Genomic DNA, 144179 nt, shown 5'->3' with positions numbered 1-144179 from the left:
AAATATGTTCTAAATGTTCATCATCTCTGTAGGAGAGTGTTGTTTCAACATGCACATTGTGGTTTGAGAGAGAACAGTTTGGCTTTGTAACGAAGATACGAGCTTTAGTGGTAAGAAAAGGCTGCATTACTTTAAAAATCAGTCAAGGCTCCAGAAATAAAACTTTATTTAATGGAAAAATATCACATAATTATTCCCAAACTATTATTACAGCTAGGACTTGTCATGTGGAGAAATCCACAGTCAGTTATCCACGCTACTGAATTATTTGATAGTCTCCTTGAAAGACACCATCTCATTCACATTATAACATTATAGTAGCACAGTTACAGTTAGATAGTCAGCAAAACTATCTTCTCTTTCACAATAAATGAGGATCATAACACTGCAGTGAGGAAAAAATGTCCACATCCTAAAACTTTCAGCTGCATTTCTGAGCTATAAGCCCCTTACCTACAGCTTTCTTTCCCTTCCTTCCTGGAGCATTAATTTATTCAACACAGAAATCTCCTTCCAACTGAGCCTCTGATTCAAGTTTCCAAAGCCAAAAACTTGTTTCACAGATGGAAAGGGAAGCCCAAGTTGGTTGCCACATCCAAGCCCAGTCCTCACGATGAATTGCATCGACGGGGATGGTTGGGCCCATTTTTATTCACAACAAGACGTTGGTACGCAGCCCTTGGGGATGGTACGTGAGCTCCTGGGCATATATCGGTTTGCTAACGTGAGATAGCCCCCAACACTTTGTGCCGCAGTCACCTGCTTCAGCAGGTAGCTGGGATACAAGTGGGATCCAGCTTGTCCAAAACTCAGAACAGAGCCTGTGAGAGTACTGAATGTACTGAATTCAAGTAAATGTATTGTATCTTTTTTTGATAATCTCAGAGGAAACCTGTTCAAGAATGACATTTATGACTTTGAGTGTTTATTTGTTTAAAACATTGCGAATGAAGTGATCTGCCATGTCAGAAATATAGCTATTGCCTGTGCACCATAATTGGGCCTCTCTGAATGCCCATTCCTAGGTGTGCTACTGTCTGGAAACAAAGAAATTTTCAGCATTTGCAAGTTAAGCTAATTATAAGTACTTAGAGAAGTGGATAGGTGCACCTGAAACAAATTAATTGAGCCAAAACAAGATAAAAAATAGAGAACAATTCTGTTACACTGAAAAACAGCCATTACCACATCCATCATTCCTTCGTTTCAGGTCTGCCAGAGCCGAGAACAAGAGAAAATAACTTGTTTAATTCATTAGGAAACAAAGCAAAGACAAGGAAGCATCATTTCTGCTCTTTGATCCTAACATCCTGAGAGGCAATGTTTGTATCTAGTGCAAAGATGAAAGTTTCCATATGCCTCTCATCCAATCTGAAAAATGTAGTACGTTTCAGTCCCCCGCACTAGGAAATCTTCAAGTAGGAGAATGCATCTATTTATAGGCACTGTAAGACAGTAGCTATATTATTTCAATGTTACATTCCTGTTAGAGAGTATAAAGAACGCACACTTGCAGTTTGCCATGGCTTTTGCTCCATCCGTAGCTTTGTTCAATCATCATTGGCCACGCCACAGAAACACACAGGCAGCCAAGAAGGCAAGTCATTTAATTTGTCTTTTTTTTTTTTTAAAGGTCATATTCAGGAAAATCATATGAAGCTAAAGAACTCTAGCAAAACACTAGGAATCACATTAAAAGGAGAAAAAGGAACCTTTAAGTAATATTTATATTAGTAACTTGTACCAGTTTCAGCAATCCTGATATGGACTAAAGTAAAATCTCAGCAGCCAACTCTAATAAATGCTGTGTATGATTTGGAAAGATCAATATTTTGACACCTTTCGTTTGGTTAAACCTCAAATTAAGACCCAAATCCCAGCCTTTACTGAATGTTCCCATGAATTACTGCAAGCTCTCCAGGGAACACTGGTTGCCCTCTGCTCCCGTTAATTCAAAGCTCCCTTTATGACAGGAGTTTGTATAGATCTATTTAAGATTATGGAAACGCAGGTTGCAGTTTCCTCTTGGGTATCTCTCTAGGCCCGAGGAAATTCAAATCAGACAGAAAACTCTACACCCACAGGAAAAATCCCAGTTCTGTAAAAGTGGAGGCTTCTTACAACTCTCCAGCTGCGGGAATGGCTGCACCGACTTCGTCATGTAACTGGAATGCACCAACTGGGCACTGTCCATAATGATGAAGTTCAAGGAAATGGCCTTAATTGGGATGAAGTTCAAGGAAATGGCCTTAATTGGACTTGTTTCTTTGAAAATGACCCAAAATTAAGTAAAACTGATGAACCTGCAATGAACATGGAAATAAGCCACTCCAGCCACTGAGCCAATAAACAAGCAAATAAATGAGCTGGTCAAACCACTGAATCAAAAAGGAGCTGAACCTTTTAACCTCCCGTGTATTCACAATGCTCTTCTCAGCCAAATCCAGTAGCAGCCATGGGGCACGGGAACTGTCTTCCTGCCCAACTCCTCACCCCTTTTTGCCCTTCAAATTGCTTTTAAAAGCACATTCTTTTTTAAAACATTATAGCTCCTTTCTCTGACCCATGGGGCATTAAATACTGATGCTCTCATTCTGTACATACCTCGCTTGACACAGACAAGATGATGGCAGCAGCCCCTTCGAGTAAATATAAGGCAAGGACTTCAGAATTTGGCCAGGAATATCCACTTCAGCTCCCTCAGCGTGGGGTCAGAAGGAGGCCCAGGTGCTGGTGCCCTTGCCCTAGGCAACAGCTGGATTAAAACTGACCTTGCTGAAGTGTAATTTCATCCACAGCAGAAATTCAGAGCTTGCTCTCGTCCCCCTAAAACTCACTGAAACGTTCACTATCAGAACACGTGCAGTACGTGGACATGGTGACAGCCACTTGCTACTCTGCTCTGGGCTGCAGTGGCATCCTCCTGCTACTGGAGTGACATTTGCAAACGAATGCTGTCAAACTGTCATAAATATCTTCAGCATCAGGTCCCTGTGTTCAGGCTCTAATGCAAGCATGAATGGTCCTCAGTGAGGCTCCTCTGAGACTTAAAGTAAAGTTGTGGGTTTGTGTTCGCTCTGTTGTGCTCTTTGCAGCATAACTCAGCACTCAAGACGAACAGGAAAACTTGTCCTGGAAAACTGGGTTCCTGGAGATGTTTTCATTGATTGCTGCTTTAAAAAATGCTTTGAGAAAATACAACAGCGATTCAGTTCAAAAGGCTGAGGACTGCAAGATATTTATGACCCTAAAAGCATGTAAATGCTCTATGTCTATTACCTCTGCTAGACTGTCTAGAAACTGTGCACTAAGAGAAATATATAGAAAGGGAGCACAGTGTAATTTCTGTGCTATAGATCCAAAATGGTGCCACGTCTTCCCTGGAGAAGCAAAGCCTGAAATCCTCTCTCTGCTCCAGGACCCAAACTACCACGTCACTGTACGAGCCTGCTTGTCACGGTGACACCAATGCCCGAGCAGAGAGAGCAAAACCAGGTCCTGAGCCCACCGCCTCGTTCTGCAAAGCTACGTGGTACCTTCATTACGTAGGGAGCCTATTTAAGTTGATGAGACTTGAGGCATTTGCTTAAGTGTGCATTTTGCCAGGGACCTTGCTTCAGCCGTAACTGAGCAAGAATATTCTTGGGAATGCTCTTGGGAAAGAGTGCTGGGGATGAGGAACAGTGCACAGGATAAAATCCCCTGTGGGGCAGAGTCATCCCACAGCAACACCAGATCTGCTCTGTTTCACTGCCGTGGCTGGGCAGCCCCCTTGGCAGCGGGCAGCTCCCGGCCCGGTGAGGAGGGCAGGCCTCCGGGGACGCCGGCTGGTGTCCTCCCTGCATGAAAAGTGACCCGAATCTGAGTCTCCCACACCCCTGCCAGCTGCTCGAGTTGCAAGGCTGTAGCACACAACAGCACTGGGAGCTGCCCGCCGGGAAGCGTCAGCGAAGGCATTTCTCTGCGAACAGGCCTGCCTGTGTGCTCAGCGGGGAAATGCATGCAGGGCAGCAGTGCTTCGCGAGGGACCCCCCTTGGCCTCGGGCACCATCCAGGCCCCCAGCTGGCCCACGCCAGGGCTGGGGAATGGGCAGCTCCAGTAAGGGGGGACGTTAAACCCACGAACTGAGGAAGCTTTGCAGGCAGGTACAATCTCAGGACTGAGCTTCTCCTCTAACCAGCCAAGTTCTTTAGTTCTTTATTGGATTTGGCTCCAGGTTTTATACTTACAGACTCCACAATGGGTAAAGCCTACACGCTGGGGGGGGCGGGGGGGGAGATCAAATCACTCTAAGTGCTATGACATTGCATGAAAATCATATTTGATATCTGGTGAACATCAGCAACAGTGACAGCCGCTGGTCTTGGAAGAAATCATGAATGCTGACGCTGCAACGTGCAAGTACAATATTGCACATTATCTGCAAGTGCCTCCCTCCCACCCACCCAAAATTAAGCCTTCTGGGAAGGCATCCAAGAAAGAGTACACCTAATACCCAGGCCTCTGGTCTCCTGTGGCAAATCCCTATAGTATGTAGCAGATTTAAGAGCAACAGAAAACCTAAAGCAAAACAAAGAAAACCATTTTTAAGAGCTACACTGAGTGCCAGAAAGCTAAATGAAGACTTTATCTACTCCCAAAATAACAAATTGGTCCAGTGCCATGAGTAGTCTAGCAGTTCTGGAAAGCTATCAGTTAATGCCAATAATAATAGACACCTTCAATGTCTTCTTTACAGAAATTTATCATATATGACTAATTCAGACAAAGAGAAGTAAATCAAATGTCTGTGGCTCATCTATACATGAAATTATTTATAACTCACTGAAATTCTTATAGTAGAGTAATATACTACATAATTTTCTTTCATATTTATTTACTTTTCTGATATTTCTTCCCTGCAGTATAACTGAACTATAGAGAAAAGAATTGAACTATAAAACACTATATAAATTCAATTGTAAAGGTGCTGCTAAGGCAAACGAAAATAATACAGAAACTTCGTATGAGTTATTTGAAAAGGTCAGGGCAATGGATGTGTGCTCTCAAAAGAAGTATTCAGAGCTGTGGAAATAATGAAAAGACGTGCTGCCAGATGAATTGAGTGAGTGCCTACTGCAAAAGTAAAAGGACATGAACTAAAGTAGAGAATAACTCAAGCATAGAATTTTGTTATATACAAAATATATCGGCGCATTGCTAAAAGAATGATACAAGAATGATAAAAGCAGATACAATAATTTAAAAAATGCAAATGGGCACGTGGAGGAAAAAAGTGACCTCAATAGGAGGTTTGAGTTTAGCACTCACATGACCAGGCTTTTCCCGACTGCCTGTGATCTGCGTCTTGGCTTCTAACACCGGGCTTCAAACTCTACAGGCACCTCTCTAACATAGTTGGTAGTTCACACGCCACCACAGAATAAAACTGTGCTGTTCTCTAGCCCCTGAGAAAATAGGACATTCCTCTATACATATGTATACGCATATATGCATCTGCATGAGTGTGCATGTGTGCACTTTGTACTGACTCGTGACCTGCTCTCAAACAAGGAGTAGTAAAGCAAGCCCAGCTAAGGCTTTAGAGTGGGGACAGTAAAAGGACTTCCAGGCAAAGGGGAAAATAAAAGGCAGCATGACATGTCCTGCATTTTTCCATAAGGCAAGAGCACCAGGACCTAAAAGACAATGAGAGCAAAATGAGTAACAGGAAGTGTTTTTATAAGCAAGCAAGTGACCCCTAGAAACTACTTCCATACACATTACTGAGATAATTAGTTTAAAAAACATCAGGAAGGGATTACATTTATACAGATATGAACACCATATGAAGTTACAGTAGCTAAAATAAACAACTCCAAGGAGCATTGACTGGCCTCCTGCAAGAAGGGTTTTGTTTTGTTGTACAGTCATGAGTAACAAGAGTGGGGGTGAAACTGTAACCATCCCTACCCGCTGGACTAAACAACCCACAGCTTCCCTGATAAGAAAAGCTCTGTTCAAACAGCAGGGCCCCCAGAATGTCCTCAAACTTCCCCCCCCCCCCCCCCCCGCCCGCCCCAAACCTCCACACGCTCTTGTGGGGTCTCCAAGCTCATAGGAAGGTTGTGGTGACAGCCCCGCCGAGGCGGCTCAGAGGCTGCTTGAGTGTGTACAATCCTGCTACTGAGCTGGGAGCATGACGTGGGCGACCGCGCTGGAAAATGTCTGGCTGAGTGCCCCGAGCAACGGAGGAAACTGGTAGACATCTCTGAGACCTAGACACCTCAGTGTCTTGGTGCCCCATTGTTAATGGGACAGAGATGTCTAACCTGTGCTACCGAAAACTAGTGAGATGTTTAGCCCTTCCATCTGTTAGCTCTTAAAATGAGACCTTTGCTCCCGAATCATTTAAGTGGTTTGTAAAATATTTTCCTGAAATACTAAATGGGTAAGAGCGACCTGAATGTCCTGAGAGAAGAAGAAATCAGTGCATGAGACATCTTTTACTGTGTGCAGGGAATTTGTCAAGCCTTCTCTGAATACAAAACAGCCACAGGCCAATGGTAACCACCAGTACTCATTATCCTGAATGTGTAATTAGCAGTAAATATGTTGCCCAGTGGTTAAATCCTCCTTTCTGAGTTGACTTTTCCTCTGTTTTTGGTACCAGCTTCCAAACACACTGCAGACCATGGACTCTTCCCATTGCCTTCTCTCAATTGTACAGTAGACCATAGACAACACCATCAAACAGTAAATATTGTTGTACTAACCTGCAGAGTTGCTTCATTTCACCTTCTGTCTTTTTCAATAAAATAATAGTTTGTATTATGTTTTGCATAATGTAGTTTTAATGACCACATTTTAGAAGAGCTACCCCCTTTTGATTTCTGTTAACATTTTTGCCAGGAACATAATACTGAATTGAAAACAATATTTAGCTGCATGACAACAATTACATGCAAATAATTAAAAAAAAGTTTTAATTGTGAATTTCAGGACCATGCAATTATTTGTAAGATGTTAAAAGAAGAATGTGCGCAATGCCAAAGTGTCTTTAAAAGGTCTAATTCCTACCAAATAACCACAAATTGGGAACAAAGCTCCTTTATTTCTGACCTTCAGCTAAACAAAGAGGTTAGATTTCAAGAAGCGAAATTATTACGTAGGATTTTTAATACTGCGGCACCTCACATGCTGAATTTAATCTGAGTTCATTGCATTTTTGTTCCATTGCTGTTTCTGTGAGGGTTGGCCTGAGCTGTGCTGAGACTTCTGTTTGAAATACTGATGTTGGGACCAACTGAAGAAGCAAGGCTGAAAGAGTGCATCATACAGAGGCAGAATCATACAGAGGCAGGACCAGCACCATAATAATAGCCCCTAGCATTTCCTTTCCTAGCATTTTCTAGACTAATATATTGACTTTTAATTAGTGCCAGGACTGTAGTCAGCTGTAATCATGGTGTGGTACTAACTAATTAAATCTCATCACCCCAGCTCAGCCACCCCAGTGCTGGTTATTATTATTCTCACTGTACAGAAGGGGCAAGGACTACCAAAGGAGTGAAAGACTATCCACATCTTGCTAAAATCAGCGAGTCTCTTTTAGGTGTTTTTAGTGGGTTCCTGATCTGGCTTTTTAGCCTTGCTTTGATTAGAGACTTGCCTATTCGCACCAGGGCTTTGCAGCCCAGCAGCGCTGCTGGAGTCCTACAAGCAAAACTGCCAGAGGACACTGCTCCTCTAGCATAACTTCAGCTAGCTCCTGAGAAAAAGAAACCACAGTGATAAACAGCCCTTTTCTTGCTATTCCTCCCACTCCCGGCCAACACAGCCATGTCACCACAACTGTTGTATGTGCACAAAGCGTGGGGTTAAACTGCACTGGAGAATGGGCTAATTGATGTTTTTTCAATTGGAAGTGGAACATTTTAGGTGATTTATACCGCCCTGAAGGCATGTACATGCCCTGCGCTCAAATGTGTAGAATAAATAATAAAGAATAAATAATAATGAGTGTAACTAGAGATCAAAAAAGACCCAGACTTCGCTATGGAAATATATACATAATTGACTATACATATTTCTGACTTGAAATTCAGTCTCTGAAAAAAATTATATACAAACTATTTTGGGTTAGGGGAAATAACCTTTGCAGTAGTGAGGAAACAATACCATTAACTAATAAAATTTCAATTCATGAATGGTTTATTAAAGCATCTGAACACTAAAAATAGAATCTTTTTGAACTGCTACAGGAAAATACATCTTTGGACAGAATAGCATGAACAGTGACAGTACTTGCAGGGAATATTGAGAATAAATGTCTTCATCTAGTAGCCAGTTTGGAGTTAATAAGCATCCTATTTTTAAAAGAATTTTTTTCAACATCACACTAAAACCTGTCTCATGGCCATCTCCCTTGTTCAATTTTCATATCTCAAACTATTAAATGTTGGTTCTTTGTCTCCATCCAGAAGACCTTATCCATTGGGACCCTGCATATTATCTTCCTAATTATCTCCCAGTTTCCATTATTTCCACTCATCTTTTTCCCATTCAGACGTTCACCCTTTTTGCTCTCTTTTCTCACTCCTGGCTTCACCCTTGCTGTTCTGCCTGTCATGCTCTCCCAATGCACCCAGTTTGGGGTGCCTGCAAAGCAGGTTGCGAAACAACCTCCAGAAACTTCCTTTTAAACTCGTGTTTAATTCCTACCTTCCAGAAAGTAAATCTCAGTCACCTCCTCTACAACTCCTGTTCATATGGCTTCTCTTATTTTAAGTTTTGGATTAATTGGAATGTCTTTCTGTGCTGCTCAAATGCTGTCTCTTTACAATGCAATGTTTCTTTTAATTTATTGTGTAGAAGAACCTTGGGGCCCAAGCAAGGCCAGAAAAGATCTTGTGGTAGACACTGATATCAGTTTGTTCAGTTTTAAAGTTTGTCAAGTTATCTCATCTGTGCTAGAAAAGAAATCAGAATAGCATTTACCACTGCCCAACATTCAGAAAGATGAACTGACTTTCAACACAAAGTAGAACACACAACAGCCTTGTTTCATTGTCTTGCTCAAAGAAGTGTAAAAAGCAAACTGACAGCACAACAAGGAGAAAAGAATAATTGATTTTAAACATATTCCAAAGATGATTATTTGTAATCCAGTCAAGGAAAACATTGCAGATTGTTTGGGCTTTTTTCTAACCATGAGATTTCATTTTAATTAAAGCTGGATCTTCCTGTCCAAGTGACAAAGCATCTGTAAGAATCCTTCTAATTCTTTCATCTCTTTTCTACACCAATATTTTTCAGTAAAAGAGATTTGTATTATACAGGCTCTGCTCTGTCTTAGAAAAACTGTTTGTGCACTGTTACAGAATGTGTATTATGTAACCATGGCCATTATAATTTGAACTCAGCATTAAAGATAATTAATAAGCCAAGTGTTGAAAGCTGACCATCAGCACTATAGAGAGAGCCTCTGACACCCTGCAACTTCCCTGTGCTTTTTTATTTGTGCCAAGAAAAAAAGGCTACTGCCAAGACTGTGTGATGTGCAGCAGCCAGTCAACATAATCTTTCTAAGCACAACTTGTTTTCGCTCACTATTTGGAGAAGAATGTCATAAATTCATATCGAAAGAAATCACAGAAAAGAGGAGTGCCTTTGCATGATTTGTCACTTACGCTGTAGTTACACGATCAGCCAATGCCAGCACCGCCACCATAAGTTATTCTTGCACAGCCAGTTTTGATCGTGGTCCGTTCTGCACCCTTGCTGAGCAAGATGGATAGCGCATGGACAGGGAAAAGAGCAGGAAGATGCAGCAGGTCTGCAAGGCGAGGAGAGCCAGGCAGGCAAGGGAGGCCCAGGGGGGGTGGCTCAAAGCTCGTGGTGGAAGGGCAGCAGTTTCTGCTGGGCCACCCATACCAGGTGCTCACTTTGACATGCTTTCCCTGCTGAAACCTCTGTCTATAATCAGTGTTTCGATGGTACAGCTATCATCTATTTTTACTGATTCAAAATTATCTAGTGATAGTGGTAACAAAAATACTCCAAGCAGTGCTGATAGCTGCCTTTATTAATAATCAGCATTAGCTGTTATAATTCATGAGGTATTCTTTCCTCTTCATGAAGCACTGAGGTACCTAAAGCACATGGTAAAATCTAGATGTGAGATGTCACTGTTTTATGCCAAAGCTCCTGCTGTCAATCCTGCACATGGTGACGCCCATGGATGTGTTCCCCTCCAGAGCGAGCGGACGCTACCGGCCTTGGCAGCAGGGACTAACACTGCCTTAGCCGTAGCCGGTGCCCACTGAAGAGTCACCATAGGAGGTAGTGCTGGCACTGGCAGGAAAGATGGGCTGTTCAGAGGAGGTCAGAAATACAACTGCTGCACACAAGATGGTGGCTCTGTAGATGGAGCTTTTAGCCACACATCTCCTGTTTTCCAGCAGGCAGGGCCCTCTTCACTCCTGGGGGAAAGTCTGCTAGGGAGGTTTAAAGGTTTCCACAGTTTTATGACAGAGGAAACAAAGGTGGGCTGTAGATTACGGCTGGCTCTTCCAGCTGCTGCCACGCTCAACATTGGTTAGCAGCAACACTAACACCCAGTCCCAGTGCCACCTCTCCTATTTTGCTAGGTTGTTAAAGAAGCATAATCCCACATAGAGTAGTTCTCAGGCTTTTTTTCCACCAGCATATTGCACAAAGGCTGCTCCTGCTAGAGAAGAGAGATTTGTGTAGCATGCTTTTGTGCTCCACAGTGACATATGTTTGTCATTCGGACATTACAGTCAGTTGCAAACTAGGCGTCTGATGATCATTTTTTGTCCAGATGAGAACAGGAACAATATGCAATCCCACAGAGCCCCTCTGCAGACAGTCGGTGTAATTAGAACACTCCTGGTTCCGAGGAGACATGCTAGAAGTTACAGACCAACCACATTCAATAGTTTATTCCCCTGAGGGCTAGGCAGGTTTCCTGCCAAAATTTCTGCTCCTCCCTTTCCCCAGCTCTGAGTTTCCAAGCCTGGGAAAGGTGAGGCATCGGTGCATCTTAGCATGCTGTGCTGCCAGGAGGAGGGATACCAAAGATCTATTTTGTAGCAACCCGGCATCCACAGAGACAGCCTGCTTTCCAGCCGGCATCGGCACATTGCTGACTTCACACACTGACCACCCTCTAGCTGTTTTTGTGGAGTCCAAAACGCTTCTCCTTTGATGTAAAGACACAGCAGACTCCACAAAGAGGACTTGAAGATGAGCCACCCCCTTCTTTCTCACTGAAGCTAGCAATGAGTCTGGCCTCAGACTGCTAGTGGATATGGCAAAGGCTGGGCGCAGGTGATGTAATCCAGCCCAAGGCAGTGCTCCTTGGCAAGCAGACGGGGAACTGGGTGAGCATCATCCCCCCCCCCCAGCACTATTCTCCTTTATGCTTCCCCTCCTTATCAAGACAAGAAGCTACATGCAGTGATGCCAGAGTGCTGGAGAAGGAGAGCTTAGGGTCCAAACTAATACTAATCACATGGCTTCTTTTCTCTGCCTAACCACTTGCTTCACGTTATGGATTTAGCACTGCTACCCTCTGCTACCTTCCCAGTAAATCGCTTAGCAGTCCAATGGAGCTGGGGAACGTTCCGAAAACAGCAAAGTCAGATCGTTTCACCTTGCTCTCCCCTCTGTGCCTGCTATCTAATATTAAACACATTTCCCTGCCGTCCTCCAAATCAGTACCTGTATTATTGGAACAAGCTGTGCGGGTCCTCAGATTTTGTCCCACACTAATGAAATTCTGTCAGTCAGCGACAGAGCTTGTACATCTTTGAGATTACTTAAGCTCTTGCCTGCAGGTTTTTCCACGGCACAATGCAAGGGATAAACTGGCCTTGTGAGCGTACTGTGAATAAATCAAGCTTTATTAAAGAAATCAATACTTCCAACCTAAATTATGTCTCCTGACAGGAAGGTGACATCATTACTAGTACAGGTATTAGTATTCTGCTGAGTTAGCACCTGAAATGGAGTTCGTGTTTTGCTAGGCTTTTCAGAAATCTCCATTCAAAACCTCACAACTTCAGTATAATAGCTTCAATATTTTGCTGGGCTTTTACAGCAATGTCACCTGATAGCATCATGCACCAACAGTCTACGTTATGTGTTACTTCGCTAAATGTATTTAGGATCATATACAAAGCATGTGTTTCTTTCATCTTTGTTGGCTTTAATGAACCTACAAAAATCTCACATCAGGCTTCAACATTGTGTGTAAGACCGAGAATGAATGTGAGCTCTCTGCCACTCTGAGCAATGTTTTGTGAAGGCTTCCCTAGAGAAAGTGTTTCACCCCACTCATGTTTTCCTATTGAGGAGCTCTACAACTCACCAGGATTTACTGTCTCCTGCATCCTGGAGAACTTTAATTGAAGTTCTTTTTTTTTTTTTTTTTTTTTTTTTTTAAAAAAAAAAAGTCCATTTCTAAGTGGACTTAGAAGTAGAGAGTAGAGAAGCTATTCTATTTGCAGGCATATTTCAAGGTTAAAAAAATGCTGTTGTCGGTTGGTACACATGTGTGGATCCTTGTGTGAGTAAAGATCCCTATAATCTCCCTGGGGGACCACAGGTACCCCAGATCCACCAGGCCAAATGCTTTGCTGAGCTGGACAGGGGTTAAGAGCCTGTGGTGAAGCACACAAGATTATGCGGAGATTTCTCACGGGCCCTAAGGCCTCTCTGGTCAGCCTCCTTAAACTCCCACTAGCTCCCATCTTTTCTACAGTGGGCAGCTCCACAGTTGACTCACTTTCTGCTCTGCAGCGCAGAGCCCTTAAAACCAAATCTCTGGAGAGGGACTGACAAAGACTCTGCCCCCTGGGCCCTACCCCAGATCTCAGCAGCACCCAGCTGGGAAGGCACTTATATGTGTCTGTCTCACGAATAGCTTGTTGTTTGGACCATTTGCCTTGGCCACACGATCTGATTTCAGATCCTTGGGCTGCATCAGGGATTTGCACTGCAGCCTCCCACGTTGTAGCAGACAGCCCTGACCACAAGGCTGTTGGAGACAGCAGACGGCTCTCTCAGCTGCTCCTCATAGTGCTATTTTACAGCAATAAATCATCTAACTTCAAAGCAAGTGCAGGAGGGGAAAAGACAGTGACCAGAACATTTGTAGGCCCTGTGGCAGAGCTGTGCTCAGTGCCCTTCACTGAGTGACCGAACAGTCGAGAAGGGGAAATGTGCTCCCATCAGGCAGGATCTTAGCAGCCCCTGCCTCTGCAGGACAGGTGCTACAGCACTGACGACTCATTTTATTTAGACAAGGAAGTTAGTGAGATATGTATGTCCTTCTAGCATAGGGCATATAAGGGTAATACCAAGTATGAATTAATTTTTTCACTAGCTGAGGTTGCATAGAGCTAACTTTAAAATCCATTTGCTTAAAGGCAAGTTTTGGGATTAGTCAGTGAGAAATTAATCAAGATAGCATTAAAAATCAAAACATTGAGAGGAATCTGACCGCTAGGGCTAGCTCTGATGCTAGCTTTGAAACAACCTTTCCCAATTGGAAAACTACCTAAATGATGCTCCATCAAAAGTGTAATGAAGGAAACTCTATCATAGCATCACTATTTTGTACAAAAACTATGTCAAAGTCTGACTAAATTTGCACAGTAAAACTTGGACTACAAAATCAACTTACATAATAGCAAGGATTATCAGGAGAGCAAGCAGATTAACTGTCCACTGTAAGCAGACAGGTGGCACCATACTTAGAAGATCAAAACAGGATAAGATAATCTCAGGTGAGTGGAAAGTATTTTGTGGATGTCAAAGGCCTGAGGACACTGACATGTGGCAAGTCTTTTGAGAAACAGGCAGGTCAGGCAAGCTGATTATTTACTCAGTTCCCCAAAACACAGAAAAAGCACTTTTATATAAAATTATAGCAAAGCTAAAACCAGAGATTTTTGTTTTGAGGTACAAGTGATGAATGAACTTTGGGTCAATTTTGCAAGTGAAGGAAGAACTGTTTCTGTGTGCAGACTGTGTGGCTTTTTGCATGGCCAAGAGAAGGGAAGTGTACTTTCCTGCTCACGGTCTAGAGCCAGATCTGGCAGATTAATGGAGTAAGGGCACCAACCAGAGATTTTGGGCAAGTGAGTTCAAGGAGTTTATGTCAGAAGTCCAGTGTTAGGCAGGAAGAGGCTGGCAAGGCAGCGGATGGGGCTGCTCAGGGAATTCAGCAATGCAAAGCAAATGGGAGGGATGATCTAAAGTAACAGGAGAAATGAGCACAGGGCAGCAAGGAGGAATGCTGTAGGGTCAGTGCAGGCTTTATCTTCAAAAAAATCTAAATTATGCCTTCAGGGAAGTGAGAAAGAGAGAAAAAGAGATCTGACAAGGAGATAGAACATGTGTGTGTGTGTGTGCGCGTGTGTGTGTGTGCACACATATTTATAAGACGTACTGATAGGGAATAGTAACCAGCATTAGAAATAAAGTATGTGGCAAAAATTTTCATTCTTAATTTTGCTCTCCTTTGTTACAAGGTATTATTTCTGAGTGTGGTAATAACATATTCCCTAAATGTTCATCCTATAGTAATGGACTTATCGACATATCTACGGGTGTCCCTCACAGTTATTCCACTTCTGACAGACTGCCTAAATATTAGACATAAGAAAATTAACTCTTGGATGTGAGAGCCACTAACCCATTTAGCAGTGCCTCACCACTGACCAGGACCAGACGAGAATTGTATTTCCCATCAGCAGGACCCCTTGCTCACAGTAAGTACATCCTTGCTTTGAGAAGCATCAGTTCAAATCTTAATAGAGCTCTAATGCTACTTTCTTCTCTTTGAGATCCTTGCTGTTTATTTTTGATAGTCTTTAGGAAATGCTTTCAAAAGGGAAAATCTAATAGCATCTAGGGGCTACCTGCCGAGGCACGGTACATAACGTAACATCATTGCACGTCATTCCAGTGGGGCTAGGAGCAGGACTGGTTGGACAAGAGGGAACAGGCATAATTGGAGTCAGTCTACTCTGACTCACACATCTCTCATTTTTCTGAATTGGAGAGATCCTATCCCTAAATGTGATCTCCAAGTCATGAAGCAAAAGTCACTAACACTTCTGCTCCTGTTTATGTTCCTTTCTCTCAGAACTTAGAACTTTTTTACTTTTGAGGCCAGGCTCTTGGTCTTACTCCACAGGAACTGACACCGAGTTTGCCTACAGAACAGAGCACTAAGATGTGCACAAATCAGGCACAATTTGGTCATTCACAATTCATTGCAAATGAAGAAGAAAAAAAATCGTAAATGGGAAGGAAAAAATCCAAGTGAGTCATGATTGCCAGAATACAGGCTGCAACACACTGGAAGCACATTTTAACAGGAGCGGACAGCTAACCTTTGTCATGCACATGCCTTACGTGGAGGTAAATTTTAATCTCATAATACAAGCAGTTTGGCCCCAGAGCATATCCCGGATGTTGGACAAAGTGGGTCATACAACACCCAGCCACCTGTGTTAATACAGCCCCAGTGGGAGCTATCGCATGCCTGTCTCACAGGCTGCCATTTCACTTTACAGTACTTGCATTGAATGTTTTGCACGAAACCGCCTGCCCCGAACTTGCTAGGCTTTGTTTCTGGTGCAGGCAAGGTTGTTCCTGTGCTGATACAGGGCGCCTTGGCATTTGTACGGGCAATGACTAGCTGATCTGGTATTTGATTAATAGAGCAGGAGATAAACCCGTGCTTCCCTCTAAACATCCTGGTGCATAAACCTGAAGCAAACCAGACAATGCACGATGGCCTTGCAGACGCTGGGGAAGAGGCCGCTCTTCAAAGGAGCTTCAAGTACTGAGGTGTTTTCCACAGTGTGAACTGGCTGGTGTGGACAAGTCTAATTACCGTGAAAATTGTCAAAATTCTTCCCCACCAGCCCGTGCTGATGCAGCAGTGCCAATCACTCCTGTTTTGGGACAAGCAGACCCCTGCATGCTCCAGTGACCCTCACGCCATATCGGTCAAGGTAGTGAAACATACCGGGCAGCCCCACCAACCTTCCCAGCGAGGCTCCACCGTGAGGCCTGCAGGCACCTCACCAGGACAGCAGGGGCACCCAGCAGTACAAAAGTGCTAAAAATGAGTACAGTGAATAAAAACTCAAGTTCTGGTCCTATCTAAAACTGCAATTTCCATGTTGACTACCCGCTTTTTGAGGTGGCCGGCACAGTCGCACGTTGCCCTTCCTCACCCCTCGCTTGGGCGCCGTGTGCTGGAGCCCCCCAACCTCCCTGGGGAAAGTGCTTCACCGGGCCATCTGGGCACACGGGCCCCCTGGTGCCACAGCAGCAATGGGGCACGGCCCCATACCAGGGTGTGAGTCCACCCCCGCGATGGGGACGCAGCCCCAGCCCCACAGCGGGGATGAGGGTCTGGCCCCACAGCGAGGACCGGGGAGCAGCCCACAGCAGCGCTGGAGGTCCAGCCCTGCAGGGGGGCGCGGCAGGTCAGGCCCCACAGCGGTAAGCGGGTTAGGCCTCACAGTGCAAACAGGGGACGGGCCCCCTGCGGAGGATGGGGCCTGGCCCCACGGCAGGGGCAGCTCAGGCCCCACGGCAGGGATGGGGAGCTGACCCCCACGGTCGCGTGCAGCACTGGCCCCACAGCGGGGCGCAGCTCGGGCGCCACAGGAGAACGGCGCCCGAGTCCCACAGCGGGGACCCACGGCCAGCGGCGGTTCGGGGCGGTTCGGGGCGGTTCGGGGCGGTTGGGGGCGGGGCCGCGTGGCTCCGCCCCCTCCCTTTAAGCGCCGCCGCGGGCGGGCGGCGCGCAGAGGCGTCGCTGCGGGTGCCGCGGTGAGAGCGGGGCGGGGCGCGCAGGTGGCGGCGGCGGCACCTCGGGGCGCCCGGGCGGGTCCCCCGCGGGCGCCTCGGCGGTTTGCGGCGGGCGGGCTGACGGGCGCCGTGGCGGGGACAGCGCGCGCGGCCGGGAGCGGCGCGGCCGCAGTGCGGCGAGGCGAGGCGCGGGGCTGCCGGTGCGGCGGCGGCGGCGGCGGCCCGCGGTGCCTCCGCGCCCCCCTCCGCGCCCGTGCCGCGGGCGTTGCGGGCTCCTCGAGGCGTCTAACGCCCCCGTCGCCGTTAGCGGATGGGCTGGGAAGGTCTCCCGCGGCGGAGCTGGCGGCGAGGCGCCCTGGGGGTTTAGTGCCGTCCCCGGCGGCTGCCCGGCCGAGCCAGAAAAGCCTTCGGGGAGCAAGGAAAGGTTAACGCGGTCCTTGGGGTCGGGGCTTGCTGGCGGGAAGCTCCTGGGCGAGGCCCGGGCCTGCTGCCCGCCGCTCCGTGCTCCCTCGCGTCGTCCGAGTGTGTCTGCTTCGGGGCACCTCCGCCTTGGGGTGGCCCTTGCTGTTGGATAACCGAAGAAGTATTGCTGCGCCTCCCACACGAGCTGTCATGGGGGGAATAAATAGCAGCATCTCTTGTGGAGGTCTCCTGAAGACCAAGAACTTGAAGCACTGACTTCAACTCTTCAGTGGTGATGTTTTTTTTTTTTTTTCCCCTCTACTTAATGAACTCTTCAAGTGCTTATCAGAGGACTTGAGTCAGCCCATGGTTGCCAGAGTCTAATACTTAATGCCACACTTGGGTGGGAAGGGTAGAGCTGTGTCTGTGTGGCCCAATATTGCACGGGCAGTCTGTGGTAAAGCTGCAGATCTAACCCAAGCTTTCAATTCTAGTGTGCATGGAACTAAACAATCACTTGATAATGAAGTAATTAAAAATACTTTAAAAATACTTTAAACTTGACTAAATGCACGCAAGAAGGTGAGGACGGTGAGAGCAGAAGAGCACAGAAGATGACTGCTTAGGCTTTGGAAAGCGCACAAACAGAAAGCAATCTCTTCCTCCACCCCATTAATGCATTCCTCTTCTGAAGCTTTTTTGCAGCCTATATTCCTCTTAACTAAGAACGCTGTTTGCCATGATTGATGTCAGCTGCTGTGTGGTACCACAGCCAAATGCTTGAATAAAAGAAATGGAATCTTAATTTTTAGACTCTACGGTTGTGCCAAGAATGACAAAGACAAAGTGGTAAATGTCATAAAACTAATTTTATGAGCTTGGTCGGAGCATTAGTTCTAAACCATGGAGCAGTAACGGTGCTAATCCTGTAGAAATATTGAACAAAGGAATATCTCAGTAATTAGTGTCAGTGCTGGAAACAGCACTACTCGGTTGCTGCACAGAAGCTTCCTAAGCCTTTGCTTAGGAATTTACCTAAGATGCCCCAATTCATGTTAACAAACTAATCTTATTTTCTCACATGCCATGAATGGCTGTTTGCTCCTTGTTGGACAAAGGTCTTTTAGGAGTTATTTGGCAGTATGTCTGTCTTGGGAACTGCGCTGCCCTGTTTGCATGCCTGAATCTCTGCTGAGCTACAAGTTAGGTTGTTTGGGCAGGCTGCTTACTTTAACAGTGCCATTTAATTCAGGCTTAGCAAAAACTGCTGCTCTGAGATGTGCCTTGCAAGTTGCATCTCGTAGGTGCAGCTGCTGTGCTGCCTGCGGGGCGCCTCACTCTGCACTGTGGTCACCCTCTTGGCTCTGCATGTCTGATGTTTTGGTGAGAGCTCTTGGAGGAAGAGGGTGGTGAAACAAACTGCTTCCCTCTGCTGAATGGCAGGCTGCATGGTGCAGGAGCATTTCCAGCTCTTCAGGTGCTCAGGCTGGCTCAGGTGCTTATGAGCAGTCATCCACTGGTGATGAACCAAAGGGGATGATGTTCCTGTGGCTGTAGTTAGATGTGACCAGTGCTGGTACCTGTCCTTCCTTATTAGCCTGCTGCTTGTGTGTTGCAAGTGATGCCTGAGAAGTATTTTCACTTTCTTCCAAAGCAGCAGCAGTCCCCCGGGTATCTGGGTTCAGTTTCCGTACCTGTCTGGTGAAGGCATAGCTCGTGTAATGGCTGTGTAGGCACATTCTCAAAGGAGTTCGAAATATCCCTACAGCCCTAATAAATGGCTCTCCGGTGAGGTGCGCTTTGGCTTGTGCTGCGCTCTGAATGATAGACGCGGCAGTAAAACAAAATGCCATTGTTGGCACAATTGGTGCGCTTCCATCAGCTGAGAGGCCCAGAGCTAATGAAGCATAGAAACTGAAATTATATCCATCTGGGGGGGGGGGGGGGGAGACAGGGGGGTTGCTCAAGGTACAGTAAAGCCCTTGTGCATGGAACTGTAATTTGTGCATATCCAATTAATGTAACTTTCAAAATCCTGAACGGGGACTGGAATATGTGTCTGGTGAAGACGGTATCTTTGTTTCTCTTGCTGTTAAGCAGCAGTGACCCCTCTTCCCCTTGGAAGTCTGTCTGCTTTTGCAAATAGCTGCAGAGGGTCTGCTGAAGCCCGTAAGCCTGGCTGGGGATCTAACGGGACGAGAGGTTGCTCTAATCAGACAAGCTTTTCGTGTTATGGAAGATCAAATATTTAAATAGTTGGAAACTTGTTGTCTGATAGCTGAACTCAGCAGATCTTGTTTAAAGGAACCTGTAACGCTAATTCTTTAACCTAAAACCACGAGCAGAGCTGCAGTTAACAAATTCCTACCTTTCCAGCCTGGCTCAGTCTGCAGGGACAGCATGCCAAACTGGGGAGGTGGAAACAAGTGTGGTGCCTGCGGCCGAACTGTCTACCATGCTGAAGAGGTGCAGTGTGATGGGAGAAGCTTCCACAGGTGCTGCTTCCTCTGCAGTAAGTCCTCTTATGCTTTTGCTGCATGGCCTTGAAACCTCATAGGTCCTAGTGCAGGAGTCGCCATGGCAAGGTGCTCTTATAGAATCATAAAATCAGTAAGGTTGGAAGGGACTTCTGGAGATCATCTAGTCTAACCTCCCCGCTCAGCAGGGTCACCTAGAGCATGTTAGGGTTGCATCCAGGTGGGCCTTGAGTATCTCCAGAGAAGGAGACTCCACAACCTTTCTGGGCAACCTGTGCCAGTGCTCCGTCACTCTCATAGTGAACAAATTCCCCCTCATGGTCAGGCGGAACTTCCTGTGCTTCAGTTTCTGCCCATTGCCTCTTGTCCTGTCACATGGGACAACTGAAAAGAGTTTGTCCCCATCCCCTTGACACCCTCCCTTCAGGTGCTTGTACACATTGATAAGATTCCCCCCCTCAGTCTTCTCTTCTCTAGGCTGAAGAGGCCCAGCTCTCTCAGCCGTTCTGCTCCAGCCCTCTGATCATCTTCAGAAGGTTTCCAGGGCTCCAAACCCAAGGCTCGGTGGGGATCTGTGATGCATAGGGACAGTATTGGCCAGTGACATGTTTGTCCATCACCTGTCAGGCTTGACTCACATCTCACTTCATGCTTTCTAGGCCTTCTGGTGCTGTGTACACCTGAACAAATGTTATCCTGCCTCTTCAGTGCCAGACATCTGACAAACACATTCTATTAAGGAGAATGTGGCTCCCCCCCACCACCACCCCAGCCCTGTTCCTCTTCCTCCCTTTCTCCTTCCTTCACCCCATCCTGGCCCTCTCCCCTATATAGGTGAGGCAGGTATTTTAGGATCAGAACTAAGCATAACTATTCCTCATGCAGAGGAGCAAATACAGTGACAGAGCCAAGTTTGCACTGATGCACCAAGTTCAGGTCAGATGAGCGTCTGCCTGAAGTCTCGGCACAGACTAAGACTGAGAGCAGAGTTATAAAACCCTTTCTCTGAAGGAATGTTTAATCTACTCCCATGCTGCCTGGGATGCTAGCATGCTTGTAGCACAGTTGAATTGTCAATGTTTTAGCACAGCCAAAAGCATAGACTTTCTTGGCACAGGGGCCTGTGGTTTATTTCAGATGAAAGGAGTCCAAAGCATTATTTTCCAGTCCAACCAACAAATCCAGTGAGGCATTGAAAATAGCTTTTTCTGCTGAAAAGGTTTTTGATTAGATGAAAGAAACAAAGGGTCACTTTATAAATTCTAGGCTAGTACTTTGCAAACAAACAGCCTGCCTGACAATATAAAAGAATTTTACCTTATTACAAACATGAAGTATTGTTTTCTTACTTGCTGGCATTTAATATCTACAGACAGGACTAGGATTCAGCCTTCTTTATATAAAGCCACAGTTGCGATTACTGGCAAACTGGTTTCTAATCTGTAGTATAACATCAGCAAACTGCAACAGCATGTGAGTCTAGCTGCACCTATGTTTCTTTTCCTTAGCTCTACAGCAGTCATTAAAGTGTCTCAGCTGCCTTATATTCAGTGTTTTGTGGGAATTCCTATTAAAAGAAACCTGGAACTGATAGTCAAACGATGGCTCTAGTGTTTTAAGTATTTGCTTTTGCTTAGTACATAGTTCTGTGGGGGTTCGAGTCCGTAGACTTAACAAACATGCATTAGTTCAATTGCTTATTGCCTATTTGTCTTATAGAAAGAGACCTCTGCTTTTTGCATTTATTAGCTCTAAATTTCTATTTTGAAGATTTTTATCTACTAAAAATCTTCAAGTGGTATAATCAGATATTCAGTACAGGTTCTTTGTTATGGACTGAAAAGGCACCTCAACTTTGAAAGAAGTTTCAAAAACAGGAAATAGTTCTGCTTGCTACTCTAACCTTGAGCGGGATGCCTGTGCTGCTCCGAAGGACAATTTATGAATGCTAAGCAAGCAAGGCCCCTGTGGTATAGCTGTGAAACAGTACCAACTTTGCCCAAAACCAGCACTGGGAAAGGACTTGGGGGGTTTTCCTTGTCCCTGCTCCACCCCAGCCAGAAGTACAGGGCAGGGACTCTTCTGTGCTAATAAACTTTTGCTTCAAACTATGGCAACAATCAAAGGAAACTGACTGCATTATCTGGATTTTCTGAGCAGTCACATTCATCAAGCTGCAGCAAGTTTCCAGGCTTTAAATGTCATGATCATGAAAAGGTGGGAGGGAATAGAGACCCTTTGTAGGGATAAGCATAATTCACTAATTCAAAAAATAACCTGCCCCCTCTACTCTTTAGCAGTTCTAGAGCCTGATAGGAAGATTAATGGAGAAGGAAACCTATAATGTAAATCAAAATACCAAGTGAGAAACTATAACATCTGCTGATGGAGATGGTTCCTCAAGGCAATTTAACCCCCCCCCCCCTTCTTTCTCCCTTCAGTGGTCTGCCGGAAAAACTTGGACAGCACAACTGTAGCAATTCATGATGCTGAAGTTTATTGCAAATCTTGTTACGGAAAAAAGTATGGCCCAAAAGGTTATGGATATGGCCAAGGGGCAGGCACACTGAACATGGACAGGGGAGAGAGACTAGGTATCAAGCATGAGAGGTAAGTTAACTGAGTTGGAATGTGTGTGGCCCTTGTCCTCTCCTACAACTTTCATAGTATTTCAGGCTGAATTTTGTTAAATTTATGTTGTCTGGAATACAAACACCCCAAAATACCTCAGTGTAACAAGATGCAGGGTCTTTAACATAAAATGCACAAAACTTCTGCTTGGAAGTATGTAAGTAGGCGCTATATGAGTAGGAGTTACTGCAGCTGAGGATGCCAGAACTGAGTCACAGCAGGCCTAGATTATTAAATTGCTGATGCTTCTGCAGAAGTCCATAGGATGCAAAAGTGAGTGTTGTTCTTAGGGCACTCTCCTAAATAAGAAGCAAATAGTAGCTCTTTGGCTCTGGCAAGGCTGGATTTAAAGAGTTGAGGACCTGAGGCTACAGGAAGATCAAATGTGTAACTGGTAAATGGAAGAGCCATTTGTGCTCAGTTATAGCCAAAAATGAATGGCCTATTAAATAGCAAACATTCCTAGTCTGATTAAGTTGTCTGTAAAGCAAAGCACCCCCCCCCCCCCCAAAAAAAAAAGAGGTATGCCTCAGACTTGCCCCATGCAAGTTCCCAGATTATTACTTGATTTACATATGACATACTCTCCAGCTGGAACATGTCTGGAAATGACAAATAGGTCAATCCATTAGGTTCAGTGATCAGTTCAGTAAATATGCTGCTAAGTATGAGCAGCTAAGAGAAGTTCAATAGAATTACCTTTAACTTACTGTCTGATAAATACAATCTCTTCATACATGTCTTGAAATTCTCTTCTCTAGAAGGTGAAAAGGAGAAGGCCCCTCAAAGTAGCTTTTTTCAGAAGTTATTACCCTTTGGAGCATGGCCTTTGCTTCCTCTATTCCTACCAAGTGTAATCAGATAGCCGTACTGGTGACAGTCTCTCTGATTTTGAAAGAACTTTTTGTCTGTGCTGTGTTGGATGCTGCCACCTTACTGTTAAGGAGAGCCAAAGATCTCTTATTAGAAGAGTAGAAAACATAAATATCTTGTTTCTTTCAGCACACCCTCTCCCCACCGACCCACGACAAATCCAAATACTTCAAAATTTGCTCAGAAATTTGGAGGTTCAGAGAAATGCTCTAGATGTGGTGATTCTGTTTATGCAGCTGAGAAAGTAATAGGTGCTGGGAAGGTAAGGAAGTGTGCCTTTTTAACTGCTAGATGGACTTTAAAGTGACTAACACACATTACTTGGCTTTGCTGGAGGTAAGCTATCCAGAACGCAGCGGAGAACGAACTGTGGTGTAGCTACCTTAAAACAGCATTTCTCAATGCTGGAAATGGTCAAATCAATCTAGCTTTCATCTTCTTCAAAGAAGGAACACCTGAAATGGAATTCTGGGTGAAGAGTGCTCACCTTGGATTTCAGATGAAGCTTCAGTATCTTCAATCAAAGTACGGGAGCACCCTCCCCAGGAGAGGGAACAATCTCATAGTGAGCAGCTTACAAAATCGGTTGAAGGTTTGGGCGAAAAGGAGGAGTTGACTGAAAATACCATGTAAACCTGACTGACTTCATACTGATAGCTGAGATTTGCTCTAAATTTATTAGAGAATCCAAACCTCTCAAAATACTTCCTGAATAGGATGCTACCTGGAATTTGGAGCTGTGTGCCATCTCAAAAAATACAGAAGCTCTAACCTGCTACTGATACGCTTAAATTTTCATTGCATCAGTCAGCTATATGATGCAGGCATCTCTTAACTGTTTTTAAAACAAACAAATTTAGGGATTCTGTGTGCTTAAATTCTTTTGTTTTTCCTTAGCCATGGCATAAAAACTGCTTCCGATGTGCTAAGTGTGGAAAGAGCCTAGAATCTACAACCCTGACTGAAAAAGAAGGAGAAATCTATTGTAAAGGTGAGGAAAGAAATGATCAATTGTTTATGGTTCAAGGTGGGGAGTATGTGTGTATGTGAGATAAGGTGAGATGCTGAATTTTCTCCTGGTAAAAGGAGACTTTTCAGCTCCTGTCAAAATAGAAATATATAAATCCTAGCAGCAGTGCTGAGGAAATGAAATAGTACTGAAGCTATTAATGTAGCTTACATCTGCAGCAGATAAAACTTGACGTACTGAATTATGTAACAGTATCCTGTGCCCTGAGTGGATCAAAGTGCAAATTGCAGAGCAGGAGACTAACCAGCAGTCATCTTGCCTTGCATGATGTCATGGATATAAACTTAGTCAACACTGATTTCATGACAGCATGTGTTTTCAGGGATATCTATCCTGGGAGTGATCTGTGAATTGCTTACAGCAAACACTAGGCAGAGTAGGCTAGGAAGTATGCTGAAAGAACAGACATGATGCATCAAGTTTAGGCATGGCTGCTGCACAACTTAAATGCTTGTTTTTGAGCATGGCTTTGGATTCTGATGCTATGGTGCCTAAAGTGAAGTAGTTGAGTGGCTTCATATAGAAAGTGCTTAAACGAGTCAGAAGCCTTGGTTACTACAAGTTCATATTTCTTGCAGGTTGTTATGCAAAGAACTTCGGCCCCAAAGGATTTGGATATGGTCAAGGAGCAGGTGCCCTTGTTCATGCTCAGTGAGGGAGCACAACTTAAGACCTGTTATGGCTCTTCAGAGACTCTTCTGCAAGAGAGGTTTCCTAAATGTTACTAACGACTGTGAAATGGATACTAGTTTGCTATAGTATTTGGGCCAAATTTTTAGCAGACATTAAAAAAAAAAAATCCATACCACTGCTCTTCCTCCCCTTTCTTTGTGTACCACACTAACACTTTTAATACTATGTATCAATTCAATAAAGCTTTGTTTGTTGATGTATCCTAAAAAGAAGTGTTACATGCTTTGTCAACTATAATAAGTAGAGGAGATGTGGGCTAGATTCAAAGATGGGCTGAGATGTAAGGAGGTTCCTGGGGTGCTATGGGTGGAAGAGATGCAATGATACAGAGCTGGTGTAGCACTTTGCTGAAAGCTGTGCAGACTGAACCCAGCATGACTAAAAGTGAACTTGTGTACACTGCTCACAGCACTTGGAAGTGAATGAATGACCGTTTTCTACCATCACCCTACTATGTGCATGTGCAAGGTTTGCTCGCTCACTGCATAGAAGGGATACTGCTCACTCTGTGAAAGGTGTCAGTCTTAATCCAGCTGTCCAGGCAGGGGCACAGTTCTGAAAGGGATTTTCGGGAGCTATGTGTTTAATGACCAGCTGTCTCTACCACAGATTTCTCCAGAGCAGAGAAAGCAAGCCACTCTGACTATAATTCTTTGTTGGATTGCATCCCTCTGGGTGTTGAGGTCTTGCTATACACAGGACTCACTTATCCTGAGATGGTATTGCTATATGCTAACTGCAGACTACATTGCTACTTGGCAATTAACTTAGAGATGCTTTTGACCTTTTTTGGTTGTACTATAACAGTTTTCTGAAGTCTTTAGAGGCTTTCAGCTGTTTCAGTTGGAGGACTTCATCTGCCTACACACTGACAAAATTACCTATAATTAACAATGGAGAGCAGAACAGAATTATGCTTTGAATGTTCCAGTAGCTAATATGACTTGAATTCAGGTAGAATGGGCAAGGAATGACACCAATTAAGCTTGCCGGTGTGGTGCACATTTACTCCTTGTGAAAATACCAGTTATGCCAAAAGCTATAGTAGTCGATGTCTTCCCATCTGCTAACACAACTGTTCATTAGTAGCAACTCTTAAATTCTAAAGGCCTACAAGTAAGAGGAAATACTTTTCCATGCAAGGGAGAACTCATAAGTGCTTGCCTAGTTTCAGGGGCAGGAGCACAGTCCTACAGGAAAATGCTAGGTGTGATCTGGTAATACCTGACACTTCACTTCTGAAGCAAATGCAAATCACCTCAACCAGAGTCCCAGGACTAGACCAACACAAAGGGTTTACGTGAAGATGAGGTGCTGAAGCCTGAAACATGACCTAAGCTACCCAATTTAAGCCAACTTTCCTTATTTTTCTATGAATACATGCTATTTAGCATGATCAGTATAACATTTTTCTATCTGAACTTAAGTTTCTTGAGTATCTGGAAGAGCTGGTCACCAGTGTGCTGCCAACAAGTCCTGGTCACTCACTCACTCACTTTCTTCTGTAAAGCTGATGGCTAGCTTTGCTCTGCCATAAAGAGGAACCAGTTGAGATCTAGGTTCAAGCCCTTATAAAGCCCTTACTTTGTGGGGGGAGGGTAGGTCCAGCATGTAACAGACTCCCACAGGAATGCCTCTCCAGCCCGTTCAGTGGCAGACATGCTGCCCTGCAAGAATCTGGGGGAAATCAACCCTTGAGAAAAGCAGCATAGATGAGGAGGGAAAGAGCTCAGGCCAGGGGTTAGGACCCAGGTGATTTGGCAGTGGAAGCTGGAGGTTTAGTTTCTGCATCAATCTTATCCAACAGAAGTTAGTTAAACAAAAAGATGAGATCTGAAACACTATCTAGCTTCAGAAGCAGTCTGATACCTGTGAGGGGAAAAAAAAAAGCAGAGTGTGAATTCATGGAGATACTTTCAAGACTGGGAATGCTACAATAAAAGTAGCAATCAACTATGTGAAAGCAGTTTCAGGCTGAGTTTCAAAGAACTTCTACAACTGCAGTCTGAGGTAGTGAAGCATTGCAAGCCAAAAGCCTGATTAGAAAAATATGTATGAGTCAAAATAATACACAAAGAGCATTTTGTATGGGTCATTAAAGAACAATGTGGATATCAGGAAGGACAGACAGACTGATCAAAATATGAGCCAAGAGCTTGTACAGTTCACACAGAGGGAGAAAAGCCAACAGCTTAAAACAGGAACAGTAACTGAGAACCAGCACACACTTGGGGTGGGAGACGGCAACAGCAAGCAAGCGCATGGCCCAGGCTACCTCAGCAGGAACCACCAGGCCAACTACTCGTACTGATGATCCTCACATAGGTATTCTTTTTTGCCAACCACACACTTGCCAGGACAACTTCCTTCACCTCCTACTCTTCCACTCTATCCAAAGGCTCATGCCTAGCTCTGTGACTGATTGCCAGCTAACAAATATGTCCTAGGATTAAAAAAATACAAATGAGCAGCTGCAACCCTGACGTTCTAAAAAGGAGGGCTACTACAAAATGGAAAAAAGTTGATACACCTCCTAGAGCAACTCAAAATCAATTGGCATAATTAAGCAGTGAGTCATCACAAGCTTTTATTCAAGCTAAGATCCTACTATCATTTTCAGCATTAAGTATGCACTACCTAAAACAGAAATTATATTCAGGACAGAAACTGAGGGTCCTTTGGGGTACAAATTCTCTGGTTGGTTATGTTCTTGCAAATCACTACCATGTAGTAGTATGTAAAAACTATTTTAAATAAAGTTATACTGCAGATTCTGTCATTCTGACCTTCATGACCAAATGTTGTCATCTCAGATAGTCAATGTGTCTCAAAACTGAGGAAACAACTACTTTTTAAATTCAAATTTAAAAGAATGATAAAACGAAAAAACAATAAATTCAGACTACCTGAACACATTCATACATGTATACACAAACATGCTGAAAGAACATAAATCAGCTTCAACATATTCTCCATACCTGAAATACAATACAAAATCAATTCATTTCAGAAACCTCTGCAAGCAATTCTGCAGTTTAGCTCAACAGATGGCATTTTCATTTATCTTTCCTTCTTACAGTCATGTAATATTGCTACAACATTCATGATTTTTATTTCTAAGTGTGGGTAGGTTTGCAGCAGCATAACCACGTGAGCTGAGTTCTCTCTTCAGACACCCTGTGCCTGTCAAATGATCCAGACAAGGTTTCTCCTCCTCCTCCCCGAGGGAATTCACCCCAACCTCATCTTTGACGCTTTACACCTCAACTTGCCTCTAAGCAACCAAACAGAGCATCAATTGGAGCATCTCAGGAAATGCAGTGTACAAAGTACAGCACTTAAAATTGGAGCACTAGTAATTTGAAAATATGAGCAGGTGTACTCTGGTTATTGGTTCTGAGGATAAGAAAGCTAGAAAAAGGAAAACACATATTGATGTATTCCACACCAGTGCTAGATACAAGGTCTGCTTGTCTGGCAGCACTTAGCAACAAACAGTCCAGCCACAAACACTTGAAGATGTCTGTTCACAGCTGCCTCGCAAATCATTGTAGGGAAGAGAAAAAGATCAGTTTGGAGTCCAGACTTGGGCTCCTGGTTGGGCTGCCCACAATCTGGGGGCAGCGGGGGGCAGAGGGCTGGCTCACATGGCCCCACAGCAGAGTGCTCCCCAACTTGGGCTGCTCCAGCCCAAGGGCAGTATCGGGGCCCCAGCAGCTGGACACACGAACGTGGTGGCGTTGTCAGCTCTCCACAGCCTTGTTTCGTGAGGGAAGCGCTTGCTGTTCTTCGGAAAGGCACCGTAAAATGCTGAGCAGCCCTAAGCTAGCAACAAAATCATGCTCTCGACACGCATGCAGAGTCTTAACAGCCTAAGCAGATCAAACTGCTTCCCATTATTTGCTGTAGTTACTGTAAGCGATTTAAAAATAGCCACATCAGCAGAGAGGGTGGGTGCAATTTGTGCTGACGAAAATTGGCAGGTAGCACACGGTTCATTTTGCTATAAACAAGAGCTTTCAATTCTAGAAAGAACAACGATCAGATGAAATGATCAGTAGTGATTTAAGTCAGTAAAAATCAAGGGCTTTCCTAGAGGGAGTCACAGCAGTAACTCACAGCTCTGAACTACACTGCATCTCAACTAGTTATTTAACCACAAAAAGGCAAAAAATAAAGGAAAATGAAAACTTGTAACTATAAAGACATCAAATTTGTAGAAAGAAACAAGTAACTTGTGCTGAAGTGCTTTCACTTGGTTACTGTCAGCTTTTCAGCAGCAACTGGTGAATAAACGCTCAGCCCAGACTGGAGTAATGCCTTGAATTAGTCTGCCTGGAGCTCTAATTTAAGGCTACACTGGTTCCAAAAAACAACTTCGGTTTCACTATCTAGAAGCATTTCAGTAGTATGTAGGAATGCAGGCAATGTGAATATGGGGCTAAGTTTGTAAGTTATTGCACATAAATTTAGCCTGAAATCAGTAGGTGCAATTTCACTGGTCCCCATTCAGCAGCATAAGATGTCTAAAATCCAAATGCAAGTTTTTGCCTGTGAACACTGCTTTCAGAGAAAAAACATCTGATTTCATGTGAAGATGGCTCACGGGAAGCATAAGGGAGGGGACTCTAATCACACTGTCATGAGGGTGCAGAGGGCAGGCTTCTTCCCAAGTAAAACAAACCAAGCAACCTGCTTTCCAGTCATCAGGAGCCCACCCACACCTCCCAAAAGCAGCGACTGCTGTGAGGAAGCATCTCAAACGGTAATCTCCACCATAAAAAGTCCCTTTAAAAGAGTAAGCAGCTTCCTTGGCCTTCACAGGGCAGGTTGAAGCATGGCCTGTGGAGGTACGTGTGGCTGCAGCCACCCCACCAGAAACACTGCCTGGGAAGGGGACAAGAGCAGTGCCAATTCTCAATCAGTATTAAATCCACTCCCTGCAAAAAACAGACTTCTGCTCTAAATCAGGTGTGCTTTGAAGTCCTGGCCTTACATATTAATATATATTGCTGCCTATAGGTATTCTGGTAAATTCTGACTTGGCTGGTTACCCTGTTTCTACTACATTCTACCCTTTCGCACAGCCCAAGGGTCAAGGTATTCCTCTTTCTCCAGGTGCCGCCCAGAAAGTGCATACCTTGGTCATCATACCTACTAGCCCCACATGGCTGCCTTGTTTAAACCTTAGAGTATCTCCAGCGTCATTATGCTTCTACATTTGGCCATCTACACCCTAAAAGCCATTCCCCCTTAAGAAATCAGTTATGCTGCCAGCACACTTTAACCAAAGGAAAGGTTTATCCAGCCAGTGAATAGTAACTTATAATCCACGGTACAAAGGTGAAACTTACTGAAATCCAATGAAGAAAGTTTTACAGGCTCTCATGTCATCACAGAATGGGGCACATGCTCTCTCTGAGACACTTGGCAACCTTTCTGGAAATAGAAATTGCTCTAATCAGACGCAGGATAGCAGCCATTTTCTCATGGTATAGCTTCTGAAGTTGGACTTAAAACACCACAGTCTGAAATCACATCCCAAGTCAAGACAAACACTGCATCTAAGAGTCAATATTTATTTGATTAATAACTTACAAAATTTAACAGATTTAATTTATGTAAGGAGAGCTAATTTATTAAACATTTTACAGATATTTTTTGTTCACAATGTAATACATCAAGATCTCGACGGTATTAAAATAATACTTGGCACAGTTATAAATAAAGAATATACAAAAAAAATCCATAGCTTAAATGTAGTGATGCTGTTTTATGCATATTAATCAAAAAATGGTGGACATCAAAGAATATAGAAACCTGCAAAGAAACAGCACATGTTTAGGGCCAAGACAAAATTTCCATTTATTCTACCAATATCAGATTAAGTTGGTCTGATGTGTTCTTGGTCTGAATCAGCTTAAGTTTCAGAAGCAATGCAGTTTTGGTACAGTAAGTAAATTGTATGTTTGATAACTTGACAGAAAAATGCTGCATAGTTGGCTTTCCCCCCACCTTGTTTTAATGATTTCATATCAAAAGCTTCAGTATTACTCAAGACAAGTTACATTTTGCACTGGAAACTGTTTATACACCCCAAATCCATATATGCAAGTTAAGATTAACAACTATCATTTTTACCATTGCTCAAATTCTGCAGGTCTTAGCAAAACTGTCACCAGAGAGCTATCATCAACTTAACAGTGCAGAATTCATCACTTATTACCAAGTATCACCTCTTCCTTGCAAACATTTTTAACATGGACTGCATGACACAATTCATGGTAGCATATGCAACTGGGTAATGAAACCCAAAACTCGTATTACACACCAAAGTGCTCATCTCGTGCTAGAATATACTTAATGAAGTGGACTGAAATTCCTTACATCAACCGACTCCCAACAGAAACATGAAAAAAATGAAGAAAATGCAAAACATTACTCCTAATTAAAATAAACAACATTGTAAAGTCTTCATGCTTTTTCAGATTATAAAAAATACGAATAACTGGTGTCAAACTTTTTTCACTGACCCAGAACGTGTCATCATTGGGATTACAAATTCTGTCTGACAAAAACAGCGAAAGCTTCTTGCCACCCCTACACCCAAACCTCTGCCATTAAAACTGTGTCCATGATGTTGTTGATTTTTCCAGTATTAAACATTCAAGTACTCTAATGTTGCATGTCTGTAAATCCTGGTATCTGGTACTTGCAAACTTGCAAACAAGCACATATCTTGAGATCAAGGAACAACTACAGAAAAAAAAATGTTTACTTGCAAATACTGAACATCAACTATTTACAGTTTCACTGCTCCTCTTACTAAGGCAAGGGGTGGGAATACCACTAGACTGTTTTATTACCTGTAATCTGCATATTACAGAAAATGCTAATTTTGCCAAGCATCAAACATGCAGTGAATTTGCAGGGTATAATGCCTATTAACAGCAATATTGAACATCACTAAAAGCTCATTAGATATCTTCCTACACTTTTTGGTTGAATAAAATGAAATGAGCAGCTTTAAATATACTAAACACACACTCACAAAGAGAAAACTATTTGATAAATTACTTATATACAGATACACATTCTTTACACTGGTCTCAGTCATCTGCTTTCAGGTCCCCTCCCCAAACTCCCCTCACAGGTTTCTCGAACCACTAGGTTGCTACAGCACTTAGAAGAGAACTAACCTGATTCTTAGTCTCTCTGTAAACAATATTTAAGGAAGCAGTGAAAAATTCACTATGAGTATACGAAAATACCGTAACAAAAATCAGTGCATCACATTCAAGAAAGCCCCTTTGGAATGCAATTTCACATCATTCCTTACCTTCCAAACATATCTGTAGCATGAGAACTTTAAAACAAACAAACAAACAAAAAAATTAAGGGTGATTTCCACTTGCCTATACACCATCTTCCTCAGAATGTTGCATTAGATTTTTCTATTTGTATGTGCTATTATTGGGATCCCGTACTTTTTTTTTTTTTTTTTTTTAATTTTTTCCATTAATGTACATGCAAGCAAAATATTTTAGACAGCTTTAGGTTCCTCTTTTGTAGTCACATAGAATTTAAAACCATTAAATCTTGTCTTTTTACAACTGAGACTTTTGTAGTCACATTCTTGGTTCTCCCTATGACACTTCCCTTTGAAAATGTTTCTAATTACACTACACAGTACTGCATGGGGATGAAATCTAATATTGAAACATCACTATTTCAAAAGTTGTTTATACAATCACTTCAAAGATAAACTCTTTCCACTTTTTTTTTTTTGCTGAATAATATATACTGTAATCTAGTTTTAAAGGTGTATCATGCATTTAAGCAGGGCTTTAACTTTGACAGAAGAGCTTTCCTTATTTGCACAATTGTTTATTTTCAGACTATATAATCTCAGAACAGGGTTATTACAAGTATTCAATTGTACCAGGAACTGGTGGCAATAACAATCACCAAATATGTAGGCAACGTATTTTTCTGTTAACATTATCTGACCTGTGCTACTGCAATAACTTAACACATTACAAGGGATTTCCACCACATGATTTTTATCACAGTATTGGAATGCACATTTTTCAATGTACATAATACTATAGAAAACCTGTATTAAAAAGTCACATTACAGGAACTACAATGTAGCAATCTTAGTGAACTTTGCATCACAAAATTTAGGGTTCTTTTTTAATTCTGGGATTCTTGTTCCACTGGAATTATCTGTACTGGGAAATTAATATTTCTGCTCAGCACAACATAACTACTTATGTCAATACTTTAATAATCTCATGCTTATTGTGAAAGATCTTAAATAAAAAACCCAACAACAAATACTGTGAATATGCTGTTGTGAATAATTCTCATGTTAAGAACCATTAAAATCCCTTTTTGATCTTCCTCCTCTTCCTTATCAGGTTTGGCAGTTTATTCTGTCCATTTTTACTTTTGTTAATAAAATTCTGATGAAGAGAAGGTACCTTAAGATTCATCATCAGCCCTACACATAGCATGCTACTCCTCAAGGGATGTGGATTCGAGAGAGAGAGAGAGAAAATTTTTCAGGCACCACTCAGATATGATATGCTCACAGGATGAATGTGGTGCTACACTAGCTGGTAGCCCGATCCTGAAGTTTGGTCATACTCTATTGTATACTGCCTTGTCCAGTCCACGATAACAGGACGAAAAAGACCACAGCATCTGAATTCAAAGAAGTCTATAATATTCCTTATACATCCGTGGCTGAAAATAAAACAAAAACAGATGTTAGTAAGCAATATCATAGCTCATCTAACTAAGTACTTTTTTCATCTACCTCCAAATCTACTTTTTCTCCCTTTAAGTTCCTGCCTGTAGAAAACCAATGCATACAATAATTATCTTAATGCTTGCTGATGAGTAACTTCTGAAACAAGAACAGGTCACTAGATTGATGAATGTTTAGTTTCAAATACATCCAAGACACTAACTTTCTTTCACTATCTGCCAAAACTCCATGAAAAAAAATGTAGTATATGATTGACAGTATACCATCATATAAAATAATATGATAATTCAGCTCCCTTCCCAAGACAAAAGTGGTATCATATGGATGCAAGACACTAAAGAGCATGAAGTGAATGTGTTCCTAGAATAACTTCCATTTTTTATCAACACTGATCTTCAAACTGATCTATCCTTGTCATATGTGCTGGTTCACCAGCTGCATCTCTAAGATCAGCTAAGCCAAAACTAAGCACAAAACTATGGAATTAAATGAATGAAAAGTTCAGGTGTTTCTGCTGCTGAATCAGTTACTGTTAAATATTTAAGATGTTTTATCAAAATTCCAGGAAAACAATCTCATTTTGTACTGAATTACACATAATTTGAATAGATCAGTGTTTTCTGGAAGGGAAGCTTGTGTCATGATATGCGCCAGACGAGGCTGAAGCAAATAGGAGAACATGAGTTTTGATGTCAGCGCTTCATCTGAAAGGCGATGCCAAGTTGCTTATTTTAAGCTTCTGGTGTTACTTGCAGGAGTAGTTTTTTAGAATAATAGTTATTTCAGTGAAAATGCTTTGTGAATGTGACAGATTGACAGATTCAGCATTCCAAATATTGAAAATACTTTAAAACACTTAGTTCCATTTCAAGTTCCATTTCAACCAGTCGTGCAACTGAATCATGTACATGCCTATCCAAATGAGGATTACATGTTTACATTTTAAAACTTACTTGAATGGGCTTTCAATAGACGTGGTTGTAACCTTAAAGTGCTTATATCGTCTTGCATTCATCCTTTCATTTGTAGTGATACCTAAACAAGATATCTGAAGACAGAAGAAAAGCAAGCAATTTAGCACATGTAAAACATGCAAACAAACCCTACTGAGACAGACTGAAAAAGGACTGAATTTCCTCTCTCATATTTTTTCCTTTGAAGGACAATTTTTGTTTGGTGGGGAGTGCAGAGGTGGGGGCAGACAGGGGGAAATTATAGGGTCCCAACTTAAAAAATCCCGAGCCGTAATGGAAGCAACACAACTTCATCCATGGAACTTGATCAGCTGTGCGATTTGCAACTTCCGAGTACAAACAGCTGTATCAGACTGCACAAAAGGTTTAATTTTGAAAGTGATCAGAAATAAATCACAGCCACTGAATAAGCCCAAACTTGACAGCTCATAAGAGATATCTTTAGCTATTTATATATAGCCATCTGAAATCTACTGTAAAGAGTTACTTTACAAAGCATTCAAATCACTGTTTTTCTCCCAGAATTCTGGTTATAGTATTAGTAGTAATTTCTTTTCCATTTATGAATTTATTGCAATAACATAACTTCAACTTTTCTATCTATAAGATAAAAAGACGACCAGAAAAAAAAGTTTAAATAGAAGTCATCTGGCCTAAAGGTTGTGATTTACTTTAACACCTTTCCAACTATTTTGGCCTAAAAGTGCATCTTAAATAAAACCAGCATTTACTGGCAATGTGACAATACTGGAAACAAATATGAGAATGACACTAGTAACCTTAAATAAGATAAAATTCTATAATTCCTAGTGAAATACAAATATTCAACACTACTGCACGTTATGGGAGCAAGAATACTGAGAGCTAAATTTTGGCTTGTTTGCCTCATCTGGATGTACTCGAGCACTGTCTCAAGCATCTTCTCTGCCCTCATGAAACCTAGTAGAGCTTCATGTTTGTGTATACAAATGAGGTCTTAACACCAACTTTTGAGGAAAGAAGCAGTCAAGGCTTTAAATTATTTTTCTGGGGCGGTAGCTAGGCCTTTGGCAGTAACCTTGGCAAGTTTGGTAAGGAGGACAAGTCAAACCTTGATTTTCATGCAGAAGGGGGCGGGGGGGAAGCAGGAATAGCAGGGGCTGTGGAACTGTAGAACAAAAGAGGTTATCAAGAAAACATCCTGAACAATTCCATCATTATGGCAATGTCCAAAGACACAGATGAAAGTGATTCTAAGTTTCCCATACACAACACTCTTAGGAAATTTAGTAATGATTGTGTGTTCAGTTTTTGTATTTCCTTTGGTTCACGTTTCTAGGTTTAGTAAAAAGAGTCAAATGGTAGAATTATTTTGCTTAATTACACTAATGATACAAAATACTATGAGAAGAATACTTTTTCAAGGGGCATATAGCTCAAAGACTCATCACAAATCATACTCACAGGAACCATGGAATGATTCCAATATTCAATACTCAATAAGGAATAATCAAAATATTCACAGGAATCATGCAAAGTTTAAAGGATCCTTATGTAAATATGTCAGAAAACTCTCTGGAAAGTTGCATGTTTATCCTGTCCCAGAAGTCTGGTGGTTTAGATCAATTTGAAAGTCATATGAAATACATGTAGTGACCTTACTCATTTGTCTTGAGTGACATGGTCCTGGCTCATACAGGTAAGATTTTGAAATTGGTGTGTCTTGTAAATTGTGTGTGTTATAGAAAAAGGAGGACGAAATTCAAATTGTCTACCTAGTTTTACCTGCACCTTACAGGATTTTTATTGCCATGATCTCTGGAAAGATTAAATTAATTGTTAAGTCTCATTGTTCATTAAAGTCTTTCAGTATGACTTGTCTTTAGCCTTAAAGCATTTAATGAAGAACTTGGCTTTGGTCAGATTATAGTACTGCCACGTGATCCTAGCAAAGCATATTCAAACAGATTAAGAAAATATTGTATTCCATTTGAAGTAACCGTCCTCCTTTCACTAATGCACTAATGACCTACTGCATTATTCCTACCTCTACCCATAGATTTTAACCTCTAGGCCTCTATTAATCTTTATTGCTTCTTTCTGTATTATTTTGGCCCCCTCCCCCTTTCTTTTGGTCATTCTGAGAACAAAAAGTAGGAGAAAGGTACTTTAGCCTTTTGTTTAAAAAGAAAACAAAAACAATGAGAAGTGTATGATGCCTTCTATCCAGAGAACAGATGCCCATCTCCTCCATCTATGGTTCAGAGAACGAACACTCAATCTTGCATACTGAACATTTAAATTAAAATGATGGAAGCATTTGATACATAGGAGTTAACAGTTTTATGTCCCTCCCAATATTCAGCATTACAAACGAAGTGCTGTTCCATACCTGATACATCTGACACATGAGTAACACAGCCACCCACATGAAGTGAAAAACACTGTTCAAAAACATCCAAAACATCCAAGGAGAACAGGTAGCAATCTGTGTAATATAGGTCCAAAATCCATCCTTTGCATAACTTGTCTCGCAGTGAAATCCCCAATCTAGAGAAAAAATAAAGTGTCAGAAACTACACAGAACACTAAAGATCACACAGATCATCACAGATCAATACAGCATCTTATATTACTTGAAATAAGGAAATGACAACACAATGGAACAGTTTTATTTGCTCCCTCTTCCTTTCCCTACCTTCTGAGCTTTTTTCTTAACTCATTTAATACATAACATTCATGCACATGGCTGTGATGAAACGAAACTGAGGACAAGCATCCTCTTCTGACTTACAATACTGATACAGGCAATGATTATACGGTTATATCAGAACTCTGATAAGGCAAAAATCTGAAGGGGAAACACCGACCTCCCTTTATTCCCCCCCCCCCCCCCCCCCCCAAAAAAAAAAAAATCAGAACACAAACCCATACCAGGAGATGAAGTATTTATAAGCAATAAAGAAAACATTTACTCACAAGAGATGCATCCATAAATCATCCAGCAGATCATAAAAAGCAGGAAGAACAGGTACCCCATAAAATAGCGATGGTTCCCTGCTCCTAAAGTTGCACAAGGACAAGAAGGGTCAAACTACCACACTTTCAGGAAAGAGACAACACTACACTGGGAAGTTTAATTCCCTGCTTAGAGGCACTGCTTATTACTCTCATGCCTATAAAGCCTCTACAACCCCTAATAAAGTGGAATGTAACTGTTTCACTTGTGACTTTTTATGTTTGAGTACAACAAAGCTTCTTGAATTCCTGCCATATTACAGCTGAAATTCACAGGAACGCATTGCATTGGTGACCTCTATCATGAATTAATACAACTATTGACAGACAATGTTTAGAGCAATGTTGGTAACAGCTCTTGCAGAGCCAAGAGCAGTCAAGAATTACTGTAATGTTTTTTTAAAATCTCACTAAAAATTTTGACTGCAGAGTTCTTTTACTTAAATAAATGTATGAAAAAATACACATTCTTCTGTGACAACGTAAGTTAAAATGTAATTTATGCTTAAACCTTCTTGATGTAGCTAAATACAAATAAAATCTCTAACAGAACTTGGAAGTAAACACATTTAACTGAGGAGGCCTAAATATCTGGTTAAAGGAATGAATGAGAAAAAAACCCAAATATTCTGTTTATAACTGAATTTAAATGTAAGTTAGAAAAATAAGAACTGTTCTTAAAAATCAATCTTCTTAAAACATTAGTACAGCTAAAAGTGCTTCTTATGTGAGTACCTCATAATTCTGAAGTGCTCAACTTTCCTTCTGTTTATAAAATGTGTCCACTATCATAACATCCCAATAGCTCTAGGCTATAAACTGAACCCAGAGAGAATAACTGGCTCCAAAAGATTTGACTGTCAGCAACTACCAGCATGGCATTTATTTGTTCATTATGTCAAATGTTTTGCCTAATAAAACAAGGGCATCCTCTGGAGGCCGAAAACAATCAAGTGCTTTTAGCAAGCGAACTGAAAGAATATATAAATAAGAGATGAGGAAAAATAAACATACAACACAAGCTAGACTAAGCACAAGACATTTCCTTGAAAAATCAAACAAGTTCCTTCAGATGTAAAATATGCTGTAATACTGCCTTTGGTCAGCTAAAAACATATAAGAAATGGTGTTGGGATGGTCTCGAAGGTATCGCTTCCAGTTGCATCCTAAATTTCAGAACTGCTATGATTTATAAAAGACATTTTTAAAAAAGAAAGTTAAACACTGACATAGAAGTCCACCCGATAAACGCTTGATGAAATGCTCCTTTCAGTAGCACCTTCAGGGACACCAAACCAAATATTCTACTTAACACGAAATCCCACTGTATTTGATAAAAACCTGTGCAGGAACTATATATAGCACAGACTGTTTAAACTGTGATACAAGCACAGCCATGGTCACAGTTAAAAAGACTTTAGAAAGCAAATGCAGTGAAACTGCCTTTCTTCTGCATCTTAAATAAGGCTGGGCAAAACAGAGCATTATTCCCTACAGGATCATGCTAACCGGCAGGAACACAGCCAGTAAGCCTCTACCGTTAAAAACAATACTGTAAGAAATACTTGCTGATTTCTCTTATGTGGTTGTGTTGATGTTACTTATACATAAATAACAACATATAACTAATTGTTTTAAATTAATGGAATTATATTGCATAATTTGGATGGCTCGCTCATTTCTTCATCTTTTCTGCTTGTAGCCCCTTGGAGAAGAATTTTTATGGGGGCGGGGGGAGTCCTTGTTCTAAACCATAAAATAATCGCCTATATACAAGAGGCCTCATTTTTTAGCCACTGCTTTTGGAACAACGATTCAATATAACTTCAGCATAACCAGTGTGATATATGACACGATAAAGTTCAGTAATATCTCCTTTCATGCTATCATTTGAAAACTAAACTTCTGTTGCAAGTTCACAGTTTGTTTGAAATTTAAGTGTTGAAAATGAAAAATCAACAGATTTTTATTAAACAACCAATTGTAATATACATGTCATTTTGACACTCTATTAAAAGACAAGTTTAATCACCATTAGAGACTTGCTTATTGTAATTTTAGCTAAAATTTTGCAGTTCTGATGAATATAGTTTGCCCCAACAGTAAACAATTATATTTTTAAAATAGTTTTCACTTCTTGTCACTTTTTTTCAGCAGTGAAAGTACTGATCCTTGATCTCCTTGTGTTACAACTTTCACCCCCAGAAGAACTATTTTAAAGTTTCTGTACACACTGTTACAGCATCTCCCAATCCTATCTTCAGTAAAATTCTTCTTATCCTTCAAACACATCCAAAGGAAGACCACATAAAACATTTCCAAATTCTGCCTTTCTAGAAGGACGTAACTGATGCTTCCCTTTTTTGGCAAACATACCACAAATGCTGTTTTAAGAACGGATTTTGTTTTGTAATACTATGCTCAGAGCCACCAAGTACAAATCAGAGACAGAAAATCCATATAAGGTCATCTAGACCATCACTCCCTACAAGTCAGGACTACTCCCATAATGTGATTTCTAATGCTTTTTTCCAGCACACTTTTAAGAGTCCTGATGTTTACTTTTACCACTAATTATCCCAATCTGTGCAAGTCCACTTGCAAGAGGACTTGATTTTTTGGCACCATCTTTTTTTAAAACATTTCCTCCAGCTAACATAATTCCATTACTCAGATATTCTCTCATTAAACATACACTAGGCTTTTCCTCCTCCTTTTTTTTTTTTTTTGTTTTTCAAATCACTGTTTAAAGTACTGCATCTTCCTCAGCACTTTTTTAAAACAAATATCAAATTGTCTCTAAAATTTTCCAAGAACTCCTTATTTTTGCCTTTTTTTTCTTTTTTTTTTTTTTAACAGCTTCTTTGGTCTTTTATGGTAAAACTTTTAAAATGTAACTCAGAAGGTAGCAATGTCATTAGGAAATACGAAACAGAGGGGAGTGAGATGAATCCATCTCAGTGGGACTTCAGTGATGCCACATTACAATTTAAATCCTAGCAGAGGCTATTTTTCTTCTGATAATGAGAATAGTCATTTTGAACTGCTGTCACTATCTATTATTAAGTACATTTGAAAGGATTACAACATTTATTTGCAGTCAGATGTTGATGAACCCAAGTCCTACTTCCTCCCCAAGATTAAAGCTACCTCCTCTTTTGTCCAGAAAAAGGGTGAAGAAAGCTGTCTCATTTCCTAACTGTGAAAATTTTTCAATGCCCCTTGCACAGCAATGGTTTTCAAACAAACTTCTCAAAAAGACAGGGAATAGTGGCATTTTTAGACTTTTAGACTGTTATACATCATTCCTCCTATTATCATTGAGGAGGATAAATGACTAGATGGGGGTCAAAAAGAGAGCAACAACTCAATGGGAAGTCACTCTGAATCTAACTGCTATAATTATTACGTTTTTGACTACATATATTTTCACATTAATTTTCTCTTTACATATGATTTTCCAATTTAAGTTTTATATCACATAAAGGATAAATAGTTGTGTAAACACCCTTTTTGCACAAAGTGAAAATGCAGTTAAGCTACAAGTCTTTTAGCTGCTAGAGTTGTTATAAGAATATATAGATAAAAGATTGAACTAGAAACAAAAAGGTTTTGAAGATGTGTATTTAACAGACACTATAAAGGATAATAATGCAGAGAACTGTATGTAGAAGAGAAGTAAAACTGAAAATTAAATATGCTTTTCCTTCTATCAAAAGCCCTCAATAAGTTTTTTTTTCTCAGACTTTTGCAGAAATCAGATCACTGTCATTACCAAAAAAAAAGAACAGACAAAATTCTGCACAACATGTATGGGCAATTTCACAAGTCTTTTCCTTTTTTTCACTATTATAAACAAATTGTATTTTAGCAAACTACTCACCTACGCAGTTACCCACCCATGGGCAGTGGTGATCAAACTTTGCTATACATCGATTGCATACACCACAGTGTTTAGATCTCACTGGCTTCCGTATCTGTAATGGATATTAAAGTTTGTTTAGAATCCTAAAAGAAAACTGACAGTTTTATTATAGAAAAAGAATCTTGATTTAAATGTACATGGATTTTTCTGTTGTTAACACTTTAGAGAACATCAGGCCGATGGCTAAGACTCCGTTAAAATTAGCATCAAACTTGATCTACATACTATAGAAAACAAACTTACATATGTAGAATACAAACTTATTTAAATGATGATTTTCACTTTTTTTTAAGTTTTTTTTTCTTTTTCATACAAAGTTCTCCTACTCCCTCCGGTTACTGAGCTTTGCATGTTAGCTTCATTTCAGCTTTTTACAATGACAGTATAGTATGAGACTGAACTCTGTGATTTATTATTCATAACTGTAACTAACTTCTCCAAAGAAAGGAATAGGATTAGACAAGACTAAATTTCAGTGGAATTCAGAATGCTAAATTACTCCAAATTTTTAAAAGGCTATATTCTGAAAGAAATAAAATGGCAATGAAGAAAAAGAAAACTGTTATTAAGTATTCTGAGATCTATCTACCTATCTACACACACATGTAATTTTTTAAGGCGTTACATCTGTAATCTTCCAGATTCAATTTTAAGAATCTGTTTTCCATAAGAAAACACTTAACAGATGGTAACCTGTAAGTGCATAAAAAGATTCGAAATTTTTAAAATTAGCATCAACTGCCTTCTACATAGTATGGAGCGTTATAGCAGAATACTGACAACCTTGCTAATTTTATATTAATTAGTTATCTTTCTAAAAAAGAAATACTTGCATTACATTTACTGTGAAACTGGCTACTTTTTCTTTTTTTTTTTTTTAAAACAGTTATTTTTTCCAAGTGTTTTGTGGTGGAACTGAAAAATAACTAGCCCAACAGATACAAAGCTTGCCAATTTGAGAAAGACGGTACAAAAATTAAGATTTTTGTTTTCAGATTGCTGCCAAGCTTTGAGAAGTACAATTCATTTGTGAAAAATATTTTACTCAATGCACCACACTGCTTTAGAATGGTGGTATAGAGGTAATAGTCTTCCATGACTTTCATAACTTATTCTGCGCTTAATCAGTTCTCTTGCTATATATACTGGCTATTTGGATTGTGACACTAGTAAATCATCTGTACAACGATCAATTCTTTTCCTTCTACCATTGCAGAGTTTTTTTTTGTGTGTGTGTACGGATACATTATTTATTGAAAAAATCGCTTTAACAAAAGTTTGAAAATACAGTCCATCTTTGAAATTGCATGATTAAGGCAAAAATGTATTCAGTATATGAATATCTGATTTTGGCACGGTATAAAAAACATAAACAAAATCAGGCCTGCAACTGATAATAAAAAAAATACGCTACCAAACAGGTACTGCAGAATATACTGAGGTCCAGACTTCCTGTCTCTGCAAGTTCTACTATTGTCTGCAGAAAAAACAAAGAAATGAAATTAGAATTGAGCATATAGACAAGTGCTGACAACCAATATGGTATTTGCATCTCAGACCTGGGATCGTGAACTCTATCTCAGGCAGTTTCTATACACAGGAACAACAAAGTCAGCTGAAAAAGATCTTAAACTTGCCTAATTAAACCAATACAGAGACTTATTTCTGAATGAATTCTAGCTTATACTCATTCCTATTCTACTCAGATTTAATTGGAGAAAAGGTAAGCTTATGTTAATTCTGATACATCTACACAGTGGTTAGCGCCAGTGTGACTAGCCTGATGTTAAATCTATCAAAAATAACAAAGCTGATTTTCTGAACAGGACCACACAAAATCTTTCAGGAAGCTAGCAGGATCAGTCACTCTAAAAAAACAGATTTTATTTCCAGAAGTATTCCACCAAAACCTTCAAATTTATATTTACCTATTCCTTTAGAGCTTCTACAAAGGAAAGGTATAATGCAAACCAAACTTCCTGTCTCTTGTAGATGATGTCGTACTTACGGATCAAGTAATATTCAGAAACAGATAATCTGTTTAAACATCCCTATTCCTTCACAGGAAATGATAACCTTTTATTTTGTGCAGTCCTTCAGTATTCATTTCACTGTTGCAAAGGAAGCAATTTATTATTCCATGAAATGAAAATGTCTGTTTACAACAACTTTTAAATTCAGCATTCTGAATCTGTGAATAAATCTGTGCCAAAAGAGATTTTAAATGAAATTTGCAACATCTGGAAAATCTTCTGAAAGCCCTGCTTGCCAAACTAGCCTTCCCTGATCCAGAAAGAATCCTTTCAGCATAAATAGCCTAACAGCAAATTGGCTACTCTACCGTCCACTTTCAAACCATGAATACCTTGTGTGTCACACACCATTTTCTTAACGAGATTATAACCAGTAACAGGGGGAACTTGGCTGGAACTCGCATAAGTTACAAAATTTTCCCCCCAAGATAGTCCACTTAATAACCAATCAGAAAAGCATACAGAAACATTCTAGAATCTGGAATTCTTTCCTCAAAATAGCCAGTAAAAGCTGACGATCAATAGTTCAGGAGCAAATCAGAGACTTAATGCTTTCTTTGCTGGTCTCAGGGCAATAAGAGGTTGCAATCCAAGCCAACTGCCAATCTTCAATTTGGAACAGTCTTTACAATTTTATATTTCTTCTGGTCTAGCTTTTGATATTCTAATACATTTTGGAGAATTTCACAAACAGTTCCTTTGACTTCAGTGGAAGTATCTACATACTAATGAAGTACACAAAGGAATTTACATGTTGTCATGCTCAACACCGGAGTTCAGCAATTTTCTACCAATGATATCCCAAAGTTCAGGAGAACACAACTGAGCAGAAGCAGAGACGCTTGCAGAAGCAGAGACACTTTTAAATATAGCTTTCCTTAAAATTTATAATGCATAGAGACTCAAGAGTACTCAAGTCAGAGAGAGTTTTCTGTGCTTTTTAAACCTGAGGTCTATTCTCTGTGATTTTTTTTTTTTTTTTTTGAGGTAACTCAGGTTATTTTGGCGTAACTAGACCAAAAAGGGGCAAGGCATATCAGAAGAATAAACATTTGAAAATATTGCTTACTGCACATTTCCAAACATACTTAACTTGGTCATCTGGAATTAAAAGAATTTTTTGTGCTACTTAATTGTTCAACAGCTAAAGGTTAACTCAACCTAACCTAAACACATTTGGAGACAGATTAGAAATCAGGGGAGAAAGTATGACACTGAGCCAAGTTAAAGCATATGCCCACAGTGGGTGATAATAGATCGTTTGGTAATTCCATTAGCTGTAGTGTAAAAAACACTAAAAAATGTTTATAAACTGATACGCATGTGACTGAAGAAGTCGCATTCTACAAGTCATGTTTAGTTCAGCAAAGGTTTTAGGCCAATGTTCAACTACTTATGCAAGCAGATCAAATTAATTGTGTATTTATGCAATTTACTGAATTAGAACCAGAGTGCAGTTGCTGACTGTTCTAAGCTGTATGTAATTATTCAGTCCAGTTGAAGGAATAGTCCTTAGACTAGAATCCATTTTGGTAGAAATAGAAAAAGAACCTGCATGGTAAATGTACACACCTACTAAGAAAAGCCAGTAACAACATATCAAAAAACAAGCCATCTAAACAATCACAACATTTTTTAAATGCTATTACATTTTTATCTATATATGGTCACATTACCCAGAGGTCTGATGTCAATCCATACAGGTATTTTCACAAATCAGTGTGAACCAGAAGTACAAATCTCATTGATTTCTGGTGGAATGTGAATTTTTAGGAATCTTGACCAAAACAAAACAAAAAAATATTTCTGCTGTTTTTAATTTTGGCATTTTCAATACTCAGTTTGACTGCTGAGAAAAATGCATTTCAATAAAAAAATTGTTAACAATAGTGTTATCAAGTCTCAGAAAAATACTGTAAGACCATACATATTATCTCTAATATGCAAACCAAGACAAAAAAGAACTGATTGCCAGGAGCTTGTCTTATTTTATCCTTAAAGTATTTGGCAGTCAGACAAACACATTTAGACATGAAGGTAAACAAAACTTGAGATGATAGAAAATACGGAAAATTTTTAGAGAATCAAAGTAACTAACACTTACTCCATAGTGGGTTCATTTTTGTTTCACTAAGTCAAAATTCATTAACTTCGTATTTTCATTTTCTTCTAAGTGCTTTCTGAACTTTTTATCTTGTAGATTTAAGTTGCAATTTTATTTTATTATTCAATGCAACTTCGGACCAGTAAGAGAGTTTTCAAATTAAAAAAAAAAAAATCTGGAAGACAAATGAAGGAAAAACCTTTCAAGATTTTAGATGTTCTGTTACACAACTTATTGAAGTTTCCTGTACTAAATAGCAAACTACTTGGACCAACTGGCAGAAGGTAAATCATCCTTTAAGGACAACAACTTCAGAATAACTCGGTTACCTTTTTCTTTTGTTCTTCTGTGGCTTTGATGATTCCTGGATCAGATTTCCAGGATTTTCCAAAATTGTAGAAAAGTGCAACACTATTAGCAAGGAATGGAAGATGTATAAAGAAAAAATTGAGATGTGTTCGAAGTCAAGGAAGCTAAAGTTTAAAATCAAGGTTGCTGTTTGAAAACACCACTGTAGGATGAATTAATAACACTGGTAATTTTGAAATAAATACAAAGTTAAATTAATTTTTAACAAATGCTCTTGAGTCACTGTAGTTTTCTGAATTAACCAAATAAGTTCCATTGCAAGAACTTCTTTTGTATTTAGTCTTCTCTATTGCTCAAACTTGAAAATTTATTTTTAAAATGCTGTTCTCCATGAGACACTTTTAAAGCATTCACACTAAAAAAAGATAGTTGTTTTTATCATTATTTCTTTGCTTAAATAAATTAAATTCCATGAAACTTATCTTAAAGTGTTTCCTGTTTTCACAATAAACATCTCAAAGTTCTATTTATAAGAAACTCATTTGACTGCTTATGTCTTCATGGGTTCGAAATTCCAATTAGATGACAAAATAACACTGCTTTTAGCCATATAAGGAATTGTGCTACAAAGAAATTACATGGCAACCATGTCTCGAATGTTATTTATCTCCAAGAAAGGTACCATCTGAAACCTTGTCCTTTTATAACACAATTCTTGCATTTCACATCAGTGAAAGTTATTTTTAACATACTAACACATGTACTGATAGTTACAAAAACATAGGACTCAGCATTCCCTGGAAATGTTTAAAAATTCAGTTACTATATAAAGATGGAAAATAAACTATTAGCTTTAAAACAAGTTTCCTGTGTTGAATGATTTTCCACCTAATATGCATAATGTCACAAAACTTGACATTTGTTCACATAATCAAAGTATTTCACAGTAATGATGCTGGAAAACCAAATACTTCAGATAGATCTCTTCTCTAAATGCTAGAAAACAGGTATTTACTCTGTTTACTACGTCTACAAAAGACCCGATCAACACTAAAAATAACTATCAGCTGTCAGTCATAAATGCAAAGAGGTATCATATTTGACAAAGCTGCATTGGCAGAAGACTGCAGAATATTAACTGCCTAAAATGGACACTTTTACTATTATGACACAATTGCTGTACATTCAAACTACACTATATTCTGAGCTACTTAGATGAATATTTCTAATTTGGTAGTCATTAAGGCTTCTTCTGTAATTGAAGTTTAACGTGCATTTGCTTTATAAAACTCTGCATGAAAGACTTAAAAACAAGCATCACGTGGCAATTTGCACTGAAGTGGTATCCAAAAGCTTTTTTAAAAAACAAGAACATTTGTGCATGCTCTGAAAAAAAAATTAATTTTGAAATTAAAATACACATGATATATGGAAGAAGAAAGTTTCTTGGAAAGAAACTTGTAAGAAAGTTTTTAAGAAGGGCATTAAGTACTATTCACAAAAAAATGTTCATAAACCATTGCTAAACAAATCCACATAGTACAGAGACAAGCAAATATAAAATGGAAAAAATTATAAGTTTACAGAATTATGAGTTCTACACAGACCTTTACAACAGTAAACCTCTAAAATCCTTCTACACTGCTCTTATGATGTGAAATAAACTTGAAATTTTAATAAATTTACATAAAACTTCTTTTGATTTCTGAAACACTAAGAACAAAATTAATGTGAAGTGTATCCTGAATATATTTTGCTTCCCTTCTCTGTTGAATGAAGGACTGGCTGCAAATTTCCAATAAAGAAATCTGGCAAGTTAAGTTCAAATTTTAATCACGTTCCTTACATAGTAGACTGTTAGCATTAACTCACTAAAGGCTAATTAATCTTTCCTGTAACAAACTATTTCTAGCAAGTTTGTAATAGGGAAAAATAGCAGGCATACTTTAACCTAGACACACACAGTTCTATTTGATGCATTACATAAGAAAAGCTCAGAGTTTAACTTTTATACAACCTAATTTCTTCCTGTTTTTCTTCTAAAACTAACTGCTGCCAAGAATAAGCAAGTTCAACTTATTTGTTTAGCTTTAAGCACTTAATATTAGCATTATAAAGAAAATATATCACTGGTGGCTTTGCCACAACAAAGAAAACTTTTTTCATTAAAAAACATCCCTTAATCAGACATCTGTTACAAACAACAAAGGTACAACTGAAAAAATTATATGAACCATTCCTCATTATTGTACGTCATGTCTAGACTGCTAAAGAAGATAGGGGAAAAGACAATTTATTTTCTATCTAGTAAAAGGGTTTTATGACCTTAAGGTTTTGCCCTTGTTTTTTTACTGACTCAAATTTGGACAACACAACACTGAGACCATGAAGCCAAACATGGATCCAAGCTGCAGGAGTAGAAATTCAGCATGCACAACTTTTTTGTGTGTTGTCTTCCCCCATTAAACAAGTATATCATAAAAACCAGGGAGAACGTAGGAGATTGCTGCACAGTCCGAGTTCTGCCTCTCCTCTCCCCAACGTCATGGCAGATGAGTGCCATGCTGACAACCCAAACTGCTCCAGAGAAAGCGCTCAGATGCTGGGAGGTGCTGAGGATTGGGAGGTGCTGGAAGACCACATGGGAAAGGAGACTTCGGTATCAAATGAGCAGTAACAAAGTGGTGAAAGCCTAAAAAGTCAGCAGTATTTTTCATCAATACTTTCAAAAACAAGCCCCTTGTAAGATTTAAGAAAAAATGAGAAGGGCTGCAAACTACGCAGGCTCTGAACAGGGGAGGAACATTACAATTGTCTCTTCTAGGACATTTCTGGCATCTCATGTGGAAAAGGATAAAGCCTTCCAACTGCTGGATTCCTCTCACCTACCTTAAATCACTCAGGTTGCCTTTATACATAATCAAAAGAAACAGCTACTTGCCACCCTTCTTCAGCATCAAGATATACAGACTAATGAAACAAGCAATGCCCTAGAAGTGGCTATTTCTCTCCACTGGCTATAGAGCTTAAACAACTTGCTTAGGTATGTCTGCCCATACTAGAGGTACCTAAAATTATGTAACTTGAATTCTTTTCTCAAATTTACTTCAAAGGAGACCCACAGCAACTTGTATCACAGACATTTCTCAAAACTCTCCAAACATAAGAAACCCTTGTAGCACTGCTTTACCTACAGAGTAGGGAATTGCTTCGTCAGAGGCAAGGCCTCATTTTGTCCTGATGTCCTCACTACTTACAACCAGGCAAAGAAAACGCACATTACCATATTAGGGGCCGTGAAAAAAGCATGATACTGGCAGACATTTACCTTCTGCACTGCCACCAACTGGCCATCTTTTACGAGGCCTCTCCAGCCTTCACTGTGTGAGGCAAAGCAGAAACGTCCATGAAATACTTACTACTTTTAGTTCTAATCAGCATAATTACTCCAAGAAAAAAATGAGCCAAAAAGACTGCCTCATTAAAATTAAAAACAAAAACACCCCCCCCAACTTGATGAACGACGTAAACATTTGACAAGCTTTTTTTTAATCAATTGCACCATCTGTTTGAAAAGGCCCAAACACATGCAAATCACCAGCATCATCACCAGCTACATATCAGAGCCTGAAATCAAGCCAAACTGCACATTATATATCTAGATGCATCCTTCTATGAACTGTTAATCTAACAGTAAAGCCCCTTTCTCCTGAAGAAGATGATCTGCAGCTAGTAAAAGCAGTGATTGAGCAGAGATTGATATAAGCTAATGAATCTGTCAATCAACACCAGTTGTATAGTTGGATCCAAGAGAACACGTTGACAACAGCAGCAGATAGGTCCACAAGCTGCCTCATTTGACGAGATATTGGACAGTACCCATTTTTTGCCAAATATCTCCATCCTCTAGCTAATGTAAGGAAAAATCTCTCATCTTGCACAAAAAAGTTCTTCACTGCCAACACCCCACATACTCACACTTTTTATTTTTTAGTTACAAAAAAATATTTAGAGAAGACAACAGAAATTGTGAATAGTTGATTTTGGGCTTTGGGTTTCTTTGGTTCTCTCCAGAAACAACTGCTGGACTCTTTTTATTTTTTCCTGATGCTAACTGTAAAATTTTGATTAATATGTATGGTTTTGCTTTACCTACATAACTTTGCCAATTGGCTTGTACAATTTTCAAAACACCACACCACTATAACAGCTTTGTGACAGCACGAAAATCATGAATTCTCTCCTACATTCAGTGCTAAGAAAGATTCAGCCTCAAAAAAATGTGCACACAGTTTGCTTTCCTTTGCCTAAAAACAATCACCCCACTTAAAGATAACTAATGAAGTATCAATCAGTAAATAATTTGGCTTATATCATCTTATTACCTCAGCACTGAAAGTCATATGCTATACTAAAAAAGCTTACCAATTAATGAAAACTGCAAACTCCCAGATGCACCAAATGGAAGGGGTAGAATCAAAAAAGCCTGTACTGTGAATATATTGTGTTACCACAAACCCAGACATTTTAGAAAAACAGTGCAGTGAAAGGCCCTTCTGACATACTAGGTGATATTTGTTCAGCTGCAACTGAAAACAGACTGCGTGAACAACTGAGATAAGGACACGTGCCCTAAACGTTTACAGGGCAAAAGGGAACGTCCTACCTGCAAATGCTAAAGGGAAAGAATGAAATGTGAAATTGTAGTCTCACTTAATTAAAAAGTTGCTTTCAAATGTTTTTTTTTTGTTGTTTTAAAAATAAAACTAAATTAAAATATAATGATTAAGTGTGTAAGACTGCTTCTTTCCTTGGTGAAATTGTTCCTACTCTGCAAAAAACTGAAGATGGGAACACATGGACAGAGTGAAACGTAACACTTTCTTTGCTGCGGACCAAACAGACTTCTGAAAAGCATTGTGTTAACACACAATTTTGGTTATTCTAAGATTAAAAAAATTATATAAAAAAAGAAAAAGAAAGAAAGAAAAAAGAAAAAATACAAGAAGATACAAAAGACACATGAATTCATGCTATGCTACGCTTCCACTCCAAAAATACATCAACTATAACTTACTTTCTCAGCAAGAATAGTATTTCTATTTTAACAAATACACTAGTCTCAGAAGCAGCTGAGAAAAATCCAGTTGAACGAAAACATCTGCAAAAGCACGTTAGATTGACATAAAATGTCTGAGTTTACTTTCAAGATTGCTCATTTAAAAGACACATCATTAAGTTTTATAATTTACAGGTCTTATTTTTCATGTGACTACCCCGATATTCAACAAAAAGCACTGTCAGTCTTTGCTTGAGTGTGTTGTTTGTGATACAGTTTCTACTGTCCGTTTTTGCCTCATTAGAATTAAAATCAGAAAACCAAACACCTTAAAAGGATTTACAGAGAAATAAATTCTTACTAAACACTTTTTTGTTGTGTTACATAACAATAAAGACTTTTATATTATTTTTAATATTATGTTTAAGGTTTTCCTGATAGTTGCTTAATATTAGAAACTTTTTATTTATGACCAAAACATTGTCTAGATCTATGAAAACTGCCAGGACAAGTTTCATCAGATATCACTTCAATGTTACAGAGTATATAGTCGTACTCTGGTCTGCTGTAAGTAATCATATAAAGCTGTAAAAATACAAGAGTCCCTACTCCAACCGCAACAGTGTGCCTCATGCTATAAAAATAGAGCAGGCATGTACTTTTTCTTTTTTTCCCCTCCTCTCCAGTAAAGCTATAGGGCAATTTTCCAGAAGAAGAAAAATGAATTTGGAACCTTCCTACAGAGACCTCCAATTTAAAATAATCAATTAAAGGAAGATGACTTCAAGGACCAAGTCGCTGGAACAATTTGTCACACACAGCTGTGTCAGCTCCAGTGAGAGCAATTAATAGTAACCAAAATTTTTAGTTTTGTAGCTTTTTGTACTTTTGTGTACAAAAGACTGTTGCAAAGGTTTTGAGGTACCTATTTTAACGTACAGAAATAGTGTAATATTTTACTGACTATTCTGAAGTCAGACTTTCATATTAGGTTAACTAATTTCCTACGCTTACTACTTCCAGTGAACAATGAAAATTATTCAAGTTATGCTAATCAAAAGTAACAGCTAATGGAATTTAAAAAAATCACCAAGTTCATACAAAGGTTGATAAAAATCTCAATTTGACAGCTTGCTTTCTCACAGTGTGCTTTTTTAAGGCACACCCTTCTACATTAAGATAGCGGCCATTATCACATAGGCCATGGTAGCTATTTTGGTATGGTACTTGGTTTTGATTGAAAGTTGCATATACACTGGACACAGTCTTAGATTGGTTTCCAGATGATGCAACGTTAGCATGAGAACGCATTTCATAGTAACATAGTAATGCATCTGCAGCCCCAAAACCGCAGAAATGCATGCTTGCCAATACTACTAAAGAAAATAACAATTTTAAAGGGCAGAGATTCAAAACTGAGACAGTATGGTAGTTATAATTGCCCCCAACAATCTGTATTTTATTATTTGCCATAAGTCAGGCTTGTTTTCATATTAGAAAGAACAGAAAAGCAGCTTCAGCCTAGTTGCATGACACACTTGGACAGTATCTACTCCTCTGCATGACAGCTGGAAAAGTGTATCTCCATTTTTAAGTATAGCTATTTAACTTAACTTTTTGTTATTCATATTGTACTTGTTTTCTTCATTCAGCACTTACCAATAAATCTAATTAAATAGTATGCATTATTTAGAAAACAAGTCAGAACATGAGACTGGTAGAATGACAAGCATTTCTAAATAACTATTTCAATACCTGTATTTCAATAACTATTTTACGTTAATATGTATAGAAAAAATTTTCATATCGGTTGGATACCAGATTTTTTTGAAAAACATTAAGTGACAGTCCTCTCCCATCACATGGGATTCTTAGTATTATATCAGGATAGCTCTACTCACATTGGCACATTTACAAACACTATCAGCACGGAAGCCAAAGGCAGTATGAAAACAGGGTCTACTTTGTGTTCTCAGCCCAAGAACGTGAGGCTCGTATAGCTAAGATCTGAGAACATACTGACAATATGATAAAAATGTTGCATTACTACCACCCTATTTCATGCTACAACTCCTTTGAGGCTGAAAAGAAATACAATTTCTCAAAAAGCCAAGCCAACATCTATTATAAATATTAATTTCACTTCCAGTATTCACAACTAGAAGAACTGTATTAAAAATTTAATAAAAACGCATTAAAGCTCCATTCCAATTCTAAGTTATTGTAATTACAATACCCAAGAAAGTAGTTTAAAAATTTGAATCTCTCGCTTTAATGCAGGCAAATGACATTTTTCAGTGAACTCTGAATCAAATTCTACCCTGTAAGTATGAAATGTTCGTATCTAGGCAGACAGTCGAAGAGATAGGCATATGCAGAATCTCTATATTCTAGTGTTGTTAACACACATCTTCAAAGACTGAAAATACAATTAACTGTTAAAAATATATCTAAAGTTTGTGTTAAGAGAAATCTACGAAATCTTTGGGAAAAAATAATTATAAAGCTATTTCCACTAGATTTAATACACACTGGGATATTATCTATTTCTTTTCAGAAAAGCACAGTGTCTGACATTTGAAAAAAAATCACAATTTGTCTACTCACAGCTACAACATGTTTTATACAGTTGTTTCCATTTAATAAATTAAGAAAATACAGAAGATTTTGTAGACCACTGTAAATGAGTGTTGAGCTTTACTGAGGCAAAGTACTAAGCATGCACATTTTTAAAGGAATAAAAATAATATTTATCAACACAGAAGACTTATTTTTAACGGAGATAGCTATTTTAAAACTTTAACTACTTTGTTTTCCTATGTAGAATAACTCTGGGTATTACCTCATAATACTAATATGAAAAAAAAAACATTACTGAACACAGGAAAAGGATATCATTCCAAAACCAGAAGAACCACGTCACATACATCCAGAATTTTGTTGCCAAATATATTCCAAGAGGCAATGCGCTGTGCATGGAATGATCAAAGAATGACCTGAAAAGGTGCAGAGATGTCCCATGATAAGTTTCAATTTATAAAATGGAACACAAACCACCACTCATGAAAAGCACTTGCTGTTAAAAAGAGAACTACATGGGATATTTCAAAATACTCTATGAAAACATTTTCTTCATTTTTACCTTCACAGTTTGTGAGGAATACCTGTCTTCAACCTGTTCAGCCGAATGGTCACTGCTGAAAGTTATTAAAATTCACATTTGAAGTAGATATGTAAGTGTATTTCAGATAAATGACACAGACAGCCACAATATTGAAACACAATATATGTATTTCACCTGAAATAGGATGTTAATAGTTGAATTAATAACAATCTATAAAAATACAAGTGCCAGCTTACAAAGACTAACCATTGTTTTAATATATACTCATCATATTTCCTCGTCTTATAAAATCTTTACTAAATACATTAAAAAGACAAAATACTCAGTCCTCCCAGCAGAAAAAAAAATCTTGGATTTGATCATTTTGGAATTACTCAAAGTAACACTGAAAATATGGTGGGTTTTCTTCTCCCTCTTCATCTCCCATCCCCCCTCCCCCCTTTTTTTAATTAAGGATAACCATGATTCAGTTTCAGCATATTTCACAAGTCAACAACACCACAGCAATCTAAAACTGGACAAGAAATGTAGACTGTTTAAATACTTATTCTAAAACCACACTTTGAAAGCAATTAGAAATCAATGAGATTGCTAGCCTACAGCATGGACATTGATTGGAAATGGCATTTACGTTAGAGATTTGTGATTCTGTGATTTCAATGCCAAAGATATTTAAGAAACCCATACACCAAAAAATACATTTTAAAATTACCTCCATAAGGGAAAAAAATTGAGAGATGTTGGTGTTATCAGTCTACATATTTCAAATATTTCTGATTCTTGAGTCTTTTGCTTTTGTTACAGTTGCCAACAGAAAGTCAGAGGTAAAACTGTTGAGTTCAGTTCCTGCATTAGTAAATTTGTCAAATTCTAAGGCAGAAAGTTACTTCTTCAATCAAAATTTTAAAAAGTAGGCCTTCTGAATTCTTTTCAGCTTCTTATCATCTTGCATATTAAAGGATATTCTGAAAAAAATTTGAATTTAGCTGACACAAATTACGTGAACAAGCAGGACTTGGTATTCAAGGAAAAATTGCTAAACATATCAAAAATTACATTCTCAAATGCTAAATTGTTTGAAATAGAACTTCTTTCATCTCCTTATCAAAGGTGCAATTGACGCATTTGGCTTTTTGTCCTGACGGTATCCTCAGGGTTGCTCTGGACAAACTTGTGCACCAAGCAGTTCTCATTTTACTCCATTACAGTAACTTTCTCTTTGTCTACTAAAGGCTACTTTTGAGTAACTTCTGAGAAAATTCTATAAGAAACATGAGCTAAGAGAGTAAATTAATTATTAAGAGTAGATAGATCTCAATACGTATTAGTTACTCAGCAGTGACCTTTCTTTTAGTGGCTTCTATGTATTCTTCCTTTGTGAAAGTAGCATGGAGAAAAAGCAGCTAAGTGGGTTAGTGAAAATTCAACAGGGAAAGGGAATACTAATAAAACAATAGCAGAAGTAACTGCAATTTCATTCAGTTCTGGCCTTTATAGAAAGCACCTAGAAAAACATTTATACTAAACATTAAAGAAAGAACAAGAGAAAGTGAAAGAATGTTAAACACAAATACACATCAGATAGGTCAAAAGTATAAAACTCAAGGAAACATAAATCTTGAGAAACTTGATGAAATTGTGGCCTTGCCTGCAGGAGATCGTGCTGGTTGAGGACTTGCATTGCAGATAGATAAAGAGCTGCAGGAGGAGGAGAGCACATTGCACTGCAACAGAGACGATCTGAAAAAGAGACTAAGCACATCGTCTCCAAGCCCCTGCAGAGACCAGAGCCTAAACTCCCCAGAGCGGGCAGGCAGTGTCTGTCCTTATCAGGTTGTGAAATGGAGAATCCCATGCAGATGGGGAACAGGGAGCAGTGTCTAAAACAGCACTTGAGCCAGCTGAGCCTGAGGCCCACAGCTGCACCAAGAGGCAGTGGTGAGTGACAGTAGTGGGAGGCTCCCTCCTGCAGGGGACAAAGGACCATCTGCCAACCTGGCCTACTGTCTAGAGAGGTTTGCTGCTTGCCAGGGACTTGGACTCAGGACCTTGCAGAGAGGTTGCCGTAGCGTACCCAGCCCTCAACTCCCCTGCTGCTGCTTTGCCATGTGGGCCCCTGAAATACTGCCAGGGGAGGCCTGGAGTGTGTCAAGCATAAACATTGGGCTGTAAGCAAGGGCGACGGGCATGGCAGCCCGAGTGGCTTTCTCCTTGATCCTGCCAATGAGGAGGAAGGGCTTGAGGAGGCATGGATGGATCCTGCAGGTCATCAGCTGTTCACACAGGTGGTGTTGAGAGCAGGGATTTAGTTTTTATGACCCCTGAACCCTCTCTGAGGATTGAAGACTACTGGGAAGAGATGGGATCCCACCTGACCAAGTGGGTCAAAAGCATCATTACCAACAGGCTGACTAGCCTGGTAAGGCAAGTTTCAAACCAAGAATGATAGGGGAGGGAGATGACAACCCACCATCAAGCAAGGAAGTGGTGGACAGGAATGGCAAGCAAAGGGTACAGGGTGAAAAAGAGTGAGCTCGTGACGAGCAATATAGGGCTGAAGTGGACCCCTGTCAGGCACATACACACAAATAGCGAAGTGCCAAGAGGACAATGCTACGGGGGAGGCGCTCACGCTCTTTCCTGGGAAATCAGCATGACTTGGTGACTGAGGTGCCTCTACAGTAACACACACAGCACAAGGAACAAACAACGGGGAATTAGAGGTCCATACACAGCTGCAGGGCTAAGATCTCATCCGGATCACAGAGTCATACCAAGATAGCTCATAGAACTGGAGAGCCACAGATGGACAAAAGCTGTTTAGGAATGACAGGGCAAGATGTCAAGGAAGGGTAACTTCCCCGTATGTACAATTCCATGCATGGACCTTTTCCTGGAGATGGATGGGCTAAGATTCAAGGGAAGGTGACAATGTTGTGGTGGGTGTCTGCTATAGACCATCTGAACAGAGAGAAGTAGATGAGGCCTTCTTCAGACCACTGAAAGAAGTTTCACAGTTGCATGTCCTGGGCTTCATAGAGAGCAACACAGCAAGGCTCTTGCTCTCCAGAAACTTTCTGGATTGCTTTAATGGTAAATTCCTAACACAGCTGATGCAGGAGCTGATAAGGCTCTGCTGGACCTCATACTTACAAACACAAAAGAACTGCTTGGGGAAAAGGGAAAGCTGGGGGCAGTCTTAGCTTGCATTCATGGTGACTGGCCATGCAGTCACCATGAGATTGTGGAGTTCAGGATCCTAAGAAGGGAGCAAGGCAAAAAAGCTTCAGGAGAGAAGATTTCAGCCTGCTCAGGGACCTGCTTGGAAAAGTCCTATGGGATATGGTCCTGGAGAAAAGAGGGATCTAGGAGAACTGGTTGATCTTCAAGTTGTATCTCCTCTAAGCTCAAGAATTGTTCATCTCAATGTGAAGAAAGTCAAGGAAAGCTGGCAGGAGGCCTGCATGGACGGGCAAGGAGCTTCTGATAAAACTCAAATGTAAAAAGGAAGAGTACAAGAGGTGGTAGCAGGGTCAGGTGACCCAGAAGGAATACAGACACTGGCTGAGTCTGCAGGGAAGGGTTTAGGAAAGCCAAAGCCCATCTGGAGCAGAAACTGGCAAGCAATATGAAGGGCCACAAGCAAGGCTTATATCAGCAGAAAAAAGAGAGGCTCCTGGGCTGCATTAGGCAGAGTTATGACAGCTTGTCAAGGGAAGCGGTTATGCCCCTCGACTCAGCACTAGCAAAACCACATCTGAAGTGCTGGGTCCAGCCCTGGGGTCCCTAGTACAAGACAGACATGGATTTATAAGTCCAGCAAAGACCATGAAGATGATTAAGGCACTGGAGCATCTGACATATGAGGTGAGGCTGAGAGTGCTGGATTGGGTACATTTTTAATCAAATACCCAATGAGAACAAATGAAGAAGATGGAGTCACTCAGTGACACCCACTAAAAGGGCAAGAGATAATAGGCACAAACTGAAGTACAGGACATACCATTTAAACGTAAGAATAATGTTTTATAGTGTGAAGGTGGTCAAGCACTGGAACAGATTGCCCGGGGCTGTGGCATCTCCGTTCTTGAAAGGTTCAAAATACAACTAGACACAGCCCTAAGCAATCTGCTGTAGTTGCTCCTGCTTTGAGCAGGATGGCTGTTTGTATTGGGCAGGATCAACTGCTTTGAAGCAGGGTTGAACTAGACAATCTCAAGTCCCTTCCAACTTCAACAATCCTGAGAAATAAAAATAGCAATCTGTAGAAAGTGCTGATTCTGAGAATGGAAATGGGCATAAGAGTACCATGCATTCTCATACCAAGAGTATGGCTTGCACAGTAACAACTAGTTAGTCTCACTAGGTTAATGAGTATAGATATGAGAATATCTAATTCGTAGGAGTATATTAGAAGAGAATGTCTAATAGCAACTTGGACATTCCAAGTGCCTTGAGAAACAGAGATCCCAGTTCCATAGCATGTATTGTGAGAGGCTACCTAGGCAGCTAAAACCACCCTTGCCACTGTATGCAACGCAGCCAAGCTGTCATGGAAAACTACTTACTTTTGGCACACTTATCAATGAAAGACAATTGCATTAATCAGAAAAATACTGTTTCAGGAAACTAGAATTCAGACAATGAGCAGAGATTTTTCCCATCTGTGTGAAAATGTAAGTGATATAAACAAGACAATGTCATGAGCTTGATGTTTGCTTGTTTCTTTGTCACAAGAAGGTACTTTTCCAAGGAACTCAGAAGATTCCTAAAGATGTTTCTAATGGGGATCTTTAAATCAGAGAGGATCAGGTTTACACAGATACTCTTCCTCTGGCTTGAAGATTATTTAGAAAGCAATAGTAATACCCAACATACTCTGAAGATAAAGTCATGAAGAGTCCCTTAGGCCTGTTATCTTAGCCCTGTTGTCTGTCTGTCCTGTGTGCACAGCTTCCCCCCCCCCCCCCCCAAAAAAAAAGTGCCAACGAGTTTTTGACAATGGCTGTTTGCAAGCAAGGTATGTATGGGAATGATTCCCATACACAGAATTCACAGAATTTTCCTTTTCTCTATAAAGGGAAAAGAAGGAGGAGCAAATGGTACTAACGGACACAGCATCCAATAACAGAAAAACACAAAAGGTCTTAAGCATGAGGAAATACTAGGTTTACATATATATGAAATGTTAAGTACAGATGTAGTCCACAGATTCTGAGAATCTGTTGAAAGATGCATGTGCACTTAGATACTTAAAAGTACTCATAAATGTGTGTGTGCACATGCACTTACACAGAAAACTAAAATTCTTTATGATTAGGTAACAAATTACAATATATATTATTAGAAAGAAGCCTTCTCCTTTAATCATCCCTCTTGGCAAAAACAGAAGCTGTAAGTCCTATATCTACGTTTCTCTTTGTAAATCTTAGATATTTTGGGGTATTTTAATTCTTAAAAAAAAAAAAATTAATAGCACACTGGTACTTTTTTTTTTCCCTATTCCTTTTAAATAACTTTCCCCTTGACTGTTTCCTTCAAAACTCATACAGATGACTGAGACAGACATTCAGCACCCTCCTCTGGAGACTGACTGCATTTCGATTCTGTTGTTAGCTTCTGTTAACTCAGTAATATTCACCCAGAGTAATTCAATGGCTATTTGTAAGATCACAGAGCATTAAAAGAGCTAAACTGCAAAAGATTTTTCCCTGAAGTAGCGACAAAAAAAAAAAAAAAAAAAAAAAAAAAAAATCCAACAGACAAGTGTTGCATATTCAAAAACACACATGAAAAATAAAAATTTAAGATTATTTATTAAATAAACAAGATGCCAACTAAACATTTTTTCTGTACACACTAAATAGACAGTGTTGTTGTAAAACACTTACTTTGAAAGAAACTGCACCATAGCCCAAACACCACCATACATCAGCCCTTTAATGAGCCAAGAATCAATGTCAAGGTCTGCTATAAACCCAACCAGCCAAATAACCAGGAAAGGAGTTCCCAGCATCACCTTCTGACGGAATTCCTGTATAGAAACAGATACCAATAAGAAAATTTATTTTTACTTGTCACAACAAAAAGATGACGTTTCCTAAACCTGCAGCGTGGACAGACTTCATTGTCTGAAAAAACTACACCCACCTAACACAAAAACCCTGCATATTTACAGCAGTAGTAACATGGATTTTGTTCTAGTTCTTCTCACCTTATCAGCTTTCAGCTTTCTGAGAAAGGATGGACTGTCATATCCCTTTGCCTGTCTTGCTTCCTGTAAGTGGTTGATCATCCACACATTCTTCCTCTGTTTCGCCAGATCAAGTGGTGATTCTCCCTGTCAAGAATATAAAAATGGGAAACGTCTAATTTAAAAATAAAATGCATTCAGATCACTTTTAAAATAGCAAATTGGCAGGTTAAAAATAATGCATTTAAAAACAGATTAAACTACATTCTGGCACTTATAGTTGTCTGCAACTTACTTGACGCCAAACAGATCACTAATTCCTTTTGGTCTTTTTGCTCTTATAACTGTACATGAGTAGAGAAGCAGGATATTAAATTTGTGATCCTGACACTAAATGTCTTGATGCAGCAATAACTGTTGCCTTTGCCATAAAACATCTGTGTTTGTGTTCTACACAGTCTACTAGTCTGTAAATGAGAGACTGTGCTTCTCCCTCAGCTATTGACAGGCAGCAGAAATCAAACAAAGAAGAATTTGTGACCCACTGGATCATGGAAACTCTCCCAGTGTAAAGCCTTACTTCTCAGTTAATCCTCTGCCTACTTGGTAGTACTAATATCATGGAATGTTTCTTAAAAAGATTTTTCTTTTTTTAATACAAACTTAATGGTCTTGTTTGTTTCAGTCACTGAAATTCTAGGGGAAAAAAAAGGGAAAGAATAAACTGATTCCTCATGTCCAACTTGTTCCCAAACTCTGAGCTCTCATGCTTGGCTTATGCTTCGCATACAATGAATACAAAGCCAACAATGGTCCATGCTTTTCTTTTCCTTACAGAGACAACCAACAGAGAAGGCAAGAGAAAAATATATAGAGTCCAAAGGTGCCTATCAACTAATTTGATTTTATTGCTTTTTAAACATCTAGAAAGAGAGCTAAATGAAAGTTATTGATTGGGTCTGAAATTATAGAGGAGGCAAGAGACAACCAACTGCAGGTACCTCCAGCTTCAGTTTTGCATTTGACTCCTCCTCTCTTCTACTGGAGTTAACTCCCCTCCTAAACAAAGCATTCATGGAGGCTTGAAAAATGGCTGAATCCTCCATCGCTCGGCCCCCTCCTAAAAAAAAAGTGAGACAGGTACCAGAAACTGAAATACCCAGGAAGGGCAATACTTACTATAGACAGAAGAGATTTCAAAGACAAAAAGGACAGTTAGTTACCTACATCCCATAGCAAGACAATGGGAATGGAGTACTTAACTCTCATTTTGCCTTTGAAATCTTGCTCTGAGTCTCTAAAAGGAGGATAAATAGCACAGACTACATATTATGAGGTAAAGTGTTTCACTGTCTAACAGAACCTGGCATTTCTTCTGTCTGGTAAGTTAAGCTAGCAAAATCAATTAGTGAAGAATAACCTTTTGACTTCACTTAGCTTCAAAGCCCGATTAAGAAACAGATAAAGTTAGTTAAGTTACCCTCAAGAGAAACTCTTGAGATCAAACTATGGTGCCTGCTTCATCACAAAGCTAATAGCATCCTGAATTGCTAATATCGGGAAAACTCCAGAGATGCCTTTTTTTTAAAAAACTGTCATTTTATAAATCCAGACTATAAGATTACCTGCAGACAAGCAATCCCCTCTGGGAGTTGATCTCCCAAGTAAATCCTCAAGTTGTCTTGGGGTCCAGCTGAGCATCCCTTCCACTAGAGGGCCATGAGACACCTAGGAACTGCCTAGACAAAAAGATTGAGGGAGCTTTAAAGACATCTTCCACTACGCTTCTGATCACCCGGCCATTTTAATGTTTTCCTTATAGACACAGAGAAGCATGGCCAATTTGCTTAAAAAGCAAAACTAAAGGAAAACAACCTCCCAACAAACCAGGGATCTTAAGCCTTAGTCTAGTAATACAATTATCAGTTTGCCAGCGAGCAATTAGGCTTTAATAGCATGTATTTTGAGAATTTTAAGTGATTAGACAGAAAATAATCTGCAGTAGCATTACCATACAGCATTTTCAACATAGACTTTCGCAGAGAAGTCTTCAGATATGCTACATAATCAAGAAACTAAACCTAAAGTCCATTCAAAGATTCACCAATAGTTTTGATATTTTTTTGAACAAGCATCTTCCTTAAAGCATAGAAGTTCCTTACTCTATTTAGGAGGGGGTGTGCTTCTACATACATTTAAATAAAATTTATTAACCCTCTCCCCCTTCTCTGATTAACCCAATCCTCAAATTTTGTCCTTATTTGCCCAATCTGTTTCCTGGTGTAGCAAGACATTTTGTCCTAATTAAAGCAGACAAACAAAAACCCTCAAACCAAAAAAAAAAAAAAAAAAAAAAAAAACCACACTCCAAAAGCCTCCTTTGACTACTGAAAAGGAGCTTACACCTCCAACTCCAGTTCTCAAAGGAGATATGGGGGAGTCTTAATACAAAAATAGCAATATTATTTTCTTATACACCGTAACAATGAAGGTAACTCAAGCAGGACAAACCCACTTTGATTAACTTGAAAAAACTGCATCTGTGAGGTATACACACTGTGGTGTTACTACTATTACACTGTCTAGCATCCTTATACTTTCAAGGCAGATCATTTCTATTTTTTAATATCAAGTTTTAGTCTAGAGTAAGTCTCTTGAGTGCTGATGATTTATATTTCTCTTATACGGCCATCACTATTTCTCAGACTGCCATGTAAAATAAAGAGTGCCTTATTTAGATGACTGCTTCCAATTTACACCAACTTTCTCACCAAAACGCAGGAAGCTAGTAGCATGTAATTTTCTAACGTACACTACCTTGAAATTATTAAAGAAAAAAAAAATCAAAGCTCACATTCAATATTTCAGCCACTACATAATTTGAAAAAGATAAAGAGATTCCAACCAATGTATTTCTTTCATCTTAAATGCTTTATCAACATTTTTGGTTAATTCCATGGACTATCTGAGAAAAGGACTTCACTGAACAGAGACCTGGAAATGACTGCATCAGAACGGAACCTTTTGCAATTCCTTTTAATTTCAGGAAAACATGAGCCAGCCACTTCAACAAACAATTTCTGGCTCAAGAAAGAAAATTTTTGCTAAACGATCAATGGAGAAGCACAAGATGGTGACTTTCTATATGCCTATGGAAATCTCTCAAACTTATGTTTACTATGAACTTTTGCTAAACATATGATACACCACTCGATATCGGTTATAAAACCGCTAACAGAATGGCAAAACTGCCAATGCTAGAATAATTTGATCGTAGAAATCCCAGAGATCTTAGGAATCAATAGAAAGGCAACAGGAAACCTAGACTCCACTGCAGAAGGCAGGCAGTGGATAACGAAACGAGGCTCATGTCTTCCAGCATTACCGACAATACATCATGATCCAGCAGGTTCAAAAGCCTACTTTCCTACTGACTGCTGCTGTCTGTCAATAATGAACCGCTATGAACCGCTTCAGGCTAGTAGATATCCTTACACTTGGTCAGATATATTAAGCTTCCTTTTATGGAATCTGTAATTAAAAATTAGGTATGGAGTACTTTAAAACTCTTGGTAACACAAATCAGTCTCTCCAGGGAAGCAAGTTACAACACACTGATTGTTTCACAAAACCTCCTGATTTTTACCATTAGGTGGAACAGAAAGGAGCTTCATAACAGTTTGCAAGAGGTGAGATTAGAAGTGTATTTCATCCATGCATCTGACTTTACAGACCACTTCTTATATATTCACACCAATGAATACAAGAGACTAGTTGATTTGTTTTAAAGACATGCGAAAAGCCATATGGTTTTTCTGATGAGTTCTGATGAGTTTTCAGTGATCATCAGTATTTCTGGTGATCTAAAACTGAGGTAGGACCTAGAAAGACAGTAGCAAAATTTGACTGCACTCCTAAAAAATTTGACCCATGCTGTTCAAGAAAAGGGATGTATATGTTTTGTTAGCAAATGTATAAGTGTTTCTATCACGTGTGGATCACAACACATTTTTTTTTTCAATTGACAGCCTTGTACAATAGACCCTGGCCATCTTAATCAGTAAGAAAAAAAAAAAAAGTGAAAGGTCAGATTAACCAAATATTAAGTATTTTGTAAATGTACATACAGAGCTGTACTTTCCAATCTATCCATCTCATTTGTACTGTTAAGGGCAATATACAAATATTCAGAAAGAAATTGGGTAGTAGAAAATTATTTTTCTAAAAGTGAGCTCTCTGCTAACATCACAGACAGAAAAACTATCTTATGTGATAAATTGCATCTAATAAGATATAAAGGATGGTCCGGGAGCAATGGACAAAAAAACACTCCAGAGCAAAGCTTTAATATGCCCACTTCCCACTGCTGACTAAGCTCTTACAGACTATGTCTATAGCATAAATTGGAACAGCTCCTTAGCTTTTCTATGACTGGGATGTACTCTGTTAGTGCTGAATCTAGCTTCGTTAAAAGGTTCAGGTAGAACAGTCGGCAACTTAAGATCTGCCCCCCCAGAAGAATCAGTTTTCTGATTTTATTCTTACTGATACTTTTAGGCCTCAAATTCTTTACTGTCACTTGGTGAAAGAGACCTATTAGAGCATCCAGCTTGTCTCTGGGAGAAGACACAGATGTCTCACATCTCGCACCATCAAAACATGAAGTTGCCTCAAATCATAACTAGATGACATTCAGTCAGTTTTCCAATTTCACATCCAAATGCATGGTCTTCATGCATGCAGTCTAAACATACACGCACAAACCATCTGTTTGCACATATTCACTGGTGACTATTTACATGTGTACTTCTGAAGGTGCAGATTTAGTGATTCTACATCACTGTTAGTAAAAACTGATTTCTAGATTAAACACTAATGGCATGGCTTTTGCTGCATCTTCAAGGCCCCACCATACCCTCAATAATCATCTATTCTTCAGATTTATTACAGATTATTTCTGTATTAAATCACTTAGGATAAAAACAGATTGAGTGCTTACCTTGATGTTCTGAGCATCTACGTTAGCTCCAGCTTCTAACAGAAGGCTAATGACTGTAGTATTTCCTGCTAGCACAGCCCAGTGCAATGCTGTGTTTTTATGATATTTGTCTCCAAGATTAACAGAAACATTAAATGTAAGTAGCAATCGAGTTGGATCCACACTAAAAAAGAGAAGCCTCGTTAGATCTACAGAAGATTAGCTAAAATACATTCCAACTTGGTTACCGAAATCAGCTTCTATAGTGGACATTGATTAGGTACACTATTTAACATGAAAATTACTTTTTTGCTGATAAATATTAACAGCTCAAATTTCCAAAGACAATTCACAAAGATCTTACTGAATTTAAAAGGAGCTTAGTAAGGCATACAGTACCCAAATCTCTTAAAACTTATTCTGGGATATCTTGAACTATATTTTACATGCATTTTTATTTCCATATCTCTCAAAAATGTAACAGTACTAACAAATTTGTAAAAGCAAACATATGATTACATGTTTGACAGATGACAATGAAAGTACCTCCATCTAAAAAGCTAAAAGATGAAAACAAAAAAGGCAATGACAACACTGGTAATAGTAGCTATTTGCAAAAGCTAACTTAGGTTCCTCTCAGCAATCAATGAAGATAGGCCTCTCTGAGCAGCAAACCAATTCAGACAAACTTGTTCTTTGAAGAGTACATTTTTGCTAACCTCTACAAGAGGATTTACTTTGTAGACTGAAAGTTAGTATTGGCGAATACATCTGCATAACATCCCCTCTCTTGAACAGGTCAGAAGTGAAAAAGTAGAATGGTAATTGTGGGAAGTATGTTGGCTAACTAAAACAAAACTCTCTAAATCAGAAAGTCATCGTTCCATGTCATTTGATCAATGCCAAGTCAGAAATGCAGCAAGTATATTACCTATGTGTTCTGTAAGCTGCCCACATTAGAGGTGTCATTCCATTTTGATCCATCATATCTACATCCTAAAATGAAAAAAAAAAAAATGCTGGTGAGATATGCATGCTCAAGTTTCAGTAACTATAAGATTTGAAGCTAGAAGCAGTATTTTATAAGACTAGCCAACTGAACTGGGGAAAACCTAGCAAGCTTTTAATATGCAATGTCTGTTTTCATTTTTAAGTATCATTTTATTAACACCACTTGTGCAAAGATAGGACCATTTCGATCTATTTTGGAAACTAAACAGTAGCCACAGGGTATATGACTGGTCATTTCAGTCTTAAATTTACCTTCAATACTAAAAGAAAAAGCAAAAAAAAAAAAAAACAAAAAAAAAAAAACACACAAAAACATACACACAAACTGTGTAATATTGCCCTCAAAGCAGGAAAATATTTAAATAAAATGCTCTAACATTTAACCAGCTACTTCATAAATTAACACAAAAAACATGACTTGGCATCCTACATGGTCACATGTATCTGTAGGTTTCTACTTACTTGCAAAGCAGTTTTACTTTACACATTTCCAAAGGTATTTACATATCTGAATATCAACTTAATAGAAACCACAAAAGGGTTTAAGTGTAACCAAAAGCCATTAATGAAAACAACCTATTCAGAAATAAAACTAATTTATAACCAAGTGCTGACTAAACAGATCAGTAAAGAAACAAAGGTATTCCACTATTATGCTTAACTGAACATTATCACTGAATGGCAAAACGTTATCATCCACAGCAACTGATTAATACAATCCAAGATAATCAGAAAGGAAAGCCTTTATTGCCTACAGGATTTTTTCCGTTATAGATCCTTGCCTCAGTAACATGGAAGCTGGGAATTTCTAAACACATTGGACAGATAAGATTCTCAAATATATTTGGGCAACTTTCATGGACTGCAAACACAAAACTACTCTAAAGACCTGCACAATTTTCCTTACAGACAGCAGAGCTCTGTCAATATCTCCTATGCTGCTTCCCTCAGTTCTTACTAGAAAAATTAGAAGTTTTTCAATAAAAACATTTGCTATAGAAACCCTTGACAGAAACCAAGACAGCAGATAACATTGCTTTTCATCTCTCCTAGAACTTTCTGCTTCTCTCCATGTTTGTCAGACGCCCATCACCCTGGGATCTTCACTGACTGTGCTGCTAGCCTGACCCAGGCAGAGATTTTCCAGAAAATGCAATCTAGTCTTCCAAATAACTGCTCTACGAAGCTCCCTGGCTTGCAGAAGCTTTTATATTTGAGGTTTTTGTTTCTAATTTGACAACAGAATAAAAATAAAAAACACCCAGACAAAACCACAGAAATAAAGACTGATTGACTTTGTGGAAAGATACCCATTATTTTATTGCACTGTTTTTTTTCATAAGTGTGTTACATGCATTGAGACCAGAATCCATGTCTAGTTGTCCCAGGCACGTGCCTGCACTGGATCTTTTTGAGCCTACTAGGGATGCACAGCAATGGAGACTCCCTTCCACCTCCTCTTGCCAAGAAGGAGATTAGAGGCAGACCTAACCTCAAGTTCATGCATCCTTCAGAAGTGTAACTGACAGTTCATATTGTGTGCACAAGACATTTTGAAGAATGTAAAAATTACTATACTACGAATAATCCCTCTTTCATCTTTTGATTTCATACAGAAGTGTTAACCTTTCGTGACCAACGGCAAGGTACCTGGCTACCTGCCAGTAGGTAAAGAGACTCCTTTAGCGATTCCATGCTGACAAATCAAAGTTACACTTTGCACTAGGTGACACTGACTAAAAACAGGTTACTCCCTGCACACCTTAACAGACTACCTGAAGAGCCTACAACTCATACTCAAAATAAGCTCTAGTGCAGGCTAAGGTAGATCCTTCTTCAAGGGAACTACAGTTAGTCCTAAAGAAACTGAGGTTCACTTGCACACAGTTTTACAGACATAATCTGTGGATAGCAGACAAATGGTCTAACAAAACCTCTCTAGAAAGTTTTGTTATTATACCAGATCATACTCTCATCACCCAAAGCAACATGAGGGTACATCCCCCCCAAAAAAGCCTCCTCCAACAGCATATACATATCTGGAAACTATTCATGTGCTCTAGCCTGTACGAACAGGTGTTTTGGTATTAACTTCTTGCCCAATTCTCAACGACAAGTCAATCTGATACTTCACAGGGACAGGTCTCTATGCCGTTAGGACAACAGTCTGAGCACTGCAAAAAGCAAAGATCTCAGTAACAAGTAAAGCAATGCAATGATTAAAAATTGCACAATCTGCTACCTTGTATACATAGTTCAAGCACAAGAATACTCTACCATAACCGGTACATTTATTAGTTGGTGCTGAAATCAGACAATTCTGGTTCTTAAACAGAACAACTTCGCATATCTAAAGACAAACCAAATTTTCATCCTAGGATATGAATACAGGATTTTGCATAAAAGCTTCCAGAAAGGCAAAATACAGGGCAGAAATTCTTATTTCCTGCATGGAATGGAGCTGTGGCAACTATCCTGCTGCTTAAACACAGTTTCTGAAAAGAAAAAACACTTTCTGAAAACACTGTGGTTGGCGAGTTAGAATTCTAAAGAGCAGCTAGAATCACAGCAGCATTTAGTGTTATCAGGACATTTAACAAATAACGGCCAAACACTACCATGCAACAGTATGGCCTTCTCAAAAGCACAAAAATATCAAGAGATAGCATTTAGAAATGTATTTAATTGCACAAAAGGAGCTTCCTTGGAACCACTATTTAGTTCTTTTAAAGCATGCAGGCCTTCGTAGAGTGATACATCATGCCCTTGCACAGAACTGTTCTCTACAAAGAAAGCTCTCTTTTACACAGACTGTTAATTCAGCAAAAGGGGACTTGGTCTCTCAAAGAGAAGACATATTTATAGGTTAAGTGTAAATAAAATTTATCAGAAAGAGTCGAGAGAAAGCATTTCCTAAGTTGAGAAAGCTAGTTACTCACTGAAAGCAAAGATCTCAGATTTCTGAGATCAGTCTCAGAGTCGTAAGTGGTAAAAGCTGAGCGCAGGCTGACAGATAATTTTTATCAAGCAAGGTTAGCACACACACACACACAAAAAAAAAACACCCAGAAGCAACCTTGTTCTTTTGAAAAAAAATAGCTCTGAAGAACCTAGTCCTTCATCAGGAATACAGACTGGCAGTCATGAAGAAGAAATATGACTTGCCTTATACTTCTGTAACTTAAATCAGTACAGTAGGTCTAGTGAGCAAACAGCACTTGGTTCAGTGTCGTACACTGGCCTGAACCCTGCTGGAAGAACAAACCTCAATACTGACAGAGAGCGAACAATACTTAAATGCCAGATTGCTTCTATCACACTGACATCTTCCAAATCCATATACCAGCTATTCCTAAGCCGCAGCTCAGAATCAAGCCCTAAGTAGCTCTGCACAGTAAAGCATAAAATTGCAACTCTGAGAATGAAAAAAATAGAAAAGAAATCCTACACCTGATAGCTGAACTATCCCTTCTCTATGATCTTAAGGAATCACAGATAATTCAGAATAAGTTTCAGAACATGATGCCACCCCAACAGTAACTTTACAGGAGCTTATGTATAATCTAAGCAACTGAGGTAAGATACGCCACTGAACTGAGAACACATACATTATCAGTTATTCAAATATCTGAGATACCATATTCATATCATAACTTATCCTGGAGTTATGAGTTTGTGTATCCTATGTCCTCATTTCCCTTTGGAATTTTAACTAATTTAAGTACAGTGTTAGGTAGTGACAACTTCAAACAGTTTAAGTGCTTTCATGCTATTTCAAAGTCCTTCTTCCTCCTCAGTAGGAGACAAGATAAAATAAAAAGCAACAGCTACCAGAAACTGCTGCCTCTTGGCAGAGTAGTGCTCCCTGGTGTAAAGGAGGGTTTATTTCCCAACTGAGACCAGAGGGAACTTGATCAAGGCTATTCCCCTGTAATATACTCCAGATGCCAGAGGACTGGACTCTAGCCTCAGATGGGAAGTTTTACTGTTGGCTGCTGCAACCCAGGAAGAGAACGGCACAGCATACTGAAACTGGGTTCCAGCCCTGCCTGAAAAAGGGACAAGAAACAATTAGGAACAACTTCAATTAGGAGCAAAACTAAATCAACTTCTCAGTTGTGACTCTGTTCTCTCCACAGCTGACTGGAGGCATGAAAGTTGGCTCTCCTCTGACCATACAGGTCCCCAAAGGATGTTAGGGCCAGCACTAACAAGGGGTAACAGTCTACATGGATTTATTTTGACATTTATTTATTCAATATTCACCACACAGGTACTACATGATGACACAAAATTATGCTCAGAACAAGGGGGAATATAATTTTTGGATCTAAAGAAAATCTGGTCTCTGTATAAGGAAAGAGAAAGCTTACATACAGTAATAGAGAAAGCCCACATAAGCAAAGGCAGTTACATTTCCAAATCCAAATCATGGTATAAAGAAGGAAGTAAAGACCAGTGTAAATAAAGCGAGCAATTAGTGATCCTACATATTGTTATTAGAGGAGAATACAAAGTAGAATCATGCAATGCCCACATGTTCCGTAGAAATTATGCAGTTTCTGTAGCTGTATGTAGTATAGCTATAGTATAGAATTGAGTTCAGTAATTTTTATTACAGTGCTATTACATTCAAATCAATATATAAAGTTTTGCTTTCTAAAGTGCTTCTGAAAAATAATGGGCAAAAATCAATTCAACCTTATGTCATGGAAGGAATACTGAAGCCATTAAATGCTGAATGTTATCTGATGTAAGAATCATCTTTTTAAAAGCTTATGATAAGGACAGCTGTTTCCAAGATACTAGATTTTAGATTTTAAAAGCAGCTTTGTCTGTCTATATATGTACATATGTATGTACACAAAGCTTCTCTTGGACTGAAGTATTATATGCTCAAACAGATAAATAGGACATTCTGTTTATAGACATCAAACAAACATTTACAGGGAGATTTCATAATCAAGACAGAGCATTTTAAAGGCCATTTATTCTTAAATTTAATGTACTTTAAACAAGTTCCAACACTTACAACATCTGCAAGATTCCTCTGATAACATAAAAACCCTGTAAAATTATGCATAAGAACAAAGTACAACATTTTATCCTGATGAAAAAGGATTTCTCTCCACTCATTATGCTCATATAAAATAATTATATATGATCAGCATCTTCTTGTGTCTAGCCTGATCTCTACTATATACTAAATGCTGTGTGATAAACAATTCTGCAATACAAACCAATCAGTGCATATAGCATAATTTATTTTCTAAAAAGAATGTTGGCACAGATTTTCTGCAGCAAATTTAGTATTTGTTACATGATATAGCAATATTTTCCAGCTAAAATTGACCAAAAGCACTGATTTCACAGTGAAATTCTACAAACTCACAGCATCATATTCCACTTCCTATTGAAAGAAAAATCAGAATACAGATTTGGGAACAGCATTAACTAAATTGTAAAAAGAGGAGAGGGTTCTCGTTTTTCTATGTGGTCTGCAAACTTGAGTGTCAAATTTTGCATTTCAGGCACATATCTGGCTATCTATAACTTACTTATAACGAAGGGTGAGTAGCAAAAAGGTGAATGTAGTTTGCAGCATACAAAACAAAGGATGGGAGACTGAGAATAGTACCAAGTACACAGGCTACACACTTAATAGATACAGGAATGATACAAGAGGCAAGCAAGAGTGTTTTTTTGTTGCTATTTTTTAAATCTAGACACACATGTAACTATAGCAATAAAAAGTTGTGGACTGAGGGGCAAAAAAGTGATGACTTCTGACAACTTTTCGTCATTAGCTTTTTCAGCCATGTCTAGCCTGATGCTTCTATGAAGACTACTAAAGTATTCCTTATCATTGTCACTGTGAGCATTTAAAAAAGTTAACTTCAGTAGAAACAAAGAGTGGTTAAAAAAAATATCATCTAGAATTTCCACATGCTATGCCAAACATATATATATGAATTAAAGCCAAAGCACTTGGACCACTGTTCAAGGAGATTAAGGTAAAACAGATGGTAAATGCATCAAATACTGTAATCTATAGTAAAATACATTCAATTATTTCTATGTCTAGTCAGGTAAATTTTTTGTATTACTTAAATCATAGATGTAGTTTTCAATTGTTTTCCTATTCTGAATAGAATCTATTTAAATATGATATTACTTAAATTTTACCTGTCTCTTTGCTATCAGGTAAGCAACAATCGAAGTATGTCCAAACTGGGCAGCCAAATGAATACAGCTACATCCTTCTCCATCAATTAGCGACGGATCTGCCCCATACTTCATCAGCTGTACAACCATGGATAAGTGACCCTGTCTAAATGTAACAAAACACAAAAACAAACAACTGAATAACTATACACAGAAAAACTAGCAAGATTTTAATATCTGAATAGGACAAAAACATTTAACATATTAAATTATACTACTGGAGCTTCTAAACTTTGACTTACTCTTCGAATGATTGTCACGATCTGGTTCTGCAACTCAGTAAGCAAACTCATTCACACAAGCATTTCTCTGCAGCCAACAAATGCATCACATGCAGTTGGCTTAGGTATGTTGTGAAGCAAAAGGCCAGCCAACAACAAAAAACACAAAACCAAGTCATTAGCTCATATATTCAATCTATTGTGACTTCTTCAATTCTACACATGAAACCAGCTATTTTAAGAGATGTTAAACTAGTTTATACACTCCTGATTTTTGTGGGGCATACGGTTTCCTTCTACTATTAAGAGCAGTACTGGTATAAAAATGGGGAGAGAGGAGGTAAAAAAGTGGGCCTACATCTTTTCCATGCTATATTAAAAGTTTAAATGTATTTTTGGCATAACGAAAATGGGAATTTTATTCCTGTTAATAAGGGGAATAACTGTCAGCACAGTTTCCAACACAAGCAAAAAGACCTTGAGTCTATCAGAAACACCTTTGGACAATGCTTCATATAACAACAGATTACAGCTATGAACACCAAGATAATTAATCAAGCATTTCTACTATTAAAACACTGAAAGTCAAGCATGAGCTATAATACCAAGAAATACACATGCTAAAACCTTTAAAGATTGAGTCTAACGAGTGAGTTCTCATCTTAAATTATTTTGATACATTAAATGCTCTAAAAGCTAGTGTGCCAACTCTCCTTTTGCAGTCCACAGTTACTATTATGTACAGTGTACCTTTCCTGCCTATTTCTATGCAGTAGTCTGAAGAAATAGCCACTAAGACACTAAGGCTGTCTTATTTGCCCAGTCACTCATCATTCTTAGACCATCTTCAATATTATAAACCCTATTTTTTCCCTTAGGTTCATCTTTAAAACTCCACAAACAATAGACCACTGTGAAAAAAATACCACACAAGACTCATTCCAAGCCACATCTGCACAAGTGTTGTTCAACTCCAGAAAGGAGACAAAAATAAGATCTAGGAGTAAAACAACGTGCCTATTAACACTTAAAAAAAAAAAAAAAAACTTTTTCCCATCACAGTGATCACCTTCCTCTACACCAGAAATAGATGAGACAAAAGTTAAACCATATGCTGTAAGCTCTTGTAGCTCAAACATACTACATTCACAGTGGGTCCAGTTAACAATGGCCACACTCATTCTTGTGTGAAATATCTTCATAATTTCATAAAACAATCAGTATCAGATTCCAGTTAAAGAAAAACAAGGCAGGAAAGGAAATCCCAGAAGACTTTTCCCCACCTTGTTGCCCAGTGAAGTGGAGTAGAATTTAAATCTCCTCCCAGCTGATCAACGATTGCACCTTTTGAAATATAGTATCTAAAAAAAGCAAGAAAAGTAAGTATTATTCTCAATTCCCTCTGTTAAAAATAAAGTACGCACATTAAGAATGTTTGAAGTTATGTAAAACAGACAACTACAAATCAAAACTTTGGCTTGCCTTCACATAAACTTGTTTCTTAAAAGGTCATGTACATATGTTGGATTTTTTGTCTTTTTTGATGTGGGTTGGGAGAGCAGGGATGCTTCTTAATGTTTTACACATGCTATTGTATCCTAGTTCAGTTCCAGTGCAGAACAAAAATGCTGTGTTTATTAAGACAAATTTGCTGCCATCTAGAGTATTTAATAAAATTGATTTTTTGTTTTGTTTTTAAGACTCACATAATCTTGCTAGGTTAAAAAGAATTCTAAATGTAACAACAAAAGAAAAGGCTGCTGGAAGACTGGCACATTTAAAGAATTTTGGCTAAGACAAAATAAAATTTTACATAATTCAACTTGTAGCATATGTCAGCAGTGGAATGTGTCAGTTGAAGTCACTGTTCCAAGTATTAATACTTGTTATGTTTACAGCTGAGTACTTAAGATGCTTGCCAGTTACAGTTAAACAAAGGACAAAAACACTGGTTACTTTAAAAATACTTTAAAGTGATGGGCTAGAAGCTTTCTCCCTCAAGAATATTTTAAGTAGAAAACTAAGAACACCTGTAAGAACAAAATACGCTGCCCAGATTTAACCCATAGCAATTCATATTCATGTCCATTTGTATTGTAAGCTGTTTTCTGCACTACTTTATCTGGGATACTAAAGTATTACTCTTCCAAGGAGAAAGAAAATGTGTATTACACCTAGTGAAAATTAATGTTTTTAAAAACCAGACCTTCCCCCAAAAAACTTAGAACATTGGTTCTTCATTCAGTGCTATGCAAGCCAGCAAAGAGAGAAGTTACTACTAACAGATCTTCAAAAAGTATGATCTAGCTATAAATTCATAATGCTTGCACATTTCAAGTACTGGTGCCTGTAGTCTGCAAGGTATGTATGAAACCTACTCTCCCATCCTTCAAATCTTCAGCATAGGGCTTACAGTACCTCTATTCCCTCTCACTATTTCAAGACTGGTGGGAAGAAGGACAACAAACAAAATCTGAAAAACATGTTACTGCTAAGTAACTACCTTTTCCTTGCATCCTTATGCATTTACAGCAAGTGCAACTTCAAAACAGCCTGCATGTTACCTATAGGAACAGCTGAAAAATGCATTAGCTAACATTCATGCTAAAAGCTCCACAAGAAAATCTTTTCATAGATTTAGAACTTTAGAGCTTTAGAACTGTCAGATACAGAGATGTTCTTCAGCAGAAGCACCAATATCATACAACTCTGATATAACGAGGTCTTACTGCCAATCCTACTGTCCTGTTGCCTTGGCAGGACAGTCTACTCAAACGGCCACAGATACCATCAGGGGAGAGAAAAAAAAAAAGCAAAATCTTTGCTGAAATTACTTAACTTCTGGATTTATCAAAAAGAGTCACCAAAGATATTCTGAGAGGCTTGGTGAGGCTGAAAGGGTAGGTGGAAAAGCTAAGATTTATTCTTTGCTGTTAAAGAGACAAGATTATAGTCCTGTATTGAAATCAAAATCAGCTGGCTAATTCTATTCCAAATCATGTAGACATCCACGCTAAAAGATGCCAAGCACGCAAATTTAGTTTAAGCAACATACCTGGATTCAAAGCAGGCAGATCTGGTAAGAAACTGCCTTAGGAAGCAAATATTTTCACTGTTCTCCATGTTAGAATCATCTTTATCAAGCATCAGAAAACTGCTCCTGCTTGGATGAAGTACTTTTGGGATTAAAGTACAGGCATTCAATGGTACTAAGAGGAGGAAAAGGAGAAGAGACTTTTGTCTGGAGAAACCTACAACAAATCACAGAATGCTTGAGGTTGGAAGGGACCTCTTGAGATCACCTTGTCCAACTCCCCAGCTCAAGTAGGGTCACCTACAGCACATCAGACAGGGCAGCATCCAGGCAGGCCTTGAGTATCTCCAGAGAAGGAGACTCCACAACCTCTCTGGGAAACCTGTGTCAGTGCTCCGACACTCCCAGAGAAGTTTTTCCTCACATTCAGATGGAACTGCCTGTGTTTCAGTTTGTGCCTGTTGTCTTTTGTCCTGTCGCTGGGCACCACTGAAGAGAGCCCAGCCCCATCCCCTTCACACCCTCCCTTCAGGTACTTGCACACATTGATAAGATCCCCTCTCAGTCTTCACTTCCCCAGGCTGAAGAGGCCCAGCTCTCACAGCCGTTCCTCATAGGGCAGGTGCTCCAGCCCTCTGATCATCTTTGTAGCCCTATGCTGGACTCTCTCCAGTAGCTCCAGGTCTCTCCTGTACCGGGGAGCCCAGAACTGGACACAGTACTCGAGATGAGGCCTCCCCAGGGCTGAGTAGAGGGGCAGGATCACCTCCCTCAGCCTGCTCGCAACAGTCTTCCTAAGGCACCCCAGAACATCATTGTCTTTCTTGGCCACAAGGGCACACTGCTGGCTCACGGTCAACTTCTTGTCCAGAAGCCCTCCCAGGTCCTTCTCCACTCCGCAGAGGTGCTGTCCACCAAGTCAGCCCCCAACCTGCCCTGATACATAGGGTTAATGCTCCCTAGGTGCACGTGCCTTGTTGAACTTCATGAGAGTCCTCTCTGCCCAGCTCTCCAGCCTGTCAAGGTCTCTCTGAATGGCAGCACAGCCCTCTGGTGTATCAACTGCTCCTCCCAGCTTGGTATCATCAGCAAACTTGCTGAGGGTGCAGTCTGTCCCTTCATCCAGGGTACTGGCAAGGAAGCTGAACAAGACAAGACTGGAGCCTGTAATGATCCCAGGGGACACCACTAGCTACAGGCCTCCGACTAGACTGTGCTGCTGATCACAGCCCTCTGACCTCTGCCTTTCAGCCAGTTCTCAAGCTACCTCACTGTCCACTCATCTAATCCACACTTCTTGAGCTCATCTAGGAGGATGTTATGGGAGACAGTGTTGAAAGCCTTGCTGAAGCTGAAGTCAAGTTACACCACGTCCACTGCTCTCCCAGCACTGCTCTCATCTACCCAGCCAGTCGTTCCATCATAGAAGGCTATCAGGTTGGTTAAGCAGGATTTCCCCTTGGTGAATCCATGCTCCGTACTCCTGACCACCTTCATTTCCGCCACATGCTTAGAGATGACACCTTGGATGAGCTGTTCCATCACCTTTCCAGGGATGGAGGTGAGGCTGACTGGCCTGTAGCTTCCTGCATCCTCCTTCTTGCCCTTTTTGAAGACTGGCATGACATTGGCTTTCTTCCCAGTCTGCAGGCACCTCTCCTATTCTTCATGACTTTTCAAAGATGATGGAGAGTGGCCTAACAATAACAGCCACCAGCTCCCTCAGCACTCGTGGGCCCATGGATCTGAGAGCATCAGGTTTGCCTAAATTATGTCTATCCCAACCATCCTCGACCAAGGGAAAGCCCTCCTTTCTCCGTACTTCCTCTCTTATCTCTAGGCTCTGGGATTCCTGAGGGCTGACCTTAGCAGAAAAGACTGAAGCAAAGAAGGCATTCAGTGACTCTGCCTCCTCTGTATCCTGGTGTCACCAGCAGCAGGCCCACATTTTCCCTAGTCTTCCTTTTGCTACTGATGCATTTAAAGCAGCACTTCTTGTGGTCCTTGACATCCCTTGCCAGATTTAATTCCATATAGGCCTTAGCCTTCCTCATTGCATCCTTGCAGACTCTGACAATGTTCCTATATTCCTCCCAAGTGGCCTCTATCTTCTTCCACATTCTGTGTACATTCTTCTATTTCAGTTTTGCCAGGAGCAACTTGCTCATCCATGCAGTTCCCCTACCCCCCTTTTCTGGGCTTCTTACTGACAGGGATGCATCAATCTTGAGCTTGGAGGAAGCGATGCTTGAATATTAACCAGCTCTCTCAGACCTCCCCTCCTTCTAGGGCCCTAACCCATGGGATTCCTCCAAGTAGGTGGTCCCTGAAGAGGCCAAAGTATGCTCTCCTGAAGTCCAGGGCAGTGATTGTACTCATTGCCCTGGTTCTTCCTTGTAGGTTCCTGAACTCCACCATCTCATGGTCACTGCCACCAAGAACACCCTCAGCCTTCACATCTCCAACTAGTTTGTCTTTGTTTGTTAGTACAAGGCCCAGCAGCACACCTCTCCTCGTTAGTTCCTGCACCAGCTGTGTCAAAAAGTTATCACTGATGCTCTGCAGGAGCCTCCGGGACTGTTTGTACCTAGCTGTGTTGTCCTTCCAGCAGATATCAGGGTGGTTGAAGTTCCCTTAGAGAACCAGGGCCTGTGATTGTGAGGCTGCTTCCAGCTGTCTGTAGAAGGCCTCACCAACTTCCTCTTCCTGATCAAGTCAGCTGTAGCAAACACCCACAACAATGTCACCCATATTAGCCTGCCCTTTAATCCTTACCCATAAGCTCTCGACTGGCTCCTCCTCCACCCCCAGGCAGAGCTCAATAGATTCCAGTTGTTCTCTCAAATAATGAGCAATTCCACCACCTCACCTTCCTGGCCTGTCTTTCCCAAAATGCACACAGCCATCCATGACAGTATTCCAGTCATGTGAGCTATCCCACCATGTCTCTGTAACTGCAATGAGATCACGGCCCTACGACTGCACACAGATCTCTAATTCTTCCCGCTTACTCCCCACGCTGCATGCATCAGTGTACATGCATTTCATAGAGGTAATCAAGCATGCAGGATTCCCAGGTGGGGTGCAAGAGGATCCTCCATAGCCACGTCCTGTATGCACTTCCCTAGCTGCATGCATTCACTGGAGGCATCCCAACTTGAGCCATGTTTTGCTGACTACTCTAACTCCCCCCCCTCCATGCTTCCTACTTTAAAGTCCTCTTAACCAGACTAGCCAACCTGTTGGCAAAGACACACGTGCCCCACTTACTGAGGTGAAGCCCATCTCTCCCTATCAGTTGCTGATCTTCAAACAGGGTCCCATCATCAAAGAAAATAAAATACTGTTGCCAACACCAGTGGTGCAGTCAGTTGTTAACACAGAAAATCCATCTGCTCCACTCTCATCATTCCCCCTCCCTGGGGGGATAGAGGAGGAGATCACCTGGTCTCCCAGACCCTTGACCACCATCCCCAGAGCTCTGAAATCCTGTTTGATGATTTCCAGTTTGCCCTTGGTATCGTTAGTGCCCAGTCTGATGAGTGGACAAGCCTTGGCAGTCTTTGTATGACACCTCACATATAGGCTCCTGGCAGGCAGCAAACCTCTCTAGACACGAGGTCAGGTCAGCAGACAGGTGCCTCTGTCCCCTGCACCAGGGAGTCACCCACAACAATCACTTGCCACTTCTTGTTTCTTCTGCATGTTCCCATACAGCACAAGGTCTGTTGGCCCAGTTGCTTCCCTTGAAGCCATGCCCGGCTCCTCCTCAGCCAGGAGGGCACTAAATCCATTCCCCAATTGCAAGTGTTCAGGAGGAGTAAGAGCCTTTCTCCTTCCACAAGGAGTCACCAGTTTCCAGCCTTCTTCTACAGTGGTGTGATGTACTGTTTTACTTGGCACAGAGTCTCCCCTGCTGTGAGAGACTGGGAATCCTGGAGCAGTATGGTCATTGAAACGCCGTGGTAAAATGCAGTTACTGGGTAACTGTAGAGAGAATGAGGCCACTTTGTGCATCTTCACAGACCCACATCAAAAACAAAATAATGGATCAGTTTCATGATGAAAATACGTTATGTTACAAACGTCTGACGCTTATCTTTGATCCTACAGAAAGGAGAAAGGGTTTGCCTATGGGCTTCACTGGTACTCAGACCAAATCATGAAGTCTCCCAACAGATAGGATTAGTAGAACTAAATGAAGTTTACTTTACCTGCATAGTCGAGCTGCAAAGCTACTTCACTTGGATGACCTTGTACAATGACCAGCACCCAGTAAGCATGACTGACCTGGAGCCGAGATGGCAGACTACTTGCACCTACAGTCAAGCTCCTAAGCCAGCATACTTAATGGCACTGCCCACTGTGTCCACAGCAACACACAACGCAAACTTGGGGAGAGAGGATGCAGCAAGATCAAATAAGAAAAATAGTAATTTCTTTCCAAGGAAATGGAACAATCCACTCCCTCAGAAAAAAAGACATTATGTCACAAAAGCTAAAATAAATTGAGACCCCTAAAGGCAAAGGAACTTAGAGAGCAATAGCCCTATCAGGAAGAAAGGATTTTAGATGCAGTTAAACACATTAGTAGTCATATGCCATACTGGCAGAGATGCATTAAAAAAAATAAGATCACTACATTGTTGAAGAGAATGGAAAAGTTAGACATACTAGGTTTATGAACATTCAGTTGCCAAGGTACATACTGAAAAAGCATGAAAAAGATACAGCTGGTACCATTACAGTTAAGTTAAATATAAAAATCTCAGGATAGAAGTTTTCAACACTCAAATGCAGGTGGAGACATCTCACTATTATGTAATAAAGAACAGACTGGAAATTCAGACACAGATTTGAGAACAGACTTCCATCCATCTGAATTCAAAGGTGATTTTTGACCACCTCTATTTACAATATAATAGCTGTAACAGATAGTTCTATTAATAACAAGCTGGAAGGAAACAAAACTGTACAAATAAGACAATATTCATACACCAAATAACTTCTTTCAGAAGGTAAGCTACAATAGAAGACTAATAAGGAATGTAAAATTTTCTTTGATTTTACTCTGTGAATGCCAAAAGGTCCCAAAACAAGAGTTAAAAAAAAAAAAAAAAAAAAGCGCTGCGTATTAAATGCAATGCTAGTGAAGTAGGACATTAAGCTGTAATCAGGTATCATGCAGGCATAGAGAGGCTTCAATCTTTATTCACAATATAGGTCCGTTCTTCAAATGCTCAACATCACAATGACTTTTTAAGGAATGAATGGATAAGTTGTCTCAATGCCCTTCAGTTTTCAGACTTTATGAAGACACATCAAGTGAGACTGAGTATCTGTAATGCAAATACGTCTTCAAACAGCTCAAATAAGATGATCAATTCATTGCACATAGTTTCTTACACATTCAGCTTGGACAGAAAAGTGAGCTCAAGATGTAACAACTGCTTTCAGACGCTGTATTTCTACTGAAGAAAAACAGTGTTCTGAGAAGTTTTAAGTCTTACAATTATTTCAAGCCAGCTTGAAAGAAGTGAACTATGAAAGACCCAAGATAATCCTCGTGGAAAATACAACAAAGAAATAAAATAACAGGGTCTAAAAATATTCTCTTACTAAAAAGGTTAATGAGATAAACAAGAATCTTGTATTTTGTTGTCACTTTTTGCAAATGGCTCTCTTCCAGTGTGACAGGAGGATGTAGGTTGTTACTTAAAAAATATATATATATATATATATATGTATATCTCCAAATATATATATAATACATATATATATACACACATATACATATATATATATATATATATCTCCAAATGCACAATTACTGGTTCCCTTATAACCTGCTATCCACAACAAAGACAAAATCTGTTGTACCATCCATCAAGGACAATAAAGTCTTCCAAAAACACTGAGTTATTTCTAAATCTTCAGCAATTTAACCTTCTTTTAGAAAACTTCATTAGGACAGGGAAAAAAAAAAAAAAAAAAAAAGGTCCTCTTAAAAGCAAGATAAAAGAAACTTGAACTTGAGATCTTCAGGACACTTCACGATTCTCAAGATCTGGTCTAATGAAGGCTTTGGTGATAAACATATGTAGGGAGACTGATTTTAAATGAAGATGTTCAGCATTTTTTGTGTGTAAATGCAGAAATATACTTACTCATTAATGAGAAGTATTTTGAAAACTAGTCTGATTCAAAGTATGCAGTTTATGCCAAATTTCCAGAATCCTGCTGATTCAATAACATTTTATGTTCTCAGGTTTAATTGCATGTACTTAGTGTTACAAAATAAAGGGATCAAATTCAATTCATTTTCATGATTTGTAAAATAACAAATACTGAGAATTATCCCTTCAGGATTTAAGTTTCAGGATAACAAGATAATACACTTTAAAAACATAGCCTCATAAAAACAATGGTCTGGATTTTATAAATTGAAAAAAAATATCCATATCTCCCACAATTAAAGATATTTTTCATTACTTGAAAGGAGAGGTGCTACAACACTGCCTATTGTAGCAAGCTTGTTTTTAAAATGCAAAGTAATTAAGTCAGGACTTCTTGAAATGATAGGGACAAAAAGATGAATTAAGCAGGGGTTTCTCTTTGTACCATATTCACCTTGCTTCTTAAAAATTTCACCATTGTGCATCAGATCTCCCTTCCTCAAAGGGAAATCTGATATTACAATGAACCTTCCACAGTACAGATAAATGAATTGCACATAGCTGTTTCACATTTTTTTTCTGAAAAATGCTTGAACTTGACTACTGAATATTTAACAAGTTTTAATTCTGTTCACTATGACATCACATCATCAAATGCAGATTAGGTCTTCTGTTTCCCTCCCTCCCTGAATTTCAAGGCTAAAAATTGAGCCAAAAAATTTAAGATAATTAAGACTAACACAATAAAGAAATATCTAACATAAATTAATAAAATCCTTAATGTTAAGTTAAAATACAATACATACTTCACCAAATCTATCCTGTTGTTGATTGCAGCCCAGTGGAGAAGCGTTACATTTTCTTTGTCTGGTTGCCGCACATCATAACCTGCTTCTACCAACTCTCTACACCGTTCATATATTCCATACCTTGAAGAAGAAAATAAGATTTTTAAAAAGCTGTTACCTTAGATTTAAAAGAAAGCAGCCAAACACCACAATTATAAACAAGATACAAAAGCTTCAATAGGCAAGAAAGACGACAAACTTCACCACCAAAAATTTTATTAACCAATTAAAGATTGTACAAAAAAAAATTGTCTCTACAGCAAATCACGCACCAGAACAAGATGAAATATAGATCAGTAGTATGTCTAGTGGAAACAAAACTTCTCTCTTCCCAGGGACTCAGCTACATTTGTTTCTTCCACCTCTGTTCCTCCCTTCTTTCTCTTGAAGGTCATAACTACTTAGCCAACTGACCTAACAGTAACTCCCTAAGCAATTCACAGGATTATCATCACATGAGTTACAAACAGTAATGGATCTCAGGCACTTGTTGTTTTTCCTCTGGTTTGATAACAAACCAATAGCAGTTTGCTTCTTTTTAATAATACCACTTCAAAATTACATGTTGTTTTCTTTAGTAACAAGTCTTTAACTTTTTCATTGAAAAGGACTATTAAATATGAACTACCCTTATTTCAAAAAGTCTGCCTGTAATTTTGAAAGTTGAAACAATTCTGGAAGCATAAATGTAACTTAAGCATCTAATGTAAGACTGACTCCAGCATTTAAAACACTTGTCTTGATTCACACTGTTTTATCACCTATTTTTAGTGGCAATAAAAGCAACCTGGAAAGACATGTGAAGATTACATTTGAATGTCTGTACCATCCACAGGGGTCTCAAGTAGGAGACTGATGTGTGTTCAAAACTTGGAACAACATCAGTGCTTACCCTCCCTGCAACAACTGCCTTCTGCTACAGCAGTATCATAACTTCTCAAATTCAGAGTTTAGGTATGTTTTCTGTTTGCCATTTTGACATTTTGCTCTCTGCAAGAGACATCCTTATCTAAGCTGAGTCCCCTTTGCTCCATTTGATTGGTTTGTATAACTGATGCAGAGGCCTTTTCCTTTGGTAGTTAACACTTGGTGCTTTTTTTCCCCGTTTATTCAAGTGGACCTTCAATTTGGGACAGTGCTCACAGCAAAGCCTTAACTGACTGAAGTCAGCCAACCTCCTGAACGCTTTCCAAGCCTACGGCAGTTTTGAAGGGCAGAATTCTTTAGATAGTATTTGTTAGATGCAACAACACTTAGATTGTTTCAATTTCAAAGAAAAGTTACACTCAAAATTATAAAAGATGCTAGAAATTACTCTTATATAATTGCAGACTTTCCAAAGTATTAAAAAAAACACAGACCACTGCATTCAGCACATACTAACTGGAATGTGTCATTAAAAACATGCCTATACAATCCTGAGACAGAACAAGAGAGCATGATCATGAGTAATTTTGATGGCAAAGCTCTTCATCAGTGGGGAAGAGAGAGGAGTTTAACTTAGAAAGACCCACAAAAATATGCAGCCAACCAGACAAAATACACATTCCCAGACACCAGTAACTTCCAGGAGAACTGATAAGATACTAAGTCTATCCTACCTGTTACATGTACTACCTCTGAAGCCCCAGTCTAGACCAGAAGTGTGGTCAGATGAGCGCTTGTTCCAGTGGCTTAACATTATGCTATCCTCAACCTTTCCCCTTGCTGAAAGGGCCACTGAAACAAGTTCAGAGAAGTAGTGTCAGGGCCCAAACACACCACCTGCCCACTTCCTCAAGCCTCCTCCACCCTGCCCATGCCCCCATTTCAGCCTGGTCTGGGGCCATCAGCCCCTGCCCTAGTGGCATTGCAGTGGTGCTGGTGTCCAGCCCACAATGGCCCTGCAAACCCACAGGCCCCACCAATCTCTCTGCCTCAGTCCAGTCCCATCACCACTGCCTTGCCTTGTCAACTCCAGCTGCCCTCACTGGGCCTGACCCAGACCCACAGGCTGACTGCCTGGCCTCTGACCTGCCTTGTCCCCACGGACCATCCTGGCAGTTGCTGGACCTGATCCTAACCCTAACCTGCAGACTGACTTCCTGACTTCAAGTTGAACCTGCCTCATCACTATGAACTTGTCTGATGATCTGAACTTGTTGTTGAACATGGCCACAATCTCTGGGCCTGGTCTGCCCCCTCATGGGGCAGTGGGACATGCCCTGCCTGGGGAGGTCATGCCCTGCCACCATAGGAGTCCCTGCGGCCCCTCAGGCCCAAACGAAGACCCAGTCTGCATCTGGCCGGAGACAGGTCAGTCAAGGATGAGGAAGGAGAGAGAAGAAAAGAGGAAAAGGCAGGACTTCTGAGCACTGAACTTAGCATGTGCCATCACACTAGTCTATTACAACATCTGGAGTTATGCTGGCAGGGGGTTCAGACACAACGGCAAAAAAGCTTTTCTACTCTGTAGCCCGCTGTTATAACCACGAGCCCTCCGCCTTCATTTAAACAGGTAACTGAAGTAACAGTGCAAGAAATAATTGTCCTACAGCCCCACTACTAATTTTAATAGTCATCAGCTAAAAGAATTTGTACTGCCTAAAGCTGAGCTGACTCTCATCTTGCTTAAATAAGCAGGACTACACAGCAGCAAGAACAGGGAGTGGTAAGAATACGTTGTCCCAAGCACATGGGTAAGGCCTGCTGCATGGGTTTCGATACAGCAAGCTGCAGTCCTACCAGATTCCCTCCCCAGGCTTAGCTGCACAGATTTCTCCTTTCCACAAAGACAAACTGCAAGTCACAAATACTTCCCACTCCTTAGCCAAAAAGCAAACCATGCAGTTCTGTAATTTATCAGGAAGGCCTTTTCAAGAGCAAAATGCATTCCAGTTCAGCCAGTTACACTGAGAATGGGGTACAGAGAAGATTTTAAGTCTCCATCAGCTTCTCTGTTGTTAGCAGCTTATTTTTGTTACCTAGAACTTAGTCACGACTGATTACAGAAAATACAATACATCAGGTATAATTTAATAATGCTCCAATTCACTAAGCTGTTGTAAGAGGGCTTAAGGATTGAGACAGATGAGAACTGCTTTAAAAAGGTTAGGAATTTTGCAAGTTGCTCCTGTTCATGTAAAGAGTATGCTAGTAACATTTTTAAAACACTCCCCCCCCCAACAAAGCTCATATCCATTCTCTTCTCCTTCCCCCTCCCCAATACTCTGAATTTGAAGTAGTCACAGATTCTTGTCCTAGCAGTCTCAGCATTCTTCTCTCAAATATCACTTATACTCTTCTTCCATTAGTTCCCTGCAGCCGACCACACCTTGTCTTCTCCAAAGTTCATGATATACTGTTAGATTACATGAGGTTAAAGTCATTCACTTATTTCAGTAACTCAGCATAATTACACCGTTGCCATCAAGGGGTACACATCCTTCAAGACAGAGGAAGGTTCAAATTCTTATAGGAGGATAGGCTGTATTAAACTAATAAATTCAGCCCCTGGGTCAATTCTGGAAGGTATCTGTAAACATCAGTATGGAGCATCATTAAAAAACACTGATCAGGCCTTGTTCTTGAAAAAAACAGGACTAGTTCTTTCAGGGCACAAATACCATGGTGCAGGCTGAGATATTTAAGCAGCTAAGTTATAACCTCAGCCTAAGTTAAAACATATTCTGAATTTTGTACTTTCAAAACAGGACTACATGCTTAAAATGTGAAAGGATTCTGTGTCAAAAAGCACACAGAGCTTTCAAATAATCATTCAGCAAAGTTGGATGCGTCAAACATCAAATTTGGTCACAATACTAGGAAGGTATCTCTCTTCAGTGAGTACATCACCATGCCAACAATCAGGAGGTGAGCCAGGAGTTTGTTTATTCCCTCCACTTGTTATCATAGCTCCACTCAAAGCTGTTTTAACTGGAAATGCAATTAGTAGAAAGATGCTCTTTTTCATCTTTTAAAGCCTTGTCTCAGTGAACGATGGTGGTTAAATGCCAACATACATCTTTCACTCATCCTTACTGCTTAAGGCACAAAACATAAAACATTTTTGTTTCTAACAGCAAAGCAGTAACTCAACTGAACTGCTTAATGAACTTTAAACAACAGCAAAAGGAGACACAAGAAGTTCAGCAACTCCAAAGTACCTCAAACTGGCTAGACAGCAGTGGTTACGTCGCTACTCCTGTTAAAACCACACTCTTCCATGTCAGCTTTGGATATATGCCACTTTTAGCAAAGATCATCATCACCCACTGGCATAAACAGACAGTCACCAAGAACGCACATCCGGGTTATGGTCTGTCCATTCACCTGGATCAGAGTGTGACAGATTCCTTTGGTAACCGCAAGAAGCTGGAAGGAACTGCCATGCTGGTCAGCCCTCAACAACTTGAATTTTCAGTATGTATACTGTCTTACTTATCAGTTACCCTCTGAATGATGAGAAATGGAAGAGAAAAAATTGCTCTCAAATGTATTAAAGATATGGGGTTTTTTGAGCAAGATACAGGATATCTCATTTTGTTTCATTATTTCACAGATCTCATTTTGAAGGATCTCAGTGACCAGTAACAGAAAAGTTCAGTTTGTAATAATAAAATCCCAATGTCCTAGTACTCAAGCACAAGGAATCAATCTTAAAGAATGCATGAAAGTGCTCATTAGTATCATTAATACTAATGTTCATAACAATTATTTAAGACATTCTCAACATAGCAAGAATTTGCTCAAGTTCACTACAAGCAGGAGCTGCCACCCACTTCATTACTCAACAGAACTGAAAAGTCATGAAGCTACAGAAGAAACTGAAGACTTTCCATGCAGCTAGAAGTGAAATACTTACAAAGTATTAGTAAGTATCTATTAGTAATATCTAACTAGTAAATATCCACTGCAAGAAGTAAATGCAGACATGACCCACTTTAGACTGTTGCTTTAAAGAGATTTTTCAAACACAAGTAAACATATGGCCCAGTTCTGCTCTCAGAAATGCACAGGGAACTCTACATGAACTGAAGAGAAGGTTGTTATAACTGAATACAGGATGTCAAGAGATTTCACATACATTTTAAGAACATCTGCAAGATGAAGACCTAGTATTAGCACTAGTACTTTTAACTCTATGCCTTTGAATGCATTATAAAGGATACTTTTCACTAGATAAGCTGTAACAATACAAATTAAATACACCATACATTATCATTTTCACTTCTGCGCACATTCCTCCAAAATAAAAAGAGAGGATACTCTTGGTATCATTTAAAATATACCCAAGTCCCACTTTTGTGTAAGAGTTGCAAGAACTTATCATGGAACATAGTGTGCGTACAGAGCAGGGAATAGAGAAATACAGCTAAGTTCTTTGCAACAAGAATATCAGCTGAACTGCTCATTTCCAAATAAAGTCTTAATTTGACTGTAAAAGTAGTTACTACGTTTGCAGCTCAATGTATGAGCAGGTTTAATTTAGTAAGTGTCTAATCCACACACTTCAAAGATAAAGCACACAAGCAATCGAACAAGGTATGAAAACAAAAAAAGGAACAAATTACACTGGACACAAACAGAGCTTGCAAACCTATCTATCTTCTCCCTCTACGTAAAAATTTGCTACATAAAAAGCAAATACAGTATTTTACTAACTTTATTTCTCTGTAATCAAGTGCCAATGAACTCATCATTTCAAGTAGAATTGACAGTCAAACAGCATGTGTGTAATACAGATGAATTTAATCTTTTTATTCCATTTTCCTTTAACTTCAAAGGTTTAAGGAATTACGTTGCCCATTTTAACGTATATTGCAACAATAACAAAGCTCATTAGTTTTACACAAGAAACCTCTAACAATGAAGCACAGGCAGCATAACCATCAATAATCAAGAGACAAAACTTTAAATAACTGACTAGCCATTCATCCTATATGACTAAATACTCGGATTATCAAAAATTTGATAGACAGCAATTTTATGGTAAAATGCACTTTCTACCTGTCAAGAAGCCTACAACTTAAGTGTTCTTACATGAAATGTCAAATCATTTAAAAATAATGAACATATGGATAACATGTTAGCAATAAAAAAAAAAAAAAATTTTTGCACAACAATAGTAGAAGGAACAAATTTTAGCAACTACACAACCCTGAATATGCTTGCCAGTTCTTGGTTTTGTTTTTTTTTTTTTTTAATCTCAGATGGGAGACAGTCTCTTAGTTCTTCCTTCTGTTTCCACAGAGGGAATGAAAATAATTTGAAATAATCAAAATTACAGCAAAGTTTTAAATTCCAATAAAGGTCATTAATAACTTGCAGACAGTCCTCAGAGAGAAGGCTATAGATTTTGGGATGACACAGACAAGTTTATTGGTCAAGGAGTGAGGCAAGAAATAAGATACATAACTATTTTTTTAATTATAACTAGCTTTATCAGACTCTTAAATCCAGTAGGATTTCATTTTGCTAATAGCAAGCACTCACCTTTGCATTTGATGGTATCTCACTTTAAAAAAAAGCCTGCAATGTTCTTTTGCAGAGCTTTTGAACAGTGCTCGGGTGCTAAAAAAAAGCCTAATTGTGCTGCCAATCCCATGCTGAATAGTGTCTGGACTTGGTGGGGGCAGAGGGGACTAAGGAGAAGGCAGGGGGCAAAACAGACATCAAAACTAAGATTGAAAACAATTCTTATTCTATTTTGCTATATTTGAACTTGCTGAAGTGTCTGAGATGGAGACTTCTGGAAGACAGATGAATGGCCCTTTTTTTTTTTTTGCAAAATTTTTGTTTTATTTTGCATTAGCACTGACCTGAAAAGCAAACTAAGTCAACATATACTGTAATCTAAGTGAACACGATTGCTGAGGGCAAACAGCAGAGGAGGAGATCTATTTTCCATTCATATAAAAACAAAGCTGTATTTCTGCAAAAATAAGTAACAACATCATTCATTTTTAGTAAGAGTTGTGTATTAGTAAAGCACCTTCTAATCATATAAAACTTTTACTTTTGATAGAAATATGGAGACAAGATGAGTTTGAATCACCATGTTCATGGTATTCTTTATTTTATTGCAGGCCTTACGACATTTAGGGGAATTTACTTCTCTTACATTTCAGATATTTTTCCCTTATCAAGTACAGCTTGTAAAAGTCATCCTGTTTTCTATAGCACAGCCATCAAATCCTTGTAAGTATTTAAAATAAAAGCTGAGATTTCCCTCTTGTCAAAGAGGTTCCAAAAGATATTACTACCCCAAGTTAGCAGCTACCTTTCCCTTTGATATGAAACTGTAGTCCTTTCTTAGAGAGGAGAAGGTAAATCACCAGTCCACCACCCTTAAAAAGTGGTGGGGGAGCATAAGTGACTCCCAGCCCTGTTGATCCTTACTAGAAGGCACCAGAAAAAGAATTCTAACAACTCAACTCAAAGCACAGATCAGCACAACTTCAAGGGATAACACAGACAAGTGTTTTTAAGGGTTGAATTTAGAATATGCTACAATCACAGAAAATGGAAGCAAGTAACTAGAAGTTATTTGTGCCATCAAGACATGTGCCATCATGTCTTTAAAAAGTAGCTAATCTGACAGTATGTCAATATTTTCATGTCTGAAATTCCCCTAATAACTTACAGTTTGCAGTATTACTATTAAAGTCTTCACAGCAACAACTGTGGAATCACTCATTGCTGTGAACATCTGCTCTAGGAAGTCTAAATCTTAACAATTCAAAATGTAAAAAAATGGAAGTTAGAAAGTACATACTTCCTACACTTAAACAGTCTGTGCCTTATACATCTTTGCAAAGGTGCTTTTAAGTGGAGATGTCTTTTAGAAAGAAAAAAAATATTTTGAATAAGAAATATTTTATCAAGATAAGAAACAGGCATTTAAATTACTGATAAAAGAAAAAAAGGACCTTACAAAACAGTCTATCATCTCAACTTGCTGAAGAAAAGTCACTGTGGTGGTTTGTCAATGGCAAACTGAAAAGTGGTGATGATAACCCATAGTAAAATCTCATGATTAAGTATATACTATGTGATTGTACAGAAAATAAACCTGTATAACTAATGCATGAAAAACATCATTATTAATTAGTATGATTTCAATTCATTCCTACAGTTCTTTCCCAGCAATAAATTCAGTTTCACAGCAACCCTGAAACAGCAGGATGAGAGGTGATGAAGGAAAAAATATACACCACATAAGACACATTTCTTCTAAGCTTCAAATGATGCCAACAATTCAAGAAAACCCACAGGTTTGCATACCTCTTAATTATCACCTACAGAATATAAATATTAGTCCAAACCAGAAAAAAAAAATATAAAACTAGTGTGTCTTCCCACCATCTGCCCAGCAACCACCTATACTGACAATTTATAACAATCATTCATGTATATATTTACGCAATACTCATAACAGTAATGTTACAATTTTGCATTATTTCTGCAAACATCAACTTAGCCTTCAAATTTACATAAATAAAAAACTCATTTTACTGTTTTGCAACTACTACAGATACAGACAAACCTAACTCTCAATAAACTTACTGTGTGGCTTTGACAATGTCCCAAGTGCTATAATCATCAATGTGGCTTTTCCGCCCAAGAGATTCACTGTATCCATGGTTGTAATGGCTCTGAGGCTTGAGTTCCTAAAAAAAAATAAATAAATAAATTTAAACCTTTATTAGTAAGTAAAAATAAAGACAGTACCAAGTTCAATATACTTAAACCTACTTAAACCTGAGAGTGTTCAGCTGCATGTTTTCGCATTCTGTGTACCACAGAATACAATTGCCTGTGTTGCATTCAAACATCTTCCAGAAGATGGCATTTGTAGCAGCAGAGTTCTGCCAAATCCCACACCATGCCATTTTTGAATGCTAACAAAAGGTAACAGCAATATTTTAAACATAACACAAAATAATATAACTAAGAAAAGCTGTTGGCTGTACATTGTAGTAACAGAGTAAGATGAGACTTTGTCAAACAAAGGTTATACTTCATCAGGTTGCATAGTTGAAGACTGTCTGTAAAACCAGATGTACCCGGGAACAGTTAAAATCAATTACTAGAACCCAGTTTTTATATTTTATCAGTTCTTCAACTCCAGTACCAGCTTCAGAGATTATCTATACATTTAACCAGTCTCTTGACACAAAATTTAAGAGACAGATTGTGACACTTCGCAACAGCAAAGAAATAAATGGCATCACCATGACTTGCTCACAGATACTGTTCTCCACATACTTGATTCTTTTGATGAAATATTGTTTCCCTGGCTAATTTTTACTGTAAAACACTTGTATTCACAGATCAATACAGCAGCAACATACTATTTTGCTTAACAAGCCACATGCATGAAGGAATTCAAAGAAATCAGCTCAGTAAGCTAAAATGAATGAGTTTTTTTTGCTTTTTACAGTTACTATAGAAGTGTTCAAAATTTTAATATTACAGTTGATTACCTTTGTGTATCAAAAATGTGGTAACTAGAACAAAAAAAAATAAAGGAACTCCGCAGAAAAAATTCTGAAACATGCATTTCAATTGATTTCAGTGAAATACACAATTTTATTTTTTTTTTTAGATAGCAGTTCATTCACTCGATTTCCTATAAAGTATGTTTAAATGGACTGAAATTCTGACCTTTGATCTGCACCAGAAAACATTTTTAAACACCTTATGAAAAGTTTCAGCTTCCACTTAAGTCAGTGATTAACTTTTTCACCATTTTACTATGTAGATATTTTCTAATTGGGAAAAAAAAATAATCTGAGTGAAGACAATCACGTTACAACACACCTAACTTTAACAGAAGGACTATCAGTCACAAGTCTCCACAACTTTTTCCTAAAAGGCAAACTTCCACCCAACTCCTACCTTGAAGTGACTAAGACCTATAGCACGTTATCACCTGGGAGAAGAATTTATTGCCAAGATGAGCAGGCCTCCTATTTCTCACGCTCTCTCATTTGTGCAATTATTTCTGGATAAGAAGCTGTCAGTCACAAAGAGGTAACTTCCTACTTCATCCAACTTCAGTTAGCCAAAGGAATTTCTGATTTCCAAATATCTATCAACCCAGCTCACAAGCAAACAAGTGAACTCAGGTGTCTTCATTTCTTAATTGGAATTTATTCATCATAGATGTGTAAACATAACGCCTTCCCAAGGTCTGAATACAGTTAATCAAATCAGTCATTCAACATTTCTCACTGAGGTTACTTTACAGGTGCTTCTAGCCTAAAACAGTTACATGCATTATATATCTTTTTAGAGATACAAAATGCCAAAAATCAATTTGATTCTCGAAAGTACATTTCAAATCACTAATACCAGCTTTCAACATACCAAAATGTCAATCACCAGTAATCTAAAATATATTAGGCAATAGTAATCCCAGGTTAAACCATCAAGAAAGTAATCTAGTTGCACATCCCAAAAGTCTCTGTATTAATTTCAAAACTGAGCAACTTAAATCAGTTGTGTTTGTATTTGTTCCATTCAAGGTACCTGTGTATTTTAGAATGGAAATAAGATTAGAAGCCATGGATTTTTTTTCATGAAGTATTACATTTCATACTGCTAAAGCGTATTAAATATATTTTAATAGAAATTTCATACATTAGAAATCTTTTTAAGGAAATTCAAATGTTTAGACCTTTAAAACCACAGCAAAACTAAAAACATAATACAGCAAAAAAAAAAAAAAAATCTTTGGGAACAAATGCAAAAGCCCAAAACAGGTCAAAAATAAGGACTGAATGTAAATGTTCATTAGGGCTGTGAAATACCTGACATATAGAAAGAGTTCCTCCAAATTAAACTAGAATTTTGGTGTGGAATAAGAAAGAAAAAAAGAAAACAGCATAAGAACAGTCAGTCATTAAACTTGGACAAACTATTTCAACACTGTCTTTTTTTCCTCTGCTTATAACATACATACATGTAGATAAGCAAGTCAATCTTAATAATAAATTCAACACCTCACAAAACCATAAGAAGAGAAAAGTGGCTCATGTAACACTTAAGAATCATCATCCTCTTACATCTGTGAGGCTTCAACAAAATCAGAAGGAAAACATAACTTAACACCTTTATTTCTTCCATGCCTTTTTTCAGGACAAATGATCTATAAAAATGTATGAAAATATGGAGAACAGTATTTATTTCACAGGCTTTTCACAAATATGAATATTTCAATCTTACTTAGTACTTAAATGATCAACAAATGAGGTGCATCTTTTCATGATCCACAGTGCTCTTCATGATGCTCAGTATTTTCACTGAGCTGCAAGCCTGAAAAAATAACTAGATTAACAAATTAAACTTTACCAGCCCAGCAGTAGGGCTGCTTTGTTGCCATCTATGCAGGATAGCCAGCTAAAAATGTACTAGGGCATCATTCAAGTCATGTTATAACCGATATACTTACTATCTGGAAACACAGTTTCTTTTTGCATTTGAAGAAGGTAATAACTTAACAAGCCTTTTTTTTTTTTTTTTTTTTTTTGCAGCTACAAAATAAGCCAGTGTTATCTGGAGTAAAGATGCTGAAAAGGGTACTAAACAGAGGATGAAAAATGCTTAAAATATAATAGCATGTTAACTTCAGTATTGTGTCATGAAATTTCTTTTTCCTCATACTCCAAAAGAAACAAGGATTCATACTGACTGTTTACCTTATATTATACTATATCACTGCACAAGGATTTTGCGTATTAAATTGTAGTGCTCAGACCCTGAGAAGCCAAGCAGAGAGAGTCAGAGGATAAACACAGTAGCCAGAGGCCAGAACAAAGGAGATTTGCTGTCCTGGAAAGCCCTGACAACAAGATATTTTGTTCAGTATTTCTCAGCCTTCATCAGTTGTTGGAAGGGGAAAAATTCTGTTTTCTTGTTATCTAAAGCTCATAAGAGCAAACTGAAAAACTTGAGTCATTCTCAGGCAGATATTAACTTACCAGGAAACACTACTCTCAGGCTGCGTTTTCCTGAGTGTTTTAAGGAGATATAAACCAAGGTGATGCTCCCTTGAGCCCCCACTAGCAAATCAAGAAGCTACCCTTTTAGAAACAGTGTATACATATGTCAGCCTAAAGTAACCTTAAAACTGCAGCCTTATGTTACTAGTGCTTTCTCAAGGTTTACAGGAATACAGCAAAATATTAAGTATTAATAATTAACTATGTAAATTCAAAACAAGTAAGATGTAATATTTATCAGCCTCACTTACATCTTACCTGCTACTTTTATCAAGCACTTCAGGATTCTATAGTACTCCTAACTTTTTTTTTCTTAAAAGTAGCTTTTAATTTTGTTTTGTATGGTAAGTTTTTAGAACTACTTTGTTATGCTGAAACTTTCAATTTTGGCTATATTAATGCAACATAGACAAAACGATTTAAAAATTACAGTTGAGGCAATCACAAACATGCCTACTCAACATGAAATAAGTGAGAAATAATCCACCACCCCGATCTTGTGCTTACATTATATTTAAAAAAATGACTCAAAGGATAAAGACTCAAAATATAAATCAAGAATGAAATCTATGTTTCCTGATTAGTAATAACAGGAGCCAAAATTGTTTTGCATTTTACATTATAAGTAATTCAAACAATCCCTAAAATCCTGGAAGATGAATGAGCACCCCAGCCTCCAACATCATATGATGCAGTTTTCTAACAACTGGGTTATTGTGAAAAGAGGATCTCCTCAGATTTGCCTGAAAAGAAGATTCAATTCCTGCTTAATTCGGAAATAAATCATTTAAGAAATGTTCAAGAAAAGCATATCAAGATTTTGAATTCTCATCTAATGTGGCCGATTCTTTGCAGCCTGGACGAATTCCTAAGCTCAGAGCCAAAATTTAACATTCAGGACTACCTATGCAACTTGATGGTTGCATGTTGGCTCATAGAAGCCTGCTAGAAATGCCATACTATGGGATATAACTCTTACTTGGTATTGTAAGTGCCGAATTCATAGCTGTGATCTGCAAAGTAACTCTGGGGTTTCTAAGTCAATGCCTGACACATATTTGGTCCCACAAATACAGTTTACTTCACTCTATGTGCAGCACAACCCCAAAAGTTTAAGACTCTTTATGAAACTCAAACTATGTTCTCTTGTAAGGGTAACTAATTCTTTAAGATACAGTCTATGCATTAAAATGACATAATTCCATCCAAAGGATATACTTTAAAAGGACTTACCACAGACATTTACACTATTTTCCAAACAAATAAGCCTAACAAAAAGACACTTTCATCCACGCAAGTCCACTGCTTTGCAATTCTGTAACAGATGGAGTTTTTCATTTACAGTACATTTTTAGGTCTGACGCCACTAGACAATCACCCTATCCATACAGGGATTTTCAGACTAGGCCTCTTGAGTGAATGAATGCGTGAATCATAACATGGACACAACACAGGGAAAAGTGCAGGACAAAAAAAGAAAGACAATGTAAGGAATCACGATATTTATACTATTCCTATTTTAAAGATGTATAAGCAACCTCTGCATAAAAAATGTTGATCTAGTGATTCTGGTGCTATCTACATAGTTATGAATTCTACTTGTATCAAAGTCTGACAGTTTTCCTATCTAGCAGTGATAATTCAACAGCTGATCTGCTTTCTAGCATAACTGTGCAAAAAACATATGCAAAAAGAGAGCTCAATCTCAGTAACACTTGAGAGGAATAGAACTTTTTTAGACTGTAAAACCAAATCTAATCATATTTTCACAAGAAGCTGTTCAAGCACAAAACAGTTGAGAAAGACAAGAGCAATCACAGCAAGGCTCAGAACTATGCGTAAGAGATATTACTCCTTAAAACAAAACCATGACAGAACTTGAAGACTAGAAAAGAAAACTTAAAAATATAAAACTGGCCAAAGAAGGTGGCAGAAAACTTTCCTATACTAAAAGATCACTACTTAAGAAATAATGGATATTAAACGCCATCTTTCTCCATGCATCGTTAGCAAAGACAACGGTTTCAGGGCAGCCATAATCTACGTGCAGGCACAGCTCCAAGTCGACCTTACGCTCCCCAGGCAGAGCGGCCTACATCCAAGAATAGCAAGTCCAGTTCACTTCTGCTACAACCAATTACAGTGCTGTTATAGCAGGCATGAGTTTGCCCACTACGTTAGTCATTCAGTATCAGCAGTTAAGATAAAAGAAATCATAAGTTATGACATTCAGATAGCATCTATTTCTGGAGTGTAGCAGGAGATTGAAACACACAAAAATACAGATCATTTCCTCCAACTTGTCAGACTGAACAGAAAGCACTGCTTAAAAATCCTATTCTGACCTCGAACATTTCCCATCATTATTAAAGAAACAAGAATAACCATAAAAAAGTAAAAAATTGTGATCGCTAACGATCTCCATGCCTTTTAAATAAATCTGTATTGTCACCATCTGTCTTTTATGTTCTCACAAACAAAAAAATCTTTTCCAGCTAAAAAATATGGTTGAATGTCCTCTAAAAACACCTGGTTTCACACAAGCTATCACGAAAATAGTTAAAAAGCTTCAGAAGTAGTTTCAGGAATTTTAAAAAACAGCTGATAGACTGATGATAAGGTAATGACATAACATTTTGAGCCTAGAATATTTATCATCTTCACAAATGGGTTCAAGAATTTTCCAAAATGTTAAAATAAGTTTCCTTTAATGCTGAAAATGATTTATTCTGAGGAAAAATAATTTCAGAATGATGATCGATCATTAAAAACAATCTTAACAGCTATTTTTAATTAGAAGAGAAAAAACCTCAATGAAATCCAAGCCCCCCCCCCCTTTTTTTTTTTGATATTTACATCTCTGCTGACAACTGCTTTTCTCCCTCTCCTGCTCCAGTGAAAGTCAGCAAAACTACAACAAAGGTACAAAGGTAGAAGGGAAAAGACCTGATTTTACTGGCTTAAAATGAACATTTTGCAAATATTAAATCTCTCACTCACTTCAGCCTATTTTATGGAGCCATTTCCAAGGGTGACTTGAGCTCATTTAATAGCTCATCATTGCTAAAAAAAAAAAGGTCATTTCTCTAGGCACCCTCCCCTGCTGCTCTTGGCTACAGGTTCCCACTGCTCACCTCCAGCCAGTTCTGTGATTACAGGGAGCCAACTCAACTCACTAAAGAGGGGTGGGGGAAAAAAAAAACAGACAGACAGACCCCCCAAATCCAAGGAACAGGAAATTTGATTCTTTCATCAGGACAGCAAGTTGTATCAGCTTCTTCTGCAAGACGACAAGCTCCAGAGCCACTGGCAGAGGAATGAAAAGGGAGCAAGAACATCGTGGCAGCTGCCAACTGTTAATTTGACCAAGTCCTTATAGTACAGTACACTGTAAGTGCAGCTGGCTGACAGAGTGAAGAAAAATGATGCTTCTTCTAGAAACCAGTAGGGCTGGTTGGCTTGGGAAGTGCCAAGAGGGAGAGAAATTCCATCTATGTATCAAACTTGATTTCCAAAGGTGCCTGTTCACGAGAACTCCAGGCAGCTAGGAAAGAAAGCAAGGTGCCAGGTTGGCTTCTCACCTCAGTTACTATCTTTTGACAGTGCCCTAACCAGTCACATGCATCTGTGACTAGTTTGTCATTACTCATTACGGGGGAAAAAAAAAAAAAAAAAAAGCACAAATTCTTTGCATGGATGCATAAATAACGCAGCATTGGAAAAAAATAGGAGAAGGGTGAATAAGACTGAAAAAGGGGTGTTTTGGAAAGAGGCAACAAAATACAAGAGAAAGGGGAACTACCTTTGGAAGACAGGACTAAGATGATGAAACAAATGGAAATGAAGGAAGATATGAAAAACAAAGGAAAAGAGGACAGTGGAGAAAAAGAAAAGTGTAACTTCCAATAAAGAACCCCAATAATACTGCCATTCCCAATCAATACTCCTCATAACTATATGCACAAGTAAAACTGTGCTTAATCCCCCTTCAGCATTCAAGTATTTATATCTTTTCCAATAAACAAAAGCCACAATGAAATTATTCCAGAGAGAATTCTGAGGACAGTATTTATAGGGAAAAAAACGTGAGGAAATTATGCATGAAAGAATAAGATGACCAAGACTGAATTATTCTGTGATAACAATTTCATAATTCTCAATTATGGATAGCAAAAGGGTATGACTAGGTCAATATGCCTGGCCAGGCATAAGGAAGGGAAGAAAGCACTGCAGCTTACAGCTGCTACACATGGCTCTGGTGGACAGTAACAGATGGCTAGACTTGCTTTCCTTTAACATTATGCAATATTGCTGCGATACCATGATCAAAGTCAGAGATCCAAATTCTGAATGTTGAACAAGTTAATTAACAGGCACTTAAAATGAAAATACTAGTAAGGTCTAAAATAAAAAATTCAGAAATTTAAATGCATTATCTTCAATAAAATATTCCATAGTATTTCCTGGTTTTAATAAAAACAGAGGAAATTATAATGTTCAGGCAGTTGTTTTATGTGTTTTTTTTTTTTAAAAAAAAAAAACCTTCTTTCTATTTTGATTGCAGCCAGATATTGAAATAAGAATCATGATAAAATCAGGCATGACCAGAATATGCTGCACCATGCTTTATACCAATGTTTAGGTGTGCTGCTTCTCAGAACTAAATAATAAAACAGTCTTCAATATTAACCCCCTGTAGTCTAACATATTTATATATAAGAATTTTTACATCCAACATTTACATACGAGAATTTCTTCTCCTCACAACTGTACATCTATTTGCTCTGTTCTTTGTTCGTTAGACTATAATGCTTTTTAATAAGCTTTCTTGGTTTTCCTCCCTCTTTGAAAAACAGAATTACAAGAATGTACAAATTTACGTATATACACTTGCATATTACATATATGCCACATCATACACAAGCCATTCATGAACTAGCATCAATAGAAAGACTCTCATGGAATTAGTACAAAACAAATGAATTAACTACATTTCTAAAAAAGAAAAGTTACTGCAGGTATTTAAAATTTTAAAGGAAGTTCCTCTTCAAAGAAATCCACACTAACTCCCTTTCTTGTCCCTAGCTCCTTTGTTACTATTGCCACTCACCTCTGCATAGAGGAAGTCACAGGAACAGAGACTAAAGAGATCATGTAATTTTAAACAATATCACTTCTTTATGGGCATAAAAAGAGTAGCTTTCTCTTGTATAGAAAGAATAGAAAAAACATAGGGTACATCCAGTAACAGCTGATTTGATCAACAGCTCCCTGCCATCAAGCAGGAACAGTGCTAATCTGCCCCACACTCGCACAAAGAAGTCCCAGCTGGACAAAAGAAAAATTCCACAGGGCTGCACAGATTAATCAGCTCCAGGAGTCAGAGCCTTCAGCAACTAGGAGCTGTTAGATTGGCTTAATGGAACCATGCACAGATATCTTCTCTTTAGCTAATATACACTAGAAAGCTTTCTTTTAAATCAGACTGCATTTCCCATGCACAAAGATGGTATGGCACTACCTTCACTGAATTTTAACTGGTCGCGTATACATAAAAAAAGAAAAACCAAAAGAAACAGTTCAACATTTGGCTTGCAAATACATATTATCAGATTGTTATGTTACTTGGACACGTAAAATTTGGGGATTCTTCCTGCCCCCTGGTACAGCATAAACACAAAATGAATGTGACAAAAACTCCTTTCCTCCATTGTTAACCGTCATTGTTTTCCATTTTTCACATTTGACAGTATTTTGTGAATAGTCTGTTTCACCTTTTCCTCTTTTTTTGGTCCTGTTTGCATGGATCCTTGATGTACTAACAGAAAGGAAGATACATTTATTAAAATCCTCCAAAAGGTTAACTACAGAATTAAAACACTATGGAAGAAATTCAGTAACAGAAATAACATTCTGATTCTTTCTCAAAGCTAGTTACAGTTTAAGTTGACAATGCAATCTTTAAAAACCAGTAAAATAGAAAAAAAGCATCTGAAATCTTATTTCAAGCATGACAAAGTAATTCTTTCACTGATACAAAGCTTCAGCCACAAAAAAGTCAATCACGCAAAACAAATAAATGTGAATGTTCTCCAACACAGATATAATGTTTTTTAACGTAACAGTGGGAAAGAGAGATGCTCAGATACAGAGAGCCTTTAATTTCACCACTGTACATGGAGGTCAGAGAGATCATGTGATTTAAGGCACAGCTGGTACAGAGTAAGTTATGTTTGTTTGAAGCAAGTGTCCATAACCAACTGACTGCTTTCTAGTCACTCACTTAAAGGCTCTAAATTGAAGGATAAGATTACATTTTAGTAAATAATAGCTTCATAAGTAGGCTCTCCAGATTGCCTTGAATTTGCACATGCAGTGTTACCAGCAAGTATTAAAGACAGATATATTCACTAGCATTTGAAAAGCTTAAGAAAAGTAAAGGTTAAAGTATTACAGTTTTAAGTTAACTTCTCCCCTAGTTTCTGTGCATAAAGGTGAAAGATTATTTAGAAAGAGTAAATACAGATTTATGCTATATAAATAGGATATGTCAATAGTTATTCCTATTCTAGAAAGGCAAACAAATAAAATATTTGAACTCACATTTTTCTTAATCATGCTATTGACTGACCTAAAGGAATTATTTAAATGGCATACAAATGCCCCAGGTTCTGTGGTGTTTTCTAATTGTGTCCTTATTTACTCCCTCAGTCCCTTTTCATACGAGCCTATTTCAAATAAAAGCATCCTCTGTTAAAGCTACTAAAATAAAACTAGTCTCTCATTTACCAGCAGAAGCTTCTACAATAAATTTCTCGGAGTATGAAAACTGCACTAGTCAAAAATAAAAGCCAGTGGTGAAAACATGTTGAACAAAAAGCTGTTAAATATAGTAAAATTTTCAGTTTGTTTCCTGGGTGTATGAATAAAAAATAAAACCAGCAAGATACACCTGCTGAGTACTAGAAAATATTAAATGGACCACACATTCCACTCTGAATGATCATTTTTCTTAGTGATAGTAGTAACAACATTTTTCAGGAAAGATGATCTGAATTGCTGATACCAAAGAAGGTTTGAAAAGCTTAGCCATGCAGCACTTAAGCATGCTGAAACCCTCCTCTCATATTTAATTCTTTGAAATTGTTTTCTAAATCTCTTTAGTTTTATGCACTTACAGAACTTCTAAGTAACCCAAAACTTCTCACAAGTGCATGCCATTGCAACAACTTTTAGAAAACAAAACTATCCTGGATTATACACCGATTCTCATACTAGTTGTATTTATCTATCAGTCATGTAACTGTCTTTGAGATTGTGCTTCTGAAGCAGTAATTATTTGTAGTTATTAAATGGACATTCTTTCCAGTTAAAATTCTTATTGCTGTTTCTTGAAAACATGAGGGTTACTTCCTAACCCTTCTAGAAGTTCTGTTTTAGTTAGCAACTTATATTAACACATACATACATCTTTTTTAACTTTCTTTTGAAGAAGTTTTACATTACGTTTTCGGTCATAATCTCAGTGAGCATTAAAGAGAGAGGAAAAAAAAAATAGCTGTTTTCAAGTGATACAAAACAGCTTGCAGAGCTTTAATTTAACATCAAAAAAGTTCCTTAGAGACCCAGCACTAGTAGTCAGTCATCATAAGGGTAGCTTAAAACCAATTACTCATTTTGCCGCTTTCAAAGTGTTAGATTTCATAAATGCAATTAAATATGTACACAGTTGAATCTTGATGCTCAACTGCTCACTGAAGCAAACTTTTCAAAATTCCCAGACAAGGCAAATTGGAAAATTCATTTCTGGAGATGAATGTTCTTAGTTCAACTTTATGATATGGAAACACCACATGCTTCTAAAAAGAACACACATGCTGGAGATTCTGCCCCAATCAACAAGTACATGCCAAGATACACACATCAAACAAATTTAGCTATAAATTCACTGCGCAGCTTACTCATCTCAGAGAAACAGTGAATAAAATAAATCAAAGATTACAGCGCAATCAAGTATGCAGTACAGAACAAGTATCAGAGTCTAGTCATGGACCCATTGATCCTTAGCATACACACACACACAAAATACAGATTGTAGTAAGTCCTCATGGAAAAAATTCAATTCAGCATCCTCAACTACCTCCAAGCAGCAAATGGAGCTTCAGATCAGTATTTAGCTAAACAAATTCATTTCCACTTAAAAAGAGAGGGCCGGTTCACCTACTCCAACTAGTAAGCGCCTGAAAGTCACTTTTAGTTCTGTTGACAGTTAGTTTTCTGGAGTATGCTAGACAACTTAGTAAATCTGTGGTCTGCCATTTAAGAGAAGCAGTCTCACTCTAGTCCACTCCTCATTTCCTGCTTTAGTAATACAGTGTCATTCCCTACCTTGTGTCAGTACTGTAATTCACCTGACCCTACCACGAGTAAGTTTAGGGAACTGAAAAGGTAGGAAGTTATTCTTCTGTAGAAGATTAGTTTTCTCTTGATTTACTTCCTTGAACTGGCTTGTCCTGGGATCAAACGAGTATCAATGTGGCCAGAAGTATTCAAAGACAGGTCTCACAATCAGCTTAAGCCAAGCTAAACCGCCCTGCTGTCAGAAGGGCTTGCTTTACTCTCAGTCCCAGATGCACGTTCCCCACTGCCTCTCTTCGGTTCCCACAGGAGCACAGCAGTGGCTTTGGTCAGATCAGCTTACCAACTAACACAGCAAGAAGGAAGAAACCTGCTGGGCACACAATTGCAAGAGCTGACCTAAGCGAGGGTGAAAGACCATTTGGGTCTCACTGTGGTTTTAGATCAGCTGAAGCTCGGTCACGAAACCACATCCTTTAAAAGCTGGCAATAGAAGTACTTTCACAACACTCTTCCTCCCTTCCATTCTACCGCAGTCCCTCCTTGCTGGATCATCTTCATCCCCACTACCCTCCACTTCTGATACCTCTCCTCTTGCACAGAGGATCAAAAACATGTTTAAAGACCTGCACACATCCTAGGAAGTGCAGGAAGAAACTGCTAGATTCCAAAACTACCAAAAAGTGAATTGTAATCTAATGTTAAGTTGTACACTGGGCATGACATGTCCGAAGGTTCAGTTCAGTCACAGACTCCGAGTTCAGATAAGCTTTTGACTTTCTGTTCCAGAGTCTCAATTGGAAAAAGACTTGTGCATTTCTCTCTCAACTGAAGGGATGTTATCAAAGCCAAATCCTTACCTCCTGTCTTTGAAAGGCAGCAGAGGACAGCGTGAATGCTGAAATACCAATTTCTGAGGCTGCTCCCACTAAACAGCTCAGTATCATTGACAATTATTATCCATTTTTCAAACGTTTATTGTAAACTTCTTAAATTTATTTTTCTCTTTATAACTTTAAATAGCTTCTGTAAAGTGAAAACATAATCCTGTTTCATGTTTTGTCACATAATCTTCCTATGCAAACAGACACACACAGTGAAACAAATAATGTTGGAAGACTAAAATACTGTGAAATCTGAGAGAAAGTCTGTGCTCAGCAAGTCAAATTGAGCAAAAACAAAATGTAGGCAAAGCTACACCACTGGTGCTTTAAGAGGGCCTGTCTCAAAGTTAAAAAAAATACTACTCAAATTAGAGGAAAATATACAGGAGAAGAAAAACTGTAAATAACTGAAAACTATTTTAAGATGTTTTAATAGATGCTCAGAAAGCCACAGAGTTACTGTTGAGAAAAAGTCATGAGTCTGGAATAGACTCATAGAAACAGTCTGGTTTATGAAAGAACCAGAACTAACAAGTAAAAAGTAAAATTTGCAAGTTTGCAAGAGAAAGGCAACAAATGCAACAGATTAGAAAAACAGTGAAAATTCAAAGGCAAGCAAAAGGACAAGACACGTCCCTAGAAGGGCAAACAGGGCTAAACAAAAGAAATCCTGAGAGCTTTTGCCTATTATGATATGAGAATGATAGAACTGTCAAAAAATACAAAATCTGAAAGCATTCAATAAGTACAGAACAAGAACAGATGAAAAAAACAGATAATTCAAATTCCATCCTGTTGATATGATTAAATGCTTTCTAGCCTAACAACTCCTATTAAATAACCTGTAGTTTTTAAACTTTGACTTTTAGGTCAACCATGTCATGCAACAGATTTAAATACCAATTTTCATTAAGCCTAGAGAAAGTTCTGGATAAAAGTGAACAGGGGTTACCATTTTAAATTATTATTGGCCTGTGTATGTTTGATATAGAATTAATAAAAACAAGTAAAGACTTGCTAAGTAGCATAACTTCATAGAAAAATAAACCCAGCATTTTTGGTTAGAAAAGGAGTAGTGCTAGTCAAACAGAGATAACATTCAAAGTGTTACTGTTAGGATTATTCGGTATTTTGATTAAGAAGTCAGACTACAACTTTCTTATTAGTGTACCCTTGTATGTTAAAAATTAGCGATGAACAAACTTTATTCTTACCCTTGATTTTGTCACTATTACACATATTGTTTTTAACTATGCTAGCTGAACTGTCTCCTTTTGCTTGTCTTTCCAGCAGTTCACATTTCCTAAATTGTCAGTGGTCTGTCAATATGAGAATACTATTGAGAGGGCACTCTGAATCCTGCAAAGCTTGTATTTGACCCCACGCTACTTTGTGGTTGTCTACAACCTAGGTGGTAACCATAATTACAGATTAGTTTTATAGTCAGGAAACAAAGTCATAAATAATAATCCTTCTGCTACAGAGCAGCTTTTATCACTTTCAAATTGTGGGACAAGCCAGCAAAATGATTCTTAAACATGAAAGGCAAAATCACATCTAAAATGAAGATCTATGGCGGAAACCATCCAGAAAGCACTGAAGGGACTTGGATACAGATAGTCATCTCAGCACGAGCTTGCAAAGTGATACAGTTCCAAAAAGACGCATACAATTCTTGGTATATGCAGAGGGGGAATACTGAGCAACAATATGGAATTTATTTTACTACTGCAACTAGCACTGGCGTGACTACTACTGGAATAATGTTCTGTTCTTGAGTTCACAATTGTGATAGACATTGTATTCAAAGCAAACCCATGAAAACACAAAGAATGAGACAAACGTCTTAATGAGACACACTATTTACTCTACTAAAATACGACTACAGACCATAACACCAACATAGGCATCAGACATTAGTCAACGAACACACACATAGATACATAGGTTAGGCATCTCTCAAGATGCAATGACCAGAAACTGAGATTAAATTCAGACTAGAAATAGGTGGAAGTCTTAAACGGAGTAACTTTTGGGAGTAGTCTGCCAAGCTATACAGTATTTTCCACTACTGTAGGATTTAGCTTATTTTTTATTTATTTTATTTTTCATTGAATGTATCTCTAGAAGTGTCTTGTCATAAAAAGAATTAGTTCACAAAAAGACTCCATGTCTGTGTTATATGCAGAAGGTCAGATTAGATCTGCAGTCCCCTCTGGCCTCATAACCCATGAAGCTAACCAATGTATTTGAAACAAGACTCATTTCCCAATATTAACTCTATTTCACAAACATGAGAATTTCTTTGAGACATCATAGTTCCATCATCCTTTTTAAGTAACAGGATAAAAAAAAAAAAAAATCAGTCTTAGAATGAGTTCATGAATGTAAGTTTAGCTGCTGGAGTGATCCTGAATAAATTCCATACCTTTACAGGAAGAAGGAGAACAATCTGCATCCCTACACAGCCTCAATGATGTCAACAGAACTCCATGGGGAATAAAGTAAGATTAAGATCAGGCCACTTGCTCTCTTTCATTGACATTTTAAATATAAGGAATTAGACTCAAAGCTATCTATAATAACTCTAGCCATTTTCTTCACACCACCACCAAAGGTATACAAGGAGATACCATGCTTCCAACCTCGTAGGTAGATTGAGGGAGAAGAAACCATAGATAAAACAAAGGCTTACAACCAGGATAATTTCTGTCACAGCCCATACCTCTTAACATTCTCTTCCAACTTCACTGGAAGACATTTTTCTGACTTCAGAGCAAGCCAAACCAATTTCCATACTAAGACCTTTCTAATGCCACAAAATATTTGTAATAATCAATACTTTATCTCTCAAACATAGCCAACACAATCTAACAACACTAGAAAACATATTTCATAGCAGTATCAAGCAAGCTTTCTTCCTAAGAATAGTTCTTTAGGAACAAACACCAATCTGGACTGCCGAAATATCTTCAGCAGTTCAGGCAATGTCACACACCAAGAATATTTTCAAACAAAAAACAGAAAGAAATACTAGAAACATTCTTTAGGATGTTACTAGAACTAGAAAGATTCCTAAAGATTCTCCCATAACTCTTGAATTAAAAAAAAAAAAATCCCCACCTGCTACAAAATAGTCAGACACTTATCAGAAATATCTGCCTAGAAAAGAGTTTAAAGTCAGAAGGACTACTAAAATCACTTGGTCCAAGGACTGCAAGCACAAACACTATGAGCGGCATACTAGGACTATGCAGTGCAAAACGAAAGGAAAACTATAACACTAGGTAAACTAAATGCAGGGAGAAGGAAGGACACCAGCAGAGACTGCTTAGATCAGCATTCCCACACCATCTCAGGGTGCCCTGCATACACATCCTGTCTCTTCCAAGGGAGCTATCAGACTGCAGGGCAACTGATGCCATCTTCACCCTGACGACTCCTTCTCTCTGGGCCTCTGCACACATCATAAATATGCTGAAGATCTCATGCATACAAAAGCAGTAGTATGTCACTCTCAAAAGTAAGAGTCAGCCATCCCAGTGTGGTCTGAGCTGTTCATGAAACTTACTTTCATGAACATGAATAAATTCCTGAAATTTAATCATCACCCAGTTACCTCTGTTTAGGATTCAGAAGTTCAGGTTTAGCATTCAAAAAGACATCCAAGCTCAAACTGAGAACATTAAGAGTTATAATCCACTGTTTCCCTTCTTATTTTGTTACAGTGATTACTCATCCTCACTGTTTACCGCTTGTGCCTTTCAATTCAATCCCATCTGGCTTCACTTTCCAGCAACTGGATCTTGTTAAGTACGTACTGATTAAAGTACCACTCAGTTAGGAAGTATTTACATGCTCCAAGAAAGTCACTCCTCATTATTTTTGATAATGTGAGTAGACCGAGCTCTTTAAAGAAGGTCTTCATTTTCAGTATTGTCACATATTCAGGCAAAAAAAAACCCATCTCCTTGCTCCTATACGTTAACCCACTTAAAAAGTGTAATGTATTCTCTGGTTTTTAATTATTTATTTAATCAAAGCATTATACTGGGAACTTCTGCTGAACTGTTTTTTCATACAAATATCCTGCCAGTCAGTAAATTTCAGGACACAACCCCATGCCATGCCTCTGAGCTCCAATGCATTACCTTGCCCGCACTAAGGTGAACTTTTGTTTTACTAGCATAACATAACGTGAGATCTAGACAGTTTCGTACAATTGTTTTATTCTCACTGTTTAATATCTACCCATCTTCTTCATTTGCATGTTTTGTTAGTGACAATTTTGTAATTACTTCCAAACTGCTCAGAAGTCTAACAGTCTCGGGTCTAATAGCGCCACTCCTGTAAACTTTCACCAATAATTCCCCCTAGTAACTGTTTCTGACAGTTATCCAGCAGTTCTTAATCCATTTATTATATTCTAGAAAATCACATAATGCTCATGTAATGAGAAATGGATGTTATTGGTAGGACTTTACTGTTAAGTCACTTTGCCGTGCACCATCAGTCTTCCAGCAATGATTAAGACTTACACAGACAGAAAGCACATCCTGCTTGTGTCTTCTAAATAAACTGTAAACAACATACACTCTTCAGCACATACTCTATTTCAGAACTTGTATAAGACTAAGCATTCTGTCACTGCTGAAGTAGAAACAGAAAAACATAGTAGGATCTACAGTCATACTTAGCTGAACTCGCAATACTAGAAAAGAATAAATAATCTTTAATTTAAAATTCTATCATCATAGAATCCGTAAGGTTGGAAGAGACCTCTCGAGATCATCTAGCCCAACCTCTCTGCTCAGCACGGTCACCTGAAGCAAGGTAGACAGGGTTGCATCCAGGCGGGCCTTGAAGATCTCCAGACAAGGAGACTCCACAACCTCTCCGGACAACCTGTGCCAGAGCTCCGTCACTCTCACAGGGAAGAAATTCCCCCTCACCTTCAGGCAGAGCTTCCTGTGCTTCAATTTCTGCCCATTGCCTCTTGTCCTGTCACATGGGACAACTGAAAAGAGCTTGTCCCTGTCCCCTTTACACCCTCCCTTCAGGTACTTGTACACATTGATAAGATCCCCCCTCAGGCTTCTCTTCCCCAGGCTGAAGAGGCCCAGCTCTCACAGCCGTTCCTCATAGGGCAGATGCTCCAGCCCTCCGATCATCTTTGTAGCCCCACCCTGGACTCTCTCCAGTAGCTCCAGGTCTCTCTTGTCCTGGGGAGCCCAGAAGTGGACACAGTATTCGAAATGAGGCCTCCCCAGGGCTGAGTAGAGGGGCAGGATCACCTCCCTCGACCTGCTCGCAACAGTCTTCCTAAGGCACCCCAGGAGATCATTGGCCTTCTTGGCCACAAGGACATGTTGCTGGCTCATGGTCAACTTGTCATCCACCAGCACTCCCAGGTCCTTCTCTGCAGGGCTGCTCTGCAGAAGGTCAGCCCCCAGCTTGTCCTGGTGCCTAGGGTTATTTTTCCCTAGGTGCAGGACTCGGCACTTGCCCTTGTGGAACCTCATGAGGTTCCTCTCAGAGAGACCTGGACAGGCTGGAGAGTTGGACAGAATGGCAGCACAGCCCTCAGGTGTTTATTTATATATATATATATATATATATATATATATAAAGCTTGTTTATATAGTCAGAAGTACAGAGGTCCAAGGACCCAGTCAGCAAGACACCACTCAAGCACCACCAAAAGCAGCTCCATCATCAATATGCTAAAGTGTCCACATTTTCATCATTGTTTTTTATTTCTCTCCTTATCAAAAATATTTGAATCTACTGTTTCAGCTGAGTACTTCACAGAAAACAAATATATTTTATTACTTCACTATTTAAGTAATTTTTCACTATTTCTAAAATCATCTTTCCTACAACATTAACACAGAGTGTTCAATAGTTTATGGTATTTTGCAAGGAAGTTAAAGCACATGGCAAAATACAAATCCAAGGAGCCCATACAGAAGCAAAAACCTCCCTCCTCAAAAAGTCCCCCCCAAGGCCTTTAAAAGTAACAAAAATAAAACAAAAAGAAACTAAAAATAAAAAACAAAAAAAATTTGAAAAAGCCTTATGACAGAGATAATGGCAAAAGGAAATGGGATAAACCAGGAAAGATTATGGCAGTCCAATTCTATAAAAAAGCATCAACTTTATATGTATAAAAGTGTAGTAACTGTAATATGCTGCAACTTCAGCACTTACACATGAATATGATGCTGCTTCCTTAAAAAAATAAAAGAGAGAGAGAGAGAGAGAGAGAGAGAGAGAGAGAGATCAATGAGAATTAAGATCCCTGACCTCCAAAAATCAGTGAACTCGGATGCATTATGCAGTTCAGTGGGCAGGTCCTGTGATGATAGAGGTGGGAAAAGACTTTTGCTATGGCACAGGATCCTCAAGCTTTAAAACAAAAGCAAACAAAAAAACCACACACAGAACTTACAGAAACCTCTCTTTTAACAGCTGGTCACATCACAAACATTAAGAACATCCTTCTTCAAAGTTTATCTGCATAACAAGATTCTAAGGATGAAGTAACACCCACTGAAATCCACACAACTACAGAGTTAATAAGAGACAGTCAGATACACAGTATTTCCAGTCAAAACAGATTTTAAAAACACAATATTAGACTACTCATATTTATTGCATATTAAGAGATTGAAGTTGGTATAAAACATATTCACTTCCTCCTCTATCTTTTTACAGACATTCTCCTTTATATACAAAGGGAAAAGTATCAAATTCTACCAGACTACCTACCTAAACAGTGAAAAATCAATTTAAGATGAGATTACATTTGTTTGCTACATAGTAATTTCTCAACAGTTAACAAGTACTCATCTTCAATCTTTAAATGACAACGCTTTCCTAACAGTCTGCGCATTTTTTATTCTATTTTATTGTTCTAGACAACTCATTTAAAAACATGCTTAATTTGTTGGAATTTTATTTCAAAGAATAACAGTATCAGGCAAAGTCTGGACCTCTGCTAAAAACTTCTGTGAAGCAGAGAGCTGAAAACATCAGACAATGCAAATGAGGGCACTTTTACAGTTACTTCTAAGAAGCAGGTAGCATCCTTCTTTGCACATCACTTAAAGAATCATTGTTTGGGGTGCATATCTGCTGCTTAACCTTCAGAACAGATGGTTCTATTTTTAAGTCTCAGTTGGGCACAGTTGGGAGAGGTAGAGAAGAGTGGGTAGGATACACAATCACATATAGCCTATAGAGCCTCTTCAGTCATCAGGAAAACTAAAAGTGTCTTTAAGATGTTGTTTAAGGAAAACGAGTGCCATCTGTTTAGTAAAAAAAAAAAAAAAAAGGAGCCTGGCATATGCATTAATCTTTTTCACTGAAATCGCTGGGGGAAAAAAAAAATCTTACAATCCTTAATGTATCAAGTGGGTGAGAAGTCCACACATAACGGGTTTTCTGAGCTGTTTATAATATCCTTCCAAGCAATCACGTTATTCCCAAAGCATATTCACAGGCTGTTATCACAGACAGAAGGCAAAAAGCAGACAAGAAGAGTAAAAACAGGACATAAAATGACCTCTACATGTTATCCGCAAATATTCCTCCCGCCGCCTGACCAACCCACCGGAAAAGCCAGACCGCCCGTTCCCCAAACACGGCCCACGCCACGCCGCCCAGGGCGGCATGGACCAGGCCCGAGCCGCCGCCGCCCGAGGCGGGAGACCCCCATGCTCCAGCCGTGGCCGAGCGAGACCCCCGCCGCGACCGCCGCCTCCTCGCGGCCCTGCCCACGCCGGGCCGCCGCCGCGGCGCGCGCCAGGCCGAGAGTGGGGGCAAGAGAGGGGCGGCGGCGCCTCCCGCCCTCCGCCCCGCCGGTCGCCGAGGCGCCGCCGCCGCCGCCTCCCGGCGCGGCCAGGCCTCACCTCTGGGTGCAGGATGGGGACGCAGCCCGCTTCCTTCTCGTACTCATCCAGAGGCGCCGCCATCTTGGTGCGAACACGCCGCCCGCTGCATGCCGGGTAGTGCGCGCGCGCGCGCCCGGCCCCTCCCGCCGCGCGGCGGAGGGGGCGCGCGGCCGCCGGCGGCCGTTGGCGCGGCGGTTGGCGCGGCGGTTGGCGCGGCCGCGCCCTCCGCCGGCGGCGGCTGCGCTCCGCAAGGCAGCAGGGCCGCCCAGGGGGGCCCGCGGTCCCCGCGGCGGCGGCCGCCTGCGGGTTGACAGTCAGAGGAACTTGACTTTGCCGAGGCGGTGAACGGCGCCGCTCCTCGTTTATTCCGGCTGCGGCCTCTGGCCCCTGACTGTCAAATCCTAGGGCTTTCATAGAGGTGCTGAGGGTGCGTGGTTGATAACCCAGGCGGTGCAGGTCCGAGGTGGAGCAGAGCGGCCGCTCCCCGCTCGCAGGGTGCTGACACCTGTCTGAACCGCGCCTCCCCGCACAGCTACTGGATTTGTGCACATGTCAGCGCTTCTCATTTTAGGGTGAAAACTTGCTCATTCTAGAGCCAATTTATCATATTTTAAAATAAGTATTCCCTTGTTATTTTGATGATTTCAGTAGGAACATTTGCTGTCCTTGAAAGTCAGTCACTGTAAGGCCTTTTAGAGCAGAACACACATCTCGCTCCCCTAACCGTGCCAGTGTGATTCTCGGCATCTCCTGGATGTGACAGGAGTTGCGCTCCGTGCTGTCACATTGTGCATTGCCTTCCTGATGTGCACAAATGCCCACCGGGTGTGAAGGGAGACAGCCCAGTTCAGTCCTTCACCGCGCTGCTTCGAACGCTTCCTAACAAGCCTTCCAAGAGGTTCAGAGCTGGCTTGCGGGTTTCCAGTGGAGAGCCTCCACTTTTCCACTGGTTTGCCCCTGTGCCACCTCACAGCTTGCCCGTGCCCCCATCTCGGGGCACTCGGGGGTTGGGGCCCCCGAGGCCCCTCGCTCGTGGCGCAGATGGCCTTGCAGAGTGGCTGCTCTGTGGGAGGTAGCAGCAAACCTGAGGGAAAGCATGTTTCTTCTTAGCGGCTTCGCGGTCTGGAGAAGTATGTTAGCTTTTGAGATACCAGCATGAGTGCTTCTGAAATGAATATTTGCATCAACTTATGTTTCAGGAGAAATTCAGCTTAATTAGTTGCATTATAACGTGGAGTGAAAGCAAACTGAGAGCTCCTCTGTGTGTTTAATATTGATTTGACTCTAAACCTCAATTAATGTCTGTCCAGTTTTCTTTGGAAGATACCTTCATGCCTCCTAGATAGCACAGGGAGCACAGAAGCAAGTTTTTCAAGGTTTTCACTATCAGCTGCAAGAAAAATATTTAAAAAACCTTAGCAGTTCTAGGCAAGTCTACAGAGGATTCTTTCCAATCTGTTATACCTAATGACTTGATGATTTCTTACATCCTGTCACATACACTATCCAGATGGCCAAGCTATCCACTGCAGATTTCTGGGGTCAGATTAGATCTTGTGAGAAAATAGGTTTTATTTTGTCTTGCTTGTATTTTCTGTTCATACAAGCTGCGTAATATGCATCCAGCCAGAATTAGAAATCCTAAAGCTCTTTATTTCAAACTCATGTACCTACCTTTTTAAATTACCTTTTTATAAAAAATATTTTTCCAATTACAGAATGTTATTGTTGGCTTGATTGTTACCTTATGTTGTCATATCTGTGGTGCTCTCATTTGCCTTTGTGAGAAAGGAACCTTTATATAATACATTTTATTGTATCATAATGCGTTAAGTGCATAAGCTTAAAAACTCGTGATGATAAGCTCTTCATTACTCATTCCTGATCTCATATAAAATGTAATAGAAAAGCACTAATAAAATTTGACTACAGCATTATTAAAATATTAAACCATAAATATTTTTGCTATAAAAAAATATTCAAGTTTAAAATTGTCAAGAAGGATGACACAGGATTTAGAAACTGGATGTGGAACAGGTCAAACAGCACAGACTTGAAACCATAAGATACTGAATTGCTAGAAGAGCAGAACAAGACAGAGTATGCAGGAGAGAATCTATTTTTAACTGCATATATGATTAGATGTGGTAGGACTTAGATGTAATTTGCAATCTGATTTGCCTGAAAGGGGGTTTTTCACCCCTCTGCATAACTCAGAAATAGAAATCCTGTAAGTCACCACAGTTCTTCACTCATATTTATAATAAAAGGGTCATAAAATAACCCAAAATCCCTATAGTATTTTTACTATGCAAGTTATTTTTTCTTGCATGTCCAGAGAAACTTTGCTTCATCACATGGCGCATTCAATTTCTGCTCTTTGCTGGATCATAAATGCATACATCAGTCTAGGTATTTATACTCTGTTCTTCACAGGTCTTCCATGCATTTTGAAATTAAGGTTACAGGATAGATATTCTTATTTTCTGATCTTGAGAAAGTATTCTGCTGTATGTTTTAGTTTGCTCATCTACAAACCAAGTATTATGACACGTAGTTCGGAAGGGTACTCTGAGAATTTATCATCATTGCAGGGCAATCTAAGGCTCTCAGATTAAAGTTGCTTTGTAAATGCCAGAAATTATTATCAATCAATACCAGAAAATGCTGTTCTGTGTGGTGCATTGAATAATCAATAGATGATGTGTGAAATGTTTTCCGTATTAACCAGAGAGGTTTTATCCAGTGCTACTTAATAAGCGTGCAATAAGGACAAATCTATAATACTGGCAAATCATGGCATGCATTGCAGAATGATTTTAGATTCTGGTCTGATAAAAGGAAAACATAGTTCACCAATGCCATGAACTCAAAGTATTTCTTCCCTTTATTTTGCTTTACATTAATCACTGTGAGAAAGGACACCTTTTAATTCTCAAGTAAGCCAAAACACAGCTTAACTGGGAAATAAGTAGCATAAAATCTTATGCTTCTCCTTTCTGCAGCATGAATTTCACCTTTTCTGAGTGAACTATTAGAAAAAAGTAACTTTGGCAGAGATAACAAGACATAATATATTTATAGAATACACATCCAGACACAACAGTTCAGTACTAAGGATGATTGTGTAGCTATTTTAGCTGTTATCTTCCACTAAACTGTGAAATGTGACAGTGAAATAAAAACATTTCTGCTCTGCTCCCACTATATTTAACACAAAGTCTTAGCAGTATTTTTGTATAAATGTGTTACCTTTTAAACAATTCAAAGTGCAATTAAACTATGTTTACTTTTGCAACCAAATACTGTAATTAATGCTAAGTGTTTACATTCCTGGCAGGCAGAAACTTAAAATGACAATATTGAAATGCCTTAACATAAAAGCAGGTGCTGAGAAAAAAAGAAAAAAAAAAGGAGACTAATTCTACTGGAATGAACATATTTAAGGGAAAGTTGTTTATTCTTCATTTTTCTTACCAAATTTTTATTAATCCTATTCCAGTTGAAAAATCATGGACAGATTTTCCAGCATACGAGGTCTCTCTGAATTTTTCCTTTGCACCATCATCTATAAAACTAGCTTCTCTGCTAAAATATCTGGAGAAGCCATATCACATTTCTATGCTGTGGATGTGTTTGCAAAGGGGTTATGATCAGAATGAGTAATGTTAACACCAGAAAAATGAAATATTACTAGTGTGGAATCCTCAGAATTCCCATGGTCCTAGTTTTTACATCTTTGCTGTTAACCATCTACACTGCATTTTTAAATCATGTTATTTTTTGACCTTTGTGTTTCTATATTGGGAATCACATCTATCAATCTAAACGAATATACCAAAATAAATATGTAAAATGTGTGGTTCTGCTTAGGTTTATCCAAGCCTATGCTTTTTCACTACATTCACTTCTAGATGGAGGGCACCCAGTTCACACCCAGTTTTGACCTCTTTGGGTGACTGTGGGTACATCCACCCCAAAGTGGCCTCTCTCTTGGTGTGTTCCTGGTTCTGGGTCTTTGAAGTACTTATATAATGTGTTTCTGCAGGCCAAACTACTGCGGCATTCCCATGTTGTTGAGTGTTTATGTGCTGGTGCAGTAACATGCAATTCTTCACAGGCAGTGTAGCTCTTTCTTCTTGGTGGCATTAGCATCTTTTAACTGTCCGATCACCTGCCTGGTTGAAGCTCACTCTCTCAGACATGATAACATGTCTTGTATACTGCACTTCCATGAATGTCTCCAATTTGTTTTTGTTATTGGAAGGCATACCCAGCACCTACAGTGAAACTTACTTCAGCATTTTCATTCTAATTCCACACGGTAGGCACTTAAAATTTTTAGAAACTCGTATTTTCTAGGCCTCATCTTGGCACAAGAGAGAATAAATAGAGGAAAATTTCAGATGAAATTGGTGAACCACTTTTGACAACAGGGAGAGTGAAGGAAAGCTTCATTCACAAGTGACCTACATCCATCCAGTATAGACAGAACTGGGAGAAAAAAATGTCTTGTATGACCGTTTTTCTTTTTGAAAAGAGGTGTCTTCAATGTTAAGTGGAAACCATTTTTATATAACTGAGAGGATCATGGCACTGCTACAGGATTTCCTTTTATACCTCCTTGCAGTTAACGTAAGTTGTGATGCCCAAAAATATATATAGTTTAACAATGTTAGGAAATTAATTTAAAATAATGTTTGACAGCTCCTCCTCTATGTTGGACAAGGAATGATATAAGAATTTAAACTAGAACTATTTTTTATGAGAGCAATTCAACTAATTCCTCTTAAGTGAAAGCCACAGTTAATGGGAAAATTGGGATAGTTTATTTTGCTTTATTCTACCCAAGTTGATCAATGGAATTTCTCTTTAAAAATAAGATGCAGCTGAAAATTCTTTTAAAACAAATGCATTAGAAGAATGTTAAGTATATACAACTGGTCACCAGAAATCAAAGGTAATTAATTTGCTCAATATTTTGAGTACCTACTGTAGCTGCATAGTTATTGCTTCTATGATGACATTTTAGGGCTCTAACAGACATGTGGATATGAACTAAATCTGAGTGACTAAGTCTGGTTTTGCTCCCAACCATTTGCCTCACCCTCTTGAAAGAGGTTGCTAGCCCTGGAAAGCAAAGAGAGCAGATCTATTTGTGAGTCAGGTCCTAATCCACTGTAGGTTTCAGCCCTGTGTACTAAGGTAAAATGCAATTCAAGTCTTCAGTGTGCTGGGCTGAAACCCACGGTGGTTCAGAAGCAGATTCATGAGAGAATCGGATATCCTTACTTCAAGGAGGCAGCATCTGTCAGTAAGGATGTCTGGGGACAGCAGCACTCAACTGCTTGACTATAATGCCCTGCTGCATGTCAGTCAGAGCTCTTCGTGTAAGAGACCAGTGAGTAATGTAGTCTGCCTTACTATTGCGCTCTGTCAGGCTGCTATCCCCTGTGCAACCAGCAAAGAGGAATAGTCACAGTGGCTACTTCAGGCACTTGTGGTAGGTAGCTTGTTTCTGTGGATCACATCAAAGAGCCTGACAGTGCTCTTACACCACTGTTATAGTGACATGTCTCTGAATTTCAGTGGTGCTTGTCTTGATTTAGATTGTCATGAAGAGAGAAGAGCGAGACATGGTGTCTTTATTTATACCATCCTTTACTATTTCTCAAACACTACCATGTATCATGCCAGGCAGTTTTAGGTACCACGGAGTATCACTGACATCCCTAGACTAGAACAGGTGACAGCAAATGGTGGAAAACTCCTGGCTGATCTACTTATTACCTCTTGGCTGGGTGCTCCATTGGAGTGTGCACAGCACAGAAGGTGGCACCCTATGGGGAAAGCCTCCTTCTCCACTTTGCCTGAGTAAATCTGTCAAGGAACAAGTTTCTCTTGACGGGAGGACAAGCTGTAATTTTGTCCACTGGCTCTGCAGATGTTAAGGGATTTGAATCTGGTTGACTCTGGCATTTTCATATACAGCATCCTGCTCCCTTGGGAACACTCCAGGAGAATGTTAGTCTTAAAAGATGCTCAGTGATAATGTTTGAGAGGAAATATCACAAAAATTATACATTCTTGCTATTTCACCCTCATTTTCCTGAGGCCAAGCACAGAACCATGTACATCCTCATCTTTCCCAGATCCTCTTTTTCTCCAAGAAAACTCTCCATTAAGTCCTACTGCAGTGGTGAAATATGTTACCTATGACATTTAAAAAGAGCTCTTCTTACATGTAGCTTCACATAGTGTAATTGGATCCCAAATCTCTGTTTTGAATTAAATGCAGGGAGCATTTCCTGTAAAGTTATCAAAAATGTAATGCTGATGAACTAAGCACATACAGTAAAGGGTGACAAACTGCAAGATCCTGAACATGCATCCAAAAAAAAAAAAAAAAAAAAAGAATTTTGTACTTTTGGAATCTTAACTGGTTTAGTTAATTATTACTATTGATGTAAGTTCAAAATAGTAAGGATTTCAGCCTGGCAATGCAACATCTCTTTCTGGATAGCTTCTTTCTACCACTTCTCATTTCTTTTAGCATAGGTTTTAAATGGAATCATTATTTAGTATTTCAATATTATGAGAGAGGTGATCAGTAAATGTAGGTTGCTATTAAAGATAGCACCAGTGCTTTTAGGTCTCTGGTGTTTTTATCATTTTATTGAGCATTCCTTTTCTGCCAGAATAATCTTACTATCAGCAAATATATATAGCCCTTGAAGGACATCATACAATCTCATTTTTGCCTTTGCCATGATTGCCTTCGCTGATACAAGTCTACATGCTTACAAGGAATGTCTGTACTGATCCATACTGAATTAAAAGTACAGAAAATGGGTGGTTTTATCTAAAAACTTTTTTTGTCCAGTATTTTCATTTATGCCCACTTTTTTTCATTTAAGAAATGATGTACATCCATTCCCCAGTCATCTTGTTTGGAACATCTCTGGATCTTGATATCGTATCATACTCCTAGATGGATTTGTTGCTATCTTTAATGTCAAAGCACTATTTCATCTTTCTTTGTGCATTACAGCCAATTGTTATTACTTAATGTTCCTGATGTTTAGACTGCCTAATGCTTAAATATGTCTAATAGATCTAGTAAGTATTTTTTAATTTATGTGACTCTTTTAGTCTCCTTTGAGTTTTCCCCTATAGCTCTTCATTATCATATCCAGGAGCATGACAAATATACTAGTTTGTTCTGCTAATATGCTAACTCTTTGGGGCAAACCTAGAACCTTTTCATGCTATTTGTGATGTAGCCCTATACAGCGGCTTATACTAGATTACACATAATATTTGTAAGCAAAAATGAACAGATTTGAAACTGAGCACTGAACTGACACTTTATAAGCTTTATTCTGCTATTTTTGCTATCCCTGTCCATTTGTTCTGTCAGACCTCTTTTTGCCTGGGCTTGAGCTGATTATTCCAACTGCCTTTGAAGAGTTGGCCACAGAACATCATTGATGTCCCTAGAACAGAACAGGTGATGGCAAATGGAGGAAAATTTGAACATGGCCAAATAATGTATTTTTGAAACACCAGTGGCTGGTGAGGGATATTGTAAGCTCACTGCTAAACTGAAAATCAATAACCAACCAATAAAACAAAATAGGCATTGCACTGATTAGTAAAAAGGGTACTAATGGGAATAAAGCAATAAATACTCAACTGTAGTCTCCTTTCATGGAAATATAAGCTCCTCAAGAACTGAAGGCAGAGCAGATAGAATAATAAAATAAGGAAAAAAAGCCCTGGTTGGATTTTAAATTACGATATTTGGTGAAAGATAGTAAATGAATTATTTTTGGTAATTTCTATCAAATGTAGTAAATATTTTCCCTACTATCAGCTTGAAATCAAACGCAGAGGGGCATGACAAATGGCCACTGTTCCGCTTTATAAACAAAAATTTGTTAGCTGGCTTCAAATAATTTTCAGTGATTAAGATGATGTCCAAACACACAGTCATAAAGTACTCTGTAAGAAATAGCACGATCATAGAATAGCCAGGTTATAATCCTGTTCAGGTACTGCAGTCATTATCCTGATAGCGGTAGCTAGAGCACAAAGCCAGAGATGGGTCAGTCAGCTGACTGGGCATGACAGCTAGTTTGCGTTCGTGAACCAGGAGAAAAAAATAATAACAAAAAGAAGAAAATACAGAACAAGGAAACTGTTATCAAAAGCTGAAAGAAAGAAAATGTGTACAGAAAATAAATGATGGATTAAAACCTGAAAGCTTCTGATATTTCAATTGCCTATTTGCTTTAAAGGCAGATGTTTTACTTCTCCATCTTTAGATTTTGGAGGAGACAATTGCTTGTTTGGAGTATTTAAAGCATGCTATGTAGCTCTAGCAGTAGCTCTTTACATTATTGGAACTATGAACAGAGAAAATAAGCCCACACCATTCATGAGTAGTTTTCAAAACTGTGAAGCAAAATGTAGCATGAATTCCCACCCTATTAGGTATTTTCTTAATTTCTGGTGAATTAATAATTATTATGCACAGACAAGTAGTGTACAGATGGGGGATAGGGGTTAACATAAACTAGGCTGTGCTTCAACTAGAAAGAGTGGTAGCACCAATATTTTTCTGCCATTGACTAAGTAGGAATATGTAGGAAGCAGCGATCTCTTTTATTGACTCATTGATGCAGTTGGGGAAAGAATGGGCAAGCTTTTAGTGTTGGATTTCCTTTATCAGATTCATATACCATTTAATGACTACCAGAATACTGATGCTCTTAAATGAAAAAATAACTCCCACAAATAGGGTTTAAAGTAAAAATAAATAAAGAAATAAATAAAAATAAAAAAGTAGGCATAGAGCAAACATTAGGCCTTGGCCTAAAATGGCCAATCTGAACTAGAAAACAAAATGTTTACTGCATGATGAAATTCTATTTAAAAAAAATAAACTGGGTGGAGGGAAGTAACATATTTAGGTGCTTGGGAATCTCTAAAGACATCAAAATGTGTAGGAGGTATATAGCCAGCAAAATCAGGTGTAGGAATTGTAGGAAATGAAACAGCACCATTTTTAGAATAAATGCTTGAGAGCTGAGATGTCACATTAAAGCTGACAGCACTGATATGCAGCTCTAATCTGCTGTGCAAAGATCTGGGTTAGGAGAGGATGAAAATCTATAGATGCATTACTCTAAGACTGCCTTTCTGAGCTTGCAAATGAAAATAAAAAATCATACATGAGCAGAAACATTACAAAACATGGGGACTATAGAAGATGCCAGCAATAACCAGATGATTTAACCATCTTTAATATTTTTTTTCTATCCAAAGAGGCTCAAGATGCTAAGATGTTTTAAATTGAATGACTGTGTTTGTTTGTCTCGCTTTATATGCTGGTGTAACACAGTCAAAATAACGTGGATGAGTCCTACGACTTAATGAAACAGACTTCGCTTGCATCACTGTGCAGTTTAACGTTTTTTCAGGGTCCATTCTCAACAATGCCACTGCTTGAGGTATTTCACAGTGCTCTATCTGCAGGTCTCGATGTTAACAGCTGTGGCAATTCTCATGAACTTGCAGGATCAGGACCTTGGTCACCTTGGACTGCATTTACTGCAGAATCTCTTAACATAGTCTTTTTAAAAAATGAAAAAGGATACTTCACACTTCAATACAGTGGAACTAGAAGGTTTGGCATGAAGAATGATATTTAGCAGATGAGTATATAACTAGGTTTTAAAACTGTTACAAATGGTCATGTGTTATATGGCAACAAAAACTTCAGCAGTTTATTACACTGTAATAACCTACTGCTACTGATTTATAAGCTATTTATCTTAGGTGTCAGTGCTTTTTGGAAGCACATAGATATGCTTCCATAAAAACAAATGTCCATAAGGAATGCTGAACCATAAAATTTAATTTTAATAGACAGAGGAAGGCTGGCAGCAAAAATAATCAATTTAATCTACCGCATTACAGTCAGCATATTGTGACTGAGAGCATTCTGGTTGTTGCGTAGCTGCAAGCTCCCCCATACATCACTATCACAGTCCAATACCAGTCTCAGAAAGAGACAGCATTTAACTGCATGAAGACAAAATGAGACATAATACAGACCAAGTTGTGCATATGCTTAGCTTCTTAGGAAAGCCTTCATTTTTCTTGACAGCCCATGTCTGGAGCTCTCAGCTGTTAACCTAGTCATTCTGTTGCACAGCTTTCACGTCTCGAGGCAGCAGAGCAGAGCACAGGTTACTGATGCCAGGGGCCGCGGGGGCCGGTGTCGGGGGGCTGCAGGGCCAGGCCTGGCCGCCAGGACCCATCCCACCACCCCAGGGGCGCAGAGCACTGGGGACAGCCCCAGCCCCACCACTGTAAGGCCAGACTGGGCCAAGGTGGGTCTGAGAGGCCCATAATCGGGCAGGGGCAGGGTTGGAGCCGGGGCACTGCTGTGCTGCAGCGGGTCGCTGCAGTGTGCTGTGGGGCAGGGACTGATGGCTCCAAGCTGGGCTGAGATGGGGCTGGAGCTGCGTGGGGGAGGCCCTGGGGAGGCTGGTTTAAGGCCTGCTGGTGCCCTCAGAGCCCTGATAATTATCCATTAAAAGCTCTCTTCTCCCTTTGTGATCCTTTTTTTCTCAAAATTGCATAGCAAATACTGTCTTTGTCGTTTATGCCCAGGTTAGCCTACTGAAACACACTAAAATATAAATACATGCAACCTAAGTTATAATTTGCATGTTAGGAAAGAAACACAAAATTAGATTCTGCCTCTCAAACAATATTATGAAAAAAAGAAAATCAAAATCCACGAAACCTCCTTAAAAGCTTCTTCTTCTTCTTTTTTCTTTTTCTCTCTTGCAAGAAGGAGAGCGCTCAGCTCTGCGTAATGAAACATGGTGCAGAGAGCCCTGCCTGACACAGGCTAACCTGCGCTACTAAATCCATTTGGTGCAGCACAAAACTGCAATTTTATTTGACTGGCAGGAGTAGTAACTGAGCAGAAGTGCTGCATGGCACTTACACAGAGCCACGTTGGATAATACCCTACAGCTCACAGCTCTGGGATTCATGTTCATGTGAACTGTGTGCTCCAGCCTCCTCACAGCTCTGGGACAGAAACATGGAGAGCCAACTGTGCATGGGTTGTAGACAAGCCCTGAGAGATGTATATAAGAACCAAGCTTCAAGGATTTTAACAATACTGCTTTTACAGACAACAAATCCTAATAGGTGTTTGATGTAAAAGAGAAAGGAGACTTCAGGCATTTAAACCCAATGTTGCCATAGCTAATTAACGTAGCTAATAGCAGGTTACATTCTACAAGCACTTTGATGTTTGATCTGGATACTCACTCAGCCTTTGCAAATGTTCAGTTCCAGCCCTGACTTTCTGTCTGGACAGATCCAGATAGAAGACAGAGGAGAAATGCAGCTGTAGTCAGTGAATGGAGCCTGCTGCAACTGCTTTGTTCTTCACAAAAAGCAACACTTCAGAACTCACAGTGTGCCTAATATGTAATAATCTAAAGCAAAAGTTTGGCCAATAAGTCCATTTCCTTCATCAGACTTGAGCTGTTCTGAGCTTATTATTCATGAGGATATTGGTTTCCCTGAGCATAGGCAGCTGCTGGGATTGGGAAGAAGGCAGTGCCAACCCTTACAAGAACTTAGGTGAACCTCCTACCTCCAAAAAAGTGTTCTTGAAATATGAAATATTTTACTATTGACCACCTATAGTCTCCTTTCCAAAATGATTAAGACCAAGAATGACAGGCTTTTTGTTTTAATGGAGAGATAGGTGGTTAATGGAAGAGTTGGCCCAGTTTCTCTCGCTGACTGTAAATAGACAAAAAACATTTTCTCTGAGTGGTGGGAAGAATATGACATCTTGCCTGTGAAAGGTGTTACACTATGCAGAAATCAATTCTGTGTGCACTATGTTAGGAAGGGAGAGTGTGTGAGCAAACTCAACAGAGGATACAATCTGTGGTGCTCCTCTGGAGGGGATATCATTCCACCCTCTCACACCTCTTCTTGATCTTTTGGCCACTGTCATTTTTCCTTATTGTTGCTAGGTATGGAGAACTGAATCCAGATCTCTCCCCTCTCATGTGAGTGACATAACCACTAGGCTTCAGAGTCACCCTCTCTTTCATGAATCTTGGCTCCCTCTCTGCAGATTGGCATGCACCATCCTCTCTACCTTCACATAGCCTGGAAGTCACAGCACTCCTCAGGAGCTGACAAAATATACAACTGCACCCCTTCAAGTTGACATCATGGCTTGATAGTGGCATAAGGAACAGTTGCCCTGTCTTGCGCTGGCTCCAGGCCATTTGCCAGCATGTTTGAGCAAACCAACTTGGCAGAAAACCATGTCCTTCTTTGTCAAGCCATTCTGAAGCGGAGCAGCTGAGATTCTGGTGAACCAGATCAGCACAGGTGGTGACAGTAACACACAGCCAGGAGCGAAGTCAGGGCAGCACCAGGGGAGCTGGCAGTCAGTCTGGCTTAGGCTGCTGTGGTGCTACAGCTTGAGAAAGCTGAACCTGAATCTCCTGCTTCCTTAAGTGCATGTTTTCTAGGCTGCTATTTCAATGGAGGTGTTAATGCTGTCACAGTTCTGTGCTTTAGAAGAGAACACTGAGTCCTGCTGAGTTATTTGTGAGGCCAGTGGTGGCTGCCTCCTCTCAGGGAAGAAATTTAGTCCTTAGACCCCTAACAGCTGATGCCTTCTGCTCACAACTCTATTTCAGTTGCCTAAACAATGGAAAGGAGCATCCTTAGTGCTGTACATTTTAGCTTTACTGGCTAGCGATAGCCAGACTCACTGATCAGTGTGCTCAAATGGTTCTGCTGAAATGCTCAACTTTCTTCTGGTGCTCTGTGTGGAGACTCGATCCCTAACTCTGTGGATTGTATGCCTAAAAACAATTTCTGGGGGCACAAGCTGAGAACATACCTTTCAAAGGCATCTGAATTATGGGAATCTGAGTCTCATTTTTTAAAATTGTCTTGATTCCAAAATAGTGTAAGTTCTTCTGAAACATTACCTTTATGCAAAAGGTTGCACCCTTGAATTCAGGTGCATTTATTTTGTAGTGGTAGTTCAGGTGCATAGGGAAGAAGGCGTTCAGAATGACTGAATCAATAAATACAAGAAACTTTGTGGGAATAGCCTCAAACTGTGGGAATTTTGCATACATCAAAATAATATTTTTGGCCAAGATCACTGTAGTGTTGTCTTTTAGTGATGAACTTCATGCTACTCTCACATATGTTTGAGTTTACCAAACTCAGGAACCACTGTAATTATGGTGAGAAAATCTATCGGGGTTAGCCTTGCAGTTTAATTTCCTAACCATCCTTGTCTTCCAGGATCTCCATCTTCTCCTTTGAACCCAAAGCATGCCAGTACTCTTAGGCAGTCTCCGAGTTACCACATCACATAGTAGCCAACTGGTAAGACATTTCCTAAAATAGTGAAATTGGTATGTCTAGCCCGATTCCTTCATACTAGATGTGGATGCGATTCATTAAGACATATATTCTTTAAAATAGTTATTTGAAAATGCCCACTATATGAAATATGTCATGTGCAAAGCTCCTGAGAAGCCATATATATCTGTGATACTAGGAGTTGTGAAAATCTGCTATTGAGGTAACTAGAAGAAAGCAGATGTTGCATCCATCTTCACAGCAGACCAAAAGTTCAACAGGGGGAGCTACAGGCTGATCAGCCTCACTTGGGTCCCTGGGAAAATCATGGAGTGAAACATCTTGGCACACATCTCTAGGCATCTGAAAGAGAAGGTAGCTATTGAGAACAGTCAGCATGGATTTACCAAGTGTGAGTCATGCCTGATGAACCTCATTAATTTCTGGAATAAAATGACTGGATTTTTGGATGAGGGGAGACCAGTGGATGTCATTTACTTCAACTTCAGCAAGGCTTTTGACACTATATCCCGCAATATTATTGTATCCAACTTAGGATGTTATAGTCTGGATGGCTGGACAACCAGATGAGTTAAAAACCAGTTGGATGATCAGGCTCAGAGGGTAAAGGTTAATGGGTTGTACTCTACCTGGAGGCCAGTACAACTCCATGAAGTACCATGAAGGTTTATATTGGAACCTGTCCTGTTTTAACAATAATTTCTAGCAATAAGCTGAAGGAGACAATGCAGTGGACTCTCATCAAGTTTGTAGATGACACCTAACTGAGTGGAGAAGTTGATACACTCAAGGGCAGGGCTGTCATCCAGAGGCACCTACACAGGCTGAACAAATTGGCTGACAGGAACCTTACGAAATTCATCAATGGCAAATGCCAAGTGCTGTGTCTGGAAAGGAAGAACGCTTGATGAGAGTATGGGCTGGGGACAGGCTGCCTGCAGAGCAACTCTGCAAAAAAGGACCTGCGTGTTTTGACAAACAGCAAAGTGAATGTGAGCCAGCAGTGCACCCTAGCAGTAAAGAAGGCTAAAAGTAAAGAAAGCCAAGGCTGAGGAAGAGATTGTCTCAGCACTTTATTTAGTGCTTCTTAGACCCCATCTAAAGCACTGTGTCTAATTTGGGGGCCCATTGGAACAAGTTCTGTGGAGGGCCATTGAGATGGTCAGGGGCTAAAGCACCTGCCCTGTAAGAAGGGACTGAGAGAGCTGGGCTTGTTCGCCCTGGAGAGAGGATGGCTTCAGGGAGACCTGACAGCAACCACCTAGTACCTATGGGGAAGATCATCAAGAAGTCAGAGCCAGGCTCTTTGCAGCAGTGCATAACGGGAGGATGAGAGACAGTGGGCATTAACTGAAACAAAGGAAAATTCAACATGATATAGGGAGAAACTTTTTCACGGTAAAGTCAGCCCAGTAATGGAACAGGGGCCCAAAGAGCCTGTGCAGTTTCCATTCTTGACCTGACTGGATAAAGTCCTGAGCAACCTGGATTGACTCCAGGATTGACTTTGCTTTGAGCAGGAGGTTGGACTAGAGACCTCCTACCTGAATTATCTTATAACTCCATGATCCATGCAGATTAATAAGAGCGATACTGTGAAAAAAAATGCGAAAGATTTAGACAAAATCAAACACAAACATCTTCAAACACCTTTCTATATACTTCTGGGCAAAAATCTTTTCTTATCATATTTCAAGTATCCCTGGTTTCAAATAAAGTCTTAAAAAGAATAGGAAGTGAATGCTGGAAGGGAAGATTAGACTTAATTAGGATGCTAATTAATGCATTTTGGCACTTTATTTGAAAGTTGAGAATCTGTTCTTATGTTCTTTTGGTGTGGAAAATGGAGAGCATAATAGATGGGTTTGAAGGGCTGTATTTCTGGGGACAACGTGAATGTGCTTTTTCATTTGAGATTTTTTGCGGCTTAAGACCACTGAAGTACAAGGTCGATGAAGTTTTTCAGTACATGAAGGGGCCAAGTTAATAGACGTGAGCAAAAAGAATAGCCAAAATACAAACACACAAAACTATCTGCATCCCTATAACCTGCATTCTGTAGTAAAAAAGCCGGATAAGGGATGAGCCTGAACTCTCTGATGCAACATAACAGGAAAAAGAAATAGGTGTTCCATTTATCTCTCATGAATCAACAAGAAGCAGGTCAGCAGGAAGATGACGTGAATTTTTACAAGATGTTGGACATCATAAACTGTTCTCTCTCTTGCTTGGACTATCACTAGGACTCTTGTTTCTGAATTTATGGTTTTGACTTCTATGGAGAACAATTAAGGAAAACAAAGAGCCTCTGTTGTCCTGACATAAAATCTGCAATAAAATCTAGCCTCTGGAAGAAAAGCTTAGAATCCATCTGGGAGAAAATACATCCTCTAGATAATTGTTTAGCAAAGGCAGAACACTGAGGACGCTGTAAGGATATGAGGCATGAGATTATAGATCTAATAAAAACGTCTGTTAAATAGAAAGTAATTGAGATGTTTTAGAATACATTCAGCAACCATGAACTGACACAATAGGACAAAAGAAATCTACTTGAAAGAACAGAATCAACAATCTTGCACTCTCCCTTCAATGACAGTAGGAGTTATTACTTTTTTGTAGTATACCTGGGAGGAGTTTCCAGTTTTTAAAGCACAGTAATGCTAGAGCAGATTCTGTTAAATATGAATAATTGAATTTGAAGTGAAATGCACAGATTCTCAAAATATAATTGAAGACTTTGGAAAACACTCAGAAGAAATATGTAGGTCAGGTTCACTGCTCCCAGTCTTATTTATATCACCAAACTTGGCCTACGTCCACTGAAATCAGTACAGTTCTGTTGTTGCAAAATCTCACTAAAATAGCTGCAAAGGTGATCTCTTAAGAGAAAGGAGCAGAAGATACCTTTTTCAACCACTGAAATACATGGTATGGTTCCCCAAACATCAGTGGAATTACTTAAGACTTGCACCAATCAATGCATTGAGATCAGAACCTGCTCTCCCCTCACATCACTTACGTCCAGTGACATAATATCACTGTATTTGTGCTTACTGCACTAGACAATAATGAACCTCAACACTGTCTCCAAGGGCATAATACAGATTACTGAAATCTAGTGTCTTCCTAAATTTCTTGTGCTTTGAAGAGCTCATCTGTGGAATGAAGCCAGGTCCTGGCCTCTGCCAGTAGCCTTGTCTTAAGTTGGCTGCAGTCTAAATAAAGAGACTGAGAAGTAAAAAAAGGAACAGAGTAAGACAAGGTGTGAGATGAAGGGGCAGACTACAGTGAACACATGAGAAACCAGAAAAACAGCCTTGAGTAGAAAGGGAATAGTATGAGTCAGTATAAAGACTTAGAGAAGAGAGAGAGAATGGGAGACAAAGAAAGAATTAAAACAGGCAGAAAAAGACAGAGGGAGGAGGGTATTTCAGAAGGAAAGAAAGGTAGATGGGGAAGTTATCTCTTGAAAAATATTTTTCTTTTTCATTGAATGCTTGTACCTCATAAAGTCACTGTTTTTGGAGTTGTACTCTATCTTCTCTCACAGAATGTACACAACCTTGGGATGGGAGAAGGGAACAAGGAAGCACTGAGGTCTCATACATCTGCGGGGAATACTAGCCATAATTTTTTCTTCCTCTGTGATCAAGCAGTACTTGATTTTTAGCTTAGCTGACTTTGAAATGATAAGAACGGCATCTAAGCTTTGATGTATTTCTAGTATTCACAAATCCCAGACACCTAAAAATGGGAACAAGTTCCTTTTCTTCCCAAGAGCTTTGTACAGAAAGGATGTTTCCAAGAGAAATGAAGACAGAATTAGAACATCTAGCAGAAGAATAATCTAGCAGCTTCTTTTCACTCAAGCAACTGCTATTAAATCTGAAAACTGTGTGCACAATATGTGATTAGTGCAATTCCCAGAGAAGTGCATGTATAAGATCCTTACACTCCCCATGTAAGCATTTGAAAAGAAATCATCACACAGACAGTTCCTCTTACATCTCTGCCTACATTTCTTACTCTCCCACCCTAGGAGAAAAAAATGTTTATTTAAAGTGCTATTTACTTTTGCTGGCTAGTCCTTATTTCACCAGGGCTGGATGGTGTCAAGTAAGCAATCAGTTTTTGTTTGTTTTTGTTTTTGTTTTCCTACCCAGAGAAAGGTCTGCATATTTGTCTGGTTTAAAAACCCATTGACTGTTGCAGACTCAGAATCACTGTGAACAGAAATCAATGCTACATGCCCCTAGAAGGCTGACCATCCATCCCAGCCTTCCAAATACGTATGGCAGTTTGTTTTCTAGGCTTAGTGGTTCATGAGATTTTGAAGAGAAAAATCACACTACTCTCATTAACATCCTTTCTTCTCACATTGATTCAGTTCAGTTATGACCCAGTTATAATGACTGTTGTGTTCAAAAGGATTTATGACTGAAACAATGCTGTGTTTCATATGAAAGCATATAATTGTAACTTCCAAGCTGCATGAGTCATTCATTTCCAGCTGTAGCAGTTTGTGGAAACATTGACTGCAAAACTAATGCAGGAACTAAATATATGGGTTAGAATTAAGATAGTACTCAGAATAGCATAACTTCAAGGGGTGGTCTCATTAACCACATTATTTTGGAAATACTGTGTTTATACTGTTAGGTATTCTCATAAACAGAAAAACATGCATCTCAGGTTAAGAAAAAGGAAAAAATAAAAAGCAGCAGAGGAACAGATAAGGAAAATGAGATAGCAAGAATGACACATGATCTGAATGAGCTCACATGGTTTGAGGCAGAATGTGAAACTGGAAAGGAACCTCTAGGTCACTGAATTCAACTCACTGCAATTTCAGTATGACGGCATGGACATTAGGCTCAGATGGATGCTCAGAGTATCTGCTCCTCCACTTACAGCAAATACTGTAAAGTGGTCTCTCATGCCATGTAGCAGGTGTAAGACCATTAGTACAAAAGGCAAGAAGCCTGAAAAGTTACACCATGGCATAGAAAGAGAACAGAAGAGATTCACAGCACTACCATTAGCTGAAACATCCCTGGAGAATTTTGAGCAGATGGACCCGGCACCATGCCCCACAGGAAAGCAAAGAGCTGCTCAGTCTCTGCTAATCTGACACAAAGGATAAAATTAATCCTTATATTAACCTCAAGCCTGGCAATTAGTTTAGCCTTGGGGATATGAGCAAGAAATGGCAGCCACCAACAAGAGAAGTTTGTCAGGGTGTTACCCTGATCTGGCCAATGTATAATACGCCAGAGAAAGATGATCCACAGACCTTTCTCTCTGCTGACCCCTGGCAGTACAATTACCAAGTATCTCCCATAATACAGGATATCACGAATAAGAAGCTCAAAATTCTGTGACACGTTGAGCTACTGCTTTCCTTCATTTGTTCACTTACTTCATGTTCAAGGCCAGACCCAAGAGTTGCAACGCTCCCTGGCGGGAGAGTGGGGGATTTATGTCTTGGTCCCAAAATCTTGGTCCAGTCACATGACCAATGCAGAGCTTACTGCACTATAAATAACACCTGACAGAGGAAGCATATCTCTTCCTCCATCACCTAACTTGTAAGTTTGGGGCAGGACAACTTCCTACCCAGAGCCTTCTGCAAGCTGTATTTTAACATTAAAGTTTGGCAACCCTATCCAAAAGGTTTTTAAAGTCAAGTATCAAAACTTGCCTTGGGAACCAAATGCAGCCACCCTAGGCAGTGCTGTACATAAACGCAATAAAATGAGACCTGCTCAACTCCAGCCTACTGCTCCTCCTGCGTACAGCCACAGCCTCTGGTCTTTGCCTTATAAGACCAAATCATGACCTTAACCTCCATCTTCACCTTGGAGTCCATCACACTGGAGTCCAATACTCTCTAACTAGGTTCTATTAGGTGTACCACCAGTGGAAGGTATAATGTTTAATATCAAATTTAACTTATTTGAAGATATTTGATCTTACACAGGTTCCTGATTTAGATACTGAAATCACAATGGAAGTGTAAATTACGCTTAGCAAAATATAGCAATTGCAATATACAGTTCAATCACAATACAAATGTGATCCCTATTATCTACCTTTATAGTGTTCTTGCTGTCACAATGCTGGACGTCTCCAGTTGCCAGGGATCAGCTCAAGCCCACTGCTCTCTTCAAAATTCTTTTGTTAGTTGTTCAATTTTTATAACTTATGTTGGGCTGAGACACATATATACTCGCCCCACTGCTGTTTTGGCTAACTCAGGGAAACATGAGCACTCTTTTGATGGACTCAGGGAGAAACATTTACACAACTAGCTGATCCACTCAACTGTAATATAGTCAGTTGATCCGCTCAACTGACATAGCTGTTTATCCAAAACAAGGCCACCATCTGGTCCCTTTTGTGCAGAGACAAATTCAGCCTTCTTTGCAACAGCTGTGGTCAGTCACTGGCTACATTCTTCCCTGAGCTTCCTGGGCACATTGCCCTTGCCCATCTCCTCTGAGCCTTCTTCCACTGTGAGCATTTATTGGTCTGTCACACCATCACACTCTATCAGTCTGTGACTCAGATTTATCCAGGAAGCTAGTGTCACCCCAAAACCTAGTCAAAAGACCAACTAACTCAAATGCTGCTACCCTGTCTTACGGGCATCAACCTCTCTCCATCAGTCCTGGCTCCAACTTCAACCAAATTCTAGCCAAATAACCTTCAACAGCAGCTACAAAAGCCAGAATCCCTTTCCAGTTCCCCAAATTTGAAAGTATAAAAGTTTAAGACTCAAGCAGAACAGCCTTGGCTATTTTCTGCTTCCCTAAGTGGTGATATTCAAATAAGGCCGAGGAAGATAAGATCATTGGTTATAACTATAGATAAAGAGAAATAAGTTTAGCACATAAGTAATTTACTTCTCGTCTGCATCTGTAGTAAAATTTCAATCTGCTTTAAAAGAGTCAAGTTTTCACCTGTAATGAACAGCTCGAGCAAGTCTATCTGAGACTTAAATTGGGGTCACAAATCATTGTGAAGTATCACTCCAGCAACTGAACCACAGACTAGGATACTGCTGCAGAAGAGTTTAGTTTTATTATAAGAACTTGAGTGAGAAACTTCATTTTTTATCTCAAGAATGTCTAAGAGGGTCAATATATGTTGTAATTTCACGCTGCTTTCTCTATTTGCTCAGTTTTGAACAATTTCTCTATCCTTTCTCCAAGTAACTTGCTTGTCATTAAATAAATTTACTTGATCTCTCAAAATTTGCTTCAGCATTCTTCACCAAACAAATTTACCAAGTAGTATTAACAGCAATAGAAGAGCCAGTGCTTTGCTATTCTGGTGAGAAACAGACATTTAATACCAGTTTTAATTCAAATAAATGCCATACTCCTAGCTAGAGATTTACGAGTTCTGAATTTTGATGAGATGTCTGTGTTTGCTTAGGGGAAGGGAAGAAGGAATAACTGATGTGATGGACAGAGATGCTGATGCTCCACTTCCTGAAGGTCTTTTGTGACTGAGTGTCCTCAGACAATGACCACTTCTACTCAGTGCAGAAAGGATTTCACGTTGAAAAGCCTGCTTACATGCACAGCCCTGTAACTGAATGAGAAAGACGATCTTAGGAATACTACAAGAAAGGAATGGGGCTGAATATGAAAGGAATAAGTTATAGCATGAAAGTGAAACTCTATTTTAATATACTCTGAAGGACTTGAATAGGTGCTTTCTAATTAGCTTGCATTTCACTTGGCATATTTATGACTGTCGTTGCATGAGTAGACCAATATACAAGGCTTTTTATTAAAGAGTCTCCCAAGAGAAGTATCTAAACCTGCCAGAAACCATGTTTCAGAGGTTTAACCTCTCTAACCTTTATGGTTCAGTTAAAGTTCTTTCTACACGCATGGTGAATACATCAGTTCTACTGAGTGAACTGTAAGCTTGTCTTAGGTACATACTTGCTGTATTCAACATGCAGTAAGTGACAAAAAAGGTTGTTTTTGTTCTTTATTTGTGATTCTGGTTTACCTGAGTTGGTAATAAAAACTGCAAAATTATATAACAGTCACAGAAATGCTAAGACTAGCTATTTAGTTAAAGATGTTAAATGCAGCAAGCAACTAAGAGCATGGTATCCAAATTTCTTTTTTTTTCTTTTTCCCTTTTTTTTTTTTTTTTAATCATTTGCTTTCAGTCAGGCATTCCCTTAGGGAGTTCCTGAAACATTTCTTCAGATATCTCCCTTATGTCAATAAAGCACACAGAGCGTGATGTACCAGAGCTAACTTGGAATCAGCTATACCCACTACAGTGTTCTCACTAGGCTAATTAGCTCTTCTGAGAAATCAGTTATATCAGTCCCAAGCAAATCACACAAATGGCAGCTATATTGTTTCAAAACATAATCTAATTTGTGCATTGTTTCCTTGGCTCCTACCCAATTTTTTGCTTGCACATCAGATTTGAACAATCACATAAGAAAATATGTTTTGAATATGTTCAGATATGGTTATGGCATGCCACAGAGCATATTCCCCTGTAGCTGTTGGAGATGCTACATCATCTGTGTCTGAGGCTTCAACCCAGACAGACCTGCTGAGTGCAGATGCAGCTCTGCAGGTCTCAGGCTGCAGAGAGTGCTTGGGGGCTCTCTATGAGGCCTGGGCTGGCATTCAGCTCTCCTGTAGGAGGTGTGCTGTTGTTGACCAGTTGTGTTGTCAGGTAAAGGAGTTACAGGAGGAAGTCAGTAGGCTGTGTAGCACCTATGAAGATGAACAACAGATAGGGTATTTTTGGAGACTATACAGCTCCAGGGGTCCCAACCCCCCACAGCAGTGGAGTTAGTGGAGGGCTCTGTGCCAGGTGACACAGTACATCACACCACTGTAGAAGAAGGCTGGAAACTGGTGACTCCTTGTGGAAGGAGAAAGGCTCTTACTCCTCCTGAACACTTGCAATTGGGGAATGGATTTAGTGCCCTCCTGGCTGAGGAGGAGCCGGGCATGGCTTCAAGGGAAGCAACTGGGCCAACAGACCTTGTGCCGTATGGGAACATGCAGAAGAAACAAGAAGTGGCAAGTGATTGTTGTGGGTGACTCCCTGGTGCAGGGGACAGAGGCACCTGTCTGCTGACCTGACCTCATGTCTAGAGAGGTTTGCTGCCTGCCAGGAGCCTATATGTGAGGTGTCATACAAAGACTGCCAAGGCTTGTCCACTCATCAGACTGGGCACTAATGATACCAAGGGCAAACTGGAAATCATCAAACAGGATTTCAGAGCTCTGGGGATGGTGGTCAAGGGTCTGGGAGACCAGGTGATCTCCTCCTCAATCTGCCAGTGAGGGGGGAGGATGAGAGTTGGCACTTACATATCCATGGGCCCATGAGTGCTGAGGGAGCTGGTGGCTGTTATTGTTAGGCCACTCTCCATCATCTTTGAAAGGCTGTGGAGAAGAGGAGAGGTGCCTGAAGACTGGGAAGAAAGCCAATGTCATGCCAGTCTTCAAAAAGGGCAAGAAGGACGCAGGAAGCTACAGGCCAGTCAGCCTCACCTCCATCCCTGGAAAGGTGATGGAACAGCTCATCCAAGGTGTCATCTCTAAGCATGTGGAGGAAATGAAGGTGGTCAGGAGTACGGAGGATGGATTCACCAAGGGGAAATCCTGCTTAACCAACCTGATAGCCTTCTATGATGGAATGACTGGCTGGGTAGATGAGAGCAGTGCTGGGAGAGCAGTGGACGTGGTGTAACTTGACTTCAGCTTCAGCAAGGCTTTCGACACTGTCTCCCATAACATCCTCCTAGATGAGCTCAAGAAGTGTGGATTAGATGAGTGGACAGTGAGGTAGCTTGAGAACTGGCTGAAAGGCAGAGGTCAGAGGGCTGTGATCAGCAGCACAGTCTAGTCGGAGGCCTGTAGCTAGTGGTGTCCCCTGGGATCATTACAGGCTCCAGTCTTGTCTTGTTCAGCTTCCTTGCCAGTACCCTGGATGAATGGACAGACTGCACCCTCAGCAAGTTTGCTGATGATACCAAGCTGGGAGGAGCAGTTGATACACCAGAGGGCTGTGCTGCCATTCAGAGAGACCTTGACAGGCTGGAGAACCGGGCAGAGAGGACTCTCATGAAGTTCAACAAAGGCACGTGCACCTAGGGAGGATTAACCCTATGTACCAGGGCAGGTTGGGGGCTGACTTGGTGGACAGCAGCTCTGCAGAGTAGAGAAGGACCTGGGAGGGCTTCTGGACAAGAAGTTGACCATGAGCCAGCAGTGTGCCCTTGTGGCCAAGAAAGCCGATGGTGTTCTGGGGTGTCTTAGGAAGACTGTTGCGAGCAGGCTGAGGGAGGTGATCCTGCCCCTCTACTCAGCCCTGGGGAGGCCTCATCTCGAGTACTGTGTCCAGTTCTGGGCTCCCCGGTACAGGAGAGACCTGGAGCTACTGGAGAGAGTCCAGCATAGGGCTACAAAGATGATCAGAGGGCTGGAGCACCTGCCCTATGAGGAACGGCTGTGAGAGCTGGGCCTCTTCAGCCTGGGGAAGAGAAGACTGAGGGGGGATCTTATCAATGTGTGCAAGTACCTGAAGGGTGTGAAGGGGATGGGGCCGGGCTCTCTTCAGTGGTGCCCAGCGACAGGACAAAAGACAACAGGCACAAACTGAAACACAGGCAGTTCTGCATTAATATGAATAGGAATTTCTTCCCTGTGAGAGTGACAGAGCACTGGCACAGGTTGCCCAGAGAGGTTATGGAGTTTCCATTTCTGTAGATATCAAAACCTGCCTGGATGTGATCTTAACATACTGTAGGTTACCCTGCTTGAGCAGGGGCGGGATGGACTAGGCGATCGCAAAAGGTCCCTTCTAACTTCAACCATTCTGTGAGTCAGTGATTCTGTGATTCAGTAATACTGTTTCTATGCTAATTATTCACAATCCTATGTCTCTTCTCTGGACCTTTCTTCCTCTAAACTGAAATCTTACCTTTTTTTCTTTTTCTCTTTCTTTTCCACACCTCGTCAGGGACTTTCAGCAATAAAAATTTTAGCAAAATAGAATGTATTTTTCTTTATTGCAGTGTCTTCATTAGGAACATCCAAAATAATATTATCCTGGTCATTTAGGTCTGTGATCTTGGATGTATCTTTTTACTGATCGTCCTTTTTTTCCACACAACCAAATGGTACTTAAATACTAATGTTCCTTCCAACTCAGCTTTTTCAAGAGTCTACCTTTCCTCCTCATCCCTGCTGCCAAAATCTTTGTTCAAACACTCACCACCTAAAACATTGGCTCATTGTAATCTTGATTTGTTGAGTCTTATGCCTACATTGTTTCCTCCATCAAATGAATCAAATATGCTGCTGTTATAATCTCCTATAGGAGGAAAAATGTAGGCATATTAATTATAGGCAAGTTGTACTTCACAGCATGTACAGTAGAAGAAAGAGATTTTGAGGAGGGACTTGCAGAACATTAAAGCGAAGGCCTCTGTGAACTTGAGTGGGGGAGCTTATGCCACTTGCTTGAGGTACTGTGCAAAAACACCCCAAAGTGCTTGTTAATGAAGGGAGAGTGAAGGAAGCATCAAAGGCAGAGTGAGGAATCATCCTGCCCTGCTGGACTGTGCTAAAGCATGGAGAGTTCATCTACCTAAGATGAACAGTCTAAAGGAGGGAATGTGAGACCCCCTAAAGGAAGGGACCAGATCCTCTGATTCTTCTAGATTTTATTCCAATACACAGAATAAGAGTCCAGTCCTTTCTCATGGCAAGACTTCTCTAGGCATCTTTATATACCTTAGAAGGTTAAAGAAGCATCATCTTTTGTCATTGTTAGGGCTATTGTCGGCAAACTCTCCAATACAAAAATTTCAAGATAATCATTGATGCACATTTATAAGTTTTGAGAAGCATAGAAAGATGTAGTTCTTGCTCCATCGCCTAATAAGGATTTTACAGGTTCAGGCCAAAATAAATTAGCCTTTTTCCATGCAAGGCTTCTCAATATCATTTTTAAGAGTATAAAAGTAAAATGAATTTTATTAACTTCTGTAAGAATCTTCCCATTAAAATGACAGCATGGGTTGTGCAGGCAGATGATTATCCATTTTGGCTTTAATTAAGACAGAATAGGTAACAAAAACAGGGAAGATGCAGAAGTATGGATATCTGTATAGGCCAGCAGTCAAAGAATGAGAGAAGAGTCATCAGATAACTTGTAGGCTGGTGCTATTAGGTGCTGAGCCTCCTGTCCCTTTCTTCACCAGTACGGTATAGCCTGTGCTATTTAATTTAAAATTAACCAGGGAGGGCTTACCTGCATCTTTGCTCTGCAGATAATACCAATAGGAAAAGAGTCCCCATGAGGTTATGGATCTACGAAGTTGATGTGGTATGTCTATTTAGCGAGTTTGTAATAGCCTGTGTCTTTCCTTGGAGTATCACAAAATGCACATTCTGATGCTTAGCAATCAATCCATCACCATTAACCACATGGCTAGCAGTCAGGAGAGTCAAATCCTACCTCTGAAGTGGTCTTAATGTGTGATGATCTGAGTAAGGCTTGCCACAGAGCCTTGAATGAGAAGCAGATAAGGACTTGGGTGAAACTAACTAGGAAAATAGTAAGTTTAAGATAGATAGACCTATCAAATTCATTAATCTTAAGATAGACAAGCTTGAATGAGGAGTATTTTTAGTATTCATGTACAATTATGAGAAATCACAATTGTAATATTTTGTCTGTCAAGAAAATTAAAAAAATTATTAACTTTGTTTCCACTACATTTATGCAAGCAAAGGGGAAATTAAAATGATTACAGTTAATACAATTAAAATGAGACAGTTGCAGCTGGGGTTAACAAACATAGCATCTGAATGAATTCCAGCCTTCCAGTCCTCCACTGTCTTACTTATGATCTTCTAGATTGCACATTTGAGGTGAAAAGCTTTAAATGTACTTACTGGAGATTGGAAAAAAAGGCTCATTCTCCATTAAAGGCATTATCTCAAATCTTGGAGTAAAATATTTTGTAAAATTGACATTATAATCCAGAAGAAATCATCTACCCAGGTTACATTAATTGTATTGATTGTCATTAACCGTGCAATACAAAATCCTGTTTATTGATGAAATGCAATTCTGTAAACAATATTCTGTAAACATTAATACTGTATACTTAATTGGGATTTAGTTTGTGATATTCCCCAGGTGACAGTGAAAGAGGGCCAACATTATCCTAGATGAAACCCCACTAAAGTAATACACCATGAATATCTGACTGTCTTACATGTATTAAAAGGATTTGAAAATTATTTACTGAAACTGATATGAAGAGTACGCAAGTCAAAAAAAGACATGCTTCAAGGCTATATCATTGAGTCTCATAAAGGTCTTGGACTCCAAATAATTTTCACTACATGCTGTGGAGCATTTCCAGTCTGACTGCTGCTGTTAAAATGCCAAGAATTTCTTCAGAAAATCATTTGGTGTTTTGCTCATTGTATTAGACAGATTAGGATATAAAAATTCACATGCCCTGATAAAGGAGAAAATTGGAATAGTTAGCACCAGCCTGCAGAGAATCTGCAGTGTAGAGATTAAATTAAGCAATAGATGCTGATGGTTGTTTCTCAGACACCTATATAAGCTTCTCAGTGGGTTCTTGAGAATTACAGTTCTGGAATCCAACTGTATTTCCAAATAATAAGGCAATAAAAAGATTTGTATTAAATATCTACAAATAATCTAAATCTACGTATCTGTTCAAGGTGATCTAACAGAGAAGGACTTTCTGTCAAGATCATAAAACCATAGAATAATTCAAGATGGAAGGGACCTTTAGAGGTCATCTGACCCAGTTGCCTCCTCAAAGAATGTGCAGTTATAAGAGGTTGTTCAGGGCCTCATCCAATAAAGTTTTGAACATTTCCAAGGATACACAGTCCACGGCATCTCTGGGAAACCTATTTCAGAGCCTGCATAACTGAAAAGTCAGCCTCAGCATCAGCCTTCAGCTGCTGGTGCAAGCCTTTGAGGATCTAGGTAGCTGCGTGTATTTTAGGTTAACAGTGGAGACTACTGAGGAAGGCAGATGCAGATACAAACTACCTTGTTCATGTATTGAAGACCCTGCTAACAAACTTAGGAAAAAAGAAAAGAGAAACTATGGACAGGTAAAAAAATATCTCAAAATATTTCTTGTAGAAAGCCATCACTTTTCAACTTTCTTTTTAGCACAAAAAGAACACCAGTTTTGTAAGAATGGGTCTGTTAGCTTTGGAAATAGCTGGATTTAATATTTACACAGTGCTTTTCATTTTCAAGACTTTCAGCTTGACTTTTACTACATATATACAAGGAGAACATTAATAAAATGGATGAAATTCCCAACCAATCATTTCTGCCACGGATATGATATTGTACATGAGCACTGATTTCCAGTAAGATATCATGAAATTCTCAGTAGCTGTCATACAGCTCTGGAATGTACTTGGGAAGAGTGAAAGCAAGGTGCCTATAGATTTTTCTTAGAATCTAGAGATAACTGGATTTTAGCATGTTAGCTGAATGGAACAAGCTTAACTCAAATGCTAGAGTATCTTCACAATTTCAGAGTCACCAAATAGTTGATCACAAAGATCTTGAGAAAGCCAGTAAGAAGCAGGGTCACTTTCATCAAGAAAAGGTAGGAAAGGGGTGAACAGTTGCAGTCTCAGTAGATGGAGTCAAACGAGATCAAAAATCATAGAATTATAGAATGGTAAGGTTGGAAGGGACCTCTGGAGATCATCTAGTCCAACCCTCAGTGTAGCCCATAGGGGGATTGGGCCCGTGACCTTGGCATTAGCAGTACCATGCTCTAACCAACCGAGCTAAACCTGCCCCCCAACTCTGCTCACTCAAAACCAGTTTGTAAAGTGACAGTTCACCTTGGAAGCTTACTAGCATCAGAAATAGGTTCTACCTGGAAATACTGAGAAGCTTAAGTTATTTCATACCTCCAGCAAAAGCTGTCGAGAAACAGATACCGGAGAGTGAACAGCTGGGGTGCATTGCGTGTATGACCCATTAAGGCACTCACTTATTTCCTCAGTGGAATATGGCCAACTAGACCTCAGTTGGCGCTGCCCAAGAAGGGGAAGGGTACTGCTCTGAGTTGCTAAAAAAGGATAGTAGGTAAACAGAAGATCATGCTCCTCCATCGAACTAGCTCTTCTTACATCCTATTCTAGAAAATGTAATTGTTTAAGTGCCCGATAATTTAGAGAACAAATTTAGACATAAGTAAGTTCTAATAATTGTGTGAATCCACCATGCATTGCATACAGAGCTTGCCTGAGTCATGACACAGCTGCCACATTACACAAATCTGTTCCAGGGTAAAGTCTAATATCCCTGAGTCCACAAGAGGTGTGAAAGAGAAAACGTGGAAGGATAATTCAGAGATATCAAAGACATCCAAATATTAAATTCACTAAAAAATGTTTCAATACAGAAAAAATTTTAAAAGCACCCAGAAATGAAAGCTACATAACTTAGTTTATGACCAAAAAAAAAAAAAATCTCTGCTCTCATGCACTGCATATGGGCAAGTCCATAAATGGCAGCAGCCACAGTCAAAGTCTCTCTGGAAAGCAGAGAACATAGGGATCAGTCAGAGGGACTGCACAGCTGACCTTGATCTTACAGTCTAGGTGGTAAAATCCTCAGGATCAAGACTTTAGATTCCAAAATCTAGATCAAAGGAGTTTGGGGTAAAAAAAGAGATTTTCACTGTCCTTTACAATGATGTTTGACATAAAAGCCAGAGAGCAGGACTTGGCTATCATTTTTAAGATAGCCTTCTGAGAATGAACAGTCAAGAGGTGATACAGAAACTGTGAAACACAGACATTTGGTATCTTGTTGGGATTTGTTTTATTCATAATATTTTACATCAAATTAACTGTCAAGATTAGAATGACTAAAAAAGTAAAATAAAGAAAGAGGATGGAGAGGAGAGAACACAGGGAAGAATAAATGGAGCAGAGAGCAAAAGACAAACCATAATAGAAGGAAGAGATTAAGGCAGCCTTTATGAACATCTGTAACAAGAATTTTTGCTCTGCTGCAGTTTGCATTTTATTTTGCCACCATGACAAACGTTTTTTCAGGTGTGAAGCCACAGTATAGCCAAAACAAGACGGAGTTCCTGCTAAGACAGGTAGATGAGGACCACCACTTCTCCCAGTAGTGGCAGGCTGTCGGAGGTGGGCTTGCAGAATCATAAGACAACCCAATATGAGCTAGCAATATGATCCGTTTATTTCAGCAACTTAACCTGCTTATATACCATCGTATGCTGTTCACACTCTCAAGCATCCAGCTGGCTATATCTAATTGGCTTACTACTATAGTTCACGCCACAAAGCTCTGTGCTATTGGCTATCCACATATTCACTGTCCCGTCTCGCCAACCCCTTCATCCTGTTTTTACATAGCATTCATTCTTACTCCCTCATTACTTGTCCTTCAAGGTGTCTCCAAGGTTACTCCATATCAGCAAGTCAGGGTTGCTCATTTGCACGGCCTGATATCCATGCTCGTCCAGCCAATTCTCTACAGCAGGCCATCTGCTGACCAGCTGGGGGCCTGTCATACGCACCCCATACAGAACGGCTCACCAGACTCTTCACACTGCTGCACAAAGCACACAGGGCCACGGTGAGGCCCTGCAGTGCGGGGAGGCTGGTGCCCAAAGTGAGGGAGGGTCCCTCAGCAAGTGGCAGCTGCCCAGACAAACACCCTTCAGCCCCACAGGAGATCAGGACTGCTAGCATGGGTCCTTGGCTATTCAGCTAGGGCTGCATGACTAAAAGTAGAAGACGGTATGTGACATTGCCTCCAGTGCAGGCTGGGACTGTCTCAGGGAGGCATATGTATCCTGGCAGGAAAAGGGGGCCAACATGTCCCTATCAGGAGACCCCCAGGATGCAGAAGGTGTGGGTGTCATGACCACATCAGGTGTAGCCAGCCATTATTGCCCAGAATTTTTCCATAGACATTCACAAGAGTCTCGAAAATACTAGAATGAAACCTCTTCTGCTTAATAAAATTTAAGAGCCACATGGGGACAATGCAGAGATGGGAATCCCACTGATTATCCCTTTACAGCTGAGGAATCATTTTCATTCTGGTTTCCATCTCAGCAGGAACATATCTGTCATTGATTATGCAGGGGTGAAGGATCTGTGGGAGGGCTTCCCAAGGTTTCACTGCTACAGGGCATCCTCAAACCTGTGGACTTCAAAATTGCTATTCACTAGCTGATAAGAGTTGATATTGGCACGGCTCAACATAGGAACCAATTTCCTGTTGGGCTTACGTGCTGATGAGACAATACACTGATTCTGGGAGTAGCTCTAGCTCCTGGCATAGGTACGTGAATGTGGTTTTCTGTACTCTCTATTGGTCGTCTCATGCTGCTAAACAATGCAGCCTCATCAGTTGATATTAGTGTCCTAGTCCCAAAACCTTCTGATAAGGGAACCTGATTTCTAGCTTAAATCCAAAGGATGTGAGTGGTACGTACATCTCATGCATTTCTTGTTAATCATCTTAAGCAACTCCTTCCATCCACCAGGATGCTTTGTGCCCAGCACAGATCTATCTGGCTCCACCTCAGAGGATGAGGCTGCCCTGTGGCAGGCCTCAATATCATCACTAGTGAGCAAAAGCATGAACTGTAGCGGCAAGTAGCATATTTCACAGGTGATGAACAGTCACTGACCTGGGCATCTGGCTTGTTGCCTTGAGTGTGCTGGTCTGATTGCATGATGTGCGCAAGGCAGGCAAGGCATGAATGTAGCACACATTAAATAGGCAAAGACAAAGTAAGTGTCTAGGGTACAGTGAACTATTGCCTCGGGATGGTAGTGGTGGTGGTTCCAGCTAGCACAAATGAGTGGCCTGTCCCAGCACAGTTTTCAAACCCTATGTTTGAAGCATATGGACACAAGCCAGTCCATACCACCTGGCTCCAGAATTAATGCTTAGTCTCTGGTGCAGATAACAGAGACAATCTCGGTAATAGTCTAGTAGCCCAGGTTCTTTCCCTCCTTCTGTTATCCTGTAATGTTTTATTACTCCATCCCACTGCCCTGTTAGTGGTGCTAAATCAGCATCACTAACAGTTTTGTGTCATTCTCCTCATAAGAGTTGCTTTCTTAGGTGCTGAGTCAGGAAAGACAGCAGGAAGGAACAGAGCGAGGAAGCTAATGAGACAGGGGAACAGAAGGAGGACAAAACACCTAGTAGTTTAAAAATGTCCAATTAACTTTTTAAGAAAGGAAAATAGTGTCTGTGAATAGCTATTTTACTTCTACCAGCCTTCTGACAAGTATTAATGTTTAGCGCTTTTGGTTGCAGTGATAGCTTTGACTGCATGCCTGTTTTAAGGAACTTGTCTAGGCTTACAGATTGGTTTTCCTGAAGTGCACAGCACTGTCGTATGTACCCTGCTGACATCTGTCTCTTGAGCTCTTCTCCCTATTGGCCCTCCACCCTTGCCTTTTCCTTTCTGTTATCTCACCAGTAGTCATGCACTGAGCTCAGCAGATAGCTGGAGATGGCTTTTCCAGCCTGCTGGCATTCTCAGCCACAGCAA

At 39.5% G+C, this 144179-nt stretch overlaps 2 protein-coding genes and 1 long non-coding RNA gene across 4 annotated transcripts in view; 2 read left to right on the top strand and 1 right to left on the bottom strand.

Moving 5' to 3' along the window:
• Positions 1 to 180, top strand: part of LOC134136226 (uncharacterized) — a 9791-nt gene extending 9611 nt beyond the window's left edge. The window contains exon 3 of the long non-coding RNA XR_009957460.1: positions 1 to 180. This exon is cut by the window's left edge and continues 372 nt beyond it. This is a non-coding gene — a long non-coding RNA (uncharacterized LOC134136226).
• Positions 181 to 16834: 16654 nt separating this feature from the next.
• Positions 16835 to 25164, top strand: CSRP2 (cysteine and glycine rich protein 2). Of its 2 annotated transcripts, none has more exons than XM_062584745.1 (6): positions 16835 to 16867; positions 19625 to 19760; positions 22167 to 22335; positions 23359 to 23491; positions 24127 to 24220; positions 24838 to 25164. In XM_062584745.1, the coding sequence occupies exons 2-6, from the start codon at positions 19649 to 19651 to the stop codon at positions 24912 to 24914; spliced, it is 585 nt and encodes a 194-aa protein (XP_062440729.1). In that variant the 5' UTR covers positions 16835 to 16867; positions 19625 to 19648; the 3' UTR covers positions 24915 to 25164. The 2 variants fall into 2 exon arrangements, with proteins under 2 accessions (XP_062440729.1, XP_062440721.1); XM_062584737.1 differs by lacking the exon at positions 16835 to 16867 and adding an exon at positions 17139 to 17540.
• Positions 25165 to 32396: 7232 nt separating this feature from the next.
• On the bottom strand, positions 32397 to 112164 carry ZDHHC17 (zinc finger DHHC-type palmitoyltransferase 17). The gene is made up of 17 exons (XM_062584724.1): positions 112082 to 112164; positions 91487 to 91590; positions 82898 to 83020; positions 74165 to 74242; positions 72622 to 72766; positions 66356 to 66420; positions 65446 to 65608; positions 60468 to 60593; positions 60145 to 60287; positions 54025 to 54125; positions 46091 to 46215; positions 43039 to 43101; positions 41583 to 41676; positions 37661 to 37744; positions 37074 to 37231; positions 34682 to 34776; positions 32397 to 33703 (listed from the first exon to the last, which is right to left on the bottom strand). Exons 1-17 carry the CDS (start codon positions 112142 to 112144, stop codon positions 33565 to 33567), a joined length of 1869 nt encoding a protein of 622 aa, XP_062440708.1. The 5' UTR covers positions 112145 to 112164; the 3' UTR covers positions 32397 to 33564.
• Positions 112165 to 144179: the final 32015 nt, after the last annotated feature.

The sequence above is a fragment of the Rhea pennata genome, chromosome 1 (assembly GCF_028389875.1).
Source record: "Rhea pennata isolate bPtePen1 chromosome 1, bPtePen1.pri, whole genome shotgun sequence".
In the NCBI taxonomy this organism is placed as follows: Eukaryota; Metazoa; Chordata; class Aves; order Rheiformes; family Rheidae; genus Rhea; species Rhea pennata.
This window is presented reverse-complemented; position numbering and strand designations above follow the sequence as displayed.

Bases quoted from the DNA above. Each gene is read 5' to 3' on its own strand.
- ZDHHC17 (XM_062584724.1), bottom strand. From the start codon at position 112,144: ATGGCGGCGCCTCTGGATGAGTACGAGAAGGAAGCGGGCTGCGTCCCC. The intron at 83,021-91,486 runs GTAAGTTTATTG...TTCTTCTTCAAG, and splicing joins GACATTGTCAAAGCCACACA to GTATGGAATATATGAACGGT. The intron at 72,767-74,164 runs GTGGGGAAAAGT...TGTTACATTTAG, and splicing joins CCACTTCACTGGGCAACAAG to ACAGGGTCACTTATCCATGG.
- CSRP2 (XM_062584745.1), top strand. From the start codon at position 19,649: ATGCCAAACTGGGGAGGTGGAAACAAGTGTGGTGCCTGCGGCCGAACT. The intron at 19,761-22,166 runs GTAAGTCCTCTT...TTCTCCCTTCAG, and splicing joins CAGGTGCTGCTTCCTCTGCA to TGGTCTGCCGGAAAAACTTG. The intron at 24,221-24,837 runs GTGAGGAAAGAA...TATTTCTTGCAG, and splicing joins AGGAGAAATCTATTGTAAAG to GTTGTTATGCAAAGAACTTC.